Source organism: Phasianus colchicus, chromosome 28, assembly GCF_987193195.1.
Source record: "Phasianus colchicus chromosome 28, bPhaCol1.hap1.1, whole genome shotgun sequence".
NCBI lineage: Eukaryota > Metazoa > Chordata > Aves > Galliformes > Phasianidae > Phasianus > Phasianus colchicus.
In genome coordinates this window covers 2,317,128-2,442,158 of record NC_143463.1, presented here as the reverse complement: position 1 = coordinate 2,442,158, position 125,031 = coordinate 2,317,128, and the positions used below count along the sequence as shown (strand labels likewise).

Sequence of the window (125,031 nt, the reverse complement as noted above, 5' to 3'; positions counted from 1 at the left end):
ACCCCTGTACAAACATCCACCACTGCAACCCCATCTACATCTGCTCCTGAAACTACAAGTACGAGCTCTTCCACTCCAGAAGCAACCACAGCACTGTTGACAACAACCACAGTTCCCTCAACTATGCAAGAAACCTCCAGTCCGGCTGCTGAAACGTCCACCGCTGCAACATCCAGCACAGCTCTCACAGCCACTTCTGCTCTGTTGACCAGCACTAGCGCCGGCACCACAACTTCCACCACCATCTTCACATCACACACGAGCACCCCTGCATCTCTGACAAGCACACCAGGCACTACCACATCACCTCTTGCAGCAACCACTGCTCAGGAGACCACTTCTCCAGCTGGGACCACATCTCCACCCACCTCTACCCAGGCAACAACCTCTAGCTCTACACTAAAGAGTACACTACTCATAAACAGAAGTGCAGCTGTCGTTGCAAAACCTGTAGAAACAGCCTCCGCTTCTCCCATCGCCACATCACCATCCCAAACAACAGTAGCTAGCTCTTCCCCTCCACTGTCAACTGTGGCTGAAACAACTACAACGCTCTCGTCAACAACGGAAACATCAAGCAAAGCAGAAGAAACGACCACTGCAGTCACATCAAGCCCAACTGCAGCATCTTCCTCTCAAACCGCTACAAGCTCTCCTCCTGAGACAGCATCACCGACAAACACCTCCCCACTTACGTCCACCTCTTCTCCTGCAACAAGCCCATCTCCTACAACCACCTCAGCAGCTCCTCTAGCCACTACTCAGGAGAACACGACTCCAACTGAGACTGCAACTGCACCAACATCTACCCTAACACCAACCTCCACATCAACACTCTCCACTTCACCTCTCTATACAAGTTCCACTGTCTCCTCCACGCCTATACAAACATCCACCACTGCTACCCCAGCAACATCTGCCCCTGAAACTACAAGTACGAGCTCTTCCACTCCAGAAGCAACCACAGCACTGTTGACAACAACCACAGTTCCCTCAACTATGCAAGAAACCTCCAGTCCGGCTGCTGAAACATCCAGCGCTGCAACATCCAGCACAGCTCTCACAGCCACTTCTGCTCTGTTGACCAGCACTAGCGCCGGCACCACAACTTCCACCACCATCTTCACATCACACACGAGCACCCCTGCATCTCTGACAAGCACACCAGGCACTACCACATCACCTCTTGCAGCAACCACTGCTCAGGAGACCACTTCTCCAGCTGGGACCACATCTCCACCCACCTCTACTTCTGCCCGCACAAGTACATCTCTCCTCAACACAAGTACAGCCCTCCCATCCACACCTGGAGAAACAACCTCCACTGCTACCCTCGCCACATCACCATCCAAAACCACACCTGCTCGCTCTTCCCCTGCACTGTCTACTATTGTTGAAACAACTACAACTCTCATGTCAACAACGGAAACATCAAGCAAAGCAGAAGAAACGACCACTGCAGTCACATCAAGCCCAACTGCAGCATCTTCCTCTCAAACAGCTACAAGCTCTCCAGCAGCGACAGCATCACCGACAAACACCTCCCCACTTACGTCCACCTCTTCTCCTGCAACAAGCCCATCTCCTGCAACCACCTCAGCAGCTCCTCTAACCACTGCTCAGGAGACCACATCTCCAGCTCAGACTACCTCTGCACCAACGTCTAGCCTAACAACAATCTCCACTTCAACACTGTCCACTTCACCTCTCTACACCAGTGCTACTGTCTCCTCCACCCCTGTACAAACATCCACCACTGCAACCCCATCTACATCTGCTCCTGAAAGTACAAGTACGAGCTCTTCCACTCCAGAAGCAACCACAGCACTGTTGACAACAACCACAGTTCCCTCAACTATGCAAGAAACCTCCAGTCCGGCTGCTGAAACGTCCAGCGCTGCAACATCCAGCACAGCTCTCACAGCCACTTCTGCTCTGTTGACCAGCACTAGCGCCGGCACCACAACTTCCACCACCATCTTCACATCACACACGAGCACCCCTGCATCTCTGACAAGCACACCAGGCACTACCACATCACCTCTTGCAGCAACCACTGCTCAGGAGACCACTTCTCCAGCTGGGACCACATCTCCACCCACCTCTACCCAGGCAACAACCTCTAGCTCTACACTAAAGAGTACACTACTCATAAACAGAAGTGCAGCTGTCGTTGCAAAACCTGTAGAAACAGCCTCCGCTTCTCCCATCGCCACATCACCATCCCAAACAACAGTAGCTAGCTCTTCCCCTCCACTGACTACTATTGTTGAAACAACTACAACTCTCATGTCAACAACGGAAACATCAAGCAAAGCAGAAGAAACGACCACTGCAGTCACATCAAGCCCAACTGCAGCATCTTCCTCTCAAACCGCTACAAGCTCTCCTCCTGAGACAGCATCACCGACAAACACCTCCCCACTTAGGTCCACCTCTTCTCCTGCAACAAGCCCATCTCCTGCAACCACCTCAGCAGCTCCTCTAACCACTGCTCAGGAGACCACATCTCCAGCTCAGACTACCTCTGCACCAACGTCTAGCCTAACAACAATCTCCACTTCAACACTGTCCACTTCACCTCTCTACACCAGTGCTACTGTCTCCTCCACCCCTGTACAAACATCCACCACTGCAACCCCATCTACATCTGCTCCTGAAACTACAAGTACGAGCTCTTCCACTCCAGAAGCAACCACAGCACTGTTGACAACAACCACAGTTCCCTCAACTATGCAAGAAACCTCCAGTCCGGCTGCTGAAACGTCCACCGCTGCAACATCCAGCACAGCTCTCACAGCCACTTCTGCTCTGTTGACCAGCACTAGCGCCGGCACCACAACTTCCACCACCATCTTCACATCACACACGAGCACCCCTGCATCTCTGACAAGCACACCAGGCACTACCACATCACCTCTTGCAGCAACCACTGCTCAGGAGACCACTTCTCCAGCTGGGACCACATCTCCACCCACCTCTACTTCTGCCCGCACAAGTACATCTCTCCTCAACACAAGTACAGCCCTCCCATCCACACCTGGAGAAACAACCTCCACTGCTACCCTCGCCACATCACCATCCAAAACCATACCTGCTCGCTCTTCCCCTGCACTGTCTACTATTGTTGAAACAACTACAACTCTCATGTCAACAACGGAAACATCAAGCAAAGCAGAAGAAACGACCACTGCAGTCACATCAAGCCCAACTGCAGCATCTTCCTCTCAAACAGCTACAAGCTCTCCAGCAGCGACAGCATCACCGACAAACACCTCCCCACTTACGTCCACCTCTTCTCCTGCAACAAGCCCATCTCCTACAACCACCTCAGCAGCTCCTCTAGCCACTACTCAGGAGAACACGACTCCAACTGAGACTGCAACTGCACCAACATCTACCCTAACACCAACCTCCACATCAACACTCTCCACTTCACCTCTCTATACAAGTTCCACTGTCTCCTCCACGCCTATACAAACGTCCACCACTGCTACCCCAGCAACATCTGCCCCTGAAACTACAAGTACGAGCTCTTCCACTCCAGAAGCAACCACAGCACTGTTGACAACAACCACAGTTCCCTCAACTATGCAAGAAACCTCCAGTCCGGCTGCTGAAACGTCCACCGCTGCAACATCCAGCACAGCTCTCACAGCCACTTCTGCTCGGTTGACCAGCACTAGCGCCGGCACCACAACTTCCACCACCATCTTCACATCACACACGAGCACCCCTGCATCTCTGACAAGCACACCAGGCACTACCACATCACCTCTTGCAGCAAGCACTGCTCAGGAGACCACTTCTCCAGCTGGGACCACATCTCCACCCACCTCTACTTCTGCCCGCACAAGTACATCTCTCCTCAACACAAGTACAGCCCTCCCATCCACACCTGGAGAAACAACCTCCACTGCTACCCTCGCCACATCACCATCCAAAACCACACCTGCTCGCTCTTCCCCTGCACTGTCTACTATTGTTGAAACAACTACAACTCTCATGTCAACAACGGAAACATCAAGCAAAGCAGAAGAAACGACCACTGCAGCCACATCAAGCCCAACTGCAGCATCTTCCTCTCAAACAGCTACAAGCTCTCCAGCAGCGACAGCATCACCGACAAACACCTCCCCACTTACGTCCACCTCTTCTCCTGCAACAAGCCCATCTCCTGCAACCACCTCAGCAGCTCCTCTAACCACTGCTCAGGAGACCACATCTCCAGCTCAGACTACCTCTGCACCAACGTCTAGCCTAACAACAATCTCCACTTCAACACTGTCCACTTCACCTCTCTACACCAGTGCTACTGTCTCCTCCACCCCTGTACAAACATCCACCACTGCTACCCCAGCAACATCTGCTCCTGAAACTACAAGTACGAGCTCTTCCACTCCAGAAGCAACCACAGCACTGTTGACAACAACCACAGTTCCCTCAACTATGCAAGAAACCTCCAGTCCGGCTGCTGAAACGTCCAGCGCTGCAACATCCAGCACAGCTCTCACAGCCACTTCTGCTCTGTTGACCAGCACTAGCGCCGGCACCACAACTTCCACCACCATCTTCACATCACACACGAGCACCCCTGCATCTCTGACAAGCACACCAGGCACTACCACATCACCTCTTGCAGCAACCACTGCTCAGGAGACCACTTCTCCAGCTGGGACCACATCTCCACCCACCTCTACCCAGGCAACAACCTCTAGCTCTACACTAAAGAGTACACTACTCATAAACAGAAGTGCAGCTGTCGTTGCAAAACCTGTAGAAACAGCCTCCGCTTCTCCCATCGCCACATCACCATCCCAAACAACAGTAGCTAGCTCTTCCCCTGCACTGTCTACTATTGTTGAAACAACTACAACTCTCATGTCAACAACGGAAACATCAAGCAAAGCAGAAGAAACGACCACTGCAGTCACATCAAGCCCAACTGCAGCATCTTCCTCTCAAACCGCTACAAGCTCTCCTCCTGAGACAGCATCACCGACAAACACCTCCCCACTTACGTCCACCTCTTCTCCTGCAACAAGCCCATCTCCTACAACCACCTCAGCAGCTCCTCTAGCCACTACTCAGGAGAACACGACTCCAACTGAGACTGCAACTGCACCAACATCTACCCTAACACCAACCTCCACATCAACACTCTCCACTTCACCTCTCTATACAAGTTCCACTGTCTCCTCCACACCTATACAAACGTCCACCCCTGCTACCCCAGCAACATCTGCCCCTGAAACTACAAGTACGAGCTCTTCCACTCCAGAAGCAACCACAGCACTGTTGACAACAACCACAGTTCCCTCAACTATGCAAGAAACCTCCAGTCCGGCTGCTGAAACGTCCACCGCTGCAACATCCAGCACAGCTCTCACAGCCACTTCTGCTCTGTTGACCAGCACTAGCGCCGGCACCACAACTTCCACCACCATCTTCACATCACACACGAGCACCCCTGCATCTCTGACAAGCACACCAGGCACTACCACATCACCTCTTGCAGCAACCACTGCTCAGGAGACCACTTCTCCAGCTGGGACCACATCTCCACCCACCTCTACTTCTGCCCGCACAAGTACATCTCTCCTCAACACAAGTACAGCCCTCCCATCCACACCTGGAGAAACAACCTCCACTGCTACCCTCGCCACATCACCATCCAAAACCATACCTGCTCGCTCTTCCCCTGCACTGTCTACTATTGTTGAAACAACTACAACTCTCATGTCAACAACGGAAACATCAAGCAAAGCAGAAGAAACGACCACTGCAGTCACATCAAGCCCAACTGCAGCATCTTCCTCTCAAACAGCTACAAGCTCTCCAGCAGCGACAGCATCACCGACAAACACCTCCCCACTTACGTCCACCTCTTCTCCTGCAACAAGCCCATCTCCTACAACCACCTCAGCAGCTCCTCTAGCCACTACTCAGGAGAACACGACTCCAACTGAGACTGCAACTGCACCAACATCTACCCTAACACCAACCTCCACATCAACACTCTCCACTTCACCTCTCTATACAAGTTCCACTGTCTCCTCCACGCCTATACAAACGTCCACCACTGCTACCCCAGCAACATCTGCCCCTGAAACTACAAGTACGAGCTCTTCCACTCCAGAAGCAACCACAGCACTGTTGACAACAACCACAGTTCCCTCAACTATGCAAGAAACCTCCAGTCCGGCTGCTGAAACGTCCAGCGCTGCAACATCCAGCACAGCTCTCACAGCCACTTCTGCTCTGTTGACCAGCACTAGCGCCGGCACCACAACTTCCACCACCATCTTCACATCACACACGAGCACCCCTGCATCTCTGACAAGCACACCAGGCACTACCACATCACCTCTTGCAGCAACCACTGCTCAGGAGACCACTTCTCCAGCTGGGACCACATCTCCACCCACCTCTACTTCTGCCCGCACAAGTACATCTCTCCTCAACACAAGTACAGCCCTCCCATCCACACCTGGAGAAACAACCTCCACTGCTACCCTCGCCACATCACCATCCAAAACCACACCTGCTCGCTCTTCCCCTGCACTGTCTACTATTGTTGAAACAACTACAACTCTCATGTCAACAACGGAAACATCAAGCAAAGCAGAAGAAACGACCACTGCAGCCACATCAAGCCCAACTGCAGCATCTTCCTCTCAAACAGCTACAAGCTCTCCAGCAGCGACAGCATCACCGACAAACACCTCCCCACTTACGTCCACCTCTTCTCCTGCAACAAGCCCATCTCCTGCAACCACCTCAGCAGCTCCTCTAACCACTGCTCAGGAGACCACATCTCCAGCTCAGACTACCTCTGCACCAACGTCTAGCCTAACAACAATCTCCACTTCAACACTGTCCACTTCACCTCTCTACACCAGTGCTACTGTCTCCTCCACCCCTGTACAAACATCCACCACTGCTACCCCAGCAACATCTGCTCCTGAAACTACAAGTACGAGCTCTTCCACTCCAGAAGCAACCACAGCACTGTTGACAACAACCACAGTTCCCTCAACTATGCAAGAAACCTCCAGTCCGGCTGCTGAAACGTCCAGCGCTGCAACATCCAGCACAGCTCTCACAGCCACTTCTGCTCTGTTGACCAGCACTAGCGCCGGCACCACAACTTCCACCACCATCTTCACATCACACACGAGCACCCCTGCATCTCTGACAAGCACACCAGGCACTACCACATCACCTCTTGCAGCAAGCACTGCTCAGGAGACCACTTCTCCAGCTGGGACCACATCTCCACCCACCTCTACCCAGGCAACAACCTCTAGCTCTACACTAAAGAGTACACTACTCATAAACAGAAGTGCAGCTGTCGTTGCAAAACCTGTAGAAACAGCCTCCGCTTCTCCCATCGCCACATCACCATCCCAAACAACAGTAGCTAGCTCTTCCCCTCCACTGACTACTATTGTTGAAACAACTACAACTCTCATGTCAACAACGGAAACATCAAGCAAAGCAGAAGAAACGACCACTGCAGTCACATCAAGCCCAACTGCAGCATCTTCCTCTCAAACCGCTACAAGCTCTCCTCCTGAGACAGCATCACCGACAAACACCTCCCCACTTACGTCCACCTCTTCTCCTGCAACAAGCCCATCTCCTACAACCACCTCAGCAGCTCCTCTAGCCACTACTCAGGAGAACACGACTCCAACTGAGACTGCAACTGCACCAACATCTACCCTAACACCAACCTCCACATCAACACTCTCCACTTCACCTCTCTATACAAGTTCCACTGTCTCCTCCACACCTATACAAACGTCCACCCCTGCTACCCCAGCAACATCTGCCCCTGAAACTACAAGTACGAGCTCTTCCACTCCAGAAGCAACCACAGCACTGTTGACAACAACCACAGTTCCCTCAACTATGCAAGAAACCTCCAGTCCGGCTGCTGAAACGTCCAGCGCTGCAACATCCAGCACAGCTCTCACAGCCACTTCTGCTCTGTTGACCAGCACTAGCGCCGGCACCACAACTTCCACCACCATCTTCACATCACACACGAGCACCCCTGCATCTCTGACAAGCACACCAGGCACTACCACATCACCTCTTGCAGCAAGCACTGCTCAGGAGACCACTTCTCCAGCTGGGACCACATCTCCACCCACCTCTACTTCTGCCCGCACAAGTACATCTCTCCTCAACACAAGTACAGCCCTCCCATCCACACCTGGAGAAACAACCTCCACTGCTACCCTCGCCACATCACCATCCAAAACCACACCTGCTCGCTCTTCCCCTGCACTGTCTACTATTGTTGAAACAACTACAACTCTCATGTCAACAACGGAAACATCAAGCAAAGCAGAAGAAACAACCACTGCAGCCACATCAAGCCCAACTGCAGCATCTTCCTCTCAAACAGCTACAAGCTCTCCAGCAGCGACAGCATCACCGACAAACACCTCCCCACTTACGTCCACCTCTTCTCCTGCAACAAGCCCATCTCCTGCAACCACCTCAGCAGCTCCTCTAACCACTGCTCAGGAGACCACATTTCCAGCTCAGACTACCTCTGCACCAACGTCTAGCCTAACAACAATCTCCACTTCAACACTGTCCACTTCACCTCTCTACACCAGTGCTACTGTCTCCTCCACCCCTGTACAAACATCCACCACTGCTACCCCAGCAACATCTGCTCCTGAAACTACAAGTACGAGCTCTTCCACTCCAGAAGCAACCACAGCACTGTTGACAACAACCGCAGTTCCCTCAACTATGCAAGAAACCTCCAGTCCGGCTGCTGAAACGTCCACCGCTGCAACATCCAGCACAGCTCTCACAGCCACTTCTGCTCTGTTGACCAGCACTAGCGCCGGCACCACAACTTCCACCACCATCTTCACATCACACACGAGCAACCCTCCATCTCTGACAAGCACACCAGGCACTACCACATCACCTCTTGCAGCAACCACTGCTCAGGAGACCACTTCTCCAGCTGGGACCACATCTCCACCCACCTCTACCCAGGCAACAACCTCTAGCTCTACACTAAAGAGTACACTACTCATAAACAGAAGTGCAGCTGTCGTTGCAAAACCTGTAGAAACAGCCTCCGCTTCTCCCATCGCCACATCACCATCCCAAACAACAGTAGCTAGCTCTTCCCCTCCACTGTCAACTGTGGCTGAAACAACTACAACGCTCTCGTCAACAACGGAAACATCAAGCAAAGCAGAAGAAACGACCACTGCAGTCACATCAAGCCCAACTGCAGCATCTTCCTCTCAAACCGCTACAAGCTCTCCTCCTGAGACAGCATCACCGACAAACACCTCCCCACTAACGTCCACCTCTTCTCCTGCAACAAGCCCATCTCCTACAACCACCTCAGCAGCTCCTCTAGCCACTACTCAGGAGAACACGACTCCAACTGAGACTGCAACTGCACCAACATCTACCCTAACACCAACCTCCACATCAACACTCTCCACTTCACCTCTCTATACAAGTTCCACTGTCTCCTCCACGCCTATACAAACATCCACCACTGCTACCCCAGCAACATCTGCTCCTGAAACTACAAGTACGAGCTCTTCCACTCCAGAAGCAACCACAGCACTGTTGACAACAACCACAGTTCCCTCAACTATGCAAGAAACCTCCAGTCCGGCTGCTGAAACGTCCACCGCTGCAACATCCAGCACAGCTCTCACAGCCACTTCTGCTCTGTTGACCAGCACTAGCGCCGGCACCACAACTTCCACCACCATCTTCACATCACACACGAGCACCCCTGCATCTCTGACAAGCACACCAGGCACTACCACATCACCTCTTGCAGCAACCACTGCTCAGGAGACCACTTCTCCAGCTGGGACCACATCTCCACCCACCTCTACTTCTGCCCGCACAAGTACATCTCTCCTCAACACAAGTACAGCCCTCCCATCCACACCTGGAGAAACAACCTCCACTGCTACCCTCGCCACATCACTATCCAAAACCACACCTGCTCGCTCTTCCCCTGCACTGTCTACTATTGTTGAAACAACTACAACTCTCATGTCAACAAAGGAAACAACAAGCAAAGCAGAAGAAACGACCACTGCAGTCACATCAAGCCCAACTGCAGCATCTTCCTCTCAAACCGCTACAAGCTCTCCTCCTGAGACAGCATCACCGACAAACACCTCCCCACTTACGTCCACCTCTTCTCCTGCAACAAGCCCATCTCCTGCAACCACCTCAGCAGCTCCTCTAACCACTGCTCAGGAGACCACATCTCCAGCTCAGACTACCTCTGCACCAACGTCTAGCCTAACAACAATCTCCACTTCAACACTGTCCACTTCACCTCTCTACACCAGTGCTACTGTCTCCTCCACCCCTGTACAAACATCCACCACTGCAACCCCATCTACATCTGCTCCTGAAACTACAAGTACGAGCTCTTCCACTCCAGAAGCAACCACAGCACTGTTGACAACAACCACAGTTCCCTCAACTATGCAAGAAACCTCCAGTCCGGCTGCTGAAACGTCCACCGCTGCAACATCCAGCACAGCTCTCACAGCCACTTCTGCTCTGTTGACCAGCACTAGCGCCGGCACCACAACTTCCACCACCATCTTCACATCACACACGAGCACCCCTGCATCTCTGACAAGCACACCAGGCACTACCACATCACCTCTTGCAGCAACCACTGCTCAGGAGACCACTTCTCCAGCTGGGACCACATCTCCACCCACCTCTACCCAGGCAACAACCTCTAGCTCTACACTAAAGAGTACACTACTCATAAACAGAAGTGCAGCTGTCGTTGCAAAACCTGTAGAAACAGCCTCCGCTTCTCCCATCGCCACATCACCATCCCAAACAACAGTAGCTAGCTCTTCCCCTCCACTGTCAACTGTGGCTGAAACAACTACAACGCTCTCGTCAACAACGGAAACATCAAGCAAAGCAGAAGAAACGACCACTGCAGTCACATCAAGCCCAACTGCAGCATCTTCCTCTCAAACCGCTACAAGCTCTCCTCCTGAGACAGCATCACCGACAAACACCTCCCCACTTACGTCCACCTCTTCTCCTGCAACAAGCCCATCTCCTACAACCACCTCAGCAGCTCCTCTAGCCACTACTCAGGAGAACACGACTCCAACTGAGACTGCAACTGCACCAACATCTACCCTAACACCAACCTCCACATCAACACTCTCCACTTCACCTCTCTATACAAGTTCCACTGTCTCCTCCACGCCTATACAAACATCCACCACTGCTACCCCAGCAACATCTGCCCCTGAAACTACAAGTACGAGCTCTTCCACTCCAGAAGCAACCACAGCACTGTTGACAACAACCACAGTTCCCTCAACTATGCAAGAAACCTCCAGTCCGGCTGCTGAAACGTCCACCGCTGCAACATCCAGCACAGCTCTCACAGCCACTTCTGCTCTGTTGACCAGCACTAGCGCCGGCACCACAACTTCCACCACCATCTTCACATCACACACGAGCACCCCTGCATCTCTGACAAGCACACCAGGCACTACCACATCACCTCTTGCAGCAACCACTGCTCAGGAGACCACTTCTCCAGCTGGGACCACATCTCCACCCACCTCTACTTCTGCCCGCACAAGTACATCTCTCCTCAACACAAGTACAGCCCTCCCATCCACTCCTGGAGAAACAACCTCCACTGCTACCCTCGCCAAATCACCATCCAAAACCACACCTGCTCGCTCTTCCCCTGCACTGTCTACTATTGTTGAAACAACTACAACTCTCATGTCAACAACGGAAACATCAAGCAAAGCAGAAGAAACGACCACTGCAGCCACATCAAGCCCAACTGCAGCATCTTCCTCTCAAACAGCTACAAGCTCTCCAGCAGCGACAGCATCACCGACAAACACCTCCCCACTTACGTCCACCTCTTCTCCTGCAACAAGCCCATCTCCTGCAACCACCTCAGCAGCTCCTCTAACCACTGCTCAGGAGACCACATCTCCAGCTCAGACTACCTCTGCACCAACGTCTAGCCTAACAACAATCTCCACTTCAACACTGTCCACTTCACCTCTCTACACCAGTGCTACTGTCTCCTCCACCCCTGTACAAACATCCACCACTGCTACCCCAGCAACATCTGCTCCTGAAACTACAAGTACGAGCTCTTCCACTCCAGAAGCAACCACAGCACTGTTGACAACAACCACAGTTCCCTCAACTATGCAAGAAACCTCCAGTCCGGCTGCTGAAACGTCCACCGCTGCAACATCCAGCACAGCTCTCACAGCCACTTCTGCTCTGTTGACCAGCACTAGCGCCGGCACCACAACTTCCACCACCATCTTCACATCACACACGAGCACCCCTGCATCTCTGACAAGCACACCAGGCACTACCACATCACCTCTTGCAGCAACCACTGCTCAGGAGACCACTTCTCCAGCTGGGACCACATCTCCACCCACCTCTACCCAGGCAACAACCTCTAGCTCTACACTAAAGAGTACACTACTCATAAACAGAAGTGCAGCTGTCGTTGCAAAACCTGTAGAAACAGCCTCCGCTTCTCCCATCGCCACATCACCATCCCAAACAACAGTAGCTAGCTCTTCCCCTCCACTGACTACTATTGTTGAAACAACTACAACTCTCATGTCAACAACGGAAACATCAAGCAAAGCAGAAGAAACGACCACTGCAGTCACATCAAGCCCAACTGCAGCATCTTCCTCTCAAACTGCTACAAGCTCTCCAGCAGCGACAGCATCACCGACAAACACCTCCCCACTTACGTCCACCTCTTCTCCTGCAACAAGCCCATCTCCTACAACCACCTCAGCAGCTCCTCTAGCCACTACTCAGGAGAACACGACTCCAACTGAGACTGCAACTGCACCAACATCTACCCTAACACCAACCTCCACATCAACACTCTCCACTTCACCTCTCTATACAAGTTCCACTGTCTCCTCCAAACCTATACAAACGTCCACCACTGCTACCCCAGCAACATCTGCTCCTGAAACTACAAGTACGAGCTCTTCCACTCCAGAAGCAACCACAGCACTGTTGACAACAACCACAGTTCCCTCAACTATGCAAGAAACCTCCAGTCCGGCTGCTGAAACGTCCAGCGCTGCAACATCCAGCACAGCTCTCACAGCCAGTTCTGCTCGGTTGACCAGCACTAGCGCCGGCACCACAACTTCCACCACCATCTTCACATCACACACGAGCAACCCTCCATCTCTGACAAGCACACCAGGCACTACCACATCACCTCTTGCAGCAACCACTGCTCAGGAGACCACTTCTCCAGCTGGGACCACATCTCCACCCACCTCTACTTCTGCCCGCACAAGTACATCTCTCCTCAACACAAGTACAGCCCTCCCATCCACTCCTGGAGAAACAACCTCCACTGCTACCCTCGCCACATCACCATCCAAAACCACACCTGCTCGCTCTTCCCCTGCACTGTCTACTATTGTTGAAACAACTACAACTCTCATGTCAACAACGGAAACATCAAGCAAAGCAGAAGAAACGACCACTGCAGTCACATCAAGCCCAACTGCAGCATCTTCCTCTCAAACAGCTACAAGCTCTCCAGCAGCGACAGCATCACCGACAAACACCTCCCCACTTACGTCCACCTCTTCTCCTGCAACAAGCCCATCTCCTACAACCACCTCAGCAGCTCCTCTAGCCACTACTCAGGAGAACACGACTCCAACTGAGACTGCAACTGCACCAACATCTACCCTAACACCAACCTCCACATCAACACTCTCCACTTCACCTCTCTATACAAGTTCCACTGTCTCCTCCACGCCTATACAAACATCCACCACTGCTACCCCAGCAACATCTGCCCCTGAAACTACAAGTACGAGCTCTTCCACTCCAGAAGCAACCACAGCACTGTTGACAACAACCACAGTTCCCTCAACTATGCAAGAAACCTCCAGTCCGGCTGCTGAAACGTCCACCGCTGCAACATCCAGCACAGCTCTCACAGCCACTTCTGCTCTGTTGACCAGCACTAACGCCGGCACCACAACTTCCACCACCATCTTCACATCACACACGAGCACCCCTGCATCTCTGACAAGCACACCAGGCACTACCACATCACCTCTTGCAGCAACCACTGCTCAGGAGACCACTTCTCCAGCTGGGACCACATCTCCACCCACCTCTACTTCTGCCCGCACAAGTACATCTCTCCTCAACACAAGTACAGCCCTCCCATCCACTCCTGGAGAAACAACCTCCACTGCTACCCTCGCCAAATCACCATCCAAAACCACACCTGCTCGCTCTTCCCCTGCACTGTCTACTATTGTTGAAACAACTACAACTCTCATGTCAACAACGGAAACATCAAGCAAAGCAGAAGAAACGACCACTGCAGTCACATCAAGCCCAACTGCAGCATCTTCCTCTCAAACAGCTACAAGCTCTCCAGCAGCGACAGCATCACCGACAAACACCTCCCCACTTACGTCCACCTCTTCTCCTGCAACAAGCCCATCTCCTGCAACCACCTCAGCAGCTCCTCTAACCACTGCTCAGGAGACCACATCTCCAGCTCAGACTACCTCTGCACCAACGTCTAGCCTAACAACAATCTCCACTTCAACACTGTCTACTTCACCTCTCTACACCAGTGCTACTGTCTCCTCCACCCCTGTACAAACATCCACCACTGCTACCCCAGCAACATCTGCTCCTGAAACTACAAGTACGAGCTCTTCCACTCCAGAAGCAACCACAGCACTGTTGACAACAACCACAGTTCCCTCAAGTATGCAAGAAACCTCCAGTCCGGCTGCTGAAACGTCCACCGCTGCAACATCCAGCACAGCTCTCACAGCCACTTCTGCTCTGTTGACCAGCACTAGCGCCGGCACCACAACTTCCACCACCATCTTCACATCACACACGAGCACCCCTGCATCTCTGACAAGCACACCAGGCACTACCACATCACCTCTTGCAGCAACCACTGCTCAGGAGACCACTTCTCCAGCTGGGACCACATCTCCACCCACCTCTACCCAGGCAACAACCTCTAGCTCTACACTAAAGAGTACACTACTCATAAACAGAAGTGCAGCTGTCGTTGCAAAACCTGTAGAAACAGCCTCCGCTTCTCCCATCGCCACATCACCATCCCAAACAACAGTAGCTAGCTCTTCCCCTCCACTGACTACTATTGTTGAAACAACTACAACTCTCATGTCAACAACGGAAACATCAAGCAAAGCAGAAGAAACGACCACTGCAGTCACATCAAGCCCAACTGCAGCATCTTCCTCTCAAACCGCTACAAGCTCTCCTCCTGAGACAGCATCACCGACAAACACCTCCCCACTTACGTCCACCTCTTCTCCTGCAACAAGCCCATCTCCTACAACCACCTCAGCAGCTCCTCTAGCCACTACTCAGGAGAACACGACTCCAACTGAGACTGCAACTGCACCAACATCTACCCTAACACCAACCTCCACATCAACACTCTCCACTTCACCTCTCTATACAAGTTCCACTGTCTCCTCCACGCCTATACAAACATCCACCACTGCTACCCCAGCAACATCTGCCCCTGAAACTACAAGTACGAGCTCTTCCACTCCAGAAGCAACCACAGCACTGTTGACAACAACCACAGTTCCCTCAACTATGCAAGAAACCTCCAGTCCGGCTGCTGAAACGTCCACCGCTGCAACATCCAGCACAGCTCTCACAGCCACTTCTGCTCTGTTGACCAGCACTAACGCCGGCACCACAACTTCCACCACCATCTTCACATCACACACGAGCACCCCTGCATCTCTGACAAGCACACCAGGCACTACCACATCACCTCTTGCAGCAACCACTGCTCAGGAGACCACTTCTCCAGCTGGGACCACATCTCCACCCACCTCTACTTCTGCCCGCACAAGTACATCTCTCCTCAACACAAGTACAGCCCTCCCATCCACTCCTGGAGAAACAACCTCCACTGCTACCCTCGCCACATCACCATCCAAAACCACACCTGCTCGCTCTTCCCCTGCACTGTCTACTATTGTTGAAACAACTACAACTCTCATGTCAACAACGGAAACATCAAGCAAAGCAGAAGAAACGACCACTGCAGTCACATCAAGCCCAACTGCAGCATCTTCCTCTCAAACAGCTACAAGCTCTCCTCCTGAGACAGCATCACCGACAAACACCTCCCCACTTACGTCCACCTCTTCTCCTGCAACAAGCCCATCTCCTGCAACCACCTCAGCAGCTCCTCTAACCACTGCTCAGGAGACCACATCTCCAGCTCAGACTACCTCTGCACCAACGTCTAGCCTAACAACAATCTCCACTTCAACACTGTCCACTTCACCTCTCTACACCAGTGCTACTGTCTCCTCCACCCCTGTACAAACATCCACCACTGCTACCCCAGCAACATCTGCTCCTGAAACTACAAGTACGAGCTCTTCCACTCCAGAAGCAACCACAGCACTGTTGACAACAACCACAGTTCCCTCAACTATGCAAGAAACCTCCAGTCCGGCTGCTGAAACGTCCACCGCTGCAACATCCAGCACAGCTCTCACAGCCACTTCTGCTCTGTTGACCAGCACTAGCGCCGGCACCACAACTTCCACCACCATCTTCACATCACACACGAGCACCCCTGCATCTCTGACAAGCACACCAGGCACTACCACATCACCTCTTGCAGCAACCACTGCTCAGGAGACCACTTCTCCAGCTGGGACCACATCTCCACCCACCTCTACCCAGGCAACAACCTCTAGCTCTACACTAAAGAGTACACTACTCATAAACAGAAGTGCAGTTGTCGTTGCAAAACCTGTAGAAACAGCCTCCGCTTCTCCCATCGCCACATCACCATCCCAAACAACAGTAGCTAGCTCTTCCCCTCCACTGACTACTATTGTTGAAACAACTACAACTCTCATGTCAACAACGGAAACATCAAGCAAAGCAGAAGAAACGACCACTGCAGTCACATCAAGCCCAACTGCAGCATCTTCCTCTCAAACTGCTACAAGCTCTCCTCCTGAGACAGCATCACCGACAAACACCTCCCCACTTACGTCCACCTCTTCTCCTGCAACAAGCCCATCTCCTACAACCACCTCAGCAGCTCCTCTAGCCACTACTCAGGAGAACACGACTCCAACTGAGACTGCAACTGCACCAACATCTACCCTAACACCAACCTCCACATCAACACTCTCCACTTCACCTCTCTATACAAGTTCCACTGTCTCCTCCAAACCTATACAAACGTCCACCACTGCTACCCCAGCAACATCTGCTCCTGAAACTACAAGTACGAGCTCTTCCACTCCAGAAGCAACCACAGCACTGTTGACAACAACCACAGTTCCCTCAACTATGCAAGAAACCTCCAGTCCGGCTGCTGAAACGTCCAGCGCTGCAACATCCAGCACAGCTCTCACAGCCACTTCTGCTCTGTTGACCACCACTAGCGCCGGCACCACAACTTCCACCACCATCTTCACATCACACACGAGCACCCCTGCATCTCTGACAAGCACACCAGGCACTACCACATCACCTCTTGCAGCAACCACTGCTCAGGAGACCACTTCTCCAGCTGGGACCACATCTCCACCCACCTCTACTTCTGCCCGCACAAGTACATCTCTCCTCAACACAAGTACAGCCCTCCCATCCACTCCTGGAGAAACAACCTCCACTGCTACCCTCGCCACATCACCATCCAAAACCACACCTGCTCGCTCTTCCCCTGCACTGTCTACTATTGTTGAAACAACTACAACTCTCATGTCAACAACGGAAACATCAAGCAAAGCAGAAGAAACGACCACTGCAGTCACATCAAGCCCAACTGCAGCATCTTCCTCTCAAACAGCTACAAGCTCTCCAGCAGCGACAGCATCACCGACAAACACCTCCCCAGTTACGTCCACCTCTTCTCCTGCAACAAGCCCATCTCCTGCAACCACCTCAGCAGCTCCTCTAACCACTGCTCAGGAGACCACATCTCCAGCTCAGACTACCTCTGCACCAACGTCTAGCCTAACAACAATCTCCACTTCAACACTGTCCACTTCACCTCTCTACACCAGTGCTACTGTCTCCTCCACCCCTGTACAAACATCCACCACTGCTACCCCAGCAACATCTGCTCCTGAAACTACAAGTACGAGCTCTTCCACTCCAGAAGCAACCACAGCACTGTTGACAACAACCACAGTTCCCTCAACTATGCAAGAAACCTCCAGTCCGGCTGCTGAAACGTCCACCGCTGCAACATCCAGCACAGCTCTCACAGCCACTTCTGCTCTGTTGACCAGCACTAGCGCCGGCACCACAACTTCCACCACCATCTTCACATCACACACGAGCACCCCTGCATCTCTGACAAGCACACCAGGCACTACCACATCACCTCTTGCAGCAACCACTGCTCAGGAGACCACTTCTCCAGCTGGGACCACATCTCCACCCACCTCTACCCAGGCAACAACCTCTAGCTCTACACTAAAGAGTACACTACTCATAAACAGAAGTGCAGCTGTCGTTGCAAAACCTGTAGAAACAGCCTCCGCTTCTCCCATCGCCACATCACCATCCCAAACAACAGTAGCTAGCTCTTCCCCTCCACTGACTACTATTGTTGAAACAACTACAACTCTCATGTCAACAACGGAAACATCAAGCAAAGCAGAAGAAACGACCACTGCAGCCACATCAAGCCCAACTGCAGCATCTTCCTCTCAAACCGCTACAAGCTCTCCTCCTGAGGCAGCATCACCGACAAACACCTCCCCACTTACGTCCACCTCTTCTCCTGCATCAAGCCCATCTCCTACAACCACCTCAGCAGCTCCTCTAGCCACTACTCAGGAGAACACGACTCCAACTGAGACTGCAACTGCACCAACATCTACCCTAACACCAACCTCCACATCAACACTCTCCACTTCACCTCTCTATACAAGTTCCACTGTCTCCTCCACGCCTATACAAACGTCCACCACTGCTACCCCAGCAACATCTGCCCCTGAAACTACAAGTACGAGCTCTTCCACTCCAGAAGCAACCACAGCACTGTTGACAACAACCACAGTTCCCTCAACTATGCAAGAAACCTCCAGTCCGGCTGCTGAAACGTCCAGCGCTGCAACATCCAGCACAGCTCTCACAGCCACTTCTGCTCTGTTGACCAGCACTAGCGCCGGCACCACAACTTCCACCACCATCTTCACATCACACACGAGCACCCCTGCATCTCTGACAAGCACACCAGGCACTACCACATCACCTCTTGCAGCAACCACTGCTCAGGAGACCACTTCTCCAGCTGGGACCACATCTCCACCCACCTCTACTTCTGCCCGCACAAGTACATCTCTCCTCAACACAAGTACAGCCCTCCCATCCACACCTGGAGAAACAACCTCCACTGCTACCCTCGCCACATCACCATCCAAAACCACACCTGCTCGCTCTTCCCCTGCACTGTCTACTATTGTTGAAACAACTACAACTCTCATGTCAACAACGGAAACATCAAGCAGAGCAGAAGAAACGACCACTGCAGTCACATCAAGCCCAACTGCAGCATCTTCCTCTCAAACAGCTACAAGCTCTCCTCCTGAGACAGCATCACCGACAAACACCTCCCCACTTACGTCCACCTCTTCTCCTGCAACAAGCCCATCTCCTGCAACCACCTCAGCAGCTCCTCTAACCACTGCTCAGGAGACCACATCTCCAGCTCAGACTACCTCTGCACCAACGTCTAGCCTAACAACAATCTCCACTTCAACACTGTCCACTTCACCTCTCTACACCAGTGCTACTGTCTCCTCCACCCCTGTACAAACATCCACCACTGCAACCCCAGCAACATCTGCTCCTGAAACTACAAGTACGAGCTCTTCCACTCCAGAAGCAACCACAGCACTGTTGACAACAACCACAGTTCCCTCAACTATGCAAGAAACCTCCAGTCCGGCTGCTGAAACGTCCACCGCTGCAACATCCAGCACAGCTCTCACAGCCACTTCTGCTCTGTTGACCAGCACTAGCGCCGGCACCACAACTTCCACCACCATCTTCACATCACACACGAGCACCCCTGCATCTCTGACAAGCACACCAGGCACTACCACATCACCTCTTGCAGCAACCACTGCTCAGGAGACCACTTCTCCAGCTGGGACCACATCTCCACCCACCTCTACCCAGGCAACAACCTCTAGCTCTACACTAAAGAGTACACTACTCATAAACAGAAGTGCAGCTGTCGTTGCAAAACCTGTAGAAACAGCCTCCGCTTCTCCCATCGCCACATCACCATCCCAAACAACAGTAGCTAGCTCTTCCCCTCCACTGACTACTATTGTTGAAACAACTACAACTCTCATGTCAACAACGGAAACATCAAGCAAAGCAGAAGAAACGACCACTGCAGCCACATCAAGCCCAACTGCAGCATCTTCCTCTCAAACCGCTACAAGCTCTCCTCCTGAGACAGCATCACCGACAAACACCTCCCCACTTACGTCCACCTCTTCTCCTGCAACAAGCCCATCTCCTACAACCACCTCAGCAGCTCCTCTAGCCACTACTCAGGAGAACACGACTCCAACTGAGACTGCAACTGCACCAACATCTACCCTAACACCAACCTCCACATCAACACTCTCCACTTCACCTCTCTATACAAGTTCCACTGTCTCCTCCACGCCTATACAAACATCCACCACTGCTACCCCAGCAACATCTGCCCCTGAAACTACAAGTACGAGCTCTTCCACTCCAGAAGCAACCACAGCACTGTTGACAACAACCACAGTTCCCTCAACTATGCAAGAAACCTCCAGTCCGGCTGCTGAAACGTCCACCGCTGCAACATCCAGCACAGCTCTCACAGCCACTTCTGCTCTGTTGACCAGCACTAGCGCCGGCACCACAACTTCCACCACCATCTTCACATCACACACGAGCACCCCTGCATCTCTGACAAGCACACCAGGCACTACCACATCACCTCTTGCAGCAACCACTGCTCAGGAGACCACTTCTCCAGCTGGGACCACATCTCCACCCACCTCTACTTCTGCCCGCACAAGTACATCTCTCCTCAACACAAGTATAGCCCTCCCATCCACTCCTGGAGAAACAACCTCCACTGCTACCCTCGCCACATCACCATCCAAAACCACACCTGCTCGCTCTTCCCCTGCACTGTCTACTATTGTTGAAACAACTACAACTCTCATGTCAACAACGGAAACATCAAGCAAAGCAGAAGAAACGACCACTGCAGTCACATCAAGCCCAACTGCAGCATCTTCCTCTCAAACCGCTACAAGCTCTCCTCCTGAGACAGCATCACCGACAAACACCTCCCCACTTACGTCCACCTCTTCTCCTGCAACAAGCCCATCTCCTACAACCACCTCAGCAGCTCCTCTAGCCACTACTCAGGAGAACACGACTCCAACTGAGACTGCAACTGCACCAACATCTACCCTAACACCAACCTCCACATCAACACTCTCCACTTCACCTCTCTATACAAGTTCCACTGTCTCCTCCACACCTATACAAACGTCCACCACTGCTACCCCAGCAACATCTGCCCCTGAAACTACAAGTACGAGCTCTTCCACTCCAGAAGCAACCACAGCACTGTTGACAACAACCACAGTTCCCTCAACTATGCAAGAAACCTCCAGTCCGGCTGCTGAAACGTCCAGCGCTGCAACATCCAGCACAGCTCTCACAGCCACTTCTGCTCTGTTGACCAGCACTAACGCCGGCACCACAACTTCCACCACCATCTTCACATCACACACGAGCACCCCTGCATCTCTGACAAGCACACCAGGCACTACCACATCACCTCTTGCAGCAACCACTGCTCAGGAGACCACTTCTCCAGCTGGGACCACATCTCCACCCACCTCTACTTCTGCCCGCACAAGTACATCTCTCCTCAACACAAGTATAGCCCTCCCATCCACTCCTGGAGAAACAACCTCCACTGCTACCCTCGCCACATCACCATCCAAAACCACACCTGCTCGCTCTTCCCCTGCACTGTCTACTATTGTTGAAACAACTACAACTCTCATGTCAACAACGGAAACATCAAGCAAAGCAGAAGAAACGACCACTGCAGTCACATCAAGCCCAACTGCAGCATCTTCCTCTCAAACCGCTACAAGCTCTCCTCCTGAGACAGCATCACCGACAAACACCTCCCCACTTACGTCCACCTCTTCTCCTGCAACAAGCCCATCTCCTACAACCACCTCAGCAGCTCCTCTAGCCACTACTCAGGAGAACACGACTCCAACTGAGACTGCAACTGCACCAACATCTACCCTAACACCAACCTCCACATCAACACTCTCCACTTCACCTCTCTATACAAGTTCCACTGTCTCCTCCACACCTATACAAACGTCCACCACTGCTACCCCAGCAACATCTGCTCCTGAAACTACAAGTACGAGCTCTTCCACTCCAGAAGCAACCACAGCACTGTTGACAACAACCACAGTTCCCTCAACTATGCAAGAAACCTCCAGTCCGGCTGCTGAAACGTCCAGCGCTGCAACATCCAGCACAGCTCTCACAGCCACTTCTGCTCTGTTGACCAGCACTAGCGCCGGCACCACAACTTCCACCACCATCTTCACATCACACACGAGCACCCCTGCATCTCTGACAAGCACACCAGGCACTACCACATCACCTCTTGCAGCAACCACTGCTCAGGAGACCACTTCTCCAGCTGGGACCACATCTCCACCCACCTCTACTTCTGCCCGCACAAGTACATCTCTCCTCAACACAAGTACAGCCCTCCCATCCACTCCTGGAGAAACAACCTCCACTGCTACCCTCGCCACATCACCATCCAAAACCACACCTGCTCGCTCTTCCCCTGCACTGTCTACTATTGTTGAAACAACTACAACTCTCATGTCAACAACGGAAACATCAAGCAAAGCAGAAGAAACGACCACTGCAGTCACATCAAGCCCAACTGCAGCATCTTCCTCTCAAACAGCTACAAGCTCTCCAGCAGCGACAGCATCAGCGACAAATACCTCCCCACTTACGTCCACCTCTTCTCCTGCAACAAGCCCATCTCCTACAACCACCTCAGCAGCTCCTCTAGCCACTACTCAGGAGAACACGTCTCCATCTGAGACTGCAACTGCACCAACATCTACCCTAACACCAACCACTACTTCTACCCTCACACGTACATCTCTCCTCAACACAAGTACTGCCCTCTCATCCAAACATTTAGAAACAACCTCCACTGCTTCCATCGCCACATCACCATTCCCAGCTACACCTGGTAGCTCTGCCTCTCCAATCTCTACTGTTGTTGAAACAACTACAGTTTTCTTGTCAACAACTGAAACACAAAGTAAAGTAGAAGAAACGACCACCGCAGTCACATCAAGCCCAAATGCTGTATCTTCTTCTCAAACAGCTACAAGCTCTCCAGCAGAGACAGCATCACCAACAAACACGTCCCCACTTACGTCCACCTCTTCTCCTGAAACAAGCCCATTTCCTACAATCACGTCAGCAGCTCCTCTAACCACTACTCAGGAGATCACTTCTCCAGCTCAGACTTTTTCTGCACCAATGTCTACACAAACAATATCGTCCACCTCATCACTCACTGTTAGTTCACCGCTCAATACTAGTGCTGCTCTCTCCTCCACAGCTATACTTAAATCCACCACTTCTACTGCAGCAACACCAGCTCCTGAAACTACAGTTACGAGCTCTTCCACTCCAAAAGAACCTACACCTTTTTTGATGACAACCACACTTTTCTCAACTATGCAAGAAACCTCCAGTCAGTCAGGTGAATTGTCTACAGTTGCTACTTCCATCACAGCTTACAGAACCTCTTCTGGTCTGGTGGCAGGCACTAATGAAGTGACCACATCCTCATCCACCATCTTCACATCACATTCAAGCATTTTTGCATCTGAGAGAATTTCACCTGGAACAACCACATCACCTCTTCCAGCAACCAGTGCTCAGGAGAGCACTTCTCCAGAGTGGACATTATCTTCTTTCACCTCTGCCCTAACTGCAACCTCAACTTCTGCAGTCACAATTACATCCCTGCTCAACACAAGTGCTTCAGTCTTATCCAATCCTGTAGAGACATCCACCACTTCTACCCAGGATACATCACGTTCCCATACTACTACTAGCTCTTTCACTCACACAGGTCTTGAACCAGAATCTACTTCTCTGTCTACGTCATCAGTGCCATCCTTCCCATCTTCTGAATCAACCACTTTAGTCTCCTCTATCCTAGCTAGCACATCCTCACCTTATCATTTCAGATCCTCTACTTCTTCAACAACACAGACATCGACACTTCCTTTTTCTGATGTTGGAAACACCACTAATTTTGAGAAAACCTCTCATGTTAGTTTTTCTCCTCTTCCTATTACATGTAAGTATATTGATCTTATAATTAATAGAATTAAAAACTAAGTGAAATCAGTAAATTATGTACTTTTTAGATAAGCTTCTCCATCAGTTATTTTTTTCCTTTTTCCTTATTCTGTACATTTTGTAATAGATTCAATGGAAACCTCACGCTACTTATGCTCTGATCTTCTTAACCTTAGTCAAATATTGTATTCTCTTGAAAGCAACTCTATACAACATTTTAAGTCAATTTCTACTGCAAGTAAATTTGTACTTAATTTAGTACATCAGAGACTGTGCTTTCTGCTGTGAGATTATACCACTGAACAAAATAATTCATATCAGCATTGGAGAATTATACCAGTCATTACTCTCATCAATTTTTATATTTCTTACTGAATGGGAACAGAATGCCAAAAACTTGCACACTCCAGGAAGTTAGGAGTACTTCCACATCATTTCTGAGTATCTTAGTGATATATAATTAATATAAATCCACTCTCCTCTGTATAGACATTTTATCAGAAAAGGTGAGGGCTAAACAGTCTTCAGTTATGCGATAGTCCAAAGACAGAATTATGTGCAGTGTACAATAAAATCACAATAAAGAGTAGAGAGGAAAATTAAACAGTCAAGAGGAAAAGTATCATACAAGAGAAACCACTATTGCCCTCCATAGGAAAGTAAATGAAGGACCTCAATGCTATGCTTTGAAGGCGACATCCATATACATAAATAAAAAAATATGTAAACTGAAAGACTATGGAAGACAACAGAGAAAATATGAGCAATTGGCCAAACACAGATGTTATGCATGTATGAAGGATTAAGAGTACAGTAGAAAATAATGCAATTATATTCAAAGCAAAAAAAATTTCAAGAGAAAACTATATGCAAAAAGAATTAACTTCATACATTTAAAGAAATAAATAAACATACTGAAAAATATTAAAAACATAACTACTACAAAAAAAAAAAAAAGAAAATAAGATATAAACTATATGGAAAAATAAACAAATATAATAATTAAATCATACATATGAAGTAAAAATCATGAAAGACAACAATAAAAAACAAACAAAACAAAATACTGGACGATAAGAAAGACAATATAGAACAAGAATTATAGATAAAAACAATCCCGTCCATTTAAAGAAGAATTAGAAATGATGACAATGAAAAGTCACTTCAAACACAAATGACAGCATGATTCCACAATGATTTGAAAATATAAGGCAACGGGTGCCTCGTAGGCCAGGCACCACTGCCTTTGCCCTCCCACAGCCTTCACAGCTGTCCTCCTGCACCCTCTCACTCCCCATCTGTGCTTCTTGCAGCTCCCACTCGGCCACCAACGACACCTCCAGGCCTCGAGCGGTTCACCGTCAACTTCACCATCACCAATCTCCCCTACGATTCCGACCTGCAGATTCCTCACTCGGCAAAGCTCAACACCACCCAGAGGGTCATGACCACCTTGGTACGTAACCCGCAACGCTGCCAAGGCCGGAAGGAGAGCTTGCCACTGGCACTGGAAAGTATCCAGGGACGCAAGCAGGGTGCTCATCAGAAACCTTTCTCGTTGCCAGCTCAACCGCCTTCTGAAGGACACCAGCATTGGCCCCAATTTCCTTGGATGTGCAACGACAGCCTTCAGGTAGGGCTGGCCACCCAGGGTCCCTTGTCAGGTGCCAGCACTCGGGCTCCCACCACACTTCTGCTCTGTCACCACCAAGACCTTCTCCCTGCTCTCATTCTCCCTCACGACCTCATCCCTTGGAGCCTCCCCTCGCCGCCAGCCCCTAACCCTTGGGTCATGGTGCTGACCAAAGAACGAGTCCACAGTCCTCTCTTGCCCACGGCTTCCGGAAAAAAAGCCATACTTTCAGTGGAGGCAGGAGTGGAACGGAGCCCCAGCTTGGCCCCCAGCGGGAATACCGAGCATGCATTCACGGAGACGCACACGTTCAGAAGCCGCAAAGCCTGTCCACCTTGCAGCACTGAGGTGCCAAAGCCAGGTGCTCAGGCATGGCTTTCTGTTTTCCAGGTCCGTGAGGCAAGGCGACAACACAGGCGTGGACCTCGTCTGCAGCTACAGGAAGGAGCCCTCCAGCCCTGACTTGGACAGGGTGGGCCTTTACCACGAAGTGAGCAACAAGACCAGAGCCATCACGCGCCTGGGCCCCTACAGCCTGGACAGGACCAGCCTCTACGTCAATGGTGAAAGGGCCTCTCCTGCTGCCTCCCTCTGGCCCTCCGCCTTCCCCTCACTGAGCTCCAGCTCATGTCTCTCTCTCTCTCTCGTTCCAGGTTACAACGAACAGCCCGTGACGCAGCCAGTGACGCCCAGTGAGTACCACACAGGGGCAGGATGCACCCAAAAGGCAACGGGGGCCTCGCGGGCCTCTCGTCCCGTGGGCTTGTCATGCCTGGGATAAGCGCAGAACCCGCCAGACTTTCCCATCATAATGACGGCTGGGGGGGGAGAAATAGCTGGCCAGGCACCACTGCCTTTGCCCTCCCACAGCCGTCACAGCTGTCCTCCTGCACCCTCTCACTCCCCATCTGTGCTTCTTGCAGCTCCCACTCGGCCACCAACGACACCTCCAGGCCTCGAGCGGTTCACCGTCAACTTCACCATCACCAATCTCCCCTACGATTCCGACCTGCAGATTCCTCACTCGGCAAAGCTCAACACCACCCAGAGGGTCATGACCACCTTGGTACGTAACCCGCAACGCTGCCAAGGCCGGAAGGAGAGCTTGCCACTGGCACTGGAAAGTATCCAGGGACGCAAGCAGGGTGCTCATCAGAAACCTTTCTCGTTGCCAGCTCAACCGCCTTCTGAAGGACACCAGCATTGGCCCCAATTTCCTTGGATGTGCAACGACAGCCTTCAGGTAGGGCTGGCCACCCAGGGTCCCTTGTCAGGTGCCAGCACTCGGGCTCCCACCACACTTCTGCTCTGTCACCACCAAGACCTTCTCCCTGCTCTCATTCTCCCTCACGACCTCATCCCTTGGAGCCTCCCCTCGCCGCCAGCCCCTAACCCTCGGGTCATGGTGCTGACCAAAGAACGAATCCACAGTCCTCTCTTGCCCACGGCTTCCGGAAAAAAAGCCATACTTTCAGTGGAGGCAGGAGTGGAACGGAGCCCCAGCTTGGCCCCCAGCGGGAATACCGAGCATGCATTCACGGAGACGCACACGTTCAGAAGCCGCAAAGCCTGTCCACCTTGCAGCACTGAGGTGCCAAAGCCAGGTGCTCAGGCATGGCTTTCTGTTTTCCAGGTCCGTGAGGCAAGGCGACAACACAGGCGTGGACCTCGTCTGCAGCTACAGGAAGGAGCCCTCCAGCCCTGACTTGGACAGGGTGGGCCTTTACCACGAAGTGAGCAACAAGACCAGAGCCATCACGCGCCTGGGCCCCTACAGCCTGGACAGGACCAGCCTCTACGTCAACGGTGAACAAGGCCTCTCCTGCTGCCTCCCTCTGGCCCTCCGCCTTCCCCTCACTGAGCTCCAGCTCATGTCTCTCTCTCTCTCTCGTTCCAGGTTACAACGAACAGCCCGTGACGCAGCCAGTGACGCCCAGTGAGTACCACACAGGGGCAGGATGCACCCAAAAGGCAACGGGGGCCTCGCGGGCCTCTCGTCCCGTGGGCTTGTCATGCCTGGGATAAGCGCAGAACCCGCCAGACTTTCCCATCATAATGACGGCTGGGGGGGGAGAAATAGCTGGCCAGGCACCACTGCCTTTGCCCTCCCACAGCCTTCACAGCTGTCCTCCTGCACCCTCTCACTCCCCATCTGTGCTTCTTGCAGCTCCCACTCGGCCACCAACGACACCTCCAGGCCTCGAGCGGTTCACCGTCAACTTCACCATCACCAATCTCCCCTACGATTCCGACCTGCAGATTCCTCACTCGGCAAAGCTCAACACCACCCAGAGGGTCATGACCACCTTGGTACGTAACCCGCAACGCTGCCAGGGCCGGAAGGAGAGCTTGCCACTGGCACTGGAAAGTATCCAGGGACGCAAGCAGGGTGCTCATCAGAAACCTTTCTCGTTGCCAGCTCAACCGCCTTCTGAAGGACACCAGCATTGGCCCCAATTTCCTTGGATGTGCAACATCAGCCTTCAGGTAGGGCTGGCCACCCAGGGTCCCTTGTCAGGTGCCAGCACTCGGGCTCCCACCACACTTCTGCTCTGTCACCACCAAGACCTTCTCCCTGCTCTCATTCTCCCTCACGACCTCATCCCTTGGAGCCTCCCCTCGCCGCCAGCCCCTAACCCTCGGGTCATGGTGCTGACCAAAGAACGAATCCACAGTCCTCTCTTGCCCACGGCTTCCGGAAAAAAAGCCATACTTTCAGTGGAGGCAGGAGTGGAACAGAGCCCCAGCTTGGCCCCCAGCGGGAATACCGAGCATGCATTCACGGAGACGCACACGTTCAGAAGCCGCAAAGCCTGTCCACCTTGCAGCACTGAGGTGCCAAAGCCAGGTGCTCAGGCATGGCTTTCTGTTTTCCAGGTCCGTGAGGCAAGGCGACAACACAGGCGTGGACCTCGTCTGCAGCTACAGGAAGGAGCCCTCCAGCCCTGACTTGGACAGGGTGGGCCTTTACCACGAAGTGAGCAACAAGACCAGAGCCATCACGCGCCTGGGCCCCTACAGCCTGGACAGGACCAGCCTCTACGTCAACGGTGAACAAGGCCTCTCCTGCTGCCTCCCTCTGGCCCTCCGCCTTCCCCTCACTGAGCTCCAGCTCATGTCTCTCTCTCTCTCTCGTTCCAGGTTACAACGAACAGCCCGTGACGCAGCCAGTGACGCCCAGTGAGTACCACACAGGGGCAGGATGCACCCAAAAGGCAACGGGGGCCTCGCGGGCCTCTCGTCCCGTGGGCTTCTCATGCCTGGGATAAGCGCAGAACCCGCCAGACTTTCCCATCATAATGACGGCTGGGGGGGGAGAAATAGCTGGCCAGGCACCACTGCCTTTGCCCTCCCACAGCCTTCACAGCTGTCCTCCTGCACCCTCTCACTCCCCATCTGTGCTTCTTGCAGCTCCCACTCGGCCACCAACGACACCTCCAGGCCTCGAGCGGTTCACCGTCAACTTCACCATCACCAATCTCCCCTACGATTCCGACCTGCAGATTCCTCACTCGGCAAAGCTCAACACCACCCAGAGGGTCATGACCACCTTGGTACGTAACCCGCAATGCTGCCAGGGCCGGAAGGAGAGCTTGCCACTGGCACTGGAAAGTATCCAGGGATGCAAGCAGGGTGCTCATCAGAAACCTTTCTCGTTGCCAGCTCAACCGCCTTCTGAAGGACACCAGCATTGGCCCCAATTTCCTTGGATGTGCAACGACAGCCTTCAGGTAGGGCTGGCCACCCAGGGTCCCTTGTCAGGTGCCAGCACTCGGGCTCCCACCACACTTCTGCTCTGTCACCACCAAGACCTTCTCCCTGCTCTCATTCTCCCTCACGACCTCATCCCTTGGAGCCTCCCCTCGCCGCCAGCCCCTAACCCTCGGGTCATGGTGCTGACCAAAGAACGAGTCCACAGTCCTCTCTTGCCCACGGCTTCCGGAAAAAAAGCCATACTTTCAGTGGAGGCAGGAGTGGAACGGAGCCCCAGCTTGGCCCCCAGCGGGAATACCGAGCATGCATTCACGGAGACGCACACGTTCAGAAGCCGCAAAGCCTGTCCACCTTGCAGCACTGAGGTGCCAAAGCCAGGTGCTCAGGCATGGCTTTCTGTTTTCCAGGTCCGTGAGGCAAGGCGACAACACAGGCGTGGACCTCGTCTGCAGCTACAGGAAGGAGCCCTCCAGCCCTGACTTGGACAGGGTGGGCCTTTACCACGAAGTGAGCAACAAGACCAGAGCCATCACGCGCCTGGGCCCCTACAGCCTGGACAGGACCAGCCTCTACGTCAACGGTGAACAAGGCCTCTCCTGCTGCCTCCCTCTGGCCCTCCGCCTTCCCCTCACTGAGCTCCAGCTCATGTCTCTCTCTCTCTCTCGTTCCAGGTTACAACGAACAGCCCGTGACGCAGCCAGTGACGCCCAGTGAGTACCACACAGGGGCAGGATGCACCCAAAAGGCAACGGGGGCCTCGCGGGCCTCTCGTCCCGTGGGCTTGTCATGCCTGGGATAAGCGCAGAACCCGCCAGACTTTCCCATCATAATGATGGCTGGGGGGGGAGAAATAGCTGGCCAGGCACCACTGCCTTTGCCCTCCCACAGCCTTCACAGCTGTCCTCCTGCACCCTCTCACTCCCCATCTGTGCTTCTTGCAGCTCCCACTCGGCCACCAACGACACCTCCAGGCCTCGAGCGGTTCACCGTCAACTTCACCATCACCAATCTCCCCTACGATTCCGACCTGCAGATTCCTCACTCGGCAAAGCTCAACACCACCCAGAGGGTCATGACCACCTTGGTACGTAACCCGCAACGCTGCCAGGGCCGGAAGGAGAGCTTGCCACTGGCACTGGAAAGTATCCAGGGACGCAAGCAGGGTGCTCATCAGAAACCTTTCTCGTTGCCAGCTCAACCGCCTTCTGAAGGACACCAGCATTGGCCCCAATTTCCTTGGATGTGCAACGACAGCCTTCAGGTAGGGCTGGCCACCCAGGGTCCCTTGTCAGGTGCCAGCACTCGGGCTCCCACCACACTTCTGCTCTGTCACCACCAAGACCTTCTCCCTGCTCTCATTCTCCCTCACGACCTCATCCCTTGGAGCCTCCCCTCGCCGCCAGCCCCTAACCCTCGGGTCATGGTGCTGACCAAAGAACGAATCCACAGTCCTCTCTTGCCCACGGCTTCCGGAAAAAAAGCCATACTTTCAGTGGAGGCAGGAGTGGAACGGAGCCCCAGCTTGGCCCCCAGCGGGAATACCGAGCATGCATTCACGGAGACGCACACGTTCAGAAGCCGCAAAGCCTGTCCACCTTGCAGCACTGAGGTGCCAAAGCCAGGTGCTCAGGCATGGCTTTCTGTTTTCCAGGTCCGTGAGGCAAGGTGACAACACAGGCGTGGACCTCGTCTGCAGCTACAGGAAGGAGCCCTCCAGCCCTGACTTGGACAGGGTGGGCCTTTACCACGAAGTGAGCAACAAGACCAGAGCCATCACGCGCCTGGGCCCCTACAGCCTGGACAGGACCAGCCTCTACGTCAACGGTGAACAAGGCCTCTCCTGCTGCCTCCCTCTGGCCCTCCGCCTTCCCCTCACTGAGCTCCAGCTCATGTCTCTCTCTCTCTCTCGTTCCAGGTTACAACGAACAGCCCGTGACGCAGCCAGTGACGCCCAGTGAGTACCACACAGGGGCAGGATGCACCCAAAAGGCAACGGGGGCCTCGCGGGCCTCTCGTCCCGTGGGCTTGTCATGCCTGGGATAAGCGCAGAACCCGCCAGACTTTCCCATCATAATGACGGCTGGGGGGGGAGAAATAGCTGGCCAGGCACCACTGCCTTTGCCCTCCCACAGCCTTCACAGCTGTCCTCCTGCACCCTCTCACTCCCCATCTGTGCTTCTTGCAGCTCCCACTCGGCCACCAACGACACCTCCAGGCCTCGAGCGGTTCACCGTCAACTTCACCATCACCAATCTCCCCTACGATTCCGACCTGCAGATTCCTCACTCGGCAAAGCTCAACACCACCCAGAGGGTCATGACCACCTTGGTACGTAACCCGCAACGCTGCCAGGGCCGGAAGGAGAGCTTGCCACTGGCACTGGAAAGTATCCAGGGACGCAAGCAGGGTGCTCATCAGAAACCTTTCTCGTTGCCAGCTCAACCGCCTTCTGAAGGACACCAGCATTGGCCCCAATTTCCTTGGATGTGCAACGACAGCCTTCAGGTAGGGCTGGCCACCCAGGGTCCCTTGTCAGGTGCCAGCACTCGGGCTCCCACCACACTTCTGCTCTGTCACCACCAAGACCTTCTCCCTGCTCTCATTCTCCCTCACGACCTCATCCCTTGGAGCCTCCCCTCGCCGCCAGCCCCTAACCCTCGGGTCATGGTGCTGACCAAAGAACGAGTCCACAGTCCTCTCTTGCCCACGGCTTCCGGAAAAAAAGCCATACTTTCAGTGGAGGCAGGAGTGGAACGGAGCCCCAGCTTGGCCCCCAGCGGGAATACCGAGCATGCATTCACGGAGACGCACACGTTCAGAAGCCGCAAAGCCTGTCCACCTTGCAGCACTGAGGTGCCAAAGCCAGGTGCTCAGGCATGGCTTTCTGTTTTCCAGGTCCGTGAGGCAAGGTGACAACACAGGCGTGGACCTCGTCTGCAGCTACAGGAAGGAGCCCTCCAGCCCTGACTTGGACAGGGTGGGCCTTTACCACGAAGTGAGCAACAAGACCAGAGCCATCACGCGCCTGGGCCCCTACAGCCTGGACAGGACCAGCCTCTACGTCAACGGTGAACAAGGCCTCTCCTGCTGCCTCCCTCTGGCCCTCCGCCTTCCCCTCACTGAGCTCCAGCTCATGTCTCTCTCTCTCTCTCGTTCCAGGTTACAACGAACAGCCCGTGACGCAGCCAGTGACGCCCAGTGAGTACCACACAGGGGCAGGATGCACCCAAAAGGCAACGGGGGCCTCGCGGGCCTCTCGTCCCGTGGGCTTGTCATGCCTGGGATAAGCGCAGAACCCGCCAGACTTTCCCATCATAATGACGGCTGGGGGGGGAGAAATAGCTGGCCAGGCACCACTGCCTTTGCCCTCCCACAGCCTTCACAGCTGTCCTCCTGCACCCTCTCACTCCCCATCTGTGCTTCTTGCAGCTCCCACTCGGCCACCAACGACACCTCCAGGCCTCGAGCGGTTCACCGTCAACTTCACCATCACCAATCTCCCCTACGATTCCGACCTGCAGATTCCTCACTCGGCAAAGCTCAACACCACCCAGAGGGTCATGACCACCTTGGTACGTAACCCGCAAGCTGCCAGGGCCGGAAGGAGAGCTTGCCACTGGCACTGGAAAGTATCCAGGGACGCAAGCAGGGTGCTCATCAGAAACCTTTCTCGTTGCCAGCTCAACCGCCTTCTGAAGGACACCAGCATTGGCCCCAATTTCCTTGGATGTGCAACGACAGCCTTCAGGTAGGGCTGGCCACCCAGGGTCCCTTGTCAGGTGCCAGCACTCGGGCTCCCACCACACTTCTGCTCTGTCACCACCAAGACCTTCTCCCTGCTCTCATTCTCCCTCACGACCTCATCCCTTGGAGCCTCCCCTCGCCGCCAGCCCCTAACCCTCGGGTCATGGTGCTGACCAAAGAACGAATCCACAGTCCTCTCTTGCCCACGGCTTCCGGAAAAAAAGCCATACTTTCAGTGGAGGCAGGAGTGGAACGGAGCCCCAGCTTGGCCCCCAGCGGGAATACCGAGCATGCATTCACGGAGACGCACACGTTCAGAAGCCGCAAAGCCTGTCCACCTTGCAGCACTGAGGTGCCAAAGCCAGGTGCTCAGGCATGGCTTTCTGTTTTCCAGGTCCGTGAGGCAAGGTGACAACACAGGCGTGGACCTCGTCTGCAGCTACAGGAAGGAGCCCTCCAGCCCTGACTTGGACAGGGTGGGCCTTTACCACGAAGTGAGCAACAAGACCAGAGCCATCACGCGCCTGGGCCCCTACAGCCTGGACAGGACCAGCCTCTACGTCAACGGTGAACAAGGCCTCTCCTGCTGCCTCCCTCTGGCCCTCCGCCTTCCCCTCACTGAGCTCCAGCTCATGTCTCTCTCTCTCTCTCGTTCCAGGTTACAACGAACAGCCCGTGACGCAGCCAGTGACGCCCAGTGAGTACCACACAGGGGCAGGATGCACCCAAAAGGCAACGGGGGCCTCGCGGGCCTCTCGTCCCGTGGGCTTGTCATGCCTGGGATAAGCGCAGAACCCGCCAGACTTTCCCATCATAATGATGGCTGGGGGGGGAGAAATAGCTGGCCAGGCACCACTGCCTTTGCCCTCCCACAGCCTTCACAGCTGTCCTCCTGCACCCTCTCACTCCCCATCTGTGCTTCTTGCAGCTCCCACTCGGCCACCAACGACACCTCCAGGCCTCGAGCGGTTCACCGTCAACTTCACCATCACCAATCTCCCCTACGATTCCGACCTGCAGATTCCTCACTCGGCAAAGCTCAACACCACCCAGAGGGTCATGACCACCTTGGTACGTAACCCACAATGCTGCCAGGGCCGGAAGGAGAGCTTGCCACTGGCACTGGAAAGTATCCAGGGATGCAAGCAGGGTGCTCATCAGAAACCTTTCTCGTTGCCAGCTCAACCGCCTTCTGAAGGACACCAGCATTGGCCCCAATTTCCTTGGATGTGCAACGACAGCCTTCAGGTAGGGCTGGCCACCCAGGGTCCCTTGTCAGGTGCCAGCACTCGGGCTCCCACCACACTTCTGCTCTGTCACCACCAAGACCTTCTCCCTGCTCTCATTCTCCCTCACGACCTCATCCCTTGGAGCCTCCCCTCGCCGCCAGCCCCTAACCCTCGGGTCATGGTGCTGACCAAAGAACGAGTCCACAGTCCTCTCTTGCCCACGGCTTCCGGAAAAAAAGCCATACTTTCAGTGGAGGCAGGAGTGGAACGGAGCCCCAGCTTGGCCCCCAGCGGGAATACCGAGCATGCATTCACGGAGACGCACACGTTCAGAAGCCGCAAAGCCTGTCCACCTTGCAGCACTGAGGTGCCAAAGCCAGGTGCTCAGGCATGGCTTTCTGTTTTCCAGGTCCGTGAGGCAAGGCGACAACACAGGCGTGGACCTCGTCTGCAGCTACAGGAAGGAGCCCTCCAGCCCTGACTTGGACAGGGTGGGCCTTTACCACGAAGTGAGCAACAAGACCAGAGCCATCACGCGCCTGGGCCCCTACAGCCTGGACAGGACCAGCCTCTACGTCAACGGTGAACAAGGCCTCTCCTGCTGCCTCCCTCTGGCCCTCCGCCTTCCCCTCACTGAGCTCCAGCTCATGTCTCTCTCTCTCTCTCGTTCCAGGTTACAACGAACAGCCCGTGACGCAGCCAGTGACGCCCAGTGAGTACCACACAGGGGCAGGATGCACCCAAAAGGCAACGGGGGCCTCGCGGGCCTCTCGTCCCGTGGGCTTGTCATGCCTGGGATAAGCGCAGAACCCGCCAGACTTTCCCATCATAATGACGGCTGGGGGGGGAGAAATAGCTGGCCAGGCACCACTGCCTTTGCCCTCCCACAGCCTTCACAGCTGTCCTCCTGCACCCTCTCACTCCCCATCTGTGCTTCTTGCAGCTCCCACTCGGCCACCAACGACACCTCCAGGCCTCGAGCGGTTCACCGTCAACTTCACCATCACCAATCTCCCCTACGATTCCGACCTGCAGATTCCTCACTCGGCAAAGCTCAACACCACCCAGAGGGTCATGACCACCTTGGTACGTAACCCGCAACGCTGCCAGGGCCGGAAGGAGAGCTTGCCACTGGCACTGGAAAGTATCCAGGGACGCAAGCAGGGTGCTCATCAGAAACCTTTCTCGTTGCCAGCTCAACCGCCTTCTGAAGGACACCAGCATTGGCCCCAATTTCCTTGGATGTGCAACGACAGCCTTCAGGTAGGGCTGGCCACCCAGGGTCCCTTGTCAGGTGCCAGCACTCGGGCTCCCACCACACTTCTGCTCTGACACCACCAAGACCTTCTCCCTGCTCTCATTCTCCCTCACGACCTCATCCCTTGGAGCCTCCCCTCGCCACCAGCCCCTAACCCTCGGGTCATGGTGCTGACCAAAGAACGAATCCACAGTTCTCTCTTGCCCACGGCTTCCGGAAAAAAAGCCATACTTTCAGTGGAGGCAGGAGTGGAACGGAGCCCCAGCTTGGCCCCCAGCGGGAATACCGAGCATGCATTCACGGAGACGCACACGTTCAGAAGCCGCAAAGCCTGTCCACCTTGCAGCACTGAGGTGCCAAAGCCAGGTGCTCAGGCATGGCTTTCTGTTTTCCAGGTCCGTGAGGCAAGGCGACAACACAGGCGTGGACCTCGTCTGCAGCTACAGGAAGGAGCCCTCCAGCCCTGACTTGGACAGGGTGGGCCTTTACCACGAAGTGAGCAACAAGACCAGAGCCATCACGCGCCTGGGCCCCTACAGCCTGGACAGGACCAGCCTCTACGTCAACGGTGAACAAGGCCTCTCCTGCTGCCTCCCTCTGGCCCTCCGCCTTCCCCTCACTGAGCTCCAGCTCATGTCTCTCTCTCTCTCTCGTTCCAGGTTACAACGAACAGCCCGTGACGCAGCCAGTGACGCCCAGTGAGTACCACACAGGGGCAGGATGCACCCAAAAGGCAACGGGGGCCTCGCGGGCCTCTCGTCCCGTGGGCTTCTCATGCCTGGGATAAGCGCAGAACCCGCCAGACTTTCCCATCATAATGACGGCTTGGGGGGGAGAAATAGCTGGCCAGGCACCACTGCCTTTGCCCTCCCACAGCCTTCACAGCTGTCCTCCTGCACCCTCTCACTCCCCATCTGTGCTTCTTGCAGCTCCCACTCGGCCACCAACGACACCTCCAGGCCTCGAGCGGTTCACCGTCAACTTCACCATCACCAATCTCCCCTACGATTCCGACCTGCAGATTCCTCACTCGGCAAAGCTCAACACCACCCAGAGGGTCATGACCACCTTGGTACGTAACCCGCAACGCTGCCAAGGCCGGAAGGAGAGCTTGCCACTGGCACTGGAAAGTATCCAGGGATGCAAGCAGGGTGCTCATCAGAAACCTTTCTCGTTGCCAGCTCAACCGCCTTCTGAAGGACACCAGCATTGGCCCCAATTTCCTTGGATGTGCAACATCAGCCTTCAGGTAGGGCTGGCCACCCAGGGTCCCTTGTCAGGTGCCAGCACTCGGGCTCCCACCACACTTCTGCTCTGTCACCACCAAGACCTTCTCCCTGCTCTCATTCTCCCTCACGACCTCATCCCTTGGAGCCTCCCCTCGCCGCCAGCCCCTAACCCTCGGGTCATGGTGCTGACCAAAGAACGAATCCACAGTCCTCTCTTGCCCACGGCTTCCGGAAAAAAAGCCATACTTTCAGTGGAGGCAGGAGTGGAACGGAGCCCCAGCTTGGCCCCCAGCGGGAATACCGAGCATGCATTCACGGAGACGCACACGTTCAGAAGCCGCAAAGCCTGTCCACCTTGCAGCACTGAGGTGCCAAAGCCAGGTGCTCAGGCATGGCTTTCTGTTTTCCAGGTCCGTGAGGCAAGGCGACAACACAGGCGTGGACCTCGTCTGCAGCTACAGGAAGGAGCCCTCCAGCCCTGACTTGGACAGGGTGGGCCTTTACCACGAAGTGAGCAACAAGACCAGAGCCATCACGCGCCTGGGCCCCTACAGCCTGGACAGGACCAGCCTCTACGTCAACGGTGAACAAGGCCTCTCCTGCTGCCTCCCTCTGGCCCTCCGCCTTCCCCTCACTGAGCTCCAGCTCATGTCTCTCTCTCTCTCTCGTTCCAGGTTACAACGAACAGCCCGTGACGCAGCCAGTGACGCCCAGTGAGTACCACACAGGGGCAGGATGCACCCAAAAGGCAACGGGGGCCTCGCGGGCCTCTCGTCCCGTGGGCTTGTCATGCCTGGGATAAGCGCAGAACCCGCCAGACTTTCCCATCATAATGACGGCTGGGGGGGGAGAAATAGCTGGCCAGGCACCACTGCCTTTGCCCTCCCACAGCCTTCACAGCTGTCCTCCTGCACCCTCTCACTCCCCATCTGTGCTTCTTGCAGCTCCCACTCGGCCACCAACGACACCTCCAGGCCTCGAGCGGTTCACCGTCAACTTCACCATCACCAATCTCCCCTACGATTCCGACCTGCAGATTCCTCACTCGGCAAAGCTCAACACCACCCAGAGGGTCATGACCACCTTGGTACGTAACCCGCAACGCTGCCAGGGCCGGAAGGAGAGCTTGCCACTGGCACTGGAAAGTATCCAGGGACGCAAGCAGGGTGCTCATCAGAAACCTTTCTCGTTGCCAGCTCAACCGCCTTCTGAAGGACACCAGCATTGGCCCCAATTTCCTTGGATGTGCAACATCAGCCTTCAGGTAGGGCTGGCCACCCAGGGTCCCTTGTCAGGTGCCAGCACTCGGGCTCCCACCACACTTCTGCTCTGTCACCACCAAGACCTTCTCCCTGCTCTCATTCTCCCTCACGACCTCATCCCTTGGAGCCTCCCCTCGCCGCCAGCCCCTAACCCTCGGGTCATGGTGCTGACCAAAGAACGAATCCACAGTCCTCTCTTGCCCACGGCTTCCGGAAAAAAAGCCATACTTTCAGTGGAGGCAGGAGTGGAACAGAGCCCCAGCTTGGCCCCCAGCGGGAATACCGAGCATGCATTCACGGAGACGCACACGTTCAGAAGCCGCAAAGCCTGTCCACCTTGCAGCACTGAGGTGCCAAAGCCAGGTGCTCAGGCATGGCTTTCTGTTTTCCAGGTCCGTGAGGCAAGGCGACAACACAGGCGTGGACCTCGTCTGCAGCTACAGGAAGGAGCCCTCCAGCCCTGACTTGGACAGGGTGGGCCTTTACCACGAAGTGAGCAACAAGACCAGAGCCATCACGCGCCTGGGCCCCTACAGCCTGGACAGGACCAGCCTCTACGTCAACGGTGAACAAGGCCTCTCCTGCTGCCTCCCTCTGGCCCTCCGCCTTCCCCTCACTGAGCTCCAGCTCATGTCTCTCTCTCTCTCTCGTTCCAGGTTACAACGAACAGCCCGTGACGCAGCCAGTGACGCCCAGTGAGTACCACACAGGGGCAGGATGCACCCAAAAGGCAACGGGGGCCTCGCGGGCCTCTCGTCCCGTGGGCTTCTCATGCCTGGGATAAGCGCAGAACCCGCCAGACTTTCCCATCATAATGACGGCTGGGGGGGGAGAAATAGCTGGCCAGGCACCACTGCCTTTGCCCTCCCACAGCCTTCACAGCTGTCCTCCTGCACCCTCTCACTCCCCATCTGTGCTTCTTGCAGCTCCCACTCGGCCACCAACGACACCTCCAGGCCTCGAGCGGTTCACCGTCAACTTCACCATCACCAATCTCCCCTACGATTCCGACCTGCAGATTCCTCACTCGGCAAAGCTCAACACCACCCAGAGGGTCATGACCACCTTGGTACGTAACCCGCAAGCTGCCAGGGCCGGAAGGAGAGCTTGCCACTGGCACTGGAAAGTATCCAGGGACGCAAGCAGGGTGCTCATCAGAAACCTTTCTCGTTGCCAGCTCAACCGCCTTCTGAAGGACACCAGCATTGGCCCCAATTTCCTTGGATGTGCAACGACAGCCTTCAGGTAGGGCTGGCCACCCAGGGTCCCTTGTCAGGTGCCAGCACTCGGGCTCCCACCACACTTCTGCTCTGACACCACCAAGACCTTCTCCCTGCTCTCATTCTCCCTCACGACCTCATCCCTTGGAGCCTCCCCTCGCCGCCAGCCCCTAACCCTCGGGTCATGGTGCTGACCAAAGAACGAGTCCACAGTCCTCTCTTGCCCACGGCTTCCGGAAAAAAAGCCATACTTTCAGTGGAGGCAGGAGTGGAACGGAGCCCCAGCTTGGCCCCCAGCGGGAATACCGAGCATGCATTCACGGAGACGCACACGTTCAGAAGCCGCAAAGCCTGTCCACCTTGCAGCACTGAGGTGCCAAAGCCAGGTGCTCAGGCATGGCTTTCTGTTTTCCAGGTCCGTGAGGCAAGGCGACAACACAGGCGTGGACCTCGTCTGCAGCTACAGGAAGGAGCCCTCCAGCCCTGACTTGGACAGGGTGGGCCTTTACCACGAAGTGAGCAACAAGACCAGAGCCATCACGCGCCTGGGCCCCTACAGCCTGGACAGGACCAGCCTCTACGTCAACGGTGAACAAGGCCTCTCCTGCTGCCTCCCTCTGGCCCTCCGCCTTCCCCTCACTGAGCTCCAGCTCATGTCTCTCTCTCTCTCTCGTTCCAGGTTACAACGAACAGCCCGTGACGCAGCCAGTGACGCCCAGTGAGTACCACACAGGGGCAGGATGCACCCAAAAGGCAACGGGGGCCTCGCGGGCCTCTCGTCCCGTGGGCTTGTCATGCCTGGGATAAGCGCAGAACCCGCCAGACTTTCCCATCATAATGACGGCTGGGGGGGGAGAAATAGCTGGCCAGGCACCACTGCCTTTGCCCTCCCACAGCCTTCACAGCTGTCCTCCTGCACCCTCTCACTCCCCATCTGTGCTTCTTGCAGCTCCCACTCGGCCACCAACGACACCTCCAGGCCTCGAGCGGTTCACCGTCAACTTCACCATCACCAATCTCCCCTACGATTCCGACCTGCAGATTCCTCACTCGGCAAAGCTCAACACCACCCAGAGGGTCATGACCACCTTGGTACGTAACCCGCAACGCTGCCAGGGCCGGAAGGAGAGCTTGCCACTGGCACTGGAAAGTATCCAGGGACGCAAGCAGGGTGCTCATCAGAAACCTTTCTCGTTGCCAGCTCAACCGCCTTCTGAAGGACACCAGCATTGGCCCCAATTTCCTTGGATGTGCAACGACAGCCTTCAGGTAGGGCTGGCCACCCAGGGTCCCTTGTCAGGTGCCAGCACTCGGGCTCCCACCACACTTCTGCTCTGACACCACCAAGACCTTCTCCCTGCTCTCATTCTCCCTCACGACCTCATCCCTTGGAGCCTCCCCTCGCCGCCAGCCCCTAACCCTCGGGTCATGGTGCTGACCAAAGAACGAGTCCACAGTCCTCTCTTGCCCACGGCTTCCGGAAAAAAAGCCATACTTTCAGTGGAGGCAGGAGTGGAACGGAGCCCCAGCTTGGCCCCCAGCGGGAATACCGAGCATGCATTCACGGAGACGCACACGTTCAGAAGCCGCAAAGCCTGTCCACCTTGCAGCACTGAGGTGCCAAAGCCAGGTGCTCAGGCATGGCTTTCTGTTTTCCAGGTCCGTGAGGCAAGGCGACAACACAGGCGTGGACCTCGTCTGCAGCTACAGGAAGGAGCCCTCCAGCCCTGACTTGGACAGGGTGGGCCTTTACCACGAAGTGAGCAACAAGACCAGAGCCATCACGCGCCTGGGCCCCTACAGCCTGGACAGGACCAGCCTCTACGTCAACGGTGAACAAGGCCTCTCCTGCTGCCTCCCTCTGGCCCTCCGCCTTCCCCTCACTGAGCTCCAGCTCATGTCTCTCTCTCTCTCTCGTTCCAGGTTACAACGAACAGCCCGTGACGCAGCCAGTGACGCCCAGTGAGTACCACACAGGGGCAGGATGCACCCAAAAGGCAACGGGGGCCTCGCGGGCCTCTCGTCCCGTGGGCTTGTCATGCCTGGGATAAGCGCAGAACCCGCCAGACTTTCCCATCATAATGACGGCTGGGGGGGGAGAAATAGCTGGCCAGGCACCACTGCCTTTGCCCTCCCACAGCCTTCACAGCTGTCCTCCTGCACCCTCTCACTCCCCATCTGTGCTTCTTGCAGCTCCCACTCGGCCACCAACGACACCTCCAGGCCTCGAGCGGTTCACCGTCAACTTCACCATCACCAATCTCCCCTACGATTCCGACCTGCAGATTCCTCACTCGGCAAAGCTCAACACCACCCAGAGGGTCATGACCACCTTGGTACGTAACCCGCAACGCTGCCAGGGCCGGAAGGAGAGCTTGCCACTGGCACTGGAAAGTATCCAGGGACGCAAGCAGGGTGCTCATCAGAAACCTTTCTCGTTGCCAGCTCAACCGCCTTCTGAAGGACACCAGCATTGGCCCCAATTTCCTTGGATGTGCAACGACAGCCTTCAGGTAGGGCTGGCCACCCAGGGTCCCTTGTCAGGTGCCAGCACTCGGGCTCCCACCACACTTCTGCTCTGACACCACCAAGACCTTCTCCCTGCTCTCATTCTCCCTCACGACCTCATCCCTTGGAGCCTCCCCTCGCCGCCAGCCCCTAACCCTCGGGTCATGGTGCTGACCAAAGAACGAGTCCACAGTCCTCTCTTGCCCACGGCTTCCGGAAAAAAAGCCATACTTTCAGTGGAGGCAGGAGTGGAACGGAGCCCCAGCTTGGCCCCCAGCGGGAATACCGAGCATGCATTCACGGAGACGCACACGTTCAGAAGCCGCAAAGCCTGTCCACCTTGCAGCACTGAGGTGCCAAAGCCAGGTGCTCAGGCATGGCTTTCTGTTTTCCAGGTCCGTGAGGCAAGGCGACAACACAGGCGTGGACCTCGTCTGCAGCTACAGGAAGGAGCCCTCCAGCCCTGACTTGGACAGGGTGGGCCTTTACCACGAAGTGAGCAACAAGACCAGAGCCATCACGCGCCTGGGCCCCTACAGCCTGGACAGGACCAGCCTCTACGTCAACGGTGAACAAGGCCTCTCCTGCTGCCTCCCTCTGGCCCTCCGCCTTCCCCTCACTGAGCTCCAGCTCATGTCTCTCTCTCTCTCTCGTTCCAGGTTACAACGAACAGCCCGTGACGCAGCCAGTGACGCCCAGTGAGTACCACACAGGGGCAGGATGCACCCAAAAGGCAACGGGGGCCTCGCGGGCCTCTCGTCCCGTGGGCTTGTCATGCCTGGGATAAGCGCAGAACCCGCCAGACTTTCCCATCATAATGACGGCTGGGGGGGGAGAAATAGCTGGCCAGGCACCACTGCCTTTGCCCTCCCACAGCCTTCACAGCTGTCCTCCTGCACCCTCTCACTCCCCATCTGTGCTTCTTGCAGCTCCCACTCGGCCACCAACGACACCTCCAGGCCTCGAGCGGTTCACCGTCAACTTCACCATCACCAATCTCCCCTACGATTCCGACCTGCAGATTCCTCACTCGGCAAAGCTCAACACCACCCAGAGGGTCATGACCACCTTGGTACGTAACCCGCAACGCTGCCAGGGCCGGAAGGAGAGCTTGCCACTGGCACTGGAAAGTATCCAGGGACGCAAGCAGGGTGCTCATCAGAAACCTTTCTCGTTGCCAGCTCAACCGCCTTCTGAAGGACACCAGCATTGGCCCCAATTTCCTTGGATGTGCAACGACAGCCTTCAGGTAGGGCTGGCCACCCAGGGTCCCTTGTCAGGTGCCAGCACTCGGGCTCCCACCACACTTCTGCTCTGACACCACCAAGACCTTCTCCCTGCTCTCATTCTCCCTCACGACCTCATCCCTTGGAGCCTCCCCTCGCCGCCAGCCCCTAACCCTCGGGTCATGGTGCTGACCAAAGAACGAGTCCACAGTCCTCTCTTGCCCACGGCTTCCGGAAAAAAAGCCATACTTTCAGTGGAGGCAGGAGTGGAACGGAGCCCCAGCTTGGCCCCCAGCGGGAATACCGAGCATGCATTCACGGAGACGCACACGTTCAGAAGCCGCAAAGCCTGTCCACCTTGCAGCACTGAGGTGCCAAAGCCAGGTGCTCAGGCATGGCTTTCTGTTTTCCAGGTCCGTGAGGCAAGGCGACAACACAGGCGTGGACCTCGTCTGCAGCTACAGGAAGGAGCCCTCCAGCCCTGACTTGGACAGGGTGGGCCTTTACCACGAAGTGAGCAACAAGACCAGAGCCATCACGCGCCTGGGCCCCTACAGCCTGGACAGGACCAGCCTCTACGTCAACGGTGAACAAGGCCTCTCCTGCTGCCTCCCTCTGGCCCTCCGCCTTCCCCTCACTGAGCTCCAGCTCATGTCTCTCTCTCTCTCTCGTTCCAGGTTACAACGAACAGCCCGTGACGCAGCCAGTGACGCCCAGTGAGTACCACACAGGGGCAGGATGCACCCAAAAGGCAACGGGGGCCTCGCGGGCCTCTCGTCCCGTGGGCTTGTCATGCCTGGGATAAGCGCAGAACCCGCCAGACTTTCCCATCATAATGACGGCTGGGGGGGAGAAATAGCTGGCCAGGCACCACTGCCTTTGCCCTCCCACAGCCTTCACAGCTGTCCTCCTGCACCCTCTCACTCCCCATCTGTGCTTCTTGCAGCTCCCACTCGGCCACCAACGACACCTCCAGGCCTCGAGCGGTTCACCGTCAACTTCACCATCACCAATCTCCCCTACGATTCCGACCTGCAGATTCCTCACTCGGCAAAGCTCAACACCACCCAGAGGGTCATGACCACCTTGGTACGTAACCCGCAACGCTGCCAGGGCCGGAAGGAGAGCTTGCCACTGGCACTGGAAAGTATCCAGGGACGCAAGCAGGGTGCTCATCAGAAACCTTTCTCGTTGCCAGCTCAACCGCCTTCTGAAGGACACCAGCATTGGCCCCAATTTCCTTGGATGTGCAACGACAGCCTTCAGGTAGGGCTGGCCACCCAGGGTCCCTTGTCAGGTGCCAGCACTCGGGCTCCCACCACACTTCTGCTCTGACACCACCAAGACCTTCTCCCTGCTCTCATTCTCCCTCACGACCTCATCCCTTGGAGCCTCCCCTCGCCGCCAGCCCCTAACCCTCGGGTCATGGTGCTGACCAAAGAACGAGTCCACAGTCCTCTCTTGCCCACGGCTTCCGGAAAAAAAGCCATACTTTCAGTGGAGGCAGGAGTGGAACGGAGCCCCAGCTTGGCCCCCAGCGGGAATACCGAGCATGCATTCACGGAGACGCACACGTTCAGAAGCCGCAAAGCCTGTCCACCTTGCAGCACTGAGGTGCCAAAGCCAGGTGCTCAGGCATGGCTTTCTGTTTTCCAGGTCCGTGAGGCAAGGCGACAACACAGGCGTGGACCTCGTCTGCAGCTACAGGAAGGAGCCCTCCAGCCCTGACTTGGACAGGGTGGGCCTTTACCACGAAGTGAGCAACAAGACCAGAGCCATCACGCGCCTGGGCCCCTACAGCCTGGACAGGACCAGCCTCTACGTCAACGGTGAACAAGGCCTCTCCTGCTGCCTCCCTCTGGCCCTCCGCCTTCCCCTCACTGAGCTCCAGCTCATGTCTCTCTCTCTCTCTCGTTCCAGGTTACAACGAACAGCCCGTGACGCAGCCAGTGACGCCCAGTGAGTACCACACAGGGGCAGGATGCACCCAAAAGGCAACGGGGGCCTCGCAGGCCTCTCGTCCCGTGGGCTTGTCATGCCTGGGATAAGCGCAGAACCCGCCAGACTTTCCCATCATAATGACGGCTGGGGGGGGAGAAATAGCTGGCCAGGCACCACTGCCTTTGCCCTCCCACAGCCTTCACAGCTGTCCTCCTGCACCCTCTCACTCCCCATCTGTGCTTCTTGCAGCTCCCACTCGGCCACCAACGACACCTCCAGGCCTCGAGCGGTTCACCGTCAACTTCACCATCACCAATCTCCCCTACGATTCCGACCTGCAGATTCCTCACTCGGCAAAGCTCAACACCACCCAGAGGGTCATGACCACCTTGGTACGTAACCCGCAACGCTGCCAGGGCCGGAAGGAGAGCTTGCCACTGGCACTGGAAAGTATCCAGGGACGCAAGCAGGGTGCTCATCAGAAACCTTTCTCGTTGCCAGCTCAACCGCCTTCTGAAGGACACCAGCATTGGCCCCAATTTCCTTGGATGTGCAACGACAGCCTTCAGGTAGGGCTGGCCACCCAGGGTCCCTTGTCAGGTGCCAGCACTCGGGCTCCCACCACACTTCTGCTCTGACACCACCAAGACCTTCTCCCTGCTCTCATTCTCCCTCACGACCTCATCCCTTGGAGCCTCCCCTCGCCGCCAGCCCCTAACCCTCGGGTCATGGTGCTGACCAAAGAACGAGTCCACAGTCCTCTCTTGCCCACGGCTTCCGGAAAAAAAGCCATACTTTCAGTGGAGGCAGGAGTGGAACGGAGCCCCAGCTTGGCCCCCAGCGGGAATACCGAGCATGCATTCACGGAGACGCACACGTTCAGAAGCCGCAAAGCCTGTCCACCTTGCAGCACTGAGGTGCCAAAGCCAGGTGCTCAGGCATGGCTTTCTGTTTTCCAGGTCCGTGAGGCAAGGCGACAACACAGGCGTGGACCTCGTCTGCAGCTACAGGAAGGAGCCCTCCAGCCCTGACTTGGACAGGGTGGGCCTTTACCACGAAGTGAGCAACAAGACCAGAGCCATCACGCGCCTGGGCCCCTACAGCCTGGACAGGACCAGCCTCTACGTCAACGGTGAACAAGGCCTCTCCTGCTGCCTCCCTCTGGCCCTCCGCCTTCCCCTCACTGAGCTCCAGCTCATGTCTCTCTCTCTCTCTCGTTCCAGGTTACAACGAACAGCCCGTGACGCAGCCAGTGACGCCCAGTGAGTACCACACAGGGGCAGGATGCACCCAAAAGGCAACGGGGGCCTCGCGGGCCTCTCGTCCCGTGGGCTTGTCATGCCTGGGATAAGCGCAGAACCCGCCAGACTTTCCCATCATAATGACGGCTGGGGGGGGAGAAATAGCTGGCCAGGCACCACTGCCTTTGCCCTCCCACAGCCTTCACAGCTGTCCTCCTGCACCCTCTCACTCCCCATCTGTGCTTCTTGCAGCTCCCACTCGGCCACCAACGACACCTCCAGGCCTCGAGCGGTTCACCGTCAACTTCACCATCACCAATCTCCCCTACGATTCCGACCTGCAGATTCCTCACTCGGCAAAGCTCAACACCACCCAGAGGGTCATGACCACCTTGGTACGTAACCCGCAACGCTGCCAGGGCCGGAAGGAGAGCTTGCCACTGGCACTGGAAAGTATCCAGGGACGCAAGCAGGGTGCTCATCAGAAACCTTTCTCGTTGCCAGCTCAACCGCCTTCTGAAGGACACCAGCATTGGCCCCAATTTCCTTGGATGTGCAACGACAGCCTTCAGGTAGGGCTGGCCACCCAGGGTCCCTTGTCAGGTGCCAGCACTCGGGCTCCCACCACACTTCTGCTCTGACACCACCAAGACCTTCTCCCTGCTCTCATTCTCCCTCACGACCTCATCCCTTGGAGCCTCCCCTCGCCGCCAGCCCCTAACCCTCGGGTCATGGTGCTGACCAAAGAACGAGTCCACAGTCCTCTCTTGCCCACGGCTTCCGGAAAAAAAGCCATACTTTCAGTGGAGGCAGGAGTGGAACGGAGCCCCAGCTTGGCCCCCAGCGGGAATACCGAGCATGCATTCACGGAGACGCACACGTTCAGAAGCCGCAAAGCCTGTCCACCTTGCAGCACTGAGGTGCCAAAGCCAGGTGCTCAGGCATGGCTTTCTGTTTTCCAGGTCCGTGAGGCAAGGCGACAACACAGGCGTGGACCTCGTCTGCAGCTACAGGAAGGAGCCCTCCAGCCCTGACTTGGACAGGGTGGGCCTTTACCACGAAGTGAGCAACAAGACCAGAGCCATCACGCGCCTGGGCCCCTACAGCCTGGACAGGACCAGCCTCTACGTCAACGGTGAACAAGGCCTCTCCTGCTGCCTCCCTCTGGCCCTCCGCCTTCCCCTCACTGAGCTCCAGCTCATGTCTCTCTCTCTCTCTCGTTCCAGGTTACAACGAACAGCCCGTGACGCAGCCAGTGACGCCCAGTGAGTACCACACAGGGGCAGGATGCACCCAAAAGGCAACGGGGGCCTCGCGGGCCTCTCGTCCCGTGGGCTTGTCATGCCTGGGATAAGCGCAGAACCCGCCAGACTTTCCCATCATAATGACGGCTGGGGGGGGAGAAATAGCTGGCCAGGCACCACTGCCTTTGCCCTCCCACAGCCTTCACAGCTGTCCTCCTGCACCCTCTCACTCCCCATCTGTGCTTCTTGCAGCTCCCACTCGGCCACCAACGACACCTCCAGGCCTCGAGCGGTTCACCGTCAACTTCACCATCACCAATCTCCCCTACGATTCCGACCTGCAGATTCCTCACTCGGCAAAGCTCAACACCACCCAGAGGGTCATGACCACCTTGGTACGTAACCCGCAACGCTGCCAGGGCCGGAAGGAGAGCTTGCCACTGGCACTGGAAAGTATCCAGGGACGCAAGCAGGGTGCTCATCAGAAACCTTTCTCGTTGCCAGCTCAACCGCCTTCTGAAGGACACCAGCATTGGCCCCAATTTCCTTGGATGTGCAACGACAGCCTTCAGGTAGGGCTGGCCACCCAGGGTCCCTTGTCAGGTGCCAGCACTCGGGCTCCCACCACACTTCTGCTCTGACACCACCAAGACCTTCTCCCTGCTCTCATTCTCCCTCACGACCTCATCCCTTGGAGCCTCCCCTCGCCGCCAGCCCCTAACCCTCGGGTCATGGTGCTGACCAAAGAACGAGTCCACAGTCCTCTCTTGCCCACGGCTTCCGGAAAAAAAGCCATACTTTCAGTGGAGGCAGGAGTGGAACGGAGCCCCAGCTTGGCCCCCAGCGGGAATACCGAGCATGCATTCACGGAGACGCACACGTTCAGAAGCCGCAAAGCCTGTCCACCTTGCAGCACTGAGGTGCCAAAGCCAGGTGCTCAGGCATGGCTTTCTGTTTTCCAGGTCCGTGAGGCAAGGCGACAACACAGGCGTGGACCTCGTCTGCAGCTACAGGAAGGAGCCCTCCAGCCCTGACTTGGACAGGGTGGGCCTTTACCACGAAGTGAGCAACAAGACCAGAGCCATCACGCGCCTGGGCCCCTACAGCCTGGACAGGACCAGCCTCTACGTCAACGGTGAACAAGGCCTCTCCTGCTGCCTCCCTCTGGCCCTCCGCCTTCCCCTCACTGAGCTCCAGCTCATGTCTCTCTCTCTCTCTCGTTCCAGGTTACAACGAACAGCCCGTGACGCAGCCAGTGACGCCCAGTGAGTACCACACAGGGGCAGGATGCACCCAAAAGGCAACGGGGGCCTCGCGGGCCTCTCGTCCCGTGGGCTTGTCATGCCTGGGATAAGCGCAGAACCCGCCAGACTTTCCCATCATAATGACGGCTGGGGGGGGAGAAATAGCTGGCCAGGCACCACTGCCTTTGCCCTCCCACAGCCTTCACAGCTGTCCTCCTGCACCCTCTCACTCCCCATCTGTGCTTCTTGCAGCTCCCACTCGGCCACCAACGACACCTCCAGGCCTCGAGCGGTTCACCGTCAACTTCACCATCACCAATCTCCCCTACGATTCCGATCTGCAGATTCCTCACTCGGCAAAGCTCAACACCACCCAGAGGGTCATGACCACCTTGGTACGTAACCCGCAACGCTGCCAAGGCCGGAAGGAGAGCTTGCCACTGGCACTGGAAAGTATCCAGGGACGCAAGCAGGGTGCTCATCAGAAACCTTTCTCGTTGCCAGCTCAACCGCCTTCTGAAGGACACCAGCATTGGCCCCAATTTCCTTGGATGTGCAACGACAGCCTTCAGGTAGGGCTGGCCACCCAGGGTCCCTTGTCAGGTGCCAGCACTCGGGCTCCCACCACACTTCTGCTCTGTCACCACCAAGACCTTCTCCCTGCTCTCATTCTCCCTCACGACCTCATCCCTTGGAGCCTCCCCTCGCCGCCAGCCCCTAACCCTCGGGTCATGGTGCTGACCAAAGAACGAATCCACAGTCCTCTCTTGCCCACGGCTTCCGGAAAAAAAGCCATACTTTCAGTGGAGGCAGGAGTGGAACGGAGCCCCAGCTTGGCCCCCAGCGGGAATACCGAGCATGCATTCACGGAGACGCACACGTTCAGAAGCCGCAAAGCCTGTCCACCTTGCAGCACTGAGGTGCCAAAGCCAGGTGCTCAGGCATGGCTTTCTGTTTTCCAGGTCCGTGAGGCAAGGCGACAACACAGGCGTGGACCTCGTCTGCAGCTACAGGAAGGAGCCCTCCAGCCCTGACTTGGACAGGGTGGGCCTTTACCACGAAGTGAGCAACAAGACCAGAGCCATCACGCGCCTGGGCCCCTACAGCCTGGACAGGACCAGCCTCTACGTCAACGGTAAATGTATTCTTTTTTCTCAATTTTTATCACATCTCTGTTTTTATTTGTGCCATTCATCTTTTCATCTGCATTTTTAGAATTTTTTTTTTTAATTATCTATTATTTAGTTTTTCTTTCTTTTCCATATTCTGTTTTTTTAACATTATATATTTTTTTTCTCTTTTAGCTTTTTCTATATAGTTCAGTATTAATAGTTTCTCAGGTTTCCTTCCTTTGCTTCTCGTCCAAATTTGTATTTCCTTATGCCTGTCCTTTTCCTCAGCCAGAACCTTATTGTTTATATTGTTGTCTTTAGCTTACATTGTTATTCTTTATGTTGACCAGGAGTATTTTGAAATGAGAGTGTGATTTAATACATCTTTTTATGTCTTATTATGAGATGATACTTGAGCATTGAAACTCCTCTGCAGGTTATTCACAGTACCAGGGCTCCAGGGTGCAAGAGGTGTTTGTGCAATTCTCTTAAGCGTAGTGTTTCGATTTTGGCTGGTCTTGTGAAGAACCTGAGCCTCTTCCAACCCAGGATTTTATATGATTCTGTGATTCTATTATCTCTCAGAACAGATAGCAAAAAGCAGATGGCAAAAACTGTCAGCCTCACTAAGTTAAAACAATCAAAATCCCTGAAGTCATTAGGAATATGACATGTTTAGTACTGCTACTCTAATTCAGTTGGAGCTAGAAGACATTCTTCGAATATTCTCCTAATGATTGTTCATTTCTTTTCAGATTACAACGAACCACATGATCTGTCATGTAAGTATATTAAAATTTATCTGTCAAACTACTCAGAGGTATAATTTACTTTTTTTCTGATTTTGCTGTGCTCATGAGATTGCCAAACACCTCCAGTTTGTGGTCATGTTCATACATTTCTTATGTAAATGTTTTAACAAAAACAAAAACAGATAATATTGAATCTTATAATGTTTTTTTTTTGTGTGTGTGGTTTTTTTGTTGTTGTTGTTTATTTTTTTGTTTGGTTGGTTTTTTTGCTTATCTGCATATTTTTTCTCTCTTACAGTGGAAAAGCCATTCAACACACAAAGCCTGGGACAAATAATACAGCAATTCACAGTGAACTTCACCATAACCAACCTCAGGTTCACTACAGACCTAGGGAGATCACATTCTGCTAAATTCAATTCTACCAAGAAAATAATGCAACGTTATGTAAGCTAACATCACAGTGTTCTTAATCACCCAATGTTTTGCATTACCCATGCTCACAGAGACCTTTCCTTGTCAGATTGACCCTCTGCTTCGGAAAAGTAGCATTGGCCCTGACTTCATTGGCTGCCAAGTAATACTATTCAGGTAAGCAATGTAGCTGGAAGACAAATGGATTTACTTATATTTGATCGATACTTCAAACATTATTTTTCTTTTTCAAGAAGTCAGCATCTTTACAATAAAGCTTTTGTGCATTTTTGTATGTGCTTAATCTTACAAAGCCTTTGTGCTATAGCACCAACATCTCAGTATAACTTCTGCAGTTTATCTCTGACATCTGTGGACAGATTTTAATTGCTTTTCTTTTCTTGTTTTTCTTCTCTTATTAATAACATCAGAAGAAAACCCACAGACTTTTAGAACAACTAACAACTAAACTTGATTCTACTTGATTTCTCAGGTCAGTGACGAATAGAGATAGCACAGCAGTAGACAGCGTCTGCAGCTACAGAAATGGCTCCCAAGTGCCCAATTTTGACAAAACTACAGTTTATCAAGAACTAAGGAGCATGACAAACAACGTCACCAAATTAGGAATCTATAAACTGGATAAGGAGAGCCTCTATGTCAACGGTAAGTGCATAATTTTCAGTCCTCTAGGCACCAGGGCAGTCTGGAACCGCACTGGGCTTTAGGAAACTCTTCTGTTAAAAAAAAATAATAATAAAAGTAAATGTAAGGAAAGGGTGAACCTTCTAGAATTTTCTGCATGATTTGTGTAAGATGAAGTGTATGCTTCCAAGAACATTTTCACATTGACATTTTTGAAGATTTTAATTTCTACACTGAAGAGTGAATTAATTTTAGTCTCGACAAGAATAATTCACTTGCATATGAACATTTCACCTGATCTCTCTACCCCACTGATACTTAGTTAAAGCACTACATGTATTTTCTCACTGTAGTCCTTCATAATATAAAAGGCTCATTCTGCTCAAGCAAGAATTTAACAGATTCACACCCTCAGGGACTGGTTCTGGTGATTCATTCCTGAATCATCCATTTAATTATCCCCTCTTTTTTTAAGTGTATAGTTCACTCACAGAATATTTCTCTTGCATTTCCTTTTCAGGTTATAACGAACCACTCCAGAGATCACGTAAGTGCTTTGCCAAAAACAGGTTCCTTGGAGTAGTCTTGAAGTTTGAAAGGATTGTGGATGTCTTTGAAACCAAGTATAGCTTTTTGTACAGCAAAATCATAATCCTTCTCCCATTTGATTACAGATCTGAGCGTAACTACTGCTCCAAGCCCAACAACCAGCCACTTCACACTTAATTTCACCTTGACCAACCTCCAATATACTGCAGATCTGGATACACCAAATTCCCGCAGATTCATTTCCACAGAGAAAGTTATCAAACATTATGTAAGTCTGGCTCTGGCCTTGCCCATTTTGAGTTACAGTGATCTGGTATGCTTTCAAGTTCTCAAATTTACTTTATTGCTATTATTTTAAATAGATTGACCCTCTGTTCAAAAGGAGCAGCATAAGCTCTGTCTACACTGGATGTAAAGTGATGAGATTTAGGTAAGATTCCTGAAAGTTCAATGATCTATTTGTCTGTTCTCACGCATACTTAAACACTTGCATAAGTTACTACATGTGCTGATGCCAGAAAACAGAAGCCAGTGGCAACTGCTTTCCCATTCCCAAATTTATTTATGGTTAAATTATCTTGGTATTCAAATGCTGCCACAGTTCTTCACATTCCACTTGAAAGATATCATGAGCTCAGCTGTGCACTTATTCAGAGCCATAGGAATTACACAGGGTGTTCTGTGAGCATCAGCAGCATCCTAAACAATGTGTTTTCACTTAGGTCTGGGAGACACAGGGGTGACACAGGTGTGGATGCTGTCTGCAGCTACAAAAACAACGTCAGCATGGCCAGGTTTGACAGAGAAACAGTTTATCATGAGCTGAGCACCATGACAAATGGCATCACCAAACTAGGGCACTACAGCCTAGAGAAGAACAGTCTGCATGTTAATGGTAAGTATGCATAAGCAGTAAAAAGCAATGATTATGGTGTCACTTGGAGAGCACTCCTCATTCTTCCACTCCATCAGGGCTCAAGTACTAATGAACTTTTCCCTTGGTTTGTTGGGATTCAGTATGTCTTAGCATTAAAGCAAAACAAAACAAAACAAAGCAAAAAAAAAAAAAAAAGCCAATGTTGTTGCTAGTCTAAGAGCACTTACATCCCTTAAATCATACGAATTCCTGCACAACATCATTGTTACATCATATGAACTAAGCAGGGACATACTCACATTGCTTTTGTGGTGTGCATAGATCTGCTGTAAAAATAAAAGCGCTCTACCTTTTTTTAATTTAGGTTTCCACCTCACAGACACAGCTACCACCAGAAAGCCTGTTTTGAATAAAGGTCCAGCCACAACAGGATACAAACTGAGCTTTAGAATAGTCAATGAAAACTTAACTAACCCAGACTCTCAGTCTCCAGAATACAAAGCAGCACTGGAAAGCATCAGTAAAAAGGTAAGGAGCTGCAGTTCAAATACCACCATATCTGCACTGGTCAACTTTTGCAGCAACTACTGTGTATTTAATTAAACTACTGTTTGCTTAATTAAAAAAAAAAAAAACAAAAAAAAAAAAACAAAAAAAACCCACCACATTTGGGAACAAAATTTTCTAGAATCTAAAAAATGAGATTGGCTTTTCAGACAGTTAAATTTTTCAGTTTACATGTGGTTTTAAGCCTCCATCCAAAGACGTGCACCATGAAATTTAAATGTACGCTCACTCAGCATTGTAGTCACATAGCCACTAACTCAGAAGTCAGCACATTCATAATAAATTGCTGAGAAATGAACACATTCTCTTCATCACCAATCCGTCAACATACCTGATAAAGCCTTAGGTAGCTTTTGCTTTTTAAATGAAGTCGTACCATTCTGTGCTTTGAGATCCCAGCCTGTTCTGTCCATGAAATATGGATCAAGATGATAGCCATCAGTCAATGAATTGCACAGTTTAACAATAGCAGCCTGTCTAGATAAGACAAAAAGGACTACCAAGCTGGAAAGTCAGACCCCATCAACAGAAGGCATATTCAGAAAAAAATAACATTGTTCCACAGCTACAGGCCCTCCTGCTGCCCTAAAGCATCTACTAAGGCTCCAGAACTCATTATTTAACATGACATTTTTCTTTCAGCTGAACCAATTATACCATCAGAGCAACCTGCAAGACCAGTTCCTGAACTGCAGTATCACAAGACTAAGGTCTGTAATATAACTTTGTTTAGAAAGGTTTACAAGATTGCAACCCCTAGTACTGTTCACCAGCAGCCAAGTACTGTCCTTTGCAGAATTCCACCTGTCCATTAACAGTTTGGTTCATGCCTTATCAGCTTCCCAGAATTCATCAGTTTGAATTCTTCCTAACTGATGCAAACTCAGACTCAGTCCGGATTTTTGTAGGGTATCCCCAGATCAGTATTTACTGATAGCCGTCATCAATTTTACCCCCTAAGAATGAGGACTGAAGGGTGACTCTGCACCTTCTGCCTTCCTCCTCCCAACTTGAACTCTGCTACTTTTTAAAAGAGAGCACTGAGCATATCTTTAGTGTCCTGCTTTCATGGGAAGAGGCCTGGACAAGAGACTCTCACAGTGGCTAGCAGATTTTTAATTCAGAACCTCTGTTTCTGTCCATAGGGCTGGATCCATACTGGTTGACTGCAATTGCTTCTTCCAGCAAGAGCCCAGCATCAACAGGGCTGTGGTTGAAAGGGCTTTTCAGAATGGGACTTCAAATACAACTGGACTGTGGTTGGGAAGCAGCTATCAGTTGCAAGAATTCTCAGTAGATGGTATGTACAGTTCAAATCTCAGCTGCCCTATTTCCATTCAGATCAACTCACTGCCACAGAATTCTCCATTTTTTTTTGTAGCTTGGGGAACAGTCTATTTCTAAGCTGAACTATTGAACAGAGGTCAGAGTTGAGCTGTTTTTTTGACCCACTCAGTCTGGCTCAATCTAATCCTTTAGTCCTGAATTGCCCCTGTGATTATTCAATGCTAAGCAAGAAAAAAATGAAGTGATAACTACTTACCATAACTTCAAGCACTGAGTAATAAACAGATCTACCCTTTTCCAAATGTATAATTCCTGAAGAACTGACTAGCTTAGTACATTGCTGAGCAACTCACTTTCTATTAACCTGTTAGTACTTCATCACATTTTACCAACTAAGCCTTCCAAGCACGACTGATTGGCAGAAGAACCTCCATTTTTCTTTGTCAAGTTTATCCTAACTCTCACTTTCCAGGCTTGGAACTAGCAATTGAAGCAGCAACTGACAAAACACCTCTCAAGTCTGAGAAAGAAAGCTTCAGATTAAAATTCAGAATCACCAACCTTCCATACTCCCCAGAATTGCAGGATTCCAGGTCACAGATATACCAAGAGAGCAAAGAGAAAATTGAGAAAGAAGTAAGTTAACAGCAATAGCTTGGAATGATTTCCCTGTCCAAATTAAAGATGCATTAAATTTACTCATTTTCCTCAACTGTTCTGTTTCTTCCCATCAGCTCAATGTATTCAGAAGTAGTAGCATGAAGAGCTACTTCGCTGGCTGTACCGTGGAGAGCTTTGGGTATGACCTACTTTGGAAGTGTTTACTTTTCATCAGAAAGAGTATTTAAGCAGAAATGGCATTCAGAGCCACAGCCATGGTGTTTGTGCCTCGTTGCCAATATTTGTGCTCTTGATGACACATAAAATACGCTCATTCTCTCATTTGGCTTATTCAAATAAGCTAAGAATTAATCATGTTCACAAATGGTCATGATAACCAACTGCCCTGAGATCTAAATCTACTTTATCTTCTCCACCATCTCTTTGGAGGAACAAACAAAGAAAAGAAGAATTGATTTCTCTTAGAAATGCCTGGGATTGAGTCACTGGGTGTATTTCACAAGGCCAGGGAGGTGGTGGTGTCACTGTCCCTGGAGGTGTTCAAGAAACGTGGAGATGTGGCACTGAGGGACATGGTCAGTGGGCATGGTGGGATGGGTTGGGGTTGGACTGGGTGATCTTAGAGGTCTTTTCCAACCTGAATGATTCGATGGTTCTAAGGCTATACAAGTGCCTTTCTCATCCACCTGACACTACAAAAAACTGAGCTACGATCATGAAACATTACATTGCTATCTGCAAGCGTGAATCTGAGGCTGAATCCCTCCCCCTGACTCTACTCAGCTCTGCGCTTCTTTCTTCTTGTCCCATAACAATGATTCTGGCTTTCATCCTCCAGGCCAGTCCATGGGAAACCTTACACAAACATCACTTCTGTCTGCAAATTCACACGTGACCCCTTCTCAAGGACTTTACAAAAGCAAGAGGTGTACCAGGAGCTGCAACGCTTGACAGATGGGTTCACCAAGCTGGGCCCCACCTATGAGCTGGATGAGCAGAGTTTAGTGGTTGAAGGCAAGTGCTCCCAAGATGACTTTGCAGGAACTTTTGTTACTTTTGTTTTTGTCACCTCTGCAGTGCTCTGTTTCTCAACTGTCCCACCCTTTCTTTTCCAGATTACTCTTTGCTCACAACAACGGAACAAGAGTCCAAAAGATCTGGTGAGTGTTTTTGTTTTTAGAGTGATTCACCCTAGAGCCACCAGTCATTTGAGTTACAGTAAATTAGTATCACTTAGTTTGAATGGAACTGGGACCTGTAGAAAAGCCCAAAAATCCAGGAGTCTTGGGAGGTGAGCACAGCCATAGCTTCACTACCAACAGTAAACATGAAAAAGAAGTTCTCGGAAAAAGTTGCTTTTCCTTTTACCATCAACAGCTAACTACGGTTAGTTTTGCCTGCACTGAGCCCTGTTTTCACCCTGGAGGGGTCGAGGAGACAACTTTGTCTCTCTGAAACACCCCTGAAACCATCTGAGGGCTCCACTGCTTCCTGAGTTGCGTTTGAAGTTGTACCTCCTTAGACCCTCATTCCATTTGACTTGGGTTTTTGTACATCCTTGCCATTCTTAACACCACCAAGGCATGTTTGTGCTGTGGCCAAGGAGGGCTAGATGCAGCCTCCCAGTGATTTTACCTCACCTATTTGTACAGTACTTCTGAACTGCCTTGGGGCAAGATCTCTTTCTGTACAAGGTAAAACAGCTACAAGTCCAAAAAAGCCCAAAAAACTGATGTGCTCCTATTTTGCCTCTGCAGATCTTCAGTTCTGGGCAATAATCCTCATCTGCATTTTTGCCCTGCTCGGGTTCATTCTCCTCCTGTTGTTATGTTTCCTGGTAAGTGGCCCTTTTGCTCTCATACCTCACTTCTGGCTGTAACAGAGCCCAGTGATCTGAGTTGCTGCAGGAGGGACTGTCAGACAGCCACAGGAAGCATGGTGGGAGCACAACCCCAACATGCACAGCCACAGCAAGCCCCATGCCAAATCCTACTCCAGTTACTGCCTGGTTTCTCAGATTTGTGCACATGAGCATGGGGAAGGATATTTATAGCTTACTAAACAGATCTCTAGGGAAGGAGGCAGTAGATCACAAATGATATCCAGAGTCTTTTGCAGAAAAAAAAAAAAAACAAAATTAAGGTGCAAGCAGGTTGAATAGAGGATCTCCTACACAACCCCTCTTCAACCTCAACCCTGTTCAGAATATTCCAGTTACTGATAAAGGAATATAGAAGAAATTACTGATAGGTAATCAGATCCAGAATTTTGTTCTCAGTGCTCTTAAGACAGCCTGGATTGCATTCCAGCTGCATCCCTTTGGAAACTGCAGAGCAGATCCTTTCTGATCACTGATCCTTATTTAATAGGAAACAATAATAGTACAGTTTCATCAGCAGCTATGTTTGCTTTGCTCAGTATGCAGAGAACATGGATTCCTACCCTTGGAGGTTCAGGAGTAAAAATTAGTCAGCAGGACTGAGAAGAAAAAAAAGCTCAGATTTAAAACTAGGGACTGTGTGGGCTTCTGCCTGTGCAGCCTCAGCAAATGGCTCCTTTACCAAGTCCATCCATCTCTCAGACAGAGGACATCTCATGGCAGGGTGGTTTGGGTCTGTTTAGTGAAGTTTGCCTTTTGCAAACGTTTGTTGGGGGTTTTTTTTGTTTTTGTTTTTTTGCCATTAACATTATTCCTTTCCGCCCAGATTGTCTTTTGCCTAAGAAGAAAGTCAGATCTGTACCAGGTTCAGCAGGGCATGTACGGTGTGTTCTTCCCACATCTGGGCACAAAAGTCCATTGACAGAACAGATGAAGTATTGTCTTCACAGACCTGTTCATCCATTCATGAAGGAAAAATGTGTACGAGGGCTAGAAAAATGTTTCTTTAATAAATTATGTTTAGCATTTTCTCTTGTCTTGGGGTAAATTTTTGCACTCTTACCACAACTATTTTCATACTATGGGAAACTGCCAATAACACAATTTCATCCCAAAGCAGAAAATGCATCTGTCCCACCAATATCTCTGATTGAGCATCCTATAGTGTAGGGCCTGATGTCACTTTTATGAACATTGGGACTTTCCTTTCCACAGCAGTGCCCATGAGCTCAGCGCACCTCAACTTGCTGCAGAGCACAGAGGGACGTGGTGCTGATCTCTAGGTAATTATTCAATGCTATCATTAGACTCTGTGCTGAAAGTGAAAGCACTAGAGTTAATGAAACCACGATTAGTCATTAATCCTTCCACTGCAGGCAAGGTTTCCATGCAAACTGCCTTTTTACTTTCAAAGCAAACCTCCTCAGGGCAGGTTGGACCGGTTCACCTCCCAGGTCAGGTTCCTCAGTGCAGAGCAGAGCCTGAGGAATAGAAACCTTTTTGCTTGATCAAACAAAGGTTTTCAAGCACCCAAGATTATGTCAGCATCACCAGCTTAAAAGCTTTCTGCAGCAGCTTGTGAAAGACTTCGCAGGTTTCTGTGCCACCCACATGTGACAGCAGCTGCAATAGCGAAGCTGTGAGCAAAGGACCTTCCAGCTCCAGCTTTGAAGGCTTTATCCTACGTCTTCCCCACATCCCATGTCCCTGCTGTGCCTGAGCATCCCCCTCCCTCTCACCCAAGGAGGTGCAAGGAATGCAAACAGTGGGACAGTGCAGGGTGCAGAGATGTGACAGTCAGCATGCACTGCACTGCTATTTTGTGGAGCCATTTCCTAGAGGTGTTGAGTTTTCTTTTTTTAAATGCTGTGCCCACAGAGCAGAGCTGCTGCAGTGCTGTGAGCTGTGCCACCTCCTGCTCCTCTCCCAGGGCTGTGCTGAGACCAGGAGCGGTTGGCACTTGTCTTAGAGAACACATCAGCAGCCCCTGTGCTGGCACTGCTGCCCCATGCAGCCACTGGGACAAAACCTTGCACTGTCTCCATGGAGCTCCTTGCAGCACCCTGGGTCCAGTACAGACCTGAGAGCACTGGAACAAACTTCCCTGTACCACAGCAAGTTACAAACACCGACCTAATTCAGAAAAACTTTAGTTTAGATGCAGCATAGCAGCACTTAACACTGTCTGACCTATTTGAGGGCACTCCAGAGAGCCAAGAAACCATCCCAGCAATACCATGCTACTCCATTTCCTAAGGTGTTGCTGAGGACATGCCCTCTGCAGAAGGAGCCACTGCTGGACATGTCAAGCATTCCTCTCTCCCTGGCTCAGCCACCAGTGCTCCCTGGCAGATCAGGGCATGCATCATACATCCAACCTTACTAACTTTTGCCACCACAGGCAGAGCACCCAAACCCAGTCCTGCCAGCTGGTCTCCTCCACCCAGCCCCTAAAAGCTATGCTGCAGTTAACAAAGCTGAAATACACTTAAGGAGCACCAAGGCAGCAGAGAGGGAACAGGGAAGCTAAGAGAGCAGCAGCAGCTTGAGCATGCCATGGGGATGCCTGATACCCTCTGTGGGCCTGCTTCCTAAAAGGAAGCGACCTGCACACACCATGGCACTGCTGAGCATCCCTGCATGGTGTCACAATGCACTCCCTGTTTTGCTTGGACCTGTGCCTACGTTTGTTGTGGAGCTGTGGTTCACAACCAGAGCCCACAGCAGCTCACAGTGACACAGGCAGCCCAGCCCTGGCCATGACCTGGCCCCAGGCACTGCACAGTTCCTGGAATGGGGCAATACCTTTCCCTGTGGTAGGGATTACAGGGCAGGGACTCGGCTGGGGACAGGGCCCTAGGCCAGCCTCAGCTCCTTTCCTCCCAGCAACATCTTTGCCCCCTGCTGTCCCACTCCTGCATTGTGCAAATGCCATTCCTCTGCATTTCTGTCCTCACATTCATCCTAACTCCATGGAAGACCCACATTCTCTCTTTTCCTATTATGGTTCCATCCAGCCCTCACCAACACTGCCCTGGTAACTGCTGCTCCGTAATAGACAGTTCATCAGCCTCCTTTTCAGCTCTTTAAACATTTGATGCTGAACAATGCAGACAAGGAACTGCAACGACAGAAGATTCATCTGCTTCTCCTTGCTTTTCTCAGCAACTCTTCTTCACTTGGGCTCTCATATACAAAAATACTCTGCTGGCTACAGAAACAGTCACCAGAAAGTCATTTGGTGTATCAACCAGGCTCCTCTCTAATCTCCCATCCCCAGCACAGCTCATGCAATGTTCCCATCCTTCTTGGTCCTCAGTGGAGACAAGAACTGTTTCCCCAAGCCACCCCAGGCACTGCCATATCCAGACCACCCACCCTGCAGACAGGCAGCACCTGACTCTAAGCTGCCTCATGGCATTGCAGCCCATCTTTCTTGCTCATCCCCCTTATTGCTTTGCTGCTAATTTATCCCTCATCATCCTTTCCCCCACCCTGCTCCATAAGACTCCATGAGCTTGGCGCAGACAGGAACATGAGAAACATCAGCACCACCAGCACTGAGTGGCATTTCTCCAACCTTTCTGCAAGGAGCAAGCTCACACTTCCCTCCAGGCCACTGCTGGATTTGGTTCCTCTTTGCTTTGCAAGGCCCACTTGTTCCTATCCAGCAAAACCCACCAGCTTTAGGGGGCAGCAAGAGAAAGAAAATGAGGAAATCGTTCTCACATTGCAGCTTTCTCACACTGCAGTTTGCCCAGTACAGCAGCACAAGGAGGAGCATTGATGCAATGCAACTTTTCATCAGCTCTCGTGCCCAAAGTGCAGCACTGCTGTGGGCCTTCTGTGAGTGCTGAGCCCAGCAGGAAGCACGGTGCTGTTTTCCTTGGGTACGTATAAGCACAAAGACACATGGAGCTGTTTTCCTTCTGTGTGTGTAACCACAAAGCTGCTGCTCTGGTCACACTGTACCACGAGGGATGCCCCCAGACACTGGTTTCTGGCCAAGCAGCATTACAAGAAACAACAGAGCAAGCTCTAGAGCACACCACAACCCCTCCCCAAAACACACATACCGGTGTGAGCTGGCGATGGGCATCATCCTCGTTTTGCCTCCCACACTCCTGCCAGAAAGTAGCCGATACCTTCAGATGCCACGCATGGTATTCTCCCCTGCTGCGACAGCTCAGCCTGGCTGATGTCACAGTACCCTCCAGCATGTCACAGATTCTGCCCAAGCCCACTCAGGGGAATTCACTGCCCAGCTCTGTTTCCTAGGCAATGTTCTGAGATGGAGAGGCCACAGGAAGGTGGGAAGGGGCTTTCCCAAGACAGGGACTCTCTACAGACAGAGAGCTATTCTGCAATTTTTATGCTCCATGAATGCCACCCAGATGATTTGGAGCTAGGCTCTGTTGGAAGCTTCTCCTGCAGTACTGTCAACTACTCCAGCAGTCAGGGCCTGAGCATGGGTCCAATTGTGATTGATATGGGCACAAGGAGCTGCAGAGCAGGGTTTTCAGGATACCACTCCCCCAGCGCTGAGGTCAGCACCCTGGTGGGCCACCGCATGGGCTCAGAAGAAACCAGGGCTGGGGTGATTATTGGAGAGGAGGCATTGCTGTACCCTGACATAAAAACCACAGAGGTGATGCACAATGGCTTCATCATTAACTGGGAGGCAGCTGAAAGCCTATGGAAGTACCTCCTTGAACATGAGCTCCGGGTGAACCCTGAGGACCACGCGCTGCTCCTCACAGAGCCACTGTTCAGCCCCACCAGCAGCCGGGAGAACATGGCAGAGGTGGCCTTTGAGGTGCTGGGCACTCCGGGTCTCTTTGTGGCCCCTCAGTCGGTCCTCTCTGCTTATGCACATGGCAAGATCAGTGCTCTGGTGCTGGATATGGGCCATGAGGCCACCCGTGTCGTGCCGGTGCTGGAGGGCAGGAGCATGGCATGCAGCTCCAAGCAGACAGATGTGGCAGGAAGGTGCCTTACGTGGTATCTTTCAACTCTTCTGGAGGACATGGGGCATGTGCTCAGAGAGGGGATGACCCACATGGTGGAGGGCATCAAGCGTGCGTGCTGCTACATTGCTGACGACTTCCAAAGCGAGTGTCTCCTCCCACCCAGCTCCCACACCATGGATATTTCCCTGCCCAATGGGATGACACTTACCCTCAGCAAGGAGCGCTTCCAGTGCCCAGAGGCGCTCTTCAACCCTCCGCCCAGCTGGGGAGATTCCTTCGTGAGCATCCAGGTTGGATATTAGGAAAAACTTCTCAAAAAAGAGCACTCAGGCATTGGCGCTGTCAGCCCAGAGGGGTGGTGGGGTCACCTTCCCTTGAGGTGTTTAAGAAAAGGGTAGATGTAGTAGTTAGGGACATGACTTAGTGGGCAATAATAGTGGTAGGTGGGTGGTTGGATTTTAGAGGTCTTTTCCAACCTTTATGATTTTATGATCCAGGAGACAGTGCAGAACAGCGTTGCACAGCTCCCGGAGGAAATCACACCCACCATGTGTGCCAATATTGTCCTGTGTGGGGGCTCCTCACTCTTCAAGGGGCTGCAGAAGAGGTTGTGCAGTGAGCTCCTGGGCCACCTGCCATCCAGCACTACTATGAAGGTGGGGGGCTCAGAGCTGCGGCGACACGCATCATGGACAGGGGGATCCATCCTCGCCTCACTCTGCAACTTCCAGTCATGTTGGATCCGCCGCAATGAGTACTATGAGATAGGGCCACGCATCGTCCACCAGAAGTGCTTCTGAAATGACATCCCAAAGCCAGCAAGAAACAGCATTGGTGCAGTTTTATCACAGCTACAGACCAAGCAGTAATAAATAATTTTGTACCACCTGAGTACGGTCACCTTCCAGCCCCACAGTGCCCCAGCTGAGGGCTGTTAGGGTTAAAGCACAGACTCAGCTGCAGGTGCTGCTCAGCACACACACAGCACAGCACAAGCAGCAGCCCCATGGGAGGGCATCAGACCCTGCCCTGAACGCCTTATCCCTGCATCCCTGCTTGCCATCCCCATGTCCTATCCCCCATTGGGATCCCACAGCAGCTCAGCTCCTCTGCTATCAGAGCTCCATGCTGTGATTTGCACAAGAGCTCTGCAGCCATAACCTTGGCACCAAGCAGAAGCCACCTGTTTCCCTCACACACAGTTGCAGCCTTTGCCATCACTTGGGGCCATGAAAAGCCATTAGCACTTATATAATACAAAATTAAACAAACCAACCAACCAACCCACCCAAATGCACTCATGCTCAGAGTTGCCCAATAGGGCAGAAACCAAAGCCAAAACCCACAGCGCCTCCCTCTTAAACCACCCCAGTGATTTTTCCTACCTGGACCACATGGCCTGCAAATGGACTGTTGGGGGCAGACAGGAATGGGAAGACACAGAGGAGAAATGCTAGCTCCCACCCTTACCCTCTCTTTGGATGAAATTTGTCCCCCTGCCTGGTTTTTTAGGGCTGAGGGCTTCAAGTCGCAGCTGCAGCTCCCACTCCATCAGCACAAACTGGGAGCCAGGAGCAGCCCCCCTCTCCCTGCCCCCCCACCCTGCCTCAGGGACTGCTCCTATCCTCCTATGTGACTTTGTCTCAGCCTTTCTCCCCAGCTGTGGAGACACCAATGCTGCAGTGAGGATCAGAAGCCACAGAAAAGATTACAAATACTAACAAGCTCAGCACCAATCCTTCCCTAGGCAGCTCCTGAGAGAAATCATGCTATATTTACCTAAATTGTATGAAACTCCCCAGATCTTTGGAAGCTGACACAGGATTTGGTGCCAGCTTTTAAGCTGGTGGTAGTTTCCTATTGCCTCAGGCCATGGGACAAACCCAATCTGATCTCATTGTTACCCCGTGGCTCTTTGGGGCTGCTTGGAGTCTGCATCGAGCTGTGGGAGGGGTGTGGGATGCTGCAGGAGGAATGCTGCAAGGATGCAAGAGGGATGCTGCAGGGGCACAGTAAGGATGGCTTAGGGATGCTGCAGGCACACACTGGGGACACAGGATCTTGCAGGGCACTTTCCCACGGCTTTCTGACAAGCAAAGAATATTTGGCTCTCGTGTTGACTCAAACTAACTACTTCATTTCCCCTGAAACTTTCCGGAGAAAACAAGTTCTTATCTCACTAGAAACCCAGGCCACAGATGCCAGGTGCCTGGGAGGAGTGAGCAGCTCCTCTGAGCTGATAGTAGCACTCCTGCCCCAGCAGGGATGGGCTCCAGGATGGGGCTGAACCCGCAGGCAGTGTGTGTGCATTGTTAGCCCTGTGCAGCTGCAAACTACACTCCCATGTGTGCGCTGCAGATTTGTCCCCTGTGAGCTGAAAGGAGAAACACAGAGCACCCGAGCATCAGCTAAATGCCAAATTCTTGACTTTCTGCCTGCAACATTTTTCTGCTAAAGGATTAAAAGAGGGACAGGACTCTAATTCTGACTCTGACATTGAGCACAGCCCTCAGAGTGAATCATAGAATCATAGAATAGCCTGGTTTGAAAGCGTCCATAATTATCATCTACTTTCAACCCCCCTGCCACAGGCAGGGTCACCAAGCACCAAACTAGGCTGCTCAGAGCCAGAGCCTGGCCTTGAATGCATCCAGGGATGGGGCATTCACAACCTCCTTGGGCAACCATGGCACATGCATAGCATAGCACCACTATGGTGCCAGCAGACCTTGGTCACCCATTTAGTGACCTAGGGTGAATATGCAGCAAATGAGCCCCACAGATCCCCACACACCTTCAGCAGGGCGTGAAGCCTCCCAGCCATGCGTCTCAGAGAGGTGAGGGACCTGAGATGTACAAGGACACAATGGTAAGATTTTGAGGTTAGTCAAAATGTTGTGGTAAATTAGCGGAAAGTATTTTTCTGCCGTAATCTTCCTTCTGATGCAGTGCCCGAGTTTTTCTACTGTATTAAAGAAAGGCACTGAGCGTGGGAGGTGTGAACTAATGCTACCGCACTGGGAAGGTGGTGACAACCCAAGATCTCAAAAGGATGTTCATCAGACTCCCTGTTTTACATGGGTGTGAACGAGTAAAGTGGAAAAAAAGGGAAATTATTGGTCTTTTAGAAAGAAAAACAAACCAAATAGTTGCCAGACAACCTCGTCAGCAACTGCTATTTAAGAGCACAGACATTTGCTCATCTTTGCCCCGAGCAAGTATTAACCTTTACGCACGGCCTTTGCGCTCTGTTCCCTTTCACTCTGTGTTCCCTCTGCCCCAGCAGAGCCCTGGCCATTACTTGCTGCTGCATTGCAATGCTTTGGTGGTGGGAACATTCCCAAGCAGCAAAACCTCCCTGTGAGTCACACACAGGGATGCCTCATGCTCGGGAAGGATTTTCCCAAATACTGAAGGTGATGTGGTGTCCTCACATAGCCTAAAGCATCTCAAGCTCATCGGTGCTCGTGCTGCAACTGGCTCTAACATCCCCCAAATCATATCTTCATCCTCCATCTGCACTGCCTGGTGTTTGGAGGTCAGGGTGTGCTCAGAGGGCTGAGCTGTGCTGTGCTTTTCTGGGGCACAGAGGAAGCTCTGGGACCCACCAACACTTCCCAAGGGAGGGCAGGGGCAAAGGGGACTGGAAAGCCCACACAGACCCTTCGGGCATTGCCTCCACCCATGGGACCCTGGAGCTGCCCTAGCAGTAATGCTCTCTATTCCCCACTTCTTTAAGAGCTGAATAAAAAGGTTATTACAGACCTAAATGACTTAAACCTTACAACTTAGCGTATCTGCATTTCATAGCCCTTAAAAGGACAAAGCATTAACATTTTCCCTTCAAATCCAGCTCAGGGTGACCAAGAAGCCACATCTAGTTTGCTGCATCAGCATTGTTTGGTGTAGGAAATAGAGTGGGATCAATAAAAGCTTTTCCACATTGGTGATATCTTCTGATCCCTTCCATAGGAGTGACCCCCAGTAGCCAGTGTAACCACTTCCACGCTTTGTCAGTCACCACCAAACATTTTGGGTTTGCAGATGTGAAAACCAAACGCAAGTGTTAAACTTTACAGGGCTCCCTCTCTGCCTGGGTAGCACCCCCCCCTCTCACCATGGGTGCAAAAGGCAGCGTAGCAGCAAAACTTTATGGCCAGACATTCAAAAAAGCTGAGAACTGTAGGACCAAAGCAGCTCTTGCATGTTGCCTCCTGCACAGGGGTAACCTTTCCAGATGTGTGCCAGATGTGGCGATGGCGTGAACCAGATGTGGAGCAAATAGTGGGCAGCTTCCAGGTTTGGCTTAAAACAGATGTGAGCACTGGGAAAATTTGGGGGATTTTACCCACCCCACTCCTCAAAAAAAAAAAAAAAAAGACATTTCAAGGGGTTCTGTGAATGTTTGTTCACACTTTAGCCCAAGCTAATAGATGCACAGCAAAGCTTTTTTGGTAGAATAAAGCAGAAATAGAGCTGCTGTGGCTCTGGGCAGCAGAGCTGGAGGAAAGCAGTGGTGCTGAGAAATACAGTCCTGGGAGACAAATCAGGAGGGTTTGGGACGAAGCTTGAATTTGGGCACAGGTTTGTGCTAGTGGCTTATTTATCCACACCCAGCCCTTCCACAGCACAACTGCTAAGACTAAAATAAATAAAAATAGAGTCAGTCAAGCTTTATTCATCCTAGAGTGTTGCTGTTTGAGTAGTTTGTTTCTTTGAGGTTGAGGAGTTGTCAAACCTCCCCAGTCCCTTCTGATGTTTTAGCACGCTTATCAGGTATGAGTAAAGCTATGTGCGAGAAATGAAAGGTTGTGGTCTTCAGAAGAACTGGTATCAGAAAGGCAGCCTAAAGATGAATAGCTTAGTGTATTCACACTTCTTCAGTTGCGTTTATTACACTGTATTCACGGGGCAATGTATGGGTTGTACTTTCTTTTTCTCTTTTTTCTTCTTTTCCTGCGTATTTGATCACGCATTTGAAAGACTGCGGTGCTGATAAGAGAAAGATAGGAGCTGGGAGGGAGCAGCATAAACACAGATTCCCTGCACACACACGATGCCTCTTTAATTACCACTTCATCCGAGCACAACTGCACACGAACAAGGACATTTGTTGGCACTGGGAAGTTGCACAGCAGCTCCTCAAGTGTTTTGCATCAAAAGGGAGCTAAATCCCAGCACTGCTTTATTTCCGTCCTGACTTCAGAGTCAGATCTGCTGTTGGTGAGAACAGCTAGATATGAGCGTAAGGACAACTCCTACCTGGGGGAGGCTCTTCAGCAGGAAAAAAAAATAGAGGTGCAATCCAGGCAGCTCACAGGACAGCCCGTAGCTCACTTCAGAAGCAGCTTTTGCGTGGCTGGTAGGACCAGCGAGAAATAAGGAACAGAAGTGCTGTGGTCACTGAAATCTATTGCCACACAATCCCTTTGAACAGGAAACAATAAAACCCAGCTCTAAACCCAGTGTCCAGAACCAGAAACTCACCACAATTGTGAGAGCATCCCGAGGAAGGCACCGGAGCAATATGGGATCCAACACCTTCATTCTCAAGCATCCTCACCCTGCAAACAGCCCCCAAGCACTGAACCTGCCCCTGACCAGCAGTTACAAAGGTACTGAACCCTCTGCAATCCTCAGGATTGCAAATCAGCTGCAACTAAAGCTACTGCCAACAACACTGCCAAGATGACCTGGCATTGCAGATGGTGGAAATGCCCGCCAGCAGCACCTCCATTTTTTTCTTTCCCATATAAGGGCTTGTTCTCTTATTTAGAAATGACTCCCTGGGACTGACATGGAACTAAGTCAGAAGAATACTCTTGGATGGAGTTGGGGTTGGGATCGGGGTCGGGGTTGGGAATGGGGATGGGAGATGGAAGATGGAGTTTACATCTGAGTCTGAGCTGCCCATGGCAGGGGTCATGATGCAGAGCAGGGAGCAGCTCATTCTGCAGATGGCTAGCACTGATAGTTTTGTATGTTATCAAATTTTCCTTCCTGATTCTTTTATAATAACAGAAATACGACCAAGATTAAATTAAAAATATATTTTTGAAACGGTGTTGCCCATACAGGCACACTCAGAGCTACACAGTGTGCCAGGCAGTGATGTATTCTGAATGCTGAGTTTGTTTCCAGAAGTCATTGCTAACTTTTCCTACCTCAGTAATGATTCAGTTTTTTGTCCTAAGCTAAAGGTCATCATTAACTCATGCTCTTAAGGGAGGGCTCTGTAATCATCGCTCTATCTACCACTGCAAAGGTGTGAAAAATATTGCCTGAAATGCATGGCGACAGCACCTACACCTCCCCCCAAAAAAAGCCAGAATAGATTTTTTAAGAGGTATGGCAAATCTGTGGGGCTGTGATCTCTTATGGCGGGTGGACAATACTTGTAACAGACCCTGCAAGAAACGCACTATTTCTTTTCCTTTGCTGCCCAAACCCGATTTTAAAATTGGGACCCACACCCAATTTTAGCCATAAAGCCTCTCTGTAATCTCCAGCTCTGATTTCCGAAGCTTTGTAATTTAGAGACTTTGAGTCAGCTCCAAATTTGCTGTTGTAGAACTGAACCAGTTGAACCCTGCTGCATGGAGCCAGAGGCAGCGGAGGGTGCTCTGCCTCCTCCTTATGCACCCAAAGTCCAGAAAACCTGAAATATTTCCCTTGCTTCCTCTTCAGGCACATACAGTGCTGCTTTCTTTTGTAAATCTCATCTCTGTGTTTATCCAGCTTGAAAACGACATGAAATTACCTTGTATCAAAGCCTGGTTAATGAATTAATTTCTGTGTTGGAGTAAAAGCAGAATAGACCAGTTCAATTCCAGGCAAGCCCTGCAGTTTTCATTATCTGAAATAATTAGTACAATAATGGCTCTTCTTTGAGGACATTGTCAAATGTGCAGTTTGGGGATGGGATAAACGATGGAGAGGGCTGGATCTCTTTGGGTACCAGCAGGACAAGGCAGCAAATGGGAAATTGAGGGAGTGGGGATGTTCTCTCCTTCTGCAGCACCAGGGAGGAGAAGAAGCAAATCCCAAATAGGAGAGGCAGTGGAGAAGGGGCTGCAAGCAACAGTGGGAAGTGGCTGAGAGGAGATGGGTGTGGGGTGCTTGGAGCCATGCAGGAGCAGGAGGAGATGATTCCTCTAGCCAAGTAATGCCGAAGCCACTTTCTTGCTGTGGGCTGTTCTCAGGGGAAGAGAGGATGGGGGGATAGTACAGGAAATCAACACACTTGTGGTTTCTTTTAATCTGCAAGTATCACTGTGTCAAGTTTCGCACCTGAAGAGCATTTGCAGCGCTCTGGTTTCCCCCCATGCCAGAAGGCACAGTAGCACCGTGTCCAGTGCTCTGCAACTGACCTCGGGGCTCTGATCTCAGCGGCTGAAGGTGAGAAGACCTGAGCTCCTCACACTGACCAGAGCACAAAGAGCACACTAGGCTGATGCTGAGCGAGCCCTGCCAGCAGCACATCGGCTGTGCATCAGTTACAGGAGTCTGAGTGGAGAGCTGCGGGCTCTGCTGTGAGCATGCAGCTAAGGACAGAAGGAAAAGAATCAGGGGGTCATAAAGGTATGTGCCCCGCAATCTGGTTCATCCTTGCTCTTCATCACAGCTACCTGTGCTCCTTCTGTGCAGGACTTACCTCCGGGGATATCTGTCCTGCTAGTTGTTCCCAGAGGGGGCAGCTCCCCAAAAGTCTGGCCAGTACACTTTACACCACTTCTGGAAACAGATTTTTATTAGGCACAGAGTGCTGATACACCTGCAGAGGTGTATCCAGATCTCATTGCGTGTGTTTAACATTACAAAATCACAGATGGCTGGGGCTGACAGAGACTTCTGGCTCCATCTAATCCATCCCCTGCTCCAGCAGGGACACCCAGAGCAGGGTGCCCAGGATTGTGTCCAGGTTGTGTGCAAAGGAGACCCAACAGCCTACTTGGGCAACCCATTGCTTTGGAACCTGCATCGAAGTGCTTCTTGATGTTCAGAAAGAAACTCTGTGTTCCAACTGAAAAGAGGTTGGCTGCTTTCTTTGCACCCTCCCTGCAGTGATAGGATGAGAGGTAATGGCTTTAAGTCGCACCAGGAGAGGTTCAGGTTGGATATTAGGAGAAACTTATTCTCAGAAAGAGTGGTGATGCATTGGCACTGACTGTCAGGGAAGTGGAGGGGTCACCATCCCTGGAGGTGTTTGAGAACCATGGAGATGTGGCACTGGGGAACATGGTCAGTGGGCATGGTGGGGTGGGCTGGGGTTGGGCTTGGGGATCTGAGAGGTCTTTTCCAACCTTAATGATTCCGTGATTCCGTGATGCAGACATTTAGAAACATTGATCAGATCACCCTCAGCTGAATCCCCTCTTTTCCAGGCTGAACATTCCCAGCTCTCCCAGCCTCTCCTAGCAATAAGGGCCCTCATTCTGAGCCAATGTGAGGGATTTTTACCCCCCACTTCACGTATCATTGTTTTTCCTTTTACACTCTTCTCATTGGTGCATTTATTCATTATCTATAAAATGCTTTCTAGAAAAATGCTTAACAATTGTCCTCATTCCACAGACAGTTCAGTGAGAACAGTGTGCCACGGAGCGGTTTTATTTTGTAAGTAATTAATTTCAAAATAAGAAAATGGATCAGACAATTCAGCTAAAGTTAAGAGAATGTTTTATAAAAGCAATTTTCAAATACAGAAGTGTCATTTCTGAAAATGCTTACATGCATTTCTGAAAATATTTACAAGGAAAGTAGTAGGACGAAGAGATGTTTCACTTTTTAGTAAAACAAAAAATAGTAATAGTCCTCCAAAATAGCTGTTACAAAAATAAATGGAAATAAATGTATCTTACGGACCGTGCTGTCTCCAGTCAAAGAGAAAAAGAGTTCATTCCCTCTGAAGATAAATTATGACAAAGTGAGGGTGAAATGGACCAGGTTCTGCTCTCAGTTCATGCCAGAGTGAATCTGCTGCCTTCTTACTGCTATTCCTTTTTCTTGCTCCAGACAGCTGGAGGGTATGAAACTCTTTCTATCCACAATTTCCAGTGTTAAACAATTAGATTTTCATCCCTGTTTGTGAAGATAGAGGTGATGACAAAGCAAAGGGAATTAAAATGGTGGTCACACCCAGCAGCTGTAGCAGTGGTGTGGAGCCACTATTGTGTTCCATGATGTGGGCACCACCTCTTTGCCTCTTCCTGCCCCTCATTCCTTCACACTTCAAGGTTGGATGGGATCCTGAGCAGCCTGATCTGGTGGGAGCACCCAGCCCACAGCTGGGTCTTGGAACTAGATGATCTTTAAGGTCCCCTCCAACCCATTCTGTGATGCTATGAAGTTTTTGTTTGGTTGGCAAGTAGAGCAACCAGGTGAAACTGAAGCTTACCAGCAGTCATGGGGTCTGGCAGGTCCACCACAGCAAGACTGACATCATGGCCAACTGCAGTTGTGCTGTAGTGATGCAGCCCAGCCCTATGACTTCCCTCAGCATTTAAGCCAAAGAGAAAAAATTACTTCCTTCTTTAAAGACATTTCCCTCCCACCCCTCCTTCCAAACGGTTCATGTCATTGGAATAAATCATGTCTGCTCCCAGAGGAGTTATTTCTGCTCCCACAGAGGGGTCCATGGTCACTGTCCTCCGAGGGCTTTGGTCTTAATCCGGAGTTTGTGAGGCAGAGCTGAAGAGCTTCGGCCCTTTGTGTGATCTTCTAAAGGGGAGGGCAAGCTACATGGGGGTGGAGGAGAAGTTTTGGGCACTTGCTGCTCATCGTCTTCATCTGAGACAGTCGTGGTGCTCTCCTTGCTCACCTCTGCCAGACTAGGACAAGGGGATGAGAAGCAGGTACTGCCTGGGAAAGGCAAATGGAACGCATGTTTGTCTGGGCAGTGGTAATCAAGGAAAGGAGAGCAAACTGTGGATCTGAAGGCTGAATCGAGCCTCTTTGGTTGGTGTAGGCCAGGTGTGTCCATAGGAACTGGCTTTGAGTCACAGCCAAGGAAGTTTCTAGATGGGTTAAAGGTTTTGCATGAAAAGTCGGCCGGCTCCAGCACCCTTGGCACAAAGCTCTTTGTGAAGCGGCAGGAATCCCCAGCAAAGGGCTCTGCTTCAGGGAACGGCGAGAGCCCTTTGTGCCCTCGGAAATAAATCCCCAGGAAATCCTGCAGGGAGCGGCCCTGGTGGGTGCTGGCATCGGGGCTGATGAGCCCAAAGCGCAGTTTGAGGGCCAGCAGCTCCGTCCTGAGGATGGCATTCTCCTCGCTGAGCGCGGCCAGCTGACTCTCCATGGCGAAGTCATTGAGTCGCCTCTTCTCCCGCGAGCGTTTGGCCGCCTCGTTGTTCTTGCGTCTCTTCTCCCAGTACATGTTGTCCTTCTTCTCGTCTGGCATGAACTCCCGTTTGCGCCGGGAGGGTCCGCTCACTCTGCTGTGCAGGAACTTTGCTTTGCTGTGCTGAAGTGTGAGGTCGCCGATGGCGCTCAGCGGCGCCATGAAGTTGTCCATGGTTGTTGATGCAGCTCAGTTCTGCCAGAATTGAGACATAAAGCTGTTACCACTGAAGCTGCTGTTAATCGTTACATTAATAAACAACATGAAGGACCAAAAAAAAAAAAAAAAGAACAAATTAAGATAACCCTGTGATTTTTTTTTCCAGCTGTCACACCAGGAACATAGTTGACGCATCCAAGTCTTCAAATCTCAATGTTGCTTCAAAAACCATCATAGAACCATAGAGTCACAGAACCAATTGAGTTGGAAGGGAACCTTCAAGGCCATGTGGTCCCACTCCCTGCAGTGAACACAGACACCCAAAGCTCCATCGGGGTGCTCAAATCTCATCCCCTGACCTTGGATGTCTCTACAGAATACCCAAAAGTTGACTAAGAGTTAAAGAGGAGACAACCCTGTGCACAATCACGAGCACTTTGCCTGACTTAAATCAGGATAACAAAAGTTACTGTTTATCTGCCACTGATCTCAAACTGCCTTGCTTAGGAGATAAGCCTCATTGCCTCTGTTTCTCAGATAAAGAAGGCAAAGGGAAGAGAATTGATTTATTTTAGTTACATACCTCAGCAGATGAAATAGGATTACATCTCAAACGCATCTCCTCAGTCCTGGATTCTCCTAAAAGCCACTGGTCTTACTTTATGAAGCTGGATTTGATTACGTTTGTGATTTTGGTAGGACAACCATCAAGAGTTATCACCACACATCTTCCTCTAAACTGCAAGCTTCCTGTAACATGTGGATCCTCCAGGAAATCAAATGGGCTGTGCTGATCAGGTAGGGATGTCTAGAAGTAAGCACCTGCATGTGGTCCCTCTGACACTCTCTATGCAAAATGGCTGCTGTTTATTTTTACGGATATAAATACCTCCAGTGTTGGCACGTTGTTGTCTACTCTGCTTTCTGCACAACGCAGATCTGCAGAATAGACAAATATGCATCTACAGACAAATCCACATTTATTTGATGTCTGACTTGTTCAGCACGACCAGAGCTCTTTGCTGGTTTAAATCAGGGCAAGTTCCAGGAAAGTACTCTGTCCCAATCAGTGTGATTTTGTAATTAAATTGTTTTAGTTTAGCTGTAACTCTTTGAGATCTCAAACAGTATGCGAAGATTCTGAGGGTAACTAAAGACCAAAACAAAGAATCTCCTTTAGTGTGAATATGTTTGGGGTAGTTCCTCTGGTTTTTGTTTAAATTGACTCCTGAACTCAAAGCATCAAAGTGAGTGTGCCTGTGGTTACTGGCAGCGTCAAAAGGCAGAAATATGCTATTGTTTTAGGGTGTAATCACTTACCAGGAATTTTTCAAGTTAGTATTTGACGTGACTTCTTTGTTGAATGAGTCAAAGATGAACAGGTGGCTTTTTCACTGTGTAAACTCATCAGCTGCATCGGGTAAAGTAGTTTGTCTTCTCCTTGTCCACCTCTTGCTCCCAGTGCCTGTCATGAGGACATCCTGTAAGAAGTTTCAAGATGTGGTAACCAACAGACTGTGGTCAACGTAGCTGGGAAGGGCATGAAATAAAAGGGACCCAAAAGAGGTATGCATGAGACAGAACAAAAAAAAGTAACAAAAAACCTGAGTTCTTCCTTCCAGCAAACAACCTCTTCTCTTATCTTCACCACGAGCAGCCTCTGATGAACTATACTTTCCAACAGGTTGTACAGAGCCCTCCAGCAAAAATATATATCTGACAGGAACTGCTTCACTGCAGATGTACGAGGTGATACACACTTCTCTTTAAATAAAACTCACTGCCTCATCAAACAATGGTGAATCTGTTTGTTGTTTTTGTTTTTTGGTTTTTTTTTTTGTGATCATAATTTGGGGTACTCAAGTTACGTTATTCTTCTTCCCAAGGATGAAATAAATTAGAATAGTGCCAGCAAAAGGCAACTGGAACAGGCATCGATTTATTTCTGTATACAGAAAGGCTAACTCGTTATTTCTCAAGGATAAAGCACGTGCACTGGAGTTATCGGGCAGTGGATTACAAAGAAAGAGAAGGAAGCACATCTTTGTGCAACGCAACATTAAAATTTGTAGTTTTGTTGCCTTGGGATAGTGTGACCATCAAAAGCAAAAGGGGAACCAAATAAAGATAGGACTAAAGATTGCACCAAGGACATCTTTGAGCTAACTCCACCTAATTGTTCTTGCATAATGAAATATTAGATGAATTCAAGTACGACATAAATCACTGAATCATGGAATGGCTTGGGTTGGAAGGGATCTTGAAGATTGTCTACTTTCAACACCTCTGCTGTGGGCAGTGTTGCCAACCACCTTATCAGACAGCAGATCAGACTGCCCAGGGCCCCACATTTCCAGCGAGTGGGTGATAGAAGCTGTAAAACTGAACACTGCTGTGGGTCACATATTTGTCTTGAATTAGAAGAGAGAATGAACCGGATAGCCTACAATGCAAACATTTTAATAAAGTGAATGTCTGTGTTTTGTTCTTTACAGTTTACTAATCTTTAATGTACATGTCTAAATGTTACAACTTTTCACATCACTTCTTCTACTTCTTAAATCTTCACATCAACTCATTTCACCCCTACTTACATCACAAATTCATCTCCACAAACACCAGTTCTACTTTTGAGCTGGATCTTGTTCTAAAACAGAGCCAGGAGGACTATTTTTTAATCAAGAACACAAGAAGGCAAAATTTTTTAACCCACAGCACAAGAAAAATGTGCAGCTGTTGGTGTGGGTCCAAGGGAAGTCACAATGATGCTCAGAAAGTTGGAGTCCCTCTGCTATGGGGAAAGCTGAGTGTTGGAGCTGTACAGACTGGCAAAGAGAAGGCTCCAGGAGACCTCACTGTGGCCTTCCAGCACTTAAATGAGGGAGAATGACTTTTTACATGGACAAGGAGGGATGGTTTTAAACAAAAAGGTTTAGATTCGATGTTAGAGGGAACAAAGGGAAAAAAACTTCCAACTACTTTTTTAAAAAAAAAAACAAAAAAAAAACCCACAATTCTACTATTCCATTATGCCATTATTGTGACAGTTGTGACAGTTTCTGGATCAAACTTTCATTTCCAGCTACCTTTCTGTACTCAATTCAGCACCCATATACATAAGAAACACGGAGACATCACTGGTGTTTGACTTCACCACAGTCAAACTGGCAGCAGAATTTAAGATTGAAAGAGTTTAAATCAGCACAAAGGTGGAGCCTCGCTTTATGCTGATGGAAATGAGGCAAAGATTGGAGCTCCATGATTTTTAAGGTCCCTTCCAACCTCAGCCATTCTATGATTTGCCCGCGTTTACACTCCTCAATCATACCAGCTTAAACTAAATCAGATCTCAGCTACTAATCTCAAACTCCTCTATACTTCTGTATCTAACCCGCAGGAGTTATTCAGAATTTGCCCTGATAAAATGAGATAGTAGCAGCAAGCCCCAGCAAGCATGGTATGATTTACAGCAGAAACCTTTGCAAACTTCTTGCAGGAACATCATGCGGTACAAGCACTGTTAAGCACCTCAGTAAACATGCTTGTGTCCTCTCTGCTGCTCGGTCTGTGGTTTGGTAATATCTCACAGTGCTCTCTAAACTCTCTAAACCTACTGGCCTATCTAAGGTGAAGGGCTATTATTATTCTAATCACGTTCTTGACTATTTCACATTCATGCTAAGGCAGCAGTTAGCAGGTGCTGCTGAGCAATACCTATTAATCTCTTTTTGTATTTCAGTGGGAGATGGCATGATCCTACAGCAGAAAGGAGGGAAAAAACAGGGAGAAAACTTATGGATCTATATTACTGAGCTCCAGGAAAACTGCTTCTGTGGTTCATACTGATGGAAGAATCAGTCTTGCTGGCAAGGCTTTAAACTTACATTCATGACAAAACTGACTCAGAAACGACGAGAATCTGCCAAAGTCACGTATTTGCTGCACATCTATTTGAAAACACACAAAGGATTGTTGACTCACATTGCCAAATGCTGCCGTAAGGCTGCCAACGTGCTGCGATGCCTCTACGTCTGTCAATGTGTTGTGATGCCTTTTCAGACAGAGCTTTAAAGTTGAGCATGTTCACTTTTTGGACCAGGTTTTCTAAAGGCTGGTTTCCACCACAGCTTTGCATTCCATTGGGTTCTTGTTTGAAAACCAGATTGCAAGACCCTGCGAGGATTTCCTTTAAAACCTGTCCATGCCCTCTGAATCTGTACAGAAAGACTTGACTTTCAGGGGGCTGAAAGATAGATTCAGCTTTTTGAATGCATTAAGATTCTAGATTAAATAGTTGCCTTTGGGGCTTAATCACAACAGGGTTTCTGTTAGGGTCAAATTGCAGTTTTCTTGCAATTTTGGGGTGCATGACACTTGAAACAACGTGAACCTCCCCAACCTCACCAGCAGAACTGCAGGTTCTTACAACTGTAAGCTGTACAAACCTCCTTCAGTTCCTCTGTACTTGTGATCAAAGCACTGTGCAGGCATTGCCCACGGCAACTAGCCTCAAAGCAACCCAGGTATTGCAAACCGACCTCGAAATTTTACCGTTTGTTGACAGTGGACTGTAAGACTGGAAATGCTTTGAAAATCTCTTAAAACCTCAAAGTTGCTGATGATTCTTTGCAAGCTACAGAGTTTTGCAGTTCTTGGTCTGCAGAACCCTCAGTGTGTGCTGCTGATGGATAAAGAATCTTCATGTGGTTTGCTCCGTCCAGCTCTCCTCTGCTCCCCAGGCACCTCCCCCTGTACACTGTGACTCAAGGTAGGACAGAGCATAAAAAAATATATTCTTTTTCTCTGGGAAGAAATCACTTTTTAAAAAAAAGAATCAAATAGCTTTCTCAGTGTTATTTCATGGTTTGGGCGAAAAGCATTGGATTTTTGGCAGATTATGCTGGATACACTCGGGTTTTTTATAGACATTTTTCACTTGTCTTATTCCTTCAGTTCCAACCCTACTGGGTAGACCCTGCCCCAGGAACATTTAAAGCCAGAATAGCTGAATTGTGCCCTTTTCTCTCACCATTTCTGCACCGCACAGTGACCTCTGAGCTGTTTCATTTGGATGCAGTAATACTGCGCAGGAGTTCCCCTGAGCTAACTCACTCCAACAAGATCAATTAGATCAATTAGCATGGTCAGGCCACACTTTCTAATGCAAATTGTTTCCTGGTAGCACATTCAAGACCAATGCACAAATTTGCAGGACCAGACCTCCTACTATATCAGATCAGAGATATTGCTTCTAGAACAAAAGGACGTAAGATTATGCCATGCAAGAGCATAGATGACAGATATGAAGTTGTTCATTTTTTGTGTGTGCGCAGTATTAATATTTTAGGTGGCAGCTTTTGTTCTTGTGCTACCAAGAAGGTGGAGCTGCGTTTCCCTTGGTGTGATGTAGGAGAAATCTTGTTCCACCACCTAATACAACAGTTGGTGGCGCGGGAGGTGGACGTCTGCTCACAGTGCATGCACGGCTCTGCCTTGCTCTGCCTACCCAGGGATGGAAAATTCCATTGGGTTCATACAGAACCTGACAAAAAAAAATGCTGTCACGACACTTTCTTTAAAAGTGAAGATCAATTCATTAAGATAACCTCATCATTATCTGAAAGTTACCCCAGATGATATGGTGGTGCCTCATCAAAAGGAAGAAATGAGAGGCGGATGAGACCAACAGGTAAGTCCCTTCCTCTCCATGGCAAAGAATATCATTGCTATGAAATCAGTGAGGTCTGAGTGTGTGTTTAAAGCAAAGCATAGGCTACGAGCTTCTCATGAGACAAAGCAGAAATGCTGCCTTAAGTAAAAGTGCCATTAATTTTTGCAAATCTGCGGCTTTCAGTCCTGGAAATGAGAAGTCGAGACCCAGAAGGAAACAGTTCAACGCCTTTCTCATCTTTCCTAGATATTACCACCAAAGTCAGTACCAAGGACATGTGAAAACCTCTTTTGAAAGACTGTGCACAACCATTTGCGAATGACAAAATCCCCCACCCTGCAGACACTGCAAAGACACCACTGTCACAGTCAATAACAATACTTAAGGAGGAAAATCAAAACAAACCCTATTAAAAGCAACGTACTGCCCCTAAGTTTCAAAATCCATTTGCTAACAAACAGCCATCAGAACAGAACACCTTCTACAGCTGATACTCCTGACTCTTTTCTTTATCCTTTCACCTGTTGCAAAAAGCCCATCCCTAAAGACTTTCTTTGGACAGGAAAACCTTCGGGACCTGCTTGATCGCCCATTCTCCTGTTCCTTGTGCACTCACATCAGCAGTCACAAAATATTCCTGATTTAGAAAACTGCTACTGAGCCATGCAGACACAGGCACGCAGCACACAGAAAGCCCCACGGGGTTCTGCTACCCCAGCAGTGCACTCACTGAGACCCCAGCCCTAAGAAACAGCTTTGCCATAAGTGAACAAACCACAGCCTAGCCCTCCCTCTCTTTTCCTGCTCCATCTCTACCACAAACACCTCCAGGATGGAGGACCAATAACAGCATCCCCTTTCAAACACTCCTAAATAAAACTCATCTCAGCTCTTACCCTTCTGTTTCAGAATGAGAAATAGAAACCATTCTCACAAAATAAGTATCCGATCAGGAGCAGAGCATGGCGAGGAGCAGGTATTTCTGTGCGCTGTGCCATCCCCATTGCTTTCTGGTAGGAAGACCCCCATCGTTGTGTTCTTTTGCAGTGGTTCCATCGCAGGATCTGATGCTCTCTAGAGACACTCCTTTTGCTTTTTAAAGGAAGGAAGCCATCACTACTCGTTTGCCTTGAAGGCTGCCGGGCCTCCTGCGCTCTCTGAAGTGTGTGCAAAGGGCACCCACTGCAGAATGTGATCACATCTCTCATTCATTAACTGTTAATATCAAGATTTTCTGTCAGAGGTTTCCCTTTCACTCTGCTATCACAGGAAATAAATGAAACTTTTGAAGATGCTGCAAGGCAGAGTCATGCATCTGCCTGAGTTTCTATCACACAGAGAACTGGTGAGAAACCCACTGCTTCTCAAGATGAAACTCCTTATTTCAGTCCCAACTCATTGAGTTTCTCCGTTCCCAAAGCGACTTGGTGCTTATCAGTGCTTTATCAGATTCAAAATACATACTCCTGGGTAACTGAAGCGAAATGGTTACGTAAATTCACCTGGTCCAGTCCTAGAAATAATATTTCTGGTTTAAAATGAATTGCTGCTGCTGAGTTCTGTCTGAAGCTATACTGAGGAGCTCCTCTACAAATGCTGTGTGACCCATTCCAGATTCCACCCAGAGCAGCAGAAATCAGCATCCAGGTTATAATGCTTTTTTACAGAAATACAGCAGGGTTTTTTTTTTTTTTTTTTTTTACAGCAGTAGAAAAACAACATTTTTCCATGCCTTGAGTTATTCTTTGCACTATTACTACGCACAACTGGACACAGATTGCTGTACTCACCACCGCCTTTGCTCTCACCAGCAGTCCTTTGCTCTGTGAGATCTCCAACTGCACTAGACCAGTCCTCACCTTCCCCAGCACCAATGGTGGGGACGCTTCAATCCAAGCACTGATGGTGGGGGCACTTCACCTCCAACCATCACAGCCACACCGACATGGCAGCAAAGCAAAAGCACACGTCAAACCAACACTACGTGACAGCCGAGCCGGAAGGATGGAGGAGAGACCCAGAAACCAGAGGAAAATATGAGAGAAATTTCAAGGAGTGAGAAATCCAAGGAAATTTTTTTCGAATTTGGTTTTTAAGGAAAAATTATGTCATGTTGTTTTTCAGATAAGTAAGGATACGCCACGGCCACTGAAAGTCATGGAAGGTAAGAGAAAACGGAGCGTATCCCACTGTCAATTTATTTATCCCACTATTTATTTATTTAATGACAGAACTGTTCAAATAACTTTACTGACACTCTTCAGAAACAGATCTTTAGTGCACACTTTGCTATTCATTTACCACTACCTTTTGTCTGCTAACAGTAATGACTCCCTCGGTAGAACTACACTTTATGTTGCTTATATAAATAACCAAGAGATTATGAACAGCAGAATGAGATTTGGCAGATTTGCAGCATCCAGACAGATAGACATCTCTGGCCTATGTAGTGTCACTTGGTTTTACAACAAATACTGCCTTATTAACTTGCATTTTATATCTGCCATCTCGCTGCTTATGTAGAAGGGGAAATTTGGTTAATTCCACAGAATTCAGGATGGCGGTTTCGTTTTATTTTGCATATCAGCTTTTCTCTCTAGAGGATTTTCTACTGCAGATCAACTTATGATGACCATCAAGTACAAAAATAATATGGGTTTTTGCATGGAACGGAAAGCAAGGCCACAGCTACAGCTACCACAGCAACCTAAGAAAGTTCCAACGGGCCATGATTTTGGGGGGTAAAAAAATGTTTGTGGATTCCTCCTTTCTGCCCATACAGGAGGAATTACCTTGTTTTAGAGTTCACAGGAACCCATTAAGAAAGAAAGCGTTATGGCCCAGCCTTTGGTTTTCTGCTTGTAGGCTGTGCTGTGGTCTATCAGCACAAAACCAAAGCCCTTGGTAGAGATTTATGTGCTGTTTTCAAGTGCTTCTAACACCAAATAAGGCCCTTGAAGTGGAATATGTGAACCTTCTAAATTCATGACTATGACATTCATCCCACTCTACTAATAATATGTTTTATCTTCTTCACTGTAACATTAAATTTTCGCCACAGCAAAATAAGGACAGTGAATCCTGGGCAGTAAAGTGGGGTTAAATATTCCTTTTCTTCGTGTACAAGTGTCATGAGAGGTGTCAGCCTTAAAATTCAAAACCAAAACTACTTCGCCACAAGCTACAGAGATAACACAATAATTTTACACCTTCCTCCAGGTACATAAACACGCATCACCTGAAAACTGACTGCATATAATTCCAAGAGTTTATTTGGAATAGTTTTCCCTTTCTTCCTGCCTCTCATTTGTTACTGAAGGGAAAATCTAGAGAGGAAATGACAACAGCCCTTCCCCATCTTTGAAATGAGATGTAAAAGCTTTTTCAAAGCAAGAAAGGAAAAGGCTTGTTGCCAGAAGCTTTGTGAAGTGAAGAAACCACGTTAAAAGCTGAGCAATGGTAGAAAGAAAGTCCGACATAATGTTGATGATTAATTTTTTTAAGCAGTTTTCAACATCTGGATCATTTGAATTTTTGATCTTGGCTCTCAGTTCTTCTAACGTGACCAGGGATGTACTGAAGGGCATACACATCAATACCTTCCCCATACAGAGACAGCAAAGGGAAGCCAATTACACAGACTTGGAAAGAAAGGATGAGATTTTCAGAACAGTTTTGCAGCTAGGAACTCTACATTTTTTAAAAGCTGGCCATAAGCGTCAAAGGAAGGACAGGATGAGGAGGCAGAAGATGGAAGCAGAAGGTTTGAAACACTTAGAAACCAGCTTAGAAAGAAAACTGGTGGGTCCTTGACACTCAAGGTCTGGCTGGATGGGGCTCTGAGCCTTTTGGAGCTGTGGGTGTCCCTGTTCATTGCCAGGGAGTTGGACTAGACAGACTTTAATGGTCCCTTCCAACTCCAACAATTCTATGATTCTAAGAAAGCTGATTGTGCTGTCAGTGGTTTCACCAAAGCCAACTGGCCTCATCATCTCTACCAGCAAAGCTTTGTACAGAGATACACAAACAGCTGGGTTCTCCTTTTGGCCAAGGAAGTCACCTCTCTATTACAGCTCCTCTGCAGAGATCGTGTCTACCCCTTTCTTAGGAGCTGCAAGTCCAGCACTTTATGTTCACCATGTTATGATCAAGCTCAGCTACTCTGCTGGCTGCCATAGACACACCAGGGGATGCTCTAGAAACAACAAAATCTGCACAATGTAGAAAGCAAATTCTTCCTTACTCTCACAGCCAGGAAAATGCAAGCTCCAGAAGCGACAAAAATATCTGAGCACCTCAACAAGGCAAACACCATACAATAAAATCCACAAATACAACCACTCCAGTGCTCCTCACTAAGGAGAGGAAGAAAAATTTTGGAAAAGGTATGAAGCACTGCAAGATGGTGAGTGTGCACACATCACGTCTGTGAACAGATAGATGGTGTGTTTGCAGGGAGTTGGAATGAATGTAAGGAGTTCAGAGGAAAAAAAGGAGGAAGGGAAGGGAAGGGAAGGGAAGGGAAGGGAAGGGAAGGGAAGGGAAGGGAAGGGAAGGGAAGGGAAGGGAAGGGAAGGGAAGGGAAGGGAAGGGAAGGGAAGGGAAGGGAAGGGAAGGGAAGGGAAGGGAAGGGAAGGGAAGGGAAGGGAAGGGAAGGGAAGGGAAGGGAAGGGAAGGGAAGGGAAGGGAAGGGAAGGGAAGGGAAGGGAAGGGAAGGGAAGGGAAGGGAAGGGAAGGGAAGGGAAGGGAAGGGAAGGGAAGGGAAGGCATTGCCTGGTGCCTGGGTCCCCTGGCCAGGACTTACCTTGTAGGTCACACAGGGTCAGCCTGCATTGGCTCCTGTCCAACAAGCACTGTGCAGGGTGAGGGGTGATGAGCTCCTCTTCTGCCTCAGAGCTTGATTGCTGGTGACAGCCCTGTCCTGAGAAACGTGCCAGTGGGTCAGTGAAGATCTTTTTTTCTTTTATCTTTTAATTTTTTTTTTTTTTTTTTTTTTAAATAATGAGGTCTCAGGAAAGCCAGAGTCATGCAGTCATTACGTAAGAGGAGGTGGCAGGGCAGACAGCACTACGAGAATCAGGTGGCCCCGGTGGCACCGCTGCTTTCACTATGCTTCCCGTTAGCATTTACACCCTGAACACTCGTCATCCCCAGTGGTGGCAGTGGAGGGGGTGGCCTCCCTGAGCCTGAAGTTGAAGAGAGTCTGCTGCAGGGGTTGAGTCACTCAGAAAGCTACGTGTCCAAGTGCCTCATGCATGGAGCTGAGGGAGGGGGCCGTGCTGGTGAGGGGCAGTGGTGGCAGAGCCCCACTGGGAGATGGGAGGGGAAGGAAGGAGGGCAGAATTACCCTGAGCATGCAGTAGATGTGGGGAGAAAGATCCCATGCTGGTAATCATAGAATCATAGAAAGGCTCGGGTTGGAGGAGACCTTAAAGATTATCTAGTTCCAAGCCCCTGCCATGGGCTGGGCTGCCAGACATCAGATCAGGCTGCCCAGGGCCCCATCCAACCCATCCTTGGGCACCTCCAGGGATGGGGCACTCACATTCCTTCTAACCCCTACAATCCTGTGATTCTCTGGGCATTTCAGTGCCTCAACACCATTTGAGTAAAAAAAAAATTCCCCCTAAAAGCTAGCCGAAATCTCCCTTTTCTTTTGCTTAAAGCCATTCTCTATTGTCCTATCAGACCGTGTAAAATATCACTCTCCCTTCTACTTGTAAGCTCCCTTTCAGTGCTGGAAAACCCCAGGGAGGTCTTCCTGAAGCCTTCTCTTCTCCAAGCTGAACACCCCCAGCACCCTCAGCCTTTCTCCAGCACTTTTTTATCTTCGTGGCCCTCCTCTGGACCCACTCTGACAGCCCCACATCCTTCCTGTGCTGGAGTTCCCGGATCTGGATGCACTACTCTAAATGGGGCCTCATGAGGGTAGAGCAGAGGGGACTGTCCCCTCTCTGCCCACTGCTCCTCCTCTGTAGGTGCAGCCCAGGGGTCTGTTGGCTGTCTGGGTTGCAAGCACACACTGCTGGCTCCTGTCCATCTTTTCATCCATCAGGACCCCCAAGACCTTCTCTGCAGGGCTGCTCTCAAGGAGTTCTTCTCCCAGTCTGTATTCCCACCTGGGATTGCCCCAACCCCACACTTGGCTTTGTTGAACCTCATCAGGTTATCATGTGCCCACCTTTTCAAGCCTGTCTAGGTCCCTTTGGATAGCATCCCTTCCTTCTGCTGTATGAACTGCACCACTCAGCCTGCTGCCATCAGCAAACTCACTGAGGGTGCACTTGACCCCACTGTCTTGGGCTGCATATAAAATAAGTAATATAGTTAATGTACGTGAGTAACAAAACATCTTTTTTAAAAGATTTTCTATGAAAACGTTTTTTAAAAGGCATGAAAAACATAGGAATAGTGGGATATTTGAGCTCATTTTTGTGAAATTGGTGCATCAAAGACTGTTTCAATGGAAGTAGATGCAATTCTTAGTGAGTTCTCAAGGTGCTTGTCTGAGAGTTTTGATCTGATTTTACTCTTCCTGTGCTTCATCCTTCAATGTATTTGTTCACAGAAGTATGTGCTGCCAGAAAGTGATGGCACAAATAAGATGTGGTTGTGAAACGAGGGATTTTTTTTATATTAAAGTTAGTGGTATCTCTCTATGGATTTAAATTCCTGATCACTAAAGTGAAGATATTCATTGGCTGCAAATTTTATGGTGCTGATACTTTCATGGTGTACACTGCATCTGCTTTGACAGTGCTGGGATCTCATTGTGCTTTTGCTTTCTGTTGTAACACAGTGATGACGTTCCGCTGATACAGCTGGGATTCACTTTGCTGGATGAGGATTACAGCTTGTCTTGCATACCCCAGGGACAGGAAAAAAAAGGACATTGCTCTGCTGAGGCTCAGTGCAATCCAGAGAAGCTGATAGTCACCATTGTAGGCAGCTTTACCTGTTTGTAAACATGTCGATAGCCTGTGCCACCTGGTGGACACCAAAGATGAAACACTGAGATGTACTGGGGTGAATTAAATGCTTGCTGAATGCACAAACACTGCTCTGAGTCCCAGACATCAACTGGTTCAATCCATAGACTTGGAGTGGAAGAGCAGTGAGAGCTGAACCACCCAACGCAAGGGGTACAAATGGGGCTGGGGATACATCAGCTTTTACAGAATCTCTTCTTGGTCATTTTAATCATTGTGAATTAAAATGCTCAAAGTATCTGAGTGACTTTGATCTTAGTTCTCTGTGTAAAATGTGTCAGCTTTGCTCTGGATGTTTGGCTGTATCCTACTGGGTGATACAGCCCAGGACTGTGGGTCTGGGAACAGGCTGAGCTGTAGAGGGCATTCTTCTCCCTCTTTATTCCCAAAAGAAATCACAATGAGAGTTACTGCTCAGGTTCCTGCTGCAAGCCTAGAGCCAGGAGCACCAGCTTAACTTCAGACTGCTCAACAACAGGCTGGACTATACCAACCATAACCATGCTTAGAATATAATATTTTTCTTAATTTTTTCCATTGGGAAATAAGGCCATGGGGTTTTCTACCTGTCAAGATAGAAGATGCTGAGAACTGTTGTTTTGTTTTTTTTTTTCCATGGAAAAACAACCTTCTGACTTAAAGATCTGGAAATACTTATCTCCAGAAATTATGATCTAACTGCAACATGTTGGAAGTGGTGAGTTATGAAAGGAAATATGAATAAAAGGCCTTTTTATGGAAATGCATCGTGTACAGTGATTGGGCCATTACATCGGATAGTGAGAGCATTTCAGATATTCAGAGATCATTTTGGAGACTGTTGCACCCAATGGTTTCTGTGTTGCCATCTGCTGTGCAGAAGAGCTGCACGAAGAAAAACATTCAATCCATTTTTCCACAGAAATATGGGTTTTCATCTAGCAGGATATTTTCCACAGCAAATATCAATTTTCAATTATAATTGAATATTCATACTCAAAGTTTGGAAATCTCTCTTATTTCTTCTCTCCACTGGTTTTCAATGTGGACAATCAAAACATTGCAGCCAAAAGATTCCCACATTGTTTGTTTGCTTTTGTAGGTTTTTTTTTTTGTTTTTTTTTTTTGTTTTTGTTTTTGTCATGTTGGTTTCAAATTGCCTCCAAAGGATAAGAAGAAAAACTGCTCAAAAAAGACAACTCCTTTTTCTGCTTATTGTTGTCAAAATCATTGCCAGGAACAAAAAAATGTACAAACAGCTCTAAGTGTATCTGTGGGACTGCCAGACTTCTTGCTGCAAGGAAGATGCTCAGGGAAGCGCTGCAGTCGTTGTTCCCAGGGGTGTTTAAGGATAGGATAGATGTGGTACTTGGGGACATGATTTACTGGGCAATATTGGTGGTGGGTGGATGGTTGGGCTGGATGATTTCAAAGGTCTTTTCCAACCTTAATGATTCTACGAGTCCCTGGGGACTTTTCATGGTTCTGAGATATGGATTTCCTTTCTGCTTCTTTTATTAACTCAAAGTGAAGCTGAACACACGTGCATTGCTGTGACCAGGGTAGTGGAAAACCTGAAAAAGTCATATTAAGTCTCACCTTTCCTGGTGAGATCACAGAATCATAGAATGGCTTGGGTTGGAAGGGACCTCAAGGATCATCAAGCTCCAAGCCCATAATGCTGTATCTGAACCTTGTCTTCAAAACCTCACCCATGCACCCACATTAACAACCACAGAGAGCTCCTCCTTTGCACTCAAAGGCTGTGGGCTTTCATCCCTTTGGGCTTCTTCATGCTCTTCCCCTGAGCCCCAACAATAAACTGCTGTGCTCCTTCACCACCATCATTCTGACTTTACCTGTACAGACATGTTACTGATTTCAAGAGAAATGACTTGCATGATGATTGCAGAGGAGGAGAGGGAATAGAAATATCTCATCAGTTTGGAGGATTGCTGCCTTCAGTGGTCATTCACCCCAGCTACTAATAAGAATAGACTCTGTCTACAGCCCCTCACATTCTTCTGCCAATTACTACACAATAATGAGATGTGACATATTTTAGCCAAAATGAAGGAGAGACTTTCATATAAGCTCTGTAACTCACTGTCACATTAGAGAAAGAAGCTCAGTGATGGACAGTGATTTGGATTTGGACTGCCAGGATGATAACACTGAGTTGGCCTCTCATTGCAGTGATCTTGGAGGTATTTGGCAATTGGGATGGATTTTGCTTCTATCACTGCAGTTCTGCACAGATTTTGGCCCTGGGAAGTAGTTGGCCTGAAGGGCTGGAAGGCTTCTCCATCCCTTCTGTCATGCCTGAGCCATTGTTTAAGAGTTGGCAGCAGTTTCTGCTATTAAAACCCGCTGACATCTGTAGTGTCAGTGCTGTCACTCTGAGACCAGGGTGTGCCATTTCACTGCTAGACTGAGGGAATGATGCTGGTCAAACCACTCGAGATGAGATGGAGCAGCAAAAGAGGCAGATTATTAATCAGTTTGTGAAGGTCCTTGGAGGAAATGGGGTTTTAAAGAATGGGAAGGGAAAGGGGAAAGGAAAGGGGAGAAGAAAAGGGAAAGGGAGGGGGAGAGGTAAAGGGAAAAGGGAAAAGGGAAAAGGGAAAAGGGAAAAGGGAAAAGGGAAAAGGGAAAAGGGAAAAGGGAAAAGGGAAAAGGGAAAAGGGAAAGGAAAACAAATAGGTTTTCTCATAAAAATTAAATCATGGACACCAGGGAGAATGCAGTTCATGTTCACTGTAGTTAAGGTGAGTTTGAAGTGCTTAGGAGGCTTCCACTTTAGGTAGGCAGTTTGCAAACAAACAAACGTACAACCTGTGTTATTGTGTGCATGCAGAGATCTGCACCTTGAATTCATTTATATACACATACACACACAGAAACCTATCTAGATATGCCTGGGCATAAACATGCCTGATTATTTCTGCGCCAAGTTCCACAGAGGAGTTATTCTGCAGCTCAAAGGGTCAAAAACAAAGTGCAGAAAATGTAGGTAATTATTTGTCCTGACTGTAAGTCATATCATCCTTTGGAAATTGCTCACAAGGAACATTTACATCCTCCTTCCACGGACTCGGTGGGAAGAATGATCTCCACAAATTCCCATCACTTAATTCCCTCATCATTTAAGCTCTACCTCTGAAATCTGTTTTCCCTTACATGGGTCTTCTCAGTCTGCATCTGTACTAAGGCATCCCCTGATCCCAGTGATGGAGGGTGAACTGTGTGTGTCATTCTCCATTGACGTGAGCTCCCATTTCCATCTCGTCAAGCTGGCTTTCTCCATCCACATCCATGGCCTGCACTTGTTCTATTGCCAGTATACAGAGAAACAAGGTCAAAACCCACAAGGGAAGGAGTGACAAGGATGGGAGACTGGGGTATGCTAAAATCAAGAAAGGCAATTGATGTATAAATGGATGCTGGACTAGATGATGTACTGGCACAATCCAGTATCTATCTTCTTGTGTTTGGTTTTTAACCACTGTACAGTCCATAGAATGCTTTTTCCATCCTCATTTTGCTTTGTGTCAGTTGATACACAAACACAAAAAACAGAATTCTTTCTCCTTTTCCACTTATCATATCTCTTATTAACCATTGCAGACTTTTTCCATGCCTTTTTATTTGTTAACATTTTGGAATATCTAGTTAAATGTTATATGAAAGTGGTTAGAGCAAGACAGTGTGTTTGGGGATTTCCCTATTTACTGTCATAAAAATACTGAGTTCCTTTTTTTGAAGGTGAGGTTTGCACAGGCTCACACAGACACACAAAAAGTAGCACTTTGTCCATCTTAGCATAGCATCCATGTAATTTCAACACCTGCACAGAAGAAGGACCAAAATATCCTTGTTTATGCCTGTGTGTGTATTTGCACACACATTTGGACGTGGGTTGGTGAAAACTGTGGCATAAGCAAACAGTTGCACTGATGGAGATCTTAGACTTAAACCTGGCATCAAAGTTGATCAGCAAAGACCACATGCTTGGTCCTTGTAAACCATTGGTTAAGTCTCTTTGCTTGAGGGTCTTTCCTATTGGAGCCTTAGGACCTGCCCTTGCTGTCACTTCCCACATACGTTCTTGCTGTGCTTCTTGCTTGCAAATAAAAGCATTGCTTTCAGTAAGACTCACTCAGAGCACAACATGTGCAAACTGCAAAAGGCTGAAGCAAATTCACAAAGTATTAGGTTGTGTATTTCTGGAAAGCACTGCTCTGGGGAACAAAAAAGGCAGAAAGACAGCCAAAGAGACAAAGATAGATGGCCACACACTTTGCCATGCCTAGACCGGATTTACTATTCATTCTAGGTCCAGGGTTCTTGACTGCATGTCTTTCCAGGCTATTTCCCAAAATGCACCAAATCATAGCCAAAATCAATTCCTGGTGTTTGCTGAGGATGGCATGGTATGTTGATACTGGGGAGGGAGCTGATTCTTGCCTGCCTGTTACACCGCATCCCTATTTACACTGTGCCAAAGGATGTGGCAGCTGCCACCTCTCTGACATGACCATGCCTTACACCCACACCACACTCATTTGCCCCGGGAGTAAATGAGTTGGAAGGAAATTTTCCTTCAGAAGACTTTTCCATCTGAAAATGCTGATTAGACTGAATTGAAATGTTCCGTGGAAAGGTTTCGATTCCGTCAAAGCTTTCAGTGGAAATAATCAAGCCTTGGCCAGGGTGTCTGACGGGCGAGCCTGCCTTGCCTGCTGCCAGCTCACCCATCTGCCTACGAATCATTGGCCTTTTGGCACTCTGGCTACAAGATTTCCCAGCCACCAGACTTCTGGATGCCAAGGCACCAGCTCGGCGTTGGCTCTTGCCATGTTCCCTGCATGGGGCAGCTCTGTAGCCATGTGCTCCCCCACCTCTGGATTTGGAATTTTGATTCTGAAAGTCTATTTTGATTCCTTCCTTTTGATTTTTTTTTTTTTTTGTATTATTTTTTGCATTTTTTTATCCCACTGAAAATAGTCATGCCTTATTTTGCCTTTAAGTTCAGATGCATTGTCAGGAGCGCGCACTTTATGCACCACAAAGTGGTGTCCATTCATTTCTGTTGGTAAGATGACTTCCAGCAAGTTCTGAAAATACATCAGTGGTTTTTCTTCCTCGTTTTACCCTTCCTGCTCACAACCTTGGCATTCACACCTGTGACATTACATTAAAGTCCCTCTGCAGCTGTGTCCACACCTACAAATATTAGGAAGAGCACAACCGTGCTCTGAACGATGGGAGTGTTTGGGAGGAATCTTGGGTTGGTTTGCTGGAGCAATGCATTGTTAATACCTAAGGCAAACAACCTGCATTCCTCTTGTCCATGAAGAACATCTATTTTTAATCTAGTTTTTCAGCTTGCCTTCTGTTTTCTTCACGTGCAATGGGGTTGATAATAAAAGACCACAATTATGCTTGGCTACTTCTGGTCTGCTGTATATAGATGCATGTGATGGCACTCTGCAGGGGCATCGTGCCTTGTTCAGCTTCTCTGATGGCTGTGTTAGTCACATAGTTGTCATGATGCTGAACAAAACGAAAGTGCCTAGATAGCCAAAAGAGATAGAAAGGTGAGTGCACGCTGGTGATCTTCATGCAATTGATAAATGTTCACGTACTGGTGATAAGATATGTTGCAATGCAATAGATCTGCACCGGCGGTGTGACAGACTGTCAGATGGTGTTGATCAGATGTGAGCATCAATGGTTTATCATGTCCCTCGTTATCACTGTGGGTGTTGAAGTTATAAGATGTTCCACCCTTCAGATGGAGAATGTGAGAATTAGAAAGAGTTTTAAAGAATAATGCAAAGTAAAGAGTAAAAAAAACGACAAGGAGAATGGGGGGAATTGAGATAAGGAGTGAGGGAGTGGTCAGCAAGAGAAGAGATTTTGAGGAAATTTATGGAGAACAGAATCAACTGTAGAGTACTGAACTCACTCTGTGCTCGCTTCAGCCTGACTTTATCTCATCAGTGACTCAGCCCTTGCTCAAACACTCTGAGATCAGCAGGTTTCAGTATTTGGGCTGCTGTCAGTGGGCAAAGAGAGATGGCAGAGCTGGATGCATCTGAGCTGGGGATGGAGAAGAAGAGAGGCTGCCCTGGTTTGCACGGCCAGTGCACTGTGAGACCTACAGATGTGGTTTGCAAATAGAAAGAACATCAAACCTTTGTTCCTACTTTCTTTGGGAGAAAAACGTGACACACAAGATAATTTTTTTCCTATCTGCTACTCACTGAGACAACATGAACAGCCACTTTCTCTTCTGATGGCTCCTTTCCCTTCTGTTGGCAAAGATAAGTTGTCCATAGCTCTCAAGCATATAGGACAAGCTAATGGGTTTGAGTAAGAAAATGTTTTAGTGTGTGAGAAGTTCCTGTCACTGGAGGCTGTAGTCTAGGCAAAGAGAGGGGAACATTTAGGTTTTCATCAGACTGAGGTTCTCTGACAGTTCTGAGACTGTACCAAGGGGGTAATTCAGGTCTCATACCTGAACGGTTGCCTTCAGATCATATCCACCTCCCCTTTGGGCTTAGATAAGGGCTGTGCCCCCACAGGGCTGTTTGTTTTACCTTGTGGACAAGGTACACTGTGTGAGCTACTGCGTGGCTTTCAGATACCAGAAGATGCTGAGAGATAAGCATTTATTTTTGCTGTATCTCAGAGCTCTGATCTCCTCCTTCCTCTGCTTCCCCTGCCTTGAAAACACTGCAGACCACACCTCAGCAGCATGGGTCATACACTGCACCCAGGGCGGGGGTAGAACAGTGTGAGCCTCAATAGATAGATAGATAGATAGATAGATAGATAGATAGATAGATAGATAGATAGATAGACAGACGGATGGATGGATGGATGGATGGATGGATGGATGGATGGATGGATGGATGGATGGATGGATTTCCACAGTGGACTCAGCTGAGCAGCTCTTTGTGCAGGAAAGCTCCAGCTCTGCCCTGAAGCCAACCAAGGATGACAAGGGTGGTGACTCTGCAGGCATATGGAGAGTGTCAGAGAGGGAAACCCTGCCTTGCTGGAAGGGAATGACAATTTTCGGCTTGAAGCAGCTGCATATATTTACAACAGTTCAATGGTCTGAGACATAGGGATGCTAAAAAATATAGTTTATTTATAGAGTGACCAAAACGCTCATTTCAGTAGCACAGAGGCAGTCAGGGCCCAAGGGGCAAGCAACAGATGCTTGGGGTTTTGTTGTATGAGGAGCCTTAACCAGTGCAGGGAAGAAGACACCATGCCCTGTACTGAGCAGGTTTCCAGCACAAGAATTGTTTTGTGACGGTTGGGGAGAAATCCAGGTCTGCTGGAGCCGGCACAGTTCATCCCCAGTAAGCCTGGTTGGCATTAAGCTATGATTTTGGGATATGGTTTTGGAAGTGAGTAGGAAGGAACTACAACACCATCCTGTACTGTCGTGTGCTGGTCAGACTGGAGTTGTAAACCATGGCTGGCAGTTGGGAAACACAGAGCACAAAAGAGTGATCTCCTCTACTGTCTGCTGGCAGCATCATCTCCTGGCTTCTTAGTTCTGGAGCGAAAAAAACCCCACCATATAACAGATTAAAGTTAAAATTTGCAAAGAGCCTTTCCAGGTCCTGTGCAGGAAGTCCAGGGTGTGTGTTGAGGGATAGATAGGGAAACTCAAGGAAAAGCTGCTTTTGACTTGTCCTCTGCCTTCGAACCGTTTTCTGCCTTGGTGGCAATGCTGTAGTAGTAGGTGCGGATTGTGTTTTCCACTGAAAAAAATCCTGGACGCTCTTCCCATCTGTAAGGGCAGAAAGGAACAAATAAGAGCCAACGGAAGGACGGAAGTGGGTTGATCCAATGGAGGAGGTAGCAGGCACCAAATAATGTTGGGGGGGGGAACAGCACAAGCTGTACGAGGGCTAAGGAGAGGAGCTGAGACCTTTCTAGGATGAGAGGTGCAGAAGCAGAGAGGCTCTGACATCTTCCAGGGTTGGTGCAGGCAAATGAAGAGGGACAATAAGCAAGAAATGGATGCATTCTATGTGTCGTGGATTTGGGAATGAGACAAAGGCAGGAGACAACATTCATTCGTATTGTCCTGATGGGCCAGCAGAGAAATGAGCAAGGGAAGTCTTTACCTGTAGGTCCAGCATTGCATCATGAGGGCGTAAATCTCTGCTGGGCACTCGGTGGGACAGTCCATGCGTTTCCCTTGCTCTATGAAGCTGATGACCTCTGGGCCTTTCATTTTCTAGGAGAGGATCAAGTGAGAAAACATTTTAATGTTTTTGGAGCTAGCAACAGGCTCAGCAAAGGCAGATCTGTGCTGGTAATGCTTTGGGTCCATGCACAGCACGTCCCATATAGTCACCATCTTTGGGTGTCTCATCCCAAGCTCGGGCTGAGCAGTGTTTGAGAAACTGATATTTCAGCTCTGCAAGCAGGTAGAAGGATCAAAGAGAAGATCTGCTTTGATTCAAACCCAAATGTTTTGTTTCCCATTTCCTCTCCCTTACATGAACACAAAGCTGAAGGACCCAAGCAATCCAATTTGTGCCTTCCATAAAGTGGAAGTGAGCCTGTTTGCTTTCCCTTCTATTCAACGGTGGCAAAAGCTCAAAGGAACGGAAACTGAAGTTTCAGTGTGTCTCAGCCTGGCTCAGGGTGGGAATCCAGATTGTAGCATCCACCCATGATAGACCCAGCTCTGCCTCCTCACCTTGTATGGTTTCTGCCCGTAGCTGAAGGCCTCCCACATGGTCACGCCATAGCTCCATACATCACTCTTGCTGGAGAACTTGTGATAAAGGATGCACTCTGGCGCATACCATTTCAAAGGCCACTTTCCTGCTGTCCTGGCCTACAGCAAAGAAAAAGGAACATCTGCACCCTGAGATAAAGATTGCTCTGGGCCAAATCCAAGTTCTACTTTGCTACGTTTGTGTTAAATGAAATCCCACACTGCAGAAAAATTCCCCGTTTGCATTTCTTCCTCACCTCCTGGACTTTGCAAAGCCCCTTTTAATGCCACAGCACTGGGGTTGGACAGAATGTGATATGGTTGTGCAGCAGGTCTCCTGGGTGGAGCCCAGAGCCCCAGTTTCTGGGGATCTCAGCCCACAGCCTGGAGGCCTCCTGCTGTCTATTTCCATCTTTTGCTCAGCTTACACTTACCTTGTAATAGCTGTCATCAGCACCAAGAGCTTTTGAGAGGCCAAAGTCACTGATCTTGGCATAATGCTGATTGACCAGCAGGACGTTTCTTGCTGCCAAGTCCCTGTGGACAAAATTTTTTTCTTCCAAGTACTTCATCCCCATGGATACTTGATGCATCAGCTCCACAATATTGCTGACTGTAATTTCGTCTCTGGGGAGGATGGAAAGACAATGCAGTAATAAAACTGCTGGACAACAAGGACCTGTCATTAATCAATACAACATAGTCCCTTCTAAGCTCTCCAGCTGCAAAGGAGAATGAACAAGGACATCTATGATCTAGAAGCATCGCCTCCTATTAGCTTGCATTAAAAGGAATCTCTTTTTGCTATTATTGCCCTCCATTTCCCTACAAAGTCAGACACCCCTGACAGCAATGAGTTTTATGAGAAATGCACAGAATCAGCCATGTTTTATTCAGTACTCACTTCTTGGAAGACAAGAACTTGTTGAGTGGTCCACCAGAAGCCATCTCCATCACGAGCATCAGGGACTCTGCCTCACAGACCCCAATCATGCGGACGATGTAGGGGTTGTCCAGCTGGTGCATGATCTGAGCTTCTGTCATCATTTCATCCCTCACTGTTTTCTCATTGTTGCTCTTCAGCACCTTAATGGCCACATCGATCTGCTTCCTGCACAGGGTAAAAGAGGAACAGACACATGGATGAATTAAACAGCAGCTGGATTCATGTAATATTTGCCATTTGTAGGTCTGAAGGCTTCTCACACAGTGATATCTGCATCACTGCTGTCATTTTTCAAGAGGGATCATAAGCACAAAGTCATCTTTATAGGCTCACAGAGAACCAGAGGAAGGACTGCACATTGAATCAGCTCCATTCCTTTGACCAGATGTGGGTCAAGATGACCTCAGAAGCACAGACTTGCTCCTCTGAGCCCAGCAAATGCCTCCAGAAGTGGTAGCCCCATGCCTGGGGCTACAGGGGCACATATTACACTCTTAGGACACTAAGGCTGTCACTGAAAGTCCTGGGAAGGCCACCACTGACCTTCCAAAGTTTCCCTTATACTGCCCATTATCACTCTATGGTCTCTCTAAGTAGAAACTGGATGGCAGGGGACACCTCTGAGCTCAGTCTGAAGCACCCTCTTCTTTCTCCCTGGGCATCTCACAGGGCAGCACTCACTTTCTCATTTTGTAGACTCCTTTCTTGACACATCCAAAGTTTCCTGCTCCCAGTTCTACTTCGTCAATCATCAGATGGTCCCTCTTCAAGAAGAGTTTCTTATCCTTCAGTTCCTCAGGGTCACTGTATGGGCTCTCATAAACACTGGTGTCCATGGGTAGCATGCGTGACTTCCCTGCATGTTCCAGAGAGATACAGTTGTTTGTAGTTGTAAATGATGTACTCTTCCCTGCCTCTCTCTCCTTCGTTTGGATTTTCTCCTCCCTCCTGGCCAATTCTCCTGCAGAATCCAGCATTCAAACTTTCCTCCTGGGCATCTCCCTTCCTCTCACAGCCTATGGCCTCACTGAGTTAAAAAAGAGGACCTGGGATGGAGAGAAACTTTGGAGCACTCCCATTCCACAGGTTCCTGCAGGTCCCAGACATCATGAAGGTTGGAAAAGACCTCTCAGATCATCCAGTCCAACCATACACCTACCACCAGTCCCTATGGCCATCCATATGGCCCATCAACCCATGTCCCTGAGTACCACATCTACACATTTCTTAAACACCTCCAGGGACAGTGACTCCACCTCTTCCTTGGGCAGCCTGTGCCAACACATCAACACTCTTTTGGGTGTTTAACTTCACCCCACTGAAACCTAACTGAAGACACCAAGAATTTAGTAGGCAGAAGATGTGGAATGGAACAGGACTTTGCTGGCTATTGGTTGCAGGCAGACAGTTCTGCAATATTCTTGGCTCAGCACCCTGAAGTGAGTGGGATGTTCTTGGGTGCCCTTGTAGAAAAGAGGCTTTGCAGCACAGCTTTTTGACCAGAAGGTGATACAAATGGCAACTCCTATGGCTTGAGGGCTTTCAGAGATGCTCACCTACAGGCTCCGGTGTGTATCCATCTGCATTGAGAGGCCCAAGGTTTTTCTGGAAAAGAAACAGTGATAAAGTGGATAAAGCAGCCAGGGGAAACTGTTCTAACTTGAAATGGGAGAGGTGAGGGATGGGGAACCTCTGCAGTCCAACAGAGGCCCAGCTGGTGGTTTCCACTGTGAGGTGCAGTGCTGGGCACAAGGATTGACATGGCATTGAGCTGGTCTGGTCCTGGCTGCCATGAACCCTGTGCAGCTCTGCAGCCTCATAGCCTCAGAGCTGTTTGTGGTACAACTCATCCAGCACAGCTCTGAGCCCCAGTACTGCTTGCAGTAGTCACCATAGAAGCCAACACAGATTGTGAAAGCTCTCTGACAATCTGGGTAAATGCTCAGCCCTTTATTTAGGCTCTGCTGGGCACTCACACAGCCCAAACTTGCTGGTTTCAGCACAGCTGGGCACTGAGCGTGGACTTTCCCCGGGGCTGAGGATGCAGAGGGAGCACAAAGACCCATGGCCAGCAGCCAGCAGTGGGGCTGAGCGTTCCCAGAACCCAGCCACATCTCCCTCACTCCTGCCCAGCAAAGAGGGCAGGGGGAGAGGGCTCCCCAAGGACAGCCCCATGTGTTGCAAGGAGCACAGCGTGAATGGAAACCATTCTTGGCACTGATGGTAGCTATGCCCAGCTATTCCTTGCCCCCATCCAAGCTGGAAAGCATTGCAGCCGGCCTTAATATATTCCAGTTGTTGCCTTTTAAAGAAGAGCACAGTTTGATCAGTTCAAAGTGCCACTAAATGAGGTACCAGTAGAGCAGACTGTCCCCACAACTTACGCTCACGGAGGGGTGGGTTGGTGGAGCTGGTGCTGCAGAGGCTGTGGATTGGGAGAGAGGAGTTATTAGTGAAAGTCTGCTTACATCCCAAGCAGGAACAGAGCATCAGCCCTTTGAGGATCCAATCCCTCCCACACAAACGTCCCTTTCTACCACTTTAACCATAATGGATGTGGAAACGTGCATGGATACGGGCACTGTTCCCAGCCCTCAGGAGTCCCACAGACAGGAGATGAAGTGATGGTTGTGACACCTGGGACAAGTGACCGAGGCCAGGGTTGGCACTGGCACCATCTCACCTGGCATGCTGGGGTTGGGGCAGCTTTCCCTCAGGTAGAAAATCAGCCCGTCTGGTTTGAGCTTCAAATATTCCACCAGCTGATAAAGGAATCAGGGGAAAAAGAGATTAATGCAAACAGAAAACCATCTCTTCTTTTGCAGGCAACACATGTGGTTTATCATAATAATTTCTCTCAGATTTATGGCAACCAGGGACTCAGTTATTTCTTTCTATCTGTGCACTCAGGAAACTCCTACAGCATTTGTATCTGGGTGTCTGCCAGAGCTGGGAAGAGTTTGGGAAGTCAGATAAGCCCCAAAGAAAGACAAAGAGAAAACCTTTAGTAGTAGGGCTGGGTAGGGCATTCTCAGTGTAATGTCATTGTTGACACAACCGGAAGGGACTGTAAGTCTGATAAAGACTAAAAGGAACCTTTGGCTTTCCTAGCAGAATCCCAGCATTCACTTTCTGGATCTCAGGCACTTTTCCAATGCAGCACCCTCTGGTTCCAACACAGTGGGGGTCACACTTTAGCTGGAGACCACCACCCCAGCCCTGGCCACCAGAGCACAGGGGACCAGACTTTCTCTTCCCCTCCTGCGTGGCTCAGATTTCATTCCAAATTAAGAGCCTGGCACAGTTCTGCGTCCATTAAAAAAAAAAAAAAAAAAAAAAAAAAAGCCCCGAAGTCTTTGTTTTCTTTCAAATTCAGAGTGAAAACAGTCCTGGGAATTTGAAAAATTCAGCAAAACAGTTACAGCCTGCAAACAGCCCTCCCCAGGAAGAAGTGGTGCATTCCTTTCCTGGAGCAGCCCCAGGAGTTGGACTCAATTATCCTTTCAGGGTCCCTTCCAACGCAGATTATTCTGTGATTCATTGGGCTGTGGTGTGCCCACAGTGAGCCAGGATGGGGGTTGGTACCTGGGCTTCAGGCACTTGTCACATCCCCTAAAACCCAGCCCCCTCCTCACTGGTGGGATATCACAGCCATCTCCTGTCTGCAAGCAGCCTCTGTGGGGTGACAGGATGTGTCTCCTGGCACTTGGATCTGCGGTCACGTCAAAGTTCTGGGAGTTGGCTCAAGACTTATGGGCCTCCTGAGTCTCTGTGTGCAAGATCTTAAAGACCTTCCAAGCTCTTGGTGTCCTTATGGCTCCAGATGGCCTTTCCTTTCCCCCAAGGCATGGGCAGATGTAACAAGGGAGAAGTGCCTTTGCTTTGCTAGGACAGCAGTGCTTATCATCCCCCAGCACGGTACCTGCCAGAGCGTGTCAAACTTGGTCCCCTCGGGGATGGAGTACTTGCCAGACTTGTCCTGGTCGATCCGATAGTGATAAACTGTTTTGCCATAGACAAGGGACAGAGCATAAGTGCCGTTTTCCTTTTTGTCTCTCAGCCTGGTGGGAAGAAGAACTATTAAAAGCAGCTCAAGGTTTTGCCCTGCAAACGGCTGCAGTGGTGGTTGGTTATTTCTTTCTCCAACTCGTTAGGGAGATAATTAAATGAAGGGCTGTCTCACCTCTGCAGAAATATGTTATTCTATAGAGCCTCAATTTCACTGTTAAATGTCCTTGTCTACTGAACCTTTTATCTGACATCACCCAGTGCATTAATTAATAAGCATGCTTCTTGCAGACTTCTAAACACAAGAAACAAATAAAGCTCAAAACTGGATTCATGAAGGCCAGACACTTCTTGGAAAATAACAGATGTGGAGTGGCAGAGCCTGAATTTGAAAGGTCCATAACAACAGTCTGACCATACCTAACCAAACTCTCAGGAATACTCACATGAAACAAATAACCAGAGGGCACTGGAAGTGGGGAAATGGTAGATAGAATGGGGATGGAATCTGCCAGGGTTTGTGTACTCACAGGAATTTGCCATCGGGTTGTGCCCCAGAGTAGAGCCTCCGCTCAGCTTCATCCCGGGCAATGTTGCCATGGTACCAGGGCATCCTCTCATGGGCTGTGGTTGCAATGAGCTTCTCCACCTGAGGGGCCTGGCTTATAATGGCCTGTTCAAGGGCATCCCCCTGGAAGAGAGAGAGAAGTGAGGCATGGCTTCAGCATATCTTGGAGCGATGTCACAAGAAACTTGGATGGTCCTGTAACTAAAGCACCAGTGACTTTAATCATGCCAGAAGCACAGCTGGATAGAATTTTGTTATTCTGTGTATCACTGTTACTCACTTATCTGAATTGCTTTCTCCTCTTAAACCCATCTGATGTCCATTTATTTGCTGGTGAGGGAACAAGAGGTAATGGCCTCAATTGCTGCAGGGGAGGTTCGAGATGGATATTAGGAACAATTTTTTCTCAAAAAGGGTGATGAAAAATTGGCACAGGCTGGCCAGGGACGTGGTGAAGTCACCATCTCTGGAGGTGTTCAAGAATCATGGAGATGTGGACCGAGGGACATGATTAATGGGAATGGTGAGATGGGTTGAGGTTGGGCTTGATCTTAGAGGTCTTTTCCAACCTTAATAGTTCTATGATTCTAAGAGTGAAGCCACCATGTTCGTATGGATGGTCTGACATCAGCTTCGTGGGTGCCTTCTCCCTCTGTGTTCCTGGGGGACCAGGACCCCTGCCCTGGCTGCCTGCTGTCCCTGGGCAGTACAGTCTGGAAATCAATGTCTGTTACCATAAAGGAGTTCTGTCAGCTCCACACTTTATAAGGAGCTGCAGGTTTTCATTTGCCAGTAGGTGGCAATGTCCTTTGTGTTATTTACCAGCGATCACAGTCCAGCTTCATGGAGAAGCCCTATTGAAGGTCTCATTCTGACCAGCACCTCCAGTCAAAAACGGGTCACTTTTAGAGATCTTTTGCAGAAAGGCTCCCTAGGGAGAATGATGCCCGATCGATCTTTCTGTAAAAGACTTGGGAGCCACTGTGGAGGTGACAGCAGGGAGAAAAAACTCGTTATATGGCTGCCACTGTGGCTATCCACAAAGTTTTGCTTAGTCTGTCTACATTATCCATGTTCCTGAGTACAACCAACCACAGCAATCTCTCCGTAGCTGTTTTTAAATTTAAATAATAGGCAGACTTGAGCTGGTTACCCAGTGCCTCAGGCTCATAGGCAAAGCCTCCAATGACTTTGAAGAGCAAAGAAAACCTGAGCAAGAGTTTTGAGCCTAGTTCCATCATGACATTATGGAGGCACGGATGAGGCTCTAACTACAAAGAGTGCCCCGTGTGCTGCAGAGGAGCAAATGGCACATGGAGAAATGCTTATAGAGTAGCTGGTCACCAACCAACACCAAGCAACTGAGATACCAGACTGCTTTCAGTGCCTGCAGCCACAGAGGAGAAAGAGCTGGCTGTACCATGATGTTACAGAAGAGGAGGATACTGATAGAGGAGGAGAGGATGGGAGGTGGCAGTAAGAACCAGAGATTGCTCCTTGCACAGCCCCGTGATGCTGTTGGCCACGACCATTACCTCCAGTCTCCATGTCTGCCGGACATACTCGCGCACCATGTTGTCCCTCATGCTATCAAAGACCCCAGGCTGGGGCTCCACGCCGCTGGGGCGGTTGCAGGGTTTGCGGAGGGTACAGCAGAGCCCATCGGCATCCTTGGAGTAAAACTCACAAAGTTCCTCAGGCCCACAGTGTGCTTTGCCACCCGCGATGGCGTAGGTTCCATTCATCTGGCGCTCGATGGCATAATGATAGAACTGCAGGTTGCACACCATGGAAAGGACGTAGCCCCCCAGGCTGCGCAGGCACTGCCGCAGCAGGAACAGCCCATCTGACATGCCAGCCAGCTTCAGGTATTCCTCAGCCTCCGACCTGGCAATGCTGCCATAGTAGAAGGGAAGGTGAGCGGCAGCATCAGGCATTGCTGCACGCGTTGGAACTGCCCGGCTTGGCTTACACGCTACTGCTGCTCAATCTGGAAGAGAGAACCAAAGTTCTTCATTGATTGGGATTCAAACACTTAGGTTCTTCAGCCTTTAAGGTCACTTTGAACATTGCTTACGTGGGTGAATTCACATTTCTGCCCTGAAAATCCCACACAGTAAATCCTCTGTTCTGCCCTGAACAAGGCTAGAAAGTGTAAGCAGAAATACACCTGATTTTCATCTAGTTCAAGCAGAGAATGCACCAAATCCTACAGTGAATTGCTCCAGTCACAAGTTACCTTTGCTGTTAAAAATGTGCTTCTTACATCCATCCCAATGTTGTCAGCTTTTACTTCCTATTTTCTCTTTGGCACTGTTCACAATAAAAGGAAATTCTTTCTCCTCTCTGAATAAATTATTTTTGCTGTAAAAGTCCATTAGGACAAAACTTTAAATAAATTAAGATCAAAACATCTCATGTTTTAATCTTAACGTCTAAAGAACATATAGATATACAACTGCACCAAACACAGCAAAAGAAAGTAAATACAAACCCAAGTGCTTCTAGGCAGACATTAGCCAACAGTTGACAGGAACGAGGAGAAGCCCTTCTTCTAACGGTCCCTTGATAAATTGTATGGATTTTTTCCTCCAATACCTGATTTCTGAATTTGGTCATTACTGTGATTGCAATTTCTGTAAGTTCCTATTTCTACATCTTGCACGTGCTCCAGAGAAACCTGGAGCTCAGAGGTGGCTGGCTGTCACTGCAAAGCAAGTTCAATCCCCCAGACCCCATCAAGCTGAAATGTGCAAGCATTACTGGAGATCCCTGCTCAGAGCAGCCTAAAACCAGAAGCAAACCTACCACCATGCTGCTGCAGTGCTGGTTCTTGGTGAAAGTGCAGTGAGAAATGGCACTTCATTGACTGAGTCATTGCAGAGCCCCTTTCCCTGAGAGTTACTGGTTTTGTATCAAAACATCTAAAATCACCCACGTTGATTAACGGAAATCCTACGACATTTACAGGGTCTCATTTGTTCCCTGGAGCCTAGTCTTCAGTTTTGTCATTATGCAGATGCTGACCCCAAAAAGACCAGAGACAGAGAATCATAGAATCATTAAGGTTGGAAAAGACCACTAAGAGCATCTAGTCCAACCATCAGCCCATCCCCACCATGCCCACTAACCATGCCAGTCGTGGTGTCCCTCCGCATTTCCCGCAAAGGCGTCACTCATGTTTACAGTAAAGGAAACCCAGCCTGTTGGCCAGTCCTCTGGTATTTACCCTGATTTTTCCCAGCATCACCCCCATTTCTGAACATGATGGGAAGAATAATGCTGATCATTGGTCCCGCTGTGCTGTTGCAGAAGCGGCTCTTAGGCTGGAGCTATGCTTGGTTTGCCATCAGAATCACAGAACCATAGAATGGTTGGGTTGGAAGGGATCTTAGTGATCATCAAGCTCCAACCCCTCACTAAGAGCTCTGTGCCCCACACCAGATCAGGCTGCTCAAGGCCCCCTCCAAACTCATCTTGGGCACCTCCAATGAATGATGGGGCATCCATCACTGGATGCACCATGCCACCCAGCTGCCTCTTGCCAGCTCTGGGCTCCCAAGGCTAGGGAAGGGTCTGATGTGTGCTCTGTTTTGGTAGGAACGGTGTAGGAGCTAGGAGGCAACCATTCAGCTCTGTGCACCTTGCTCAGTGTTCAACAGACCTAATGAGGAACTGGATTTATGGCAACCAGACTCTTCTCTGTACCTATTTGTTTGTTGTGCTCATTAAGCCCAGAAGTGCCCCTCTGATGAGAACAGGAAGGGAGAGCAGGCGCGGCAAGGAGGTCTTTCAGCTAAGGCAGGAAACCACAACAGGAAGCCATCAGCAGCACTTGCAGCCTGCACGTGGAACGAGTGTAAGCCCTGTCAGGCAGCTCAAGCAAGCCTAAATTCTGAATTCTGAAGCCCCTTTAATCAAAGTCAACAAATGAAACAAAGTGGGATCTCGGCTGATCTGCCAGTATGAGACAGAAGGCAAACGAGGGCACAACGTAGCTAAAAAACTCGAACAGCAGTCAGTGTTTGGAGCTCATTGGAAATGCTCCAGGAAGCAAAGCAGCCCTGACGTTGGGTTCAGTATCGCCCAGTTCTGCTCCTGAGATGGGAGCACTGGCGGTGGGTTGAAGAGCAAGCACTGCAACTCCTGTTTTTGACTGCAGGGTAAGCTCATGAGTCACGTTCACACAGGAAGAGGAAGCGCTGAGTATGCAGTGGGAAGGTTGACAGCCTTCTTCATCTGCTACTAATTTCCACTCGCTACCTGGGATAAACAGGTACAAGGGTGAGGCACCCAAACTCATTGGTTCCCTTCTCTGTAAGGTCTGGGACCAAAACATCACAGAAAACGGAACATTTGAAAACTGTTCAATCAGCAGAAGCCATTGATCATCACTGAGCTCCTACAAAGTTTCCAACTGCCTACACAGGCAATTTTGTCACAGAGTGTTTTTCTCTCCAAGCCCAGGTCTGGAGTCAGGAGAGTCTCAGAGAGATATCAGAGTGAAGGCTGGGATCAGAGCTTGGCTTAGGCTATGCAACCCCTTGGTTCTGGCCATAGAACCCCTTGGTTCAGGCCCTGGCACCCCTTTTGCATAAGGCTTGCTGCCACAGATGAGCCATGTTATCACTCTTTAGAACTCTTCTATGTTCCCAGCCATGTGGGAAAGTCACCTCCTGAAGTCTGAGGGCAGACTGGTACCCTTGAATAGGATGATTTACAGCCCTGACAGTGTCCAGGCTTTCTACTACCCACACCTCAGGGCTCCATGGCATGGCTAAGCTCTTGCTCCAAGCTATGGCTCTGTTCCTTCACATTGCCTCTGTGTGGAGCTGAGCAACCCTGGCACAGCCTCAGCAGGCTCACACAAACCTCCCACAACTTTCTTTTCCTGCAGTGTGAAGTGCAGGCAAAAATGAGAACTGATTTCATGGGTTGCTTTGCCAGACATGACAAACCAGTGCCTGCAGGAAGCGATGCAGGTCTTCCAAGCAGAAGGACCTGTTTTTTCCAGCACCTGCTCTATCTCTGTCCCTCAGAGTGCAGAGTGCAAGTACTGAACGTTCCTGGTTGGTACTTTGGGTGCTCAGCCCCTTGGGTCTGTGATTGTGCCATGTTTGCAAGTTGGTGTTATGACACGAGGAGGCACTGGAAAAAAAAACCACCCACGTAAAAATACAGTCTGCATACCACGATGCACAGGAAAGCCAGGCAGGAAGCCATCGAGACTTCAGTCAATCAAATCTACGTGTAGCTGCCCACTCACTTTTGAAGGGTTGAACAATGTCACAAGTGTAGAAGTTCCCTTTAGATGCCATTGTGAGTTGAGGGCTTGCTATACGCAAGATGATGGACTGAGCTGCTTCCCATGTCATGGGACGTGGTCTTTGAAATGCTAAATGACAATAGACTCGAAATAACTTTAGATCAACTTTAAGTGCTTCATAGTTTAAAGCAAAACCCTAAACTTGCTTTGGATTGTCCTGACCGTAGCCTTCTAATTGCCTGCGATTAATGTTCAGTGCATTCCATGGCAGCTCTTCCAAAGATTTCCTCGTGAGCACTTACATTTCCTGGCTTCAGCTGCTTTCTGACCTCCCTGCTGCTGACTGCACACCCAAACCTCAGCCATCCAACCACGTTTTAACACTTCAGCTATGTGTGAGTGGGAGCTGGTGAAGCTCTGAGCCCATTTGTTTGCTTGCCCAAGCAGGGTGCCTAGTGCTTGTCATTGAAGATAACAATCTCCTTTTACTTGTCAGTGTGTGTTCCTGATTCAGTCCTACCTGAAATGGTTGTGTTGACTGAAATTGCATGGAAAAAGCTCCCTGCTGTTGCTGAAAGCCTGTGTTTTTCCCATGTGTTCTCATTGTTGAAGTGAGCAGGTAAACCCAACCTGCTCATCTCTGCCCATGGATTCCTGGCCATGTACAAAAACTCTGCACACCTCTGTTCTTTGAAGCAGAACATGGGAGTCATTTGGCCACAGTCCTTTCTGAAAGGAAAACTTATAACTCCACAGTGGTGTTTATGAGGCCCATGCAGGGGCTCAGCACTGTTGGGATGCTCCTGCTCCACATCTCCTTGCTGCTTTGCTTCAAATTGGCCCCTCTAAACCTGAGGCTGACAGTGCTCATCCTTCTCAGAACGGGAGAAACGGTGCAGCAGAGCGTGGAGAATTGATGACACGCTTGTTTGGTGCAGTCAGATGGCAGTAAAGGCCTGAGCTCATTCATATCCTGCTGGGGACTTGTTTTCCTTCTGTGGTTATTTGTCAGATGCCAATGAGCGGAAGCAATTTGCTCTTCTCTCCTTGAGAGCAGGAGGTGGGGAGGGGCAGGGGAAGGGGGGACCACCTGTCTGGGCCCTGTGGTTACAGCTATCTGCCACCTTTGCTCCAGCTGTTACTTTAATGGCTGGGATTGCCATGTTGTCTGGTGCCAGCCTGCTTTTCACTGGTGGCTGTGAACCCGCAGAACGCTGGGGCAGATGTTTCTGCAGTGCTGCACAACAGAAATCGGGCAGATTGTGGTCCCCTGAGCCAAAACAGTGAGACTAACTTTGTTTTTATGACAGTTACCCATTTAGTTAACCACAGGGCAGGCGTTAGGGTACCAGAGGGTGGTGGGCATGGAACTGGCTCCCTAGGGATGCTGGAGCTCTCAACCATAAGGTTTGAATGGTGCTGTGTGGAGCTGGGAGTTGGATTTGATGATCACTTCCAGCTGGGGATGTTCTATGAGTACTGCAGTAGGAAGCAACAGTGGATCATTTAAAGGTGGTGGTCCTACTTCTGGATCAGCACAGACAAACTTCATGCATGAATTTGTTTCCTATTTATGTGTGGCCAAGCCTGCGGTGTATCACATGCTCTGACAGCTTCTAGCTATCTCTTAGTGCTTTGCTTCTGGAATATGAATAGAAAGACAACAAAGCATGCAGGTATCAGTATGTTTCTTGGTGCAGAGTGGCTGCTGTTTGCTTTGCACTGGGTGATTACTGGCCACAGGGTGGTAATTAGTTCTGCCACTGACTATAGGAGTTTGAGCTCCTTCTCTAAAGAAAAGGGTATTGGTTCTTTATATTGTGCTCCTCTTCCATGAAAAGATCCCTGAACAAGAGTTTATTATAGGTAGGACCTAGCAGACCCTGATAAATCAGAATGTCCAGAACCATATTAAAAGTGCTGACTTTGATGAGGGTCTCAAAAATCCGACTAAATGTGATGCTTTGCCTCAAGCCTAGCTGACACTAATATTTTGGGGATATACAGTAGTATGGACAGTCTCACGTACCCTGGTACAGGGAAAAGGACAGCATTGCTGTGCCCTTTAGTAGCTGAGTTAGTGTAGGAACAATCCTGAGTTCTGGTACCCACAGATGGGGGTACTTCCCCCTTGGACCTCCTGGTTTGCAGTAGCATCCTCTCCTATTCCAAATATGCCCATTAAGGAGCTTCTCTTGGAGCACAGGTGGGGTGCAGGATCCACGGGTAGGGGTGATAGCATAAAGCAGAAGAACACTGCCATAAGGCAACTTGTGCTCAGCTGCTGCATGTGGATTTGCTTTGGAAGGCTGTGAACACCCTGCTGATCCATTGTAGAGCTGCTGGAAACACTTCTGGCCCCCTGGACCCACTCATCCTGAACAGCTTTTAATTAGGTTCCAGCGTGGTTAAACACAGTGCATTGTTCACTGCCTGGTGTTGGGGAGTGCTGTGTGGTCTGATAACTCAGCTGTGGGTCAGCGTGTCTAAATGAATGATGTCAGGATGCCCTGAGGATGGGTGAGCACAGCATCTGTCCCTGCATTTACCTGCCATGCAGGTGGAGCTGGAGCTGACAGCCAACCAGAAAGGGGTCGGGATTCCAGCACGATGAGTGTGCAGTCCTTGGCCTGAAAAGAGACAGCTGTTCTTTATGCAGCTGCACCAGATTGGCTGTTGGGCTCCATACCCTATTCCTTTGCTCCTGACCTTGATGCTGGATCTCAGTTATTCTGCAGAGGGAGATGAACTCTCTAGAGATACCTTGGGCAGCTCACCCATCTGCTGATTAACCTTCCATTAAAGTTCCTCTCAAATGGGTTAAAACCTGCTGATTCAGTGGAAATACATTACATCTGATAAGTGCAGAGATTAATGCTAATCTAGTTTCAGTTCCTTAATCTTTCTGATTAATTTTGTATAAGGCAATGGTTACTGTATTTTCTCCCTACTGACCTTTTGTTACTGGACTATTTGATACGGTAGATATTGCCAGGCTTCTGTTGGTCTTCTGTATTGCACTGGTCCACCCCAAACTACCTGGCTTCTGTCTATGACACAAGGCATCTTTTCTTTGGACAATATCTCTACACATAACTATAATCTTTCTCTGTTTTATAGTCCTGCTCTGAAGTTGTCCCAATCCCTGCCATTAGGGGAAGAAAAGGACAGGGATATGCAATTACTACTCAGGCAGGAGTAAGCAGGTTGTATTGAGGTGGTGTTGGTGCCCTGAATCTCAGCCAGGAGGAAGGCTGCCATGTGCTCAAGGTGCCCCATAACTCAGCCCCACGATGCTGACACAATAGTACCTTAAGGAGATGACCTTCCTCTAGCCCTGCTAGAGGGGATTTAGGCAGACAGGATAAAAATATCCAGCTCAGAACTTGGCTGAGACATCAAAGCGAACTTCCCTGTGCTTGCAGCAAGAGCTATGGGCTCTCGAATGGCCATGAGTCACCAAGGTTTCTCAATCTCATTTTGAAAGGCCAGGCAAAGGGGTCTAGCAGCCAGACTGGGCAAAACCAATGTGGGGCTTTGGGTGTTTGTCACTGGCGCTGCTTTTGTGAGCAAAATATTCCTGTGAATAAGTGGGTGGTGGGAAAGGGGTTGGAAGAGGGTTGGGTGCATTCATAGCTTCTCAGATGCACAAAGATGAGTTTTGTTCACGTGGAACAGATCAAAACCCTGCCAAACAAAGTCCCAATGATAAAAAAAATCAAACCACAAACCCACCCCTATGATTCAGTGCTGGTGGTGGGCACCATCCTGGCACCTGCATGCTGTGGATGGAGACAGCTTATTTCAGTATGTGTTTTGGTACTAGAAGTGTTTGTAAACATTGCAAGCACAGGATGGAGCAAGTGAAGGGCCTGGCTGATGTGACTAATGAGCAGGAACTAATTATGTGCATTATATGTTGAGCAGGTGTGACAGCAGGCAGGGAAAGAGAGCAACCATCAAGCATCTGAAGAATATGATCATCTTCTGGAGTAAAAGCTTGTTTGGATGCACTGAAAAAATGATATGGGGATAATGGATATGAGCCTTACTTTCCGCTCATTAATAAGAAACATTTTCTAATAGGATTCATCAGGATGTGGAACAGTATCTCTGGGGAGGATAGTGGAAGTCCCACTGCTACTCACTTAGCACTGGGTCAGAAAAAGTACTGCAGGGAACTATTCTCCATGGGCAGGAAGAAACTGGGATGAGCTAATAGGACTTTCCCATATCTAATTTCTGCAATTCTGAGTTCCATTTAGGGAAAGTTACACTCTCTGTTTCTTTCTCTGGCCAAGGTAACTTCTAGTCCAGCCAAAGCTCCATGGAATACTGAAAAACACTGAATGCAGAAACATTTTTCTTCCACTGTTGACATTTTGGGTGGTCTTTTGTTGAGCATAAGTGTCTGAAATGAGAACAGATCCTCTGCTTGTTCACAGACAAGGGATAAACGAAGAGTATTACTGATCCCGTGCACTTTTTTGTGAAGCATTTTTTTTTTTGTGATCAGCCACACTAAGGTGAAAAATAGCTTCTTCTCCATGGTCTGGCAGATTCTTAGCTTTCGTCCTTTCTATGCTGTCAATGGAAAGTTGCATCCATCAACGGAAGGAAGCATTAATGTCTGCTTATGCTGTCCCTGCTGCTTACTGTGGGCAAGATGCACCATCTCCTTTAACTCTTCCACCAAGCAGACTAATGTTGAACACTTGCAGCTGAAAATGCAAACGCCATCCTCTTTTCCCTGAACACAGGACACTGCATTGAGCAGCAGAGGGTTAAAGCTGTCTTTTGGAACGCCCTCTGGTCACTTTGCTTCTGCTTTACCCTCTTGCAGCCTCCCCTTGTCGGCTGAACATGCCAACTACTTCTGTTGTGGTCCGCCAGTAACCCATCAAAACAAATTCTTGAAGGAGAACATTACGGTCCAAGGACAGAGCTTTGTGCTGCAGTGCCCTCCAGGATGCTGGCTCCCACCCAGCCGTGGTGGGACAGGCTGGATGTTCCCATCCCATGGTTGCTTGGGCACTGCTGGCAGAATTGTTGTTGCTGAGACCCACCCACCACGAACCAGGCTGTGAGACCAACAACAATTAGTTGCAAATAGGTTTTTCTTCTGCAATCTCAGCAGAGACAGAATGGAAAACCTTCCAGGTCCTGGGGAGCTGGGGCATTGGCAGCTGTGCAGGGCATGTCTGCCCTGCATGGGTCTGACTGAGTTCTCAGAATTGCCCAGTGCTGTTTAACCCTGCCCTGGTAACGTAAATGCAGAGCTGCAGGTAGCACTGGACCCTCCTCAAGTTCTGCCTGTGCCTCTGGCATCTACAGCCACCTCACTTTCAGGGCCCTCCTCCAGGCTCCTCTCTGTTCTTGCATCAAAACTGCATTCCTTGGGGCAATGCTTGCTGGCTCTTTGCACAGCACAGAGGCAGTGTATCTGTCTGCACTGCTTCTGGCTGTGGCAGGACTCTTGCTGACATCCGTCTGTCCTTTATACCTTGACATGATGACAGCTGTGGGAACCCTGAACATCTGATGCAGGATTTGGGGAGAGCTTCTTCCATTGGCTTAGAGAAGTGTGTGCAGTCTCAGCTCCTTAGGGCTTTATGAAATGAGGCTGTAGTTGTTTAAAAATAGATGTAGTTACACTCTCACCTCTGCCTTTCAGCTCTGTGTGTGACAGATTAATATCTCAGATAAGACACCAGGGGGCTAGCCATACATGTACATCTACACCCATAATCTTCAGGATCAGCGTAAACATCTAAGAGGAAGAGGGTCATCATTCTTACTCAAAATATCATGTAAGTTTTCCATCTACCCAGCAGATCTCAGCTTTTCAGATACCAGTGTGGTCTGCTCCATGGCCATACTGGGAGTTTTCTGATGGGATGGAGAAGAAGCAGATAGGAGCAGGATAACAGATGAACAATCTGTTCTTAATTGACCCAAGCTATCATGGCTTTCTTTACTTAATGGACTCTACTGAGGGATTATTCACATTTTCAGAAGCATAAATACTTTTCTTTTAAGGCTTTAATGGATTTTAACACTCATCTAGGTGCACTGTTACTTTCTTATTGGCCAAAAATTTGACTGAGAGAGAACCTGGGCAAAAAGCAGCGGTGCTGTGCACCTCAGCTGCAGGATTTTCCCTAGGATGTGAGCATGAGATTTGAGTCAATAAATAGTAGTTGACAGTTCTGGTATTTCTTGAGGTTTGTTTCTATAGAATCCTGGAATGGCACAGGTCCAACCATCACCCTGACCTACCCAGTCCCATTGCTAAACTGTGTCCCTTAGTGCTTTATCCACATGCCTCTTGAACACCTCCAGACATGGGGACTTCAGCACTTCCCTGGGCAACTCATTCCAATGCTTGACCAGAAAAATAAAATAAAATGGCATCTCAGAACCTAACAACCATCTCCAATTTGACAGCAAAGGTTGACTGAGCAATAAGTTGTTCTGAAGTTTGAAAGGCAAAAGATGAGTCTCAGCTTGAAAGCTAATTTACAGGCATGAGAGGAGCTCTGTAAGCATTTTTTAAGAGGACTGAACATTCTTCAGACTGCAAGGGGTTACAAGATGGTAGTAAGAAATTCCTGAAGGAGAAATTCTGAAGAAAAATGAACGCTTTTGGAAGCAGGGGAAGTTGACTTGGACTTCAGTAACTCAGCTAGTTCTTGCAAAAGCACATCTGCTCTGAAGTGTAGGTGTGTGTTTGCATGTGACCAGCAGGCATTTGGGCAAAGCGTGTGACTTGCAAGTGGTAATGGAAGTTTGCATTCACAATCACTCACTTCCTATGTGAAAAGGTCTGTTCTGAGTGTTGAAATGCATCACTAGCAGGCAGCGTGCTATTTCTATTTTCCAAATACAGAGCTGAAGCACAGAAAGTAAAGGGTTAGATCTGCATGAGGCTTTTCTGTTACTTCGGTAATTCTAAGGACTCTCTGTTCCAGTTATTTGAATACGATTTGGGGATGTAGAGTCATCTTAAGACCTCCCTCCCATAGAGTGGCTAAGCCTTTCTGTTAGGTGGAGTTTGAAGAAAGCTGCCCACGTTCCATTGCCACTGCTATCTGCCCTCTGTTCTAGGCTCTATTCTCCAGCCTGGCTCCCCCAATCTCTTTTGTGCCCATTCAATCCCAGACTTAGCAGGGGCTTTCCTGTCACTTCTGGGGATTTTGTAAGCCAAAGTTAGCATAATTCAGTGAACGAAATCGTTTGATCAGTGGTGAGGAAAGGATGTGCTTCGTGCATCTTTCTGTTCCTGATCATGTTGCTCAGCTCAAACCCATAGAGTCCAAGTTGGCAATATTCATCTCAGCGTTCTTTGCCCTTGGTACCTCTGCTGTTGTGCTGCTGGTCTCCACACTCAGTACAAGTCAGAGCTGCTGCCCTTTCTGACCTCTCAGACCATAACTGCTCCATCTGTGTTTCCTGTACTGTTTGAGTGGGCTTATGAACTGTATAAAGCCTGATGTTTTGAAGGCTTTCTGCTCCTTCTGAAGCCATTTACTTTACAGGGCATCACAGGGATTGCAGTGTCTGAGAGTTCTCAGAAAATCCTCTTTCTCATTAAGTTTAATAGGAATCAGCTTTTTTTTAAAAAAAAGCCATTAAAACCCACATGCCATTATGATTTTTCTAATACTGCTGTGGCACCATCCATATCTGTGTAAGAAGCTGTATTCTTGGGAGCATCAGCAAGCTCTACAGGGACTTGAGTGAGGGAAAAGCGTGGGGAAAGACTGAAAATCCACAAATCATCGATATGTGAGGAAGCAGAGCCTCGTAGATCAGTTTGCTCACCCCCTGCCAGGCTATCTAATCCCTTCTCCAGTCTCCTCTGCAGTTCTGCCCATGTGATGGGTTTCCCACTCATCTCTGCAGCCTGTATTCCACCATCTAATAGATCTGCCCATTAGGAAATGTTTTCTGAGGCTTAATCTCAATTTTCCTTTTGTTCTAGTTTATTCCATAACACCATGGACTGTACTTGAACTGATGGGACTTGGAATTGTGCCTGTTTTCACAGCAAAGCGCAGGGCTGTAACAGATGAGATGACAAAGAAATTAAGAGAAGCAAACGTGAATTTGGTAGAAGCCTCTTTTCGGAATATACTTGCTGTTACATTTCTCAGTAGGAAATCTCTGAAGCCCTTCTTGATTACTTGGAGCATTATCCAACAGGTGCCAAATACCCTCATTCTTCCCACATTGCTGCTTGGGATCCTGGGTAGCAATGGACTTAAAGGGAATCTTCCAGAGAAGACAAATTCTGATGTTTTATGTCCAGAGATAAAAGAAAAAGACTGGCCCCAATTATTGGCCTATAAGCTCCCATTTCATCTTAGGATCTAACTACCCCAACACGAAAAAAAGCCGTGATGCCCCATAATACTGTGCTGGTCTTCTCAAGCAGCGATGGAGCAGTCGATAGAAGCGTAGAGAAGCGACACAATGAGTTCAGCTGGACCTATTAACACCAGTGCTTCACAAGATCTTCCATTCTGCCACAAACCCGCGACGCTACCAGGTGTGTGGAGCACTTATGAGGCAAGGAACAAAGCAGCCATGTTGTAGAACAGCTACCGACAGCGAAAAAGAAGGTCTTACCTGGCTGGTGGGTGCGCAGAACGTCCCGTCAGGGGGTTGTTATGGTGGTTTTGAAGACACAAAGGAAAGGAGGGGGAAAACTTTCTTTGGCGAGTGAGAAATGTGTCAATTTTGGAAGATAGGAGGGGAAAAGGCCGTAGCATCCAGTGAGCTGTCTGGCATTTGCTAACCCCCGTTTGCTGGTTTCTTTGAAATGTGACCTATTTCCTTCTTGCGCAAGAAAGGAAGAAAAAATAAAAGCCGTGTAACTCTACGGAGTGAAAGAGCGCCGAGATCTCAGTGCCAGGTCTTCAGTGGAAGGATACAAATCCGAGGAAGGTGGTGAAGATCTGTTTTTTATTTAAACAAATGTGTTGAACAAAGACGTTGCCTGACAGCAAAGCTCTCTTCTTGCCCATTGAGTGGATGTTCCTTGGGAAGCGAGCCTTGCACAAGCACATCTGCCATGCCATGTCCCTTGGTTCTCTGCCTTCTGGAATTTTTCACATCTTTGTTGTGACAGTTTGTGATGTGTTCTACAGGTTAGGTCTTCACCAAGAAGCCTATCCTCATCTATTTTTCCTGCTCAGCTTTCTGCTCAACTCTTTGTCGTGCCAAAACAGCCACTACACCAACAGCTAGGAACCATCCAACACAACCCAATGCGCCTTTTTCTTGGAAGGGCTTTCATCTGTACCTCAAGGACATGTCTGCCTTTCCAGAAGGGAACAGTGTTTCATCACCAAAGAGCTTGTTGCCACTTGACAGCTCCAAACACTGGGTTAAGGGGTTTGGTGTCAGCTAAAGGGTGACCAGGGAGAACGGCCACCAAGCTGTGACTTCAGAGTGCTGATTGCAAAGAGGTTTCCCAACAGGAATGATGAAGAATCCCAAGAAGGTCTCAGAAATCTGCAATCTTAAAGTTGGGTGTAGAGCTGTAATTGTGGCAAGCTGAGCTCGCTGATGTTGAAGATTTGAGAAAAACAAATACCACAATTGGGTTACACATGCAAAATGCAAGAGGTCCTCAAGCATTACATGACTGTACAGCAGTTCATGGATAAGCACCCTTGAAAAGCCCCGTGTTTATATTTTGACACGGAGCTCTACATGATGTTCACCCAGAAATCTGTATTAAGGTCTGTCTCAAGCATAGGGTGAGATCCTGAGATACCAGATGAGTCACCCAGGCAATTAAAAAAGGTGAAAATGCAGTGTTGTAACACATAACACACTCACCTTTGCAGTGTGAGCAGAGAGGTCTTGCTTCCCAGCAAGGCTCACTTATGCATTTGTCCCTTGCCAATAATCCCCACAAAGTTGAGGCCATGCATAACGACCTCAGTAATTGTTTTTTTTCCAGCTTTGCTTTCAGAGCTAGCAGTGGCTCTTTCAAGCTGAAATTACAAGTTTGGGAAACACCAACCCCTTTTTTTTTTTCTAACACCTGGCATTAATTAAACTGTTTTTCCACAGTTGGGCAATTAGTTTGCATGTCTCCACACCAGTGGAAAATAAAAACCATTTGTTTACAGCTGGTTTTGTTCACAGGTTCTCAACCTGCAGTACTTGAGCTGCAAACAAAGCAGAGCATTTGTTTATTGCAGCAGTAGTGAGAAGCCCAAACAGAGTGTTGTGGTGTTAGGTACTGTGCAAACATAAAAAGGATCAGTCTGTGGCCAAGGAGCTAGTCCCAACATGGATGTGGGGCCAGGCTGTGATGTAGAGCCAGAGCTGGGAACCCTGCCCAGTGTAGATGTAGCAAGAGGTCTTAATTTTTATTTTATGGACAAAATGGTTATACAAAATGACCCCATCAGGCCTCAGCATTGTCCTCCATCTGCGAGAATGCCAGCCTTAAAATGAGAATGGCAGCCTTAAAATGATCACTGGACTACAAGTGCTGCATTTGAGACATGGCTTAGTGGGCAATATTGGTGGTAGGTGGGTGGTTGGACTGGATGCTTTCAAAGGTCTTTTCCAACCATAATGATTCTATTGGTGTGCTGAATGCACTGGACATCAGTCAGCATCCTCCAGAAGCGACGCACCATGCAGGCATTGCTGATGATGTTTCTCCTGGATTTGCTGCTGCATCCCCTAGAAGTGATGCGCCAGGTGGTGCATCGCAGGGCTCCGTGCAGCCACACGAGGGTGCAGTGTCCTCGGGCTGCTGAGCACTGCCAAAGGGTCCTGTGGCTCTGCTGAGCTCCTGGGTCCTCTCCGCTCCTAAATGTGCGAGTGGGGATACTGGGGAGTTACAGAAAGAGGATTTTAGGTGTCCTCAAGAGATGCATCCTCATCCTAGAAGAAGGGAACAGCTGGCAATGTTAGGTATTGGAGACAAATGGTCTTGGCTGTCAGTTTCCTGTGAAATCCTTTTTTAAGACATGTCTTTTTGTTCTGTATCACATCCCTTTATCCTTTCCCATTTCCCAGGCTCCTGTGCTTGCAGTGAGATCTTGAGAAGATGTGCACAGCCCCATCACCCTACAGAGGCAGGTCTGGGCTGGAGTGAACTCAGCTCTTGAGCTGAGGAATTTGTGTGGTTTGGTGTGAAGATGAGAGCATCTGCACAGCCCTGTGCAGGCTTTTGCCCCGAGCACACACAGCAGGGAGAGGGGTAGGAAGCACAAAGCAGCTCGTTCTTGTGCTCCTGAGCAGGGGAGACGGATGTCTGCAGCCTCAGTCCCTCTTAATTACACACTGAGTGGATTTGAAGACAAGTTTCAGCCCCTAGGATGGCAGCAGGCCATGCTTTGAGCAATTAGTTTTTCCCTGGCACCATTCAATTAAACCCCAAACACTTTGTTTGGTTGCTCTTTTATGTCTGTGCCGTGGAGGCTCAGACAATGGCCAGCGTGGCCTGCAGAGGAAGGAAACCACTCTTTCCACCCAACCAGGGTGCCGGCCAAAAATCCAGCCCAGCAATTGCAGTCTCTTTGAACTCCATTCTCAAAAAAAGAAAGCCAGGACCAGTGCAAGGACTTTGCCGCTGTCCTGGGATGTCCTGGTTCCAGGAGCAGGACCAGGGATGGAGTTTGTGTTGGTGACCATGCACGGTCAGAACTCTCCTCCTGGGAGCAAGGGAGGTGTCCCTTTAGCATGTCCAGATTGCTGGGACTAGCACACCTCCTTGGCCATATCCACAGACCTCATTTCAGGGGTTTGCTGAGCTGAGAGCTGCCTGCAATCAGGAGGGTGCCCATGGAAATATCACTATTCCCACTCTCTTGCCTGAGCATCTGTTCATGGCTGCCTTCAGAGGCAGGGGGTTGGGGCAGGATCTGCACCCTGTCCCAGTGGGTGAAGGAAGGTGGTGGAGTATGACTCCTCCTGGGGCATCTGCTGCTGCTCCATCTGAGGAAAGGAGTTCAGAGGGCTTCAGGCAGTGGATGAAAATCCATCGTGGCTGTTAAATGCAAAGGCTGTTAAATGCAAAGACGCAGCCACCGGCTCAGCTATCCACATGCCAATAGCACAGGATACACTGCCAAAAGGACCACAAGCTGCTTGCTTTCCTTTTAGTCTCTTTTCTCAAGCATGCCATGACATGGCACAGGATCTGACCCACTCTGTGTTCCCTTCTAGCATCCAGGTGGTTACAGGCTCCTCTGTCCCCAGAGAGGGGCTCAGGCTGGGACTCTGCTGTCAGATGCCACAGCTCTTTCTGTGTCCTTCCCTTTTCCATCCAGAAAAAAAAAAGCAGGGCAATTGGGAAGGGTCCATATTTATAATGCTTGCAGAATGACCAGGTAATTCCCTTTACCAAAACCTAAATATTCCACTTTCTAATCCCAAAGAAGACTTCAAACGGAAGAAGGAAATGAGCTCCTGCCCTTCACTGCTTATTGTTTTATGTGTCCTGAGAGAGATTTGTATCTAAACAAGCAGTATTAATTACTTGCAGTGTTTATTCTTTACTCTAGCAATGCATTGTCCTCGGTGGGACACTCCACAGTGGCAGCAGAACAAGAGGCATTCTGCATCGCAGCAGCCAGCAGGATGAAAATGATGTAACTGGGGTGGGAAGGGAATTCTTAAAGCATTGGTGAACTCTTGAGGGCTTCTTTAAATGTAAAGCCAATGCCTACTGGTGCTGTAGAGCATGGTGGCCTTTGTTGAGGCCATTTTGTCAGACATGCGTTGGCTTTATAACAGCATTTCGAAGCTGCAGTTAAAATGAAAGTTGGGAATTGTATTTGTTTTGTTGGTTTGGTGGGTTGTTTTTTTTGGGGGGGGAGGAGGGGGAGGGTGAGGAGCAAATATCTGAGCAAAATCCGGAATTGCTTTCTCTGTCCTGCCTGCCCCTGTGCATTGTTGCTGCCATGGGGCTGCCCAGGAGGATGGCTGCTCCTCTCAGAGCTTTAGCTGATGAGTTTTATACTGCAGCAGCAAGACCTGCCTTCTGCACTGATGTCAGCACTCGGGGCGGGACTTTACAGCCCTGTGGGTTTGGGATTTTTTTTTTTTTTTTTTTTTCTTTGGATAATCCTGGCAAAATTCCTGAGAAAAGTTTTTTTCTTTTTTTTTTTTCTTTTCTTTTTTTTTTTTTTTTTTTTTTTTTTTGAGCAGCCCCTATACATGCTGCCTCCGAGCTGCTCTCTTATTACTGCTCACTTCCTGAAAGGAGACTTTTTAGCAAAGCCTCTAGCTGCAGCTCTGCCTGGGTCTGACAGAAGGAGGTTATTGAGGAAGGCGACATAAACCCTCAGCCTGGAAACTTTCTGACACTCACAGGACTGAGGGGGAGAGAGAAGAGCTTTTGGCCGCAGCTGGGAAAAAAAAAAAAAAAAAAACACGGAGGAGAAAAAAAAAAAGAATTAAAAAGGGGGGGAAAAAAAGAAGAAAGAAGGGAGAACGCTAGAGAAGGTAAAACACTCTTTAAAATAATCTTTCCAGAGAAAACTCTTTAAGGTCGGAGTGGGGTGGTCTGGGGCGGAGGGAATGCGAATGTTCTTTGAAATCAGAACCGTCTCCCTGGAGAAGGAATGAGCCCGAAGAGCGTTGCATGCTGGAAAAACATTTATGAGAATGAAAACCATGTTCACCGTTCTCCAACATTCAGAGTTTCCATAAAAACGCAGGGTTGTGTTTCAAAGCGTCTGCAGACAGCGGCAGTCGGCATCTGCTCACCTCCCCCTTCTCCCCGCGCCGCTCCACTTCTCATTGCTCGGAGCTGCAATCGCATGTTTGCTGCTCCGAAATTGGGTGCTCTTAAAGCAGAGCTGCTGGGGGTGAAGCTCTTAATTCCAGAATTATGGCTGCGGCGGCTGCAGCAGAGCGGTGCGTTCCTCGCTGTCCTCATTCCTGAGGATAAACACAGATTGAGCTCCTCTCCCTTTTGCTCTCCATCTGCAGGAGCGGTGCGGGCGGGGGATTGTAAACCGTCTGACCTGAAAAAGCTGCAAAGTCATTAAGTTGTGTGCATCGTTTGGCCCCGCTGCATGGGCCGTACATGGTCTCTGCTCTGATAGTACTTTAAAGGGTTTTTTAAAAGAGATCGATCCCTCCGAACGTGTTATTTTAGACATCAAAGTAAATATTAGTGATGGTGAAACGCCAGGAGATTATCTCATTAGAGCTGGAGGAGCTGTGCTATAAATAGGAAGGAGTTTATAAAATAATATTGATAAATCTCTACCAGAGGGGGAAAAATCAGGAGGATGGGTCAGGTACGGTGCTTGGTGGCAAAATTCAACATTGCCGACCATTTCGGTCCTGTTTGGGAACTGTTCCACTCAAGTGTGGGCACATCAGTGGGTTTTTGTTTCCCTGTACTGGTCCACACCAATACCCACGTTGGCTGGAGACGGCTCGGCCACACCAGAGATCTGTTTCTTATTCTGTATGTTAATATTACTGTTAGCAGAGCTCGCACGACCGAGTGGTGATAGCAGGAAGAGTTTTGGAGTCTTTGCTCATTTTTTGGTCTCCATCACACTGTAGATGGTGGAAGGGGAGATGCTTTGCTGGGCTGCCCAGGTATTCCTTGCAGTGCCGTGCCTGGACTGGCTCAAACCCTCACCCAATGAGGCTTCCCCCAGTGCTGGGGAGATGGTTCCAGTGTCACGAAATTTCTCCATATAAGGCTCATGCTGGCTGCCTTGGTTGCTCCATCCCATTGTTCTGGGCTGGCCCCACCAGCAGCACCCTCCATTTTCCGTCTCCTTTCTATTTGTGAAACCTCCAGTGCCTGTAGGTGCGTCTGCTGTTGCATTCCCCCAGCAGCTGCTCGGTGGTGTGATGGGAAAGGTCCTGTCATCTCCTCTAAATCATGCTTTCCCCAGATAAGGCTTTGGGGCTGAGCTGTTTCCCTTGGCAGAGGAATGCCCTGATAAGCCGGGACTGAATGAGCAATCAGTGGGGCCAAGTGGAACCCTAAGGGTAGGTGTTGCCTGCTCAACGTAAACAGTTTCTACTCGTCATGCAAGAGGCCTTTTAATTACTAACCTGTATGTTATCACAGATGGCTCAAGGCCACCCAATGTGCGTATCACATGCAGTGCTGATGCAGAGTCTGCATGGGCTCTGCTGCCCAGTGAGCATCTCCATAGAGGGCTTTCAGTTCAGGTTGCCTCAGGCCCACCCAGGGGGTGGTTCTGTTGGAGCGTTTGTCTCAAGCTTATCTGAAACCCCCAACTCCAAAAACCACTTTTCTTGCCAAGTTTCCAGCAATTAGTTCTTTCGAAGCCAAAAACACCGCAGGATGTGTTTGTCACGTCCTGTCCTGCCTAGATCTCAAGTTAACACAAATTAACTTAAAACAAACAGAATTTGGACCAAATTTGTCAAGTTTTCAGGAACAATTCCCTCGTGCTTAGGATGATGTCAGCTCAGATGTGCTGAAGATATGTAAGTCAAAAGATCTTTGCTTGACCCCATTACCCGTAGGAAATGTTTGCAGGGCAAAGAGTCGCAGCCATTTCCTGGGAATCTGCAAGGAGGTCAGATCCCACGTGCAGCTCTTGCAGGGTGAGAAACAGCAAACCACCAGCCTGGGTACGGATTCACTTTTCAACACCGAAGGAAGTTTTGTAAAGGAATAACATCAGGCAAATCTTCCTATCTCGGTTACTGGGAGTGCCTTAAATCAAGTCTGCAACCAATTCCAGTGTTGGAAGACTCTCCAGTGAGAAACTGTGCCAAAATAGTTTTGCTCCATCTGATTTCAGTAGAGCAGTGTCAGTGGCACATGCTAAGTGCAGGGTGTCCGTTCAGCTGCTCTGCTGCTCTCCTGCCTTCTGTATTTGCCCTGGCTGGGAAAAGATGTGCTTGGGATGTGCCATGGTTGTGTATTTGTTGTGTCTGCATTCCTTTCTATCATCCTGGACCACCATTGCTGCTATTGTTTTCTACTCTTCCATTGTAGCTCCATTTTTAGGGAGTCCAAATTAATTCCTGTGCAGTTCTAGACATCCCTCTGAACTCAGTCATTCATAGATCCTGGTTTCAGTCGGATCTGAGGTTGAAATCCTGGCTCCCTACTTTGCAAATTGTGCCACTGACCTCAGCAGGGCCCAAGACTTCACCCCAAAGTGGCTTCAGTCAAAACCATGGAATCACTGCTTCATCCCTATCGGGTTTAGCATCTCCTTACTCCCACTGCAATTGGGCACAGATAAGTGTGCTGGGTGGCCTTTGGACTGCAGCCTTCTCCTTAGGAAGCCACATATGCTCATGAGATGGCACGTTCTGTTGCGCTGTGCCATAACCCACCAAATCCAAACCATCTGGGCCATATGTTTCCCCAAACAGAGAACCTGGAGCTGGAGAAAAGGAGCATATAAACTCTCTGGACAGCAAATCTCTTGGAGCTTGTACATGGGATCCAGAGAACTGGAAGTGAGCTGCAGATCTTCTGGAGCTATGAGGGCTGGAGATAGTCCACAGCCCAGTGTGGGCTTCAAGAGCTCATCCTGATGCAGAGTTCCCACAGTGTTCCTCTATGGGAATGTGTCCTGTGGTCTGTGGGTACTGTCACTGTCACAGTACAAAGAGGGGGGCCCATGCTCAGATGGTCTCCTCTTAGATCCCTTTCTCTGTGTCACCAGATGTAGCTGCTTCTCTCATTTCCTGGGAGAAGAGCCTGGTCCAAGCTGATCTTTCTGCTTCAGTGCCTCTCCGTGCAGCTCACTGCACTTCCCCAGGCCAGTTCTGAGTGTGATCCCATGGGAACAGCCTGAGTTTCGTGATCCAAACCTGACCTAATGTCAGTTATCCCTGTTCTGAGTGGGGGTGGGATCTCAGTGAGTCCCTTCCAACTGCAGTCATCCTTTGTTCCAGAGTGGCAGGACCAAGCATAAAACCAAATACAAAACCATGGGTGCATGGCATACCCAGATTTGTTGGTGGAGCACGACAGCATGCAGACAGCATCACAGGGAGCACGTGGGTGCCAAGCACCAACCTGCACATAGCAGTGGTGACATCCATGTGGGCTGCCCAGCTGTGCATGAACACTGGCAGTCCCAGCCTTGTGCATGTGGCCATCACGTGTGTTCTTACATGTGTGGTATCAGCGTGTAATTGGCAAGGGCGTCATGCAGTAGGCAAAGTGAACTTCTTTTAACGACTGCTCAGCCGTCTTTTTACTTCTGCTGTTCTGTCCGTGGCTGAAGCCAGCAAGGAGAGTGGTGGCAGGGGGCCAGCAAGTCTGGGTCACATGGAGCAGCTCCAAACCATTGCATAAGTCCGTCTGAAAGCGGACCTGCATGAGAACTGGTAGAGTCGTCTCCTGCAAGCAGAAGTCCAAGGCTGTGCTGCATGGTAGCACCTTGCCTTGGGCTGGTTCAGCAGTATCTGGGCTCAGCCCTGCGGCTTGCACTGCCCCAGGCCCAGCACCCCTCCCTGATGATGCTACGTGCTGGCACTTCTCTAATGCTTTCCTGTTGAGGACCTCCGAGCATTTTACCACACTTGGAGAATTGCAGTGACCCCAGCTTTCCAGATAGGGCCAGATCCTTATGTAACAGAGAGATAGGATTTCCAGAAAGCAGAGCTGTCGGTGTCAGAGAGAAGCTGGGGCTCCCGACTCTCCACTCCTGTGCCTTTGCTTTGTACTGGGTTCCTTTTGCCCCTTTGCTGGTGGAGTTAATAATCCCACTGGATTTTGGAGCGAGCGAAGGGGCAATTCATTCCTTTCCTCACTAAGATTGCCCTGAATAGACTCGACTGTAAAACAATTCTTGTGTTTAAAAAAAAAAAAAAAAAAAAACACTCCCACACAGTACTGGAGAGAGCCCAAAACCCTATGAAGCTTTGCTTGTACAAAGGGATGGAGGGTGTGCCCAGTTTGAGCACGGCAGGGCCTGGCGCAGCACAGAGCAGGGGCAGTAGGAAGGCAGTGAGGGTATCCCCAGCCCCGCAGTGCTGCAGTGGGATGGAGACGTGGGTTTGTACCCCTCACTGCTTGGGTTCAGCCTGACAGAGTCAGTCTGCATCCTGGTACTGCTGGTGGACACTTTTGGATGGGATTTGGTCTCGTTTTAATGCCACAAAATCAGATTTTCTTAGCTGGGCAAATTCCAAATGTGGCCCCAAATGTGGGGATTGGTGCCTGCAAAGGATCGAGTGGGGTGTGCTGTGATGGTGTGCTGTGGGTGCCCCGAGCCTGTGGAAAGGGGACAGACAAAGTTCTCTCTCTGCTGTGTAGTGGAGCACGGGGATGGATGCAAGTGGATCTGAAGGGGTTGCTGCAGAGCTGAGCACTGACCATCCCATGGCTGCAAGCTGCTGTTTTCTGGTGAATGATGATAACTGCGTGTTTGTTTCGAATTCTTTGCCTGCCATGCCCCCAGAGAGGCCCATCTTGGAGCTGATTGAGGTTCAAGATCTTGTTTTCAGTTCTGCAGATCTGTGACTTTAACCCATTTTTCCCATTCTGCAGTGGTCCTAGAAGTGAGCTGACAGCTAACACTGATTTCTCTGTTTTTAACCCGTAACTGTATTCCAGAGCTGAGGAATGACTTCCCAGTGGAAACCCTGTCACGCTGGCAGGCTGACTGCAAAACAATTTCTGCCATCTGCAAATCAGCAAGTTTCCAACCGAGCAATCCCTGCAGATATTTCTTGGGAACATCAGGGCAGCCTCTCGTTCAGGGCCAGGAGATGTCAGGAAGCTCTGCACCCTCCCACGTGCTCAGCATCCCTGATGCTGGATATGCAGCAGGCAGAGTGGGAGCAATGCTTTTTGCTCCGTCCTACAGGACATGCAGGGACCTGCTGGGTAATGGGAGATGGCTGCACACCATGGGAAGTCATCCTGACACTGAGGAGCAAGCAGGCAGCTGCCAGGAGGGAAGAATCTGTGGATTTCGACAGTTTGGGGTGTGCAAAGCCCAAGGAGATCAAGGGAGGTAGAAAAGACCAGAGGTGATTTGGGGACATGACTGAAGGAGATATCCCCTCTGACCACACTGTGCAAATAGTCCCATCCATGCCCGGCTGTAAGGGCTGAGCTGTGACTTTGTGCTGGAGCACTGCCTGGCAGATGCTGCATTTTCCTCCTGTCTGGACCAAGAAGCTGCTGAATTAGGCTTGCAGGTGGCCCTAGATTGCAAAAAGGCAACTAATTTTCCTTGAAGATACTGTGTTTTGTTATAGTTTTTTTCTATATCTGGCTGGAGACATCTGACCACATGCATTCTTACACCAAAAAGGTTGATCTGGGTAACATGGGGAGGCTTTCTTTCTGGCTGCCTTGGGGTGCAAGGAGAAGACATCATATGGCCCTGTATATGGCCCATATTTCCCCACACTCTTCAATGCAGGATGGCCCCATGCAGATACTGCTTGCCCTTGAACAGACCCAT

At 49.9% G+C, this 125,031-nt stretch overlaps 5 protein-coding genes and 1 long non-coding RNA gene across 9 annotated transcripts in view; 3 read left to right on the top strand and 3 right to left on the bottom strand.

Annotated features, from left to right (window-relative positions):
• Positions 1 to 7,041: 7,041 nt before the first annotated feature.
• Positions 7,042 to 57,922, top strand: MUC16 (mucin 16, cell surface associated). Its single transcript, XM_090125829.1, has 63 exons — positions 7,042 to 7,475; positions 17,166 to 17,380; positions 25,872 to 26,014; positions 26,124 to 26,191; positions 26,582 to 26,754; positions 26,845 to 26,883; positions 27,115 to 27,257; positions 27,367 to 27,434; positions 27,825 to 27,997; positions 28,089 to 28,127; positions 28,218 to 28,678; positions 28,899 to 29,361; positions 29,603 to 29,745; positions 30,098 to 30,605; positions 30,706 to 31,037; positions 31,099 to 31,166; positions 31,557 to 31,849; positions 31,950 to 32,281; positions 32,343 to 32,410; positions 32,801 to 33,093; positions 33,194 to 33,653; positions 34,044 to 34,336; positions 34,437 to 34,897; positions 35,073 to 35,580; positions 35,681 to 36,012; positions 36,074 to 36,141; positions 36,532 to 36,704; positions 36,796 to 36,834; positions 36,925 to 37,266; positions 37,574 to 38,068; positions 38,169 to 38,629; positions 38,850 to 39,312; positions 39,413 to 39,753; positions 40,048 to 40,555; positions 40,656 to 41,116; positions 41,292 to 41,799; positions 41,900 to 42,360; positions 42,536 to 43,043; positions 43,285 to 43,427; positions 43,780 to 44,297; positions 44,388 to 44,847; positions 45,023 to 45,540; positions 45,629 to 46,091; positions 46,267 to 46,774; positions 46,875 to 47,335; positions 47,511 to 48,018; positions 48,119 to 48,579; positions 48,755 to 49,272; positions 49,504 to 49,646; positions 50,012 to 50,386; positions 51,119 to 51,145; positions 51,414 to 51,562; positions 51,639 to 51,706; positions 52,023 to 52,195; positions 52,695 to 52,884; positions 52,933 to 52,991; positions 53,220 to 53,618; positions 53,965 to 54,128; positions 54,810 to 54,877; positions 55,313 to 55,566; positions 55,852 to 56,090; positions 56,189 to 56,253; positions 56,914 to 57,922. Exons 1-63 carry the CDS (start codon positions 7,042 to 7,044, stop codon positions 57,368 to 57,370), a joined length of 18,726 nt encoding a protein of 6,241 aa, XP_089981955.1. The 3' UTR covers positions 57,371 to 57,922.
• Positions 57,923 to 59,336: 1,414 nt separating this feature from the next.
• On the bottom strand, positions 59,337 to 62,178 carry LOC116236104 (uncharacterized). Its single transcript, XR_004168487.2, has 2 exons — positions 62,031 to 62,178; positions 59,337 to 59,435 (listed from the first exon to the last, which is right to left on the bottom strand). It is a non-coding gene; the product is annotated as an uncharacterized LOC116236104 (long non-coding RNA).
• Positions 62,179 to 62,196: 18 nt separating this feature from the next.
• LOC116236103 (actin-like protein 9) lies at positions 62,197 to 63,815 on the top strand. Its single transcript, XM_031604609.2, has 2 exons — positions 62,197 to 63,214; positions 63,422 to 63,815. The coding sequence occupies exons 1-2, from the start codon at positions 62,246 to 62,248 to the stop codon at positions 63,722 to 63,724; spliced, it is 1,272 nt and encodes a 423-aa protein (XP_031460469.2). The 5' UTR covers positions 62,197 to 62,245; the 3' UTR covers positions 63,725 to 63,815.
• Positions 63,816 to 71,515: 7,700 nt separating this feature from the next.
• On the bottom strand, positions 71,516 to 84,185 carry NFILZ (NFIL3 like basic leucine zipper). 4 transcript variants are annotated; one of them, XM_031604610.2, is made up of 3 exons: positions 83,898 to 84,185; positions 74,743 to 74,903; positions 71,516 to 73,458 (listed from the first exon to the last, which is right to left on the bottom strand). In XM_031604610.2, exon 3 carries the CDS (start codon positions 73,435 to 73,437, stop codon positions 72,565 to 72,567), a length of 873 nt encoding a protein of 290 aa, XP_031460470.2. In that variant the 5' UTR covers positions 73,438 to 73,458; positions 74,743 to 74,903; positions 83,898 to 84,185; the 3' UTR covers positions 71,516 to 72,564. The 4 variants fall into 4 exon arrangements, with proteins under 4 accessions (XP_031460470.2, XP_089982175.1, XP_089982173.1 ...); XM_090126049.1 differs by lacking the exon at positions 83,898 to 84,185 and adding an exon at positions 80,884 to 81,000; XM_090126047.1 differs by lacking the exon at positions 83,898 to 84,185 and adding an exon at positions 79,990 to 80,779.
• An 8,985-nt stretch (positions 84,186 to 93,170) lies between these two features.
• Positions 93,171 to 114,441, bottom strand: ZAP70 (zeta chain of T cell receptor associated protein kinase 70). The gene is made up of 13 exons (XM_031604611.2): positions 114,239 to 114,441; positions 101,877 to 102,331; positions 100,304 to 100,464; positions 99,688 to 99,826; positions 98,449 to 98,527; positions 98,150 to 98,190; positions 97,322 to 97,370; positions 96,447 to 96,621; positions 95,724 to 95,930; positions 95,254 to 95,446; positions 94,799 to 94,939; positions 94,218 to 94,330; positions 93,171 to 93,877 (listed from the first exon to the last, which is right to left on the bottom strand). The coding sequence occupies exons 2-13, from the start codon at positions 102,276 to 102,278 to the stop codon at positions 93,754 to 93,756; spliced, it is 1,824 nt and encodes a 607-aa protein (XP_031460471.1). The 5' UTR covers positions 102,279 to 102,331; positions 114,239 to 114,441; the 3' UTR covers positions 93,171 to 93,753.
• Positions 114,442 to 118,796: 4,355 nt separating this feature from the next.
• ADAMTS10 (ADAM metallopeptidase with thrombospondin type 1 motif 10) overlaps positions 118,797 to 125,031 on the top strand; it is a 50,275-nt gene continuing 44,040 nt past the window's right edge. Inside the window, exon 1 of the mRNA XM_031604612.2 lies at positions 118,797 to 119,089. The gene's annotated coding sequence lies outside the window, so the exon portion shown is untranslated. The remainder of the gene's footprint in view (positions 119,090 to 125,031) is intronic.

Coding starts and splice junctions, on each gene's coding strand:
- ZAP70 (XM_031604611.2), bottom strand. CDS start 102,278: ATGCCTGATGCTGCCGCTCACCTTCCCTTCTACTATGGCAGCATTGCC. Junction 96,622..97,321: donor ATACACACCGGAGCCTGTAG/GTGAGCATCTCT, acceptor TGGAACATGCAG/GGAAGTCACGCATGCTACCC. Junction 94,940..95,253: donor CTGATGACAGCTATTACAAG/GTAAGTGTAAGC, acceptor TCTTTGCTGTAG/GCCAGGACAGCAGGAAAGTG.
- NFILZ (XM_031604610.2), bottom strand. CDS start 73,437: ATGGACAACTTCATGGCGCCGCTGAGCGCCATCGGCGACCTCACACTT.
- MUC16 (XM_090125829.1), top strand. CDS start 7,042: ATGCAAGAAACCTCCAGTCCGGCTGCTGAAACGTCCAGCGCTGCAACA. Junction 26,884..27,114: donor GACGCAGCCAGTGACGCCCA/GTGAGTACCACA, acceptor TGCTTCTTGCAG/CTCCCACTCGGCCACCAACG. Junction 44,298..44,387: donor GACGCAGCCAGTGACGCCCA/GTGAGTACCACA, acceptor GCCTGGGATAAG/CGCAGAACCCGCCAGACTTT.
- LOC116236103 (XM_031604609.2), top strand. CDS start 62,246: ATGGAGAGGCCACAGGAAGGTGGGAAGGGGCTTTCCCAAGACAGGGAC. Junction 63,215..63,421: donor ATTCCTTCGTGAGCATCCAG/GTTGGATATTAG, acceptor TTTATGATCCAG/GAGACAGTGCAGAACAGCGT.